Source organism: Aythya marila, assembly GCF_965140915.1.
Source record: "Aythya marila genome assembly, chromosome: 13".
NCBI lineage: Eukaryota > Metazoa > Chordata > Aves > Anseriformes > Anatidae > Aythya > Aythya marila.
Window position 1 is genome coordinate 20,524,458 of NC_139054.1, and position 144,179 is coordinate 20,668,636.

Here is a 144,179-nt window from a genome sequence, read left to right on the forward strand (position 1 = left end):
TAAAGTCTGAAGGAATCTTTTGCTCAAGCAGGGTTAGCTAGAAGGCAAGACAGGCTTTAGCTAATCAAGCTCATTGGACAAACAGCATGCCACTTCAATCCGTGAGCTCAGTTGCACAGAACACCAAAAAAAAAGAAAAAAAAAAAAGAAAAAAAAAAAGAACTTTTAAGTTGGTTTGTTTGCAGGGCCCTGCACAAAAACCAGGGCAATGAATTATTGCACCTAATACATGATTTACAGACAACGGAACTGTAACAGATCCAAGGTACTGAAGCTATCAGAGCAATTGCATTCTGGCACATCTTCGATAAAGAAATATTAAAAATTACGGAAAAACAATCATATTTTGTGCTTCTCAATTAAGTTGGTGTTTGAATATTGGCCTCTATTACATTTTATTTCCATTATATCTGAAAGTTAAAAAGATCTTGGTTGTCTTTGGGACTGTGACATATGAACCTCAGCTACTATTCATATTTGATATCCTGTATATGCCATTCTAACTTATGGGAAAAACATGAAAATCAATACATCTCAACAAAGAACTGAAACTATCTAAATTGACGTATGACACACAGCAAAATACACATTTCTTATCATATTCTAAAATAGATTTTGCATTTTTCAGCTCCACAGTAGTTCATGCATTGAAAACTTCTAGAATTTAACTATTACATTCATTAGGAGTGATAGAAGGAATGACCTATGTCCATTTCAGAACATTTTAATATCAGATAAATTCGTATTTTCCAGCAGAACTAAGCTATCAGCAACTTCACCGTGGTTGTTTCACATGTCTAAAAAAAAAAAAAAAATCAGACTTCCAGGATCTTACAGTTCGTAGCCAAAACCACCAGATAAAGAACAGCAGACATTTTAAAAATATAGGCTGGTAGCTATACATTGCCAAGTCACATTATAAATAATGAATTCTTTTCCATTCATGCAACAAGGCAGAGGCTAAATTAATCCTTCTTCGCTTAAACTCAGATGGTTTGCACTGCCATGAGTTTGGGACTGGCTGGTGGGTTCATCTTTCTCAGCAAAACTGAGAAATGTTTATAGTTCATAATGTAGAAGCATGTCAGCTAGTAGCTACTTGCTATTGCCAGAGCACTGCAACTGATATGTAAATACTGCCTTTCCCCTTCAGGCCCCCCTCTAAAATCTTTATTTCCCTTAACATCAAACATGACAGACATTTGGCTTCCTCCTCATGAATAATACATGTTTAAATCTCAGTTTGTCAAGTAGATTCCACAACCTTCATACCTGTTGCTATTGCATCATCTGCTGACTAAGGCACATGACGTCTACTGAATGCTGAGAGGAGAAGAACGAACATCAGCCTCTCAGGGTTTCTTTTTTGGGGGGTGCGGGTGGTTCCCTTGAATTCTAGGCTAAAGATTTGGGCAGCAATTTTTTAAGTCCAGTTGGGTAGACAATCAAGTGCAAGTTGACCCAGATTCATGGAATTTCATTTGTGCATACCTGGTTACAGCTAGAACCCTACCCTACATACAGAAAAGATCTTCCCACCATGATCAGTTCTGAATTACCCACTTAAAAAAATACCTACAAAATCTGTTGAAAAAAAATAATAGGCCAAAATTAAGAGTGGATAAAAGGAAGACTTTCTTAGGGAAAGTTTTCCTGTTATTCACTAACTTTATTGAAACAAGGAGGCAGAAGAGAGGCAAAGATGCCCAGAAATCACATCATACTGTACACACACAGGAAAACCATGCCCCAGATTCTGCATTTCGGCAGAAAAGAATTAAAATACTTGCCAACATTTTGTATGCCAAAAATCAGAAGCCATAATTATAGGATTGCAGCACTGTACATATCTAATTAGAGGGCAGGAAAAAAAAAAAACAACCTGTAATCTTCATACTGCTTAATATTTTTGTTCTTCAGTAAATGTACCTATTTAAAGAACAACACTGTGATGTTTTACTGAAGAAAAGTGGTCAATTGCTTTCTATAATTACAACCAGATAAAAATTTTGTGCCCCATTTCAAAGCCAAAGCTACATGAACAGCAGGAAAGCCATGTACAAAAGCTTCTCTGCAAGTTTGTTCAAGGGCGTGGGCTAAAGATTAGTCTTTATCTGAAGTTCCTCACACAGAGAAACAGCCACTTTCATCGGAATGTACAGGTCAATTTCTCACTAATAAACATGCAACTGACACACGGTGCTTCCTGTAATCTTCCTTCCTGCCCAGGCTCCAATGGGTGTTTCACATTTCTGTTGATTCTTATAGACCAGAAGAAAATTGAAATCCTTTGCTTCATTCTCAAATAGTTTCTTATTCCATATTTCAGCCAAAATCCTTCTCTGCTACACATACCTCTGATAAATATCATTCTTCCACACTTCACCTCACTTCTCTGTCTCCTACAGTTAAGGCAGTCCCATTCTAACTAAATTAAACACTTGAGAAATGCAAATGAAATAGGCAGAAAATGATTTATTGCAGCACAAAGAATTTATACAAATAGAACAATACAGCACTTTTTGATCAAACTATAATGCCCCAGAGGCAGTTTATTTAAATCATGGTGATATCTAAAATAACATGAAGGAAAGCAATTCTAAAGTATATTCTAGAAATAATTTAAATTAGCTTTGTAGAGACACAAGGGCACTCGCTTTCTGCCACATTATCAGCCATATATTGATGGGCTGATAAGGTTATCGGTAGAAGCCACGCAATTAGAGCACTATGGAATAACCCTCACAGGACTCAAACTGTTAGAATAGTTAGAAAAATAAAGTGGAATAGCCTTAGACAAGAGAGGTTTAAAGAGTCAAGATACACTCAGAATGACTGTTGATAGATACTTCTATTCATGATTTCTAAAGACTTAACATGAGTAGTTAGATGCTTTAAATAACTGAATACATGGTTTCACATTATTCCTAAATAGGGAATTTTTCTAAAATACACAATTTTCTATGGGATGGAATGAAACTTTGTATCACACAGTCTTTGGTAATACTTGCAAGATGCTTAAGTCTGAGGAGTCTCAATGTCTCATTCAAAATAAATTAAGTCAAAAAATCTGAACCAGTACCGACCATTCTAGAACAAGCCTGAATCCGCACCAACACAAAGCAAAGTGCTTTGAGGACTCTAACTAGTAGTTTTGCAACACCTGAATTCTTAATAATGAAGTATTTGGGTTCTTTTTACTGTTGCTTTCTTTCCTCTTAGGGCATAATTTATTAGAAATCAGTAGCATTCTTTCTGTACCTGTTAGCCAACCCCTGACTCCACTGTTATTTCAGAAGCAGGTGTGAGGACAGTCCTTGTTTTAAACCCAAGTTCCTCACCCCTCAAAGAGCAGACTGCCAGAAGCTGGCATGTCTTATTCACTGCTTCACAGAAATAAAACTCTCCACCACAGACACTCTGCATCAAGAGGAGAATTCACAGCAATGCTCAGAGGAATGAAATGTGAAGAAATAAGACCTAATTTCTGTGTGTACCACAGCTATACACTCATATAAGCTTCTGTACCAGAGCTGAGTCTTGCACTAAGACAGCACAATGCTTTTCCACAGTTTGCTTCACTACTGGACAATCAAACACAAATATTTCCATTGAGTGCAAAAAGAGAGAGAGGCTGCCAAGAGCCACAGATAATGCATCACGTGCTACCCTATTGAGTACCTTGCATAAACTGGGCCAAACAGAGGCTGGGTAGGCCTTGGTTTCTAAAAAGGTTGTCATCAGGTTGAATGAACCTATGTAAGGTGTCATGCTTAGAAGCCCTTGTCAAATAGAGATACCCAGCCAAGGGATTATAGATGGGTCTGTTCCCTGCTGCATCAAAAGGATGAATTACAAGAACATTACAAACACAGCACCAACAGTAATTTCCAGGCTTGTTCACTTGAAAAATAAATAGCTCTTCTTTAAAGACCACATGCCAATGTGGGAATGGCAAAGACTTGCCCACTTTCCTATTTGCTCCAAACAGAGAATTCACTTTCCAAAAAAATCCATTTTAAAATAAATACTGTGTATACTTTTTATTCAACAATACAGTCTGCTTCTTCTGGGAAGAAAAGTGAAAAGTCTCTACTTTGTTTCCAGATTGCTTAACTTTGCTCATAAACAGCCAGAAACAAAATGATATTTGGTCAGTAACTGTGACATCTTATTAATACTGAGAGATGAAGAAACTAGGAAGAGAGACATTTGACAAACGACAAACAAAATTTATACATACCTTACTCTATTATTAGCACACTTTTGACCTTAAAAACTCCCATGAAGAAGAGTTCATTCAGGACTGTAAATTTAAGCACCTGCAGATACTGGTTCTGCCCTACACATCTGCTCCCCAGCTCTTTGTTTCTCTGCTGAGTGATCCTCACAGGAGTGATACTACTAACAATCTCTTCTCTCTTCATTCCAAAAAATGCAGTTCATGCAGGAATTACCTAGATTAGGACTTCAGAGAGTCAGCTATCAGCACTGGTGCTCAACCCCCTACACCCAGTTTTCTAAAGGTCCATTAAGGTAAAACCTCTGAGCTAATGACTTCACACATAGCACACTCTTGGATAAATTGCAGCAGCACAGGAAAGCTACATTTTCGCTAAACAACAAAATTCAGAGGTGACAAGTGTGCATAAACTTATTTCCAAAGAGCAAAAGTCATCACCATATCCTCTTAGGGAGAGGTTTCCAGGAGGACTGACAAGGACTGCTCACCAACTTTCCACCAAACCATGGAAGAGCTCAGGTTGGAAGGGACCTTAAAGACCACCCAGCTTCAACCCCTGCCATTGGCAGGGATGCCACCCACTAGATCATGTTGCCCACGGCCTCGTCCAGCCTGGCCTTGAACACCTGCAGGGATTGGGCTTCTCTGGGCAGCCTGTCCTCACTACCCTCTGGGTGAAGGATTTCCTCCTAACATCTCATCTAAATCTTCCCTCTTTTAGTTTAAAATCATTCCCCTTTTTCCTGTCACTATTTGACTGAGCAAAAAGTTGCTCTCCTATTTTTTTATTTTATTTTTTTTTATAAGCCACTTTTAAGAATTGAAAAGCTACAATAAACAAAATAGAGGCCAGTCCTCAAATACATAAATGACTACTTTCTAGACTGGGAATCAAGTCACACATTTAAACAAGTAGTAAATCACCACAGAATAAAGCTGTCTCCCCTGCCCTCAGTGCTTTATAAGCATCCTTCAACATGAAACAGATTCGCTGGAGCTTACATCTGAAGCAGTATGCCCAAACCATCACAACCCAGCAGTCTGCACAGGTTAGCTCATGACTGGCTACTGGCTGAGCCCAGAAGCAGTAAGGGAGCAATGGGCTTGGAGCAAATGATCCCCCACCTCCCTTCCTAAAATCCAGTTATTCTCTAATCAAATCATTCACTGCTGGATAGCAATTAGAACCATGTCTATCAACAACTGCGTATCAAGTATGTGCCCTGAAGGTATTTTTGCTGCCACATAGATACTGTTTCCCTAGAATGCAATGTCACTTGAATATTTATGAACAACCTTTCTTAGAAATTTTGGTCATAACTGTAAAAAGTATTCTTGAAAATAATTTGGCCTCTTATGGAATACAACCAATTCTGTCTTGTGACATGAGATCCAATAACATACAAAACTGTCACATTCTGTCCTAAGCTTCTCTTCCAGTGAGTAAATGAATTAGGACCATGCTTAGGTCAGTTATTTCTAAAGTGGTAATTTGATGGCTCTTCATTGCTCTGAAACAATGTAGTATTTCTTTGAATAATACTTCATGGACAAGTGTTTAATCCTAAAAAAAAAATATCATCCCACCCAGTACCAGGTGTGGGGACTGATCTAGAGAGGGAATCATGGTTTTCACTGGGATATAGTTAATTTTCTTCACAGAGTCTTGTGTGATGCCTTATTTTGGATTTTTGATGAAAATTTTCATTATAAAACTGATGTTTTAAGTTGCTGCAGAGCAATGCTCACACAGAGTCAAGGCCTTTTCAGCTTTCCATGCTGCCACACAGCGAGCAGGCCAGAGACACAGGCAGGACAGGTGACCCACGCTGATCAAAGAGCTATATCCCATGTCGTATGGTGTCTCACTCAGCAATAAAGCTGGGTTAAAAGAAGAAGCAGCAGGGATGTACAGAGTGATGGCATTTATTTTCCCAAGAAAACAATGTGTGATGAGCCCTGCTTTCCTGGGAGCTGCTGAACATCTGCCTGCTGATGGGAAACAGTGAATGGCTTTCTTGCTTTGCATTACCTAGCAAACTGTCTTTATGTCAACCCATTAGTTCTCGTGCCTTTACCTTTCCGATTCTCTCCCCCATCCTAACTGGGGTGAGAGAGAGAGCAGCTGTGCGGTGCTGAGCTGCCTGCTAAGGCAGCTGGCTAAAGCACAACAGGCACAAAGTCTAGGATATATTTGCTGCCTGGTAGAAATCATTCTTCCTAAAAAGAATCAGACATTTTGGCAGGAAAACAGGCAAGATGCAGGGAAATCAGAAACATTTCATGATATAGTTGTCTATTTTTCTTTCAAAAGCGCCACGTTCACTTAAAAAGTCAGCTCCTTTCCAGATACCAAATAATACATTCTTCAAGAAATTTTAAATTGTATTTAAAATTTTCTAAACCTGTTCCCGAAACAGTAAACTTTGTGATAAGCCAAAAAAAAATGAAGTCTTAGATGAAATAACAGTGCGGCTTCAAATGAAAATCCCTGCATTTTTTCATTTCCTCTATCATTTTGAATAAAATATTTGCCCTTAGACTGAAAGTTTAAGTCTTTTCTTGAAAGAAATGCAGGCAATTCCTAAATCAAACAGAAGTTATACATGAACTTCTGTGGAAATTTATTTTAGTAACATACGATAGAAGTTATCTAGCAAACCAATTAAATAGGTAGCATGAGTGCAAGCAAGCAATGCCCAAATTTATGTACCAGCTTTTTTTCAAATACATTTTCCCATGAGGATATGTAGCTTGCTCTTTAAATATCCTTTGTTTTATCAATTATCTTCCTACAGGCATAATTCTCTCCCAGGGCTGTAATGTCAGTACAGATGCTGGAAGTGCAAGAAAATTTTGACATTTAGAAGCAACTAATTATTTCCATTTAAATGCTCTGAGCATCTGCAGAAATTAGCATCTTTTAATACAAAGAAGCCAACAGTCTGGACAAGGAAAAGAAACATAAGGCATTATAAAAAAAAGGCAAATGTTTTACCTAGCAATTTATTTTTAAGGGGTATTTTAACATACTAATTATAATTTTTAAAAAATCTCCATCGTGATGATTTTTTTTAATTGCTCAAATAGGAAGAAAAATCCATTTATAATAATAATAATTATTTTTTTTTTTCCCTGAAGGAATTTTGTGGTCTAAGCCCTGTTCACCTTATTCTACCATAAGTGAACTTTTGAATTGTTCTGGTTCACAATGAGCTCTGGTGTCATTTCCCCATACATCCATTCAGTCCTGGGTTTCTTGTCACTACTTTATCCAGCCCTCCTGCTCCATCTGATGCCTTCCTCATGCCTGTGCTGAAAGCAGAATTTGGGAACCTTGCAGGGCCAGCTTCTCAGAGAACAACAGTAAGGAGCCTGAACTATCTGTACTACAATCTACATTCATACATACATCAGCCAAGGAAAATAGATCTCTTCTTCTAACATCCTTAGCTTACTCTTAGGGGGCACCCTTACTTTAAGAGCTGAGCAACAAAGAGACCTGCATAGGGAACAGAACCTCCAGCTATTCACATAACCGATTCTGCCACTATGCAACCTTAACAGCAGTCATAACAGAAAAAATGCTATTGTGCCTAGTAACTTATTAACGCTAAAATCACATAGAAAAAGCCTTGTCAGATTCTGCACTAACACCACTGCCCATAACGCTATTGAACTACAGAGCTACCAGCCTGAGCTGGGGTGTTCTTGGCAAATCAACACAAGTAACAGATTCCAAGAATGAAATCAGTTCCACCAGCAAAGTCACTATCCAAATGTCCCTTCAGTTGTTTCTACATCGCGGAAGAAGCTGTATCTCTAACTATTCAATTGCCAAGGTATTACATTTAGCTATGACCAGTGACCTAGTTCAATATGAAGAAATACTGCATCTGCATACCTGTGATGTTTAAAATGGTGGTACTCAATATCATCACTGCATACACAAAAATTAATAGGGGAGAAAAATGCAACTACTGGATTTGTCTGCACAAAAGCCTTCTAAACCATATAAAGTGGCCTTCTCTGCTCTTATCATCTTAAAGTTTTGTGGTTATTAGTGTTGAGCAGGTAAGCCTCTTTTAGCGAATGCAGCAAAACATATTTGTAGTCACAACAGAGTCCAGTAGCCCTATTGTCAATTCTACGGGGGCAACACATCTCTGCCACAGAGCAGAAAGATAGGCACAGCATCTGCCTTCACCTAAGATGCACATTCATATAAAAAGTTATGCAAGACATAAGCATGTCTGGCACAAAACAAAATCCAAGTTGTCATTTTCAGGACCTCTTTTTGATTAGTTTTGGAAAGATTGCAGGTGCTTAGGTTACATCCTACTGTGGAGAACATAATTCAGCTGAGATTGAGAAATTCACCAGGAGATTGTAGCTGTCAGCCATCACCTTCTGTAGGCATTTCTATGCTTTGTGACAAGCAAAACATTTCCAATAAATCTGAGGCTACAGCTGTCAATGCACAAATGGACTATGAAAAATATAGCGGGACCCATAACAAAAGAGGAATACAGCAGCACAAGTTTTCAGGCAAAAACATTTCCACAACATCACCAAAAAAGAACAAATGACCATGAAGCAAACTAATTTTTGACTGATTTTTGCAGGTTCACTCAAAATGTAGCTTAACTGATTTTGATAAATCATGACTTATGCCCCTGTGTAAAGTGCTTTATAAACACCTAGTTTTTTTGTACCAAATCATCTAATTGCTGCCTAATAAAACACCAAAGGGCAGGCCAGAAATTATTTAACTGTTGTAGCAGTGAGCTGGAGCCAAGGGACAAGTCCTGAATTTTTCAATTCTGTGCTCAAAATCCTGTAGCTTAACACCCATGAAAACTGCAGCCACTCCAGTGGTGAGGTCCTATGACTGCAAAGATAAGCTTTTGATATTTTTTCTCTTCCATAAACATTAACAGTTAATTTATTAGGGAAATCCAGAAGCTCCAATTGCCTAATCAATTTTAAATACCAAAATCAACAAAAAGCTGTGATTTGACCAGTAACTTTAAGGCTACCTGATTCTATCAAGCCAGAACAAGAATATAACTGAGGCAGCTATTGATGTATATACATTTTTACAATTCCAATCCAATGCAAAAAAGCTGTATCTGATTGTAATGCTGTTATAAAACTGTTATAAAATCATGTTAGATTAAACTAAACTGGTTCTACACACAGGGTTTTAGGATTGGATTTTGGAAAGATCCATTATTTTGTTTTTTTTTTTTTTTTTTAATTTGGAATAATTTCAAGTGAAATTATTACAAACGTAGCAAGATTGTGTTAAACTTGACTTGAATCAGTCATATTCCAGAAGCTTACATTCTCCTTGTACAGACTTGATGTGTTGTTACCTGATGCTGTGATATGCATACAGAATGTTTGATTCAATGGATTTCTATGCCTTAAAATCTAAGTTTCTGGATTAAGTCAATATTCATGTCAGCTACAGCAAGTAAAAGTAACATAAATATATATACTGTAAGATATTACTCAAAGAATGCTGAAACATGACAAAATAAATGGAGGAGACCAATAGAAATGCATCCTTATGCAGGCAATGCTTGTCAAAACCTCAAAGAAAGAAAGAGCATTGAATGTATGCTTATACATCAGTTGCCAGAACTTTAGCTACTACCAACCTACAATAATGCAGTTGATCATTGTCTCTTTTGTCTAATTTCTCTTTGTGGGTCAGCACTCATCAGCCTCTGCATTTCAGCTTTCAAGTCAAGAGAATACTCTATTCAGAGGAATGGAAAGCATTCCCAAATGATGACTCTACAATAAATGCTCACTTTTCCTCAAAGCATGAGTGGCAGGAACTCATCCTGTTTCAGGAGAGGCTCAGTTTTAAATATTTGAAGTAAAATTTAAAGCTGTTGCATGAAGATGGGCTTATTTGTATCATTTATAAATCAGATCATTTATAAAGTCATATTTGTGTGACACTGTCTTTTGATTGTATAAGCAAGACAAACTCTTAATTCCACATGGATACATTCAAAGTCAACTGACCAGCAGCTCAGCCTTGGGTCTGCAGGAATGCATCGAGCAAATAATCCTAACTCTTCTTAGGTTCGTCATTTTATTTTTATATTTTCTTTCACTGATACAAAACACCCCCCACAAAAAGATAAATTTTAGTTTTCACTTCATAGGTTCCAACCAACAGTCACTCCTACATACTGTTGATAAACTAAGAAATATAGTTACACTCTGTTGCTGCCAGAACAAGAAACCAAAATTCTGGCTAATAATAACAAAATTTTAATGATTTAACAGTTAATCTGGCCATGGAGATTGTATTACAGTCAATGGAGACAGTAACCCAAAATGTATGCAACGAGTTGCCCTTAAGTACACAGGGAGCCTGGACAGCCTGCTAGACACTAAAATTTTCTGGGGAAAGTCAGCAAGACGCCACCCAAAGGAAGTACTAGAGAAAACACGTACATCTTGCTTAACTAGATCGCTTCTGGAAATGAAGGCAAGGCTGAACTTCAAGCTCACTTTCTTTGGCTATAATACAAAGAGAACTGAGCAGAGCTGATATGTCTGCTGCAGCTGAAGCCCTGCTAAGAAGTATTCCACATTCAAGGGGGATACGTGTGCGAACTATTTAACCTGCACTTAATTTAAGAATTGGTCCTTTGTGGTGAAGTATTCTCAGTTGGAAACATTTTAGGAAGCAAAGGGGGCCAAGTGACAAGGCACTGAACACTTTTTAACCAATCGGTGAGACAGCTGAAGCAGAACTACTTCAAAATACATTCCCTACAGCCAAAGCTGAGACTTGCGTCAAGATCACAGCAACACACAAAGAATGAATTTAGATATTGCTTACCTGACTTTTACTTGGATGAAAAAAGCCCACTTCGAGCAACTACCAGGCTGACTTCTGCCATCTGCATCAGTCCAAGGACAAAGCTGCCTTTCTGGAGTTGAAATGGTTGTATGAAAGTAGGGCCAAGACTTTTTGACTGCACTAAGTGTGGTAAGCGGACTGTATCTGGGCTGCAACAACAATTGCTATCTCTCAGCCCACAAGATATAACCTGTATTATGAAAGAGCTTGCATCTCCCCCAGAAATCAGACCTTTAGCAATGAAGTGCATGAAAAGAGGTATGATCAATGATATTTTGTTCCTATTTTTCCTCTCCAATTGTTAGAATCCTTTTTTTTCAGCATTCTTACCCTCACCCTAACTTACTCAAATGACACTCAAGCTATTCAGCATTGCAAGCGTTGCAAAGTTTCAAATTTGGTGTCTATAGAGTTGAATAGAAGTGGACTATGATCCTCATGGCTCCCTTCCAACTCAGGGTATTCTATGAGTCTATAAATCGCAAAAACAAAGGTTCTAGTTGTGCACACATTCAAGACTTTGCCTCCAAATGTCTGCACATGATTCCATCTGAAGTTTACATTTGCAGACATTGTACCAATGTACAACTGTACAATAATACTAAGAGCTAAATTTTTGCATAGCAACTTCAACACAGAACCAAATGTGGTCTTCAAAAAGTCTAGTTAAACAATGAAAATGAAGCCTGATATTCTGCTATGGAAATGTCATTAATAGAGTGAAATTGGGTGTAAAGTACAGAAGATTCTATTTTGGATGAAAATCCAGAACACTGATATTACATTCATATATGTAAAATAGAATTATATATAAAAATAATATATATTTAAGCAGTAGATGAGCACCCAGTCATCCCAGGGCATAGCTGTCTTTAGAAATTCTTTGTTCTAGAATTCCAGTGGGAGAATTTCCCTGAAATGTGTGTTTTAAGTATGACAAGCAGTGCTTCCTACTCACACCTGACTCAGAAAAGCCAATATTGAAATAACCTGAAATTAAATCCCAGTCATTGAGAAATGACAGTTTCTGTGAAAGTGAGTTCAAGTCTCCAGAAAGCAAGTTGTTGAGTGCTGATTTGGTCCTTTAAAGGCCAACCTACCCAGGCAAAGTAGGAGGAGTATTATGTCATTAATAAACACTACCATATTATTTCCTTTGAAGAATGTGCTCAGAGATAAAGAATGTCTTTAAAGCTCTAAAGAAGATGTGGGTCATAGAGTCCCACTTGCTCAGAAACTATACAAGTTTGCTACTTCTTAAATCAGAACAAAGAAGTTAGAAGACAGCATAACAACTGCAGAATTCTCTCAAAAGCCTAGCCAATATAAAAGGATGTATAAGTTTAAGAGAAAAAAAAAAAAAAAAAGCGGTTTAATCAACAGATGTTCATGCTCAGAATGCACTTAAGTAAATGCATTTCTAGGTGCTCATAAAGATAACCACATCATGAAAATCCTTTCTGACGTACATGAAAAAAAGTTGTACAGTAGGTCTAAATGCTATATGAATGTAAGATTGCATCTGACACACCAATGAAAGTGTGGAATCCAGGGTTAAGGCTGTTTACTCTCTATCTTCTGGATGCCCTCCTCTGCGGCATAGTGTCTTTGACTTGGTCACAGCAAAATTATTTGCTTTTCTTTAAGTTTGCTGATGATACTACTCAAGGTAGCAAAACTGAGGGCTGACTGAAAAGCTACACTAGGACAACTGGGAATCCAAATGACAAGTGAGACAAAGAAGAAAAAACATCCCAAACTTCACATCCAGAATGACAGTTGCTGTGCTGACCATTCCCACTCAGAAGTTGTGTTCAGAGCTTAAAATTAAAAACTATAGTTATATATAGTTATATATTCTTCTGTGCAATTCCTCTCTCCCCACAAACATAGAAGACCTTGAAAGAATTCAGGAAAAAGTAAGCATGACAAGGTAAGAACACTTGCTGAAGAGCAACTACAAAAACATGGATCTGTAGTAGTAGAATAGAGATATGAATGGTAGAGCTGAGACAGAAGTCTGTAACATCACAAGTAGTGCAGAGGAATGAAATAGATTAATAGGGACTGATTGTCTATCATCTATGGAAAAAAGAAAAAAAAAAAGAAATGAAAAAAAAAAAAAAGGAAAAGTTAATGAACTTTGGATGAAACCAACAGGCAAAACCAAATACAAAGTTATCACTCTTCACATGTGTTTGGATTCTGCAGCTCCTTAATGCAGAAGATAAGGATGCTTGAAAAGTACTTGGGCTCAGAGAACAATGGGACAAGTTCAGGGAAGAGAAGACTTCTAGAGCTATTGAGTACAACACCACTATTCTTGCTTTACAGAAGTCTTCCACTGAAAATGGAAGGTTAAAAAAGATATTGTAGAGATATCACAATGTTTGTGCTGTAAAATGTTTTTCTCTTATCATGCTGGCTACTGTCAGAATCAGGATACTAGGCAAGACAGACATCTTGTCACACCAAGCATAGTCTTTGTCATGCTTTGAAATAAATAAACAGTTGATAGAAATTGTCATACATTATTTTATGGTAAATTTTGAGTATCTAAGTCATGTAGGAACCCATCCAAGTTTCTTTTAGCTCAGAATATATCAAATAATTACTTTACTCCTTTCAGCCAGAACAGTTTAGCAGTGCACTGGATTATTCAGCTTTAACTGTTGTCTGTTTGCTGTGTCATAACGTATTAAAAATGACAAAAGATTTAAAAAAGAAAAAAATAAACAGCCCTCTCCCAACGTACTTCTCTCATTTTCAGCATAAATTTTTCAGAAAATTCAGGATTCAGGTGGCACTCAATTAAACATTTCTAAACAATGATCAGAAGTAGAACTTGAAACACCAGCAGAAGTATTTGCCAAGTGCTTTTCCATTTGACAAGGACTGGCTATGAGTCAAGTAGAAAAGTAGAAAGGCAGGTAAGAATATTGAACAATTCTCCACAAATAGCAACATGAAATTACAAATTATATATAAGCTTCCTAACAGTAGGTTCTGCTGTTGACACATACAAAGTACACTGAGCAATAGGCTGTTACCACCTCTCAAGACTTCCATAAAACAAAATGTTAGCCTTGAGCAACAATTTAGATATAAGCTATGTGCTGCTAAACTAACTTTCAAAGCATAAAGAATCAAAACACTTTAAATGTATAGCCCTCATACAAGAGTACTCTCAGAACTCTAAGTTCATGCGAGATCATATATATATTAATATTTGTAGATAAATATGATATACATGTATAGGAAATGAAGGCTGAATACGTTCTTATTGCATAGTTATACCACAAGTTACTCTGAAGTGGTGCTTTAAATATGAAAGCAGAATCAAGTTTATTGCATCTATGTTCTACCCAGCCATTGTACATATTTTTTTGAAAGTAAAGATTTTGTTGATGAGCATTTAGGTGTGTGCTCAACAGTTTACTTTTCCAGTAGTGCATCCAAGACCACAAAAATAATTTCTGGATTGTATATGCAGTGATCTAATGACATATCCTCTCTGAACATAAATAAGTAGTCTGGGGGGAAACAGATTAGAAAACCTGAATCATTTTTGATTATTTTTGTAAGTTTGGTATGTGCCTAGAGTGGCTTACCACATCTATTGCTATTATTAGCTATTTGTAGTCTAGTTTTTGTGTTATGAAACATAATACTGACAAATCTGAAGCTGCTGTAAATTCATCTTAGTTACAAATGAACCCTACAAAACATGTCTTTTCAACTTGAAAAATTCTGAAGTATCATTTGAAAAATCGGCCATGCAATTTACTTTGTATTTGGAGTTTGATACATGCAATTTCTACTATTTTATTTCCATCTTAGTTTTTTTGTTTGTTTGTTTGTTTTTACATATACAAATTTCACTGCAATTTGGCATTAAGTCCTCCCTTCCTTCCACAATTGTTTCAAAATTGTCATCACGTATTCAAAATTGTTTTTTGCTTGTTTTGATGTTCACCTCCAAAACACAAAGGTACAGATTTTTTTGTTAAGCAAAAGTTATGAAGCTTGAGCAGCTGTATTTTACACCTGCACTCAACATATGTAGCAGAAGACTGTGGGAGAAGATTAGTTTAGCATTTTTATGCTAACCTGCAGGAATCAAAAGAAAAGCAAACGCAAACACTCCCAGAGTATTCTGTGAAACTCTGCAGCTCTTTTAAATAACATCCTTCATCAAAGGATTAAATACAACTGTAAGAGGCACTGATCCAGTATTACTGCTGTTAGCACCTGGTCCTGAGGACATTGAGAGGTCCTTGAAACTCACAGTTATTAGAGTGGGTTCAAAATTAGACAAAGTAAGCATGTCTATCTTAACTTATAGCAATGCAAACTGAAAAACCTTGTGCTTAAACAGCAAGAGTTTTTACATTACAACGTGCAATGCCAGACTGTGCTTAGGTCTTGGTAATGCATAAAGCTAGAGATCAGTGAGGATTAAATGATACTCCCATTAGAAACCTATGATTCAACTAAAACTTAAATGCTTTGCTTGACCAGTTATACTCAAAATGACAGACTGTTGCATTTTTTTTTTCCTCCTGTTCAAATATTTAGGCACAAAGAAGGCAGGAATCAAATGTTCCCCCATGTTACTAGTTGGGACCTCTCTGGTTTGCGATTGAGCTACTTCTGGTTCTCTGTTTGTCTCCTAGGTACAGGGCTGGCAGGCACTTCAGGGATGGCCTCCCACACTACCTCCTCCTGGAAAGGTTTAATTTTAAAAAATAGTTAAGGAGAGCAGGGAATCCAGTCCAAGTTTCTTTTGTATTTGAGTGCAGTAGGCTGTTGTGGTTCACTCATTTTGGAGGAGGTTAAAAACAAAAACCCCACCAACACTAAACCACTCTCCCACCTAGAACTATAATTGGTGGGAATCTATTCAGTAGAATTCTAGAGAAGTTGCTTTTATGGGAAGTAAAAAACCTGCATAACACATCCAGTGTTACAAACAAAATCCATGACAAACCAGTCTGAAAACTACATAAAGCTGAAATCCTGGTGCACAATTAATGAATGTTCTACTTGCAACACATACAGAATTCTAACAAGAAAAGTAAATCTGCGTGGGATGCAACTTAGAAAGTATTTTTCTCTGGCAGGTAAGCCATGTCAAGGCAAGATTACTAGCAAATTTTCTTTTGTCTTGCTTCAGAGCTTGATGTATACATGTTATTCAGTCTTTAATTTACCTAAGCAGCACACAGTGGGCTAAGTGTAGGAGGCTTTTGCATACTTAAATGTTATAAAAAGAAAGCTTTAATACTGATGCTGCACAGCAATAATAATTTATCACTTCTCCAAGGATATGTAGTGGTGGATACACAACCTGTGTAATTGCCAAAAGCAATAAAACACTAAGTAACAAAACCATTTTTTATTTCCAATCAATTTGTGTATCACAAGATCTGCTTGGCTAGTTATTTGATTTAGTTATTTTCATTTGCCATGGAAGAGGTACATCTTTGCTTCTAGATGCCCTCATATGTGTTAACAATAAAATTCATAGCCCTAAAACCAGTAGAATAGCCAAACAAATAGCAAGAGCTCTGATCAAATGGTCTTATCCTTTCTGACAGCTCCAGAAGGAACCTCACCCTCCACATTCTGGTTCATTTCAAAAAGCAGAACTTTGCACTTCATTCTGAAGCCTGGTCTTGCCAAGCCCAATTTGGGAGTGAATTAAATCCTGAGCTATGAGGAGAATCTTGGGAGCATGGAGAAGTTAGTGTAAGCACTACTGGTAACTGCAACTGAAGCTATGCAAGAGACTGTATCTAAGCGCCTGATTTTCTTTTAACCAACTCTTTACATTTCAGCCAATGCATTAATGTCAGAACATCAATGGAAGCTGCTCAAAAAGAACAATTCTAACCAATCGAGCAGATCACCCTGTTCAGTATTAGCGTCTGTTTGCAGATGGATTTCTGAGAATTCCCAACACAGAACACCCCTGACCTTTACATAACGAAAATAAGGTCTGTAGTAATGAAACAGAAGGAAATGGTTGTAAGGTTTCAGGGGACTTGGATACAGGCCTACACAGTCAGAACCATAAGTGCTATTCATTTAGAGATGCCCATCCTAGCTTCAAACTAGTCACACTGGCTTTGTCATGGTACACTACAGAAGGCAAGTGGTGAAAATTCCTCTTGGAAACTGTGGTGTAATTGCCTGAAGTGACTAGGAAAATAAAACTAACATTCACATTTTTGAAGGAAAATGTAAAGCATTGAAGAGGCTTTCAGGGTAGGGTGTAGCTGTATTACCTGAGTGTTCCCTAGGCTCTCAACCTTAGATGCTATCGTGCTGGGGAAACTTGGTGTGCTAGCCCTAAGGAACAGTACGGAGCATAGAGTGGAATGGAGACACCACGGCTAGGCTCTGTAACCAGGTGGGGACTCTATTGTTCTTGTGCACACCAAGAATGATAAACTGCACTTTTTGCCACCCTGAGCCAAGGATGTGTCATGTTTCGAAAAATGCTGTACCCTAGTGTACTTATTACTCATTATAATATCATTATAATACCAAAACACACCTCCATCCCAAAAGCTACCCGCCTCCAAGGTGAGACCACCCCTCACCGAGCATGCGCTCTGAATTTCTCGGAGCCTATTACTTTAAACGGAGATGGGAGAACTTTTCACCAATCATAACTAAGATATGCTTGACTAGAGTCACTCAAGCTCCACCTAAAAAATAGAAAATAATATAAATTGGCCTAAGAGAGAGGGGATGTCAGGGAAGATACCACCGTCAGGGGAGATACCATCCCAAAGAAATACAGCATCCTTAGGACCTCCTGACTCCTGGGATCAGTCGACGGGCTGAGCCTCTCTTCCCCCCCCCATTGGAATGCCTTTAGGTGAGATCTGAATGCTTGCTTATAAATCTCTATAGAGTCTTTGATCCTTTTAACGCATTTATTTTTAGGCTGTGCACCTGTAACACCTGTGTATTTCATGCATGCTAGCTTGCTTTTGCAGACAGTCACTATCACCGGCAATCCAAAAGAACCTCGTTATCTGTTGCTGTAATAAACCATACTTGATTGCATTTTGATAGCTCTCATTAAATGCAACTAGGGTAAGGGTGGTTATCCGTGACTGTGATAGTTCAGTGTTCTGAATCCAACCAGGCCCCCAGACGGTTAACGCGTTATTGATGAATATCTGACCGGACCCCCAGACGGTTAATGCATTACTGGTGAATGTCCAACTGGTTCAGTACCCTGAATCTGACCGGGCCCGTAATGGTTAATCAGCTACACCCCTTAACGTGACAGAAACCAGGACAATCTTCAGTGACCTAAGGCATCATCTACCAAGTTCTGTCACTGTTAACTCTGCTCTGCAATGTAAAGGCCAGCTAGCCTACATCCACACAAAGTGGCATTATTACTGGTATTGCAGGTGTACCCAAGTAAGAAAATTAATGAAGAAAACAACAACAAAACACAACTAGTCATTTATTCTGTTTTGGAGCCTGCAGCAGTCTGGGAACTAGATGTCTCATTGGCAAGCTACGCAGTGGAAGCTGTCATTTGCTATTAGTCAAATTCTCTGGAAACTTCTACAGCCCACCAGTTTATCTGCAAAAGGTTAGAGTGGTGAGATGCAAAGCAGCCTGCCTTAGGCTGACAAAGCCTGGGAGACTATTACCCCAGCACCAGCAAGGGGCAAACATTTTCAAGAGCTAGCAGCTTCCCTGTCTTCTCACTTCAATCTCTCAAATTCTTGTGGGCTAACAGTAGTGTTACCAGCACTCCAGAGTACCCTGGTCCCTGCTTCATTCCTGGGATAACCAAGAAGTTAATGAACCACGTGCGAGCACCAAAAATGCACACTAAGTTAGGACAACAACTAAAAGTAATTTGGCCCAGACAACAGTGACTGGTGGATGGCCATTGATCAAAGACAAGTGCAACAGCTTACAATAAAAGTGAAAGAAATCAGAAACTGAGAACCACTAACACCGCAATTTCCTATTCTCTCAACTAAAAGTGGAACATTAACACCACAATCAATCACTGCAAAGACTGCCAGTACTAGAGAGGACAAATTTAAACAGGAACTAAATATATGGTTCCTGTAATACCATTAGCTTGTACTTTGCTTGAAAAGGAAACTGCAGGTTCACCCAGCAAAGGATTTAGTGTACATCCTCTTGGAATTTCTCTAAGTAAAGGGATAAGTCTTTGAAGTGCAAACCATGCCTCTGCAACATTGGAAATGGTATTTCCAATATCTAGAAATCAAAACCAATGACTGTTCCAGAGTATAGGCAGATGTGATCACTGTTCTTTTCCAAGAAAGTGGTACTCATAGGCCATTCAGAGAATAGCATCTATGTTTTCATTTTGTAGAAAGGAAGAACCTTTCTTGTTTAGCACTTTGGATAATCTTCACTTCTGTATCCCTATATATCTGGCCACAATACTTTGGAGGGCTTTCTAGCTCTTCCAAAAGATGTGGTAAAGTTTGCAAAACTGCCAATTTTTTTGATTCAGAGGTGACTCAAAGGGTTTTTCAAAAAGTCTCGAGCTATGGTATATGTGTACACACACCACACAGAGTTTTTGACTGACCTTCAAAATATAAATATCACGTAATTTTAATCACTACAATCAAAAAGCTGAAAAACAATTTTCTGGGCTAAGAATCATTACATTTTTATCAAAAAAAAAAAAAAAAAAAAAAAAAAAAAAAAAAAAAGATTCTCACAGCTAGCAGTCTCTTTCTTCCGAGTACTCAAAGTAGATGTCTACTTTGCTACCACCAAATAGGGGGGGGTCTTTTCAATTTTAAAAAAAGTAAATGATATTACATAAGAGCATCATTTTATTTCTAAAGGGCATTTTTAAGCTAAAAGTTAACATACAATGTTGAAGTTACCCATCCATGAATATTGCATTTTGTTAATTTCAAACAGTAATGTTCAATGGTTTGAAAATTTTTAATGAGAATGGCCATCTCTGTAGATTGAAAAGTAGGATTTAAAGCTGATGTCTTGTTTAGCATTTGAAAAAGTGACTCCACCTTTAAATATTCAAAAGTTCTCATACAAACTTAATTTCTATTGTTTTGGCTGCTGTGTACTACAGCATCCCCATAAGCTGCTTTGCCTAAAATCACACAATGTCATGCAAGTAATGACAGATACCCTTTATGGAACAAAAGATTTCTTACACCTTTTAGAGATAGAGAAAAACATGCCTTATTTAAATGCCTAAATAAGGCATTTAGCAATGCCTTATTGGTTTTGTGCTTCTGTTCCTAGGAGAATATCAATATCATAACAGTTGTAAATGGAAAGCCCAGAGAGGTCCACATCTGATTTTATTCTGGACAAAGCTATTTTCATTTCTATATAATACAATTTCAAAGCCTTAGAGAGTCACGAAAACAAAAATGACAACTTCTAAATGTACTCATAGAAGTTATACTAAAAACACACATTTCAACAGCTTAAGTGTCAGCCTGTCTTGTTACCTATAATCACATTGATTGAAGTCTCTGTATTTCAAAGGCAAAAATAGCAGTGATATAACAAGGAAAACCTATTGCAGTTCATTAGTCATGGTAAATTAGAAAAAAAAGATTCTTGGGCAATTTTATGGCCATTTAAAAAATGGTGCTCTCTCAAAACAGAAAGTCTCAAGAGATTAATATTTCACTTATTTTTCAGGGGCTACATCTGGAAAACTAGCGAAACCAAGCAGGCCATGCAGAGGGAAGGAAGGAGTGATTGGAAACTGCACATCCAGTGCAGATTTTCAGCATTGTGTTTATTTGTAGTGCCTGACCTACATCTGTGTATCCAAACACTTCAGGGAAGGGAAGAGTTCAAAAACTTAATTCGTGTTTGAAAGATGTGTTACAGACCTCTGTGAAGAACAGTAAACAAGCAAGATAAGGGAAAGTTAGTGGATCTCAGACCTAATTTTACATATGAAATGATCATCACTTAGGACTGAGTCCTTAGTGTTAGCAAAAATGAATTTATGAAAACATCAGCTCGGTTCTCAAAAACAGATAAAAAAAGAGTAAACATGGGAATTATTAGGACTGAAGGAAAAAGCAAAACAGAGCCATGATTCAGTTTTATCAGCCTGTAGTGTGACCATATCTTGAATGCTACAAACACTTCCAGTTGCCCTACTTTAATATGAATGGGGTAGAAATAAGAAACTTGCAGAAAAGGGAGGAGAAAATTATCAAAAATGTTATAGCTTGCAAAAAGCAAAGACTGGGGATATTGCAGAGTTCTTTAAAAACGTGAAAAGCAAACAGAGAGATAGGGAATTGCTGCTTAGCACCACTTCCCATAGAAGATTTACCTAGAAAACAAAATAAACTGTCAAGTGGCTGGCACAGAGAACAGGAAGTGGTTCTTTGCACGTTTAAGCAGGTTACTGACCTCCCTGTTGGAAGATGCTGTGGATTTTAAAGCAGGCCGCAAAGAAAGAACAAAAATTACACTCCATCGAGCCATGTACATGTAAGTACAAAGGCAACACCTCTTGCTTAAGAAATACTGCAGGTTGTTTGAGCATGGGAGATTGCAGGCAGCTAATATTACATGCTAGCCCTGTTTTTATGCTCCTCTTTATGTATTTGCTGTTGGAGACTGGACACGGGAAGATGGACCTTTGGTCTGACTCAGGGTGGCCACTGCTGATGTTGCTCTTCCCTAAGTGACGGCTGAGAAATGCACATCCAGTGCTCCCCTGCCAGGCTGCCACTGTGGACACCAACATCTGCTGCCAAGGGAACTTGTGACTTACCTTCTGCTGACTTCAAAATATAACCACAAAAAATACAGCAATAATTGCATTCAATTTAAGTATTGCTACTAGATGAAGCATTAAAATTGAAAGGCTCAATCTGAACTGAAGACCAATGCAAGAATATGCCTATGGAGAATAATCAGGCTCAGTTCTTTTCAACTGGTCTGTGATATAAGACAAAGCAAAATAATTCTAAGTGTTAAATTACGAATGATACAGTGAATTATTAAAGGTACACTAGCCTTTATTCTCAAGTTCTACCACTCTTTTCCCTCTGTTTAATATTTCTTTGGCAACATAGGACAGCTTTATTCAAGGTAAGAAACAGCACACCCTTTTTACACTGTAATTCAAAGTACAGAGCCTACATACAGACATCTAACCTGGGAGCCTCTTCTGTCTCTAGAGAGGATCATACATGCCAGCACCAGAACTAGCAAAAGTTTCATCCAGTGTCAGTGATTTATGCCACAGTCCAAGATCTTTACAAGCTACAATGAATCACACTGAAAGCAAAGTGAACATATAAATTAAGTCTTGCAAACACCTGGCACCTGAGCGCCAGCTGCTCATGTTCAACCAAGGTGTTCTATTTCACTGGAGGCAACAGGGTTGGCATCAGTGACATATTTACAGTTATCCACTTCCTCTTGTAGGTTTAAAGCCTTCAGCAATGGCTCCCAAGAAAATATCTGATGTGGGTAGTGTTACAGTACACCATGTTCCACAGTACTCACCTCCTGTGCCACCGCAGGAGTAGCTTTCTTGTTTGTCTAAGATCTGTTCATATCACCTTTTGCATTCCTGAGGATATTTTCTTATGCTGGAGAAATTTCAAATGGGAGAAACAGGAAAGTACAGAAGTACTGCTGGGACAGAACAGTAGAATTAGTTGGTGATTTTTGTTGTTGTAGGTGTGTGTGTGTTTTTTTTTTTTCTTTTTTCTTAATAGCTTGCACATTCCCCTTATCTCTACCCAATGTCTAAAGACTAAGCATTTTACTTCACCTGGTACGTAAGCTCTTTTTGATACTGAAGCTATTCAAAAGTAAAGAGCTAAGAAATCATGGTCCATGAAGAAACCAGCCTCTGTTCAAGTTAATCAAAGCGTATCACTGTTTGTACGTGAGCAGAATAAAGTCTAGATATTTTCTACTCCACTACTATGGGAATTAATGACAACATGCACAGCTCTATTGCTTATTTCAACAACAGCAGGACATCCAGGTAAGCTAACGCATTCTTCTTTTACAATTTACACTTCAAATTATATGATCACCCACAGCATGCTGCAATGCAAAATACTGCAAGCTGACAATACACAAGATGAGCGTTTTACTGCTTGCAACAAGCATTGCAAAACTGGAATGAAAATGACTGACAATGTTTTCAAATAGAAATATTATCATTACCGTAAATAGTTATTGGGTTTTCTTCTTGGGCAAAGTCTTAAAACATCTCCAACAACCAACAAAACCTCCTCAAGACCACTGTTTTATATGTATCATTATGAACTGCAGACAGTCATCTACTTCTGAAAGTTTTAGAGACATTTAAGCTTTTGTAATCAAACATGGAAATAAAACCACCTTGTGGCATTTACTACCACAATTAAATAAGGCTGCTCTTTACTGCTAGGCAGTCTCTTAGAACTACATTATAACCTGTTTTCAGAGTGACTGTTTATGGACCATCACTGCTCAGAGTCTGCAGAGAGCACAATCCAATTCTCTTTCAAATGGTCTTTGACAGGCAGCTCCAACCCAACAGGATAGTATCACAATGAAAAGGGCCTTACATTTCCCAGGACTTTCTTCATTATTATATAGCAAAAAGGAAAAACAACAGCAAAAGCCTAGAAATTACTTAAGCACTTTCATCCATTTAAAGCCAAACGTGCTTTTGATTTGGCTTTCTTTCCCAAGATGGTACAGCTTTGAGTATAATATTTTTCAAATGGACCTGGAACGTACTCAAGATACTCAAAGAAGCATTGAATCTGATCTCAACTGCAGATAAAGCATCCATAAAATGAATAAAGGCAGCACAGTTTTCTTCAATGTACATGCGACACATTTCCTTTGTGGAACATGAAGTGCTGGGAATGCTTTACCAGATGCAACTTGATAATGTGAATTTGCCTGAAAGTGCTAGGTCAGCTTAGCTACTTCCCCTGAAGTTGTTGAGAAATGCATCAAAACAGGCTGAAAAATGAAACTAAGGTGATCTCAACCCATAATGTGCATCTAAATTGCTAATGCCAGTCATAAGGAATAATCTTACTGTATTCATTCATTTTCATCCTGAAAGGCACATGCAGCCCTTTCTCATTGCACACACCCCTTCTGTTTCCCAGATATACTACAGCACAAGCATCCATAGCACCGCGTCTTCAGATGAGAGGAAATTTCTGGGAAAAGAGATTTATTGTGGAGAAGGAACAGAAGAAATTCTGTTTCTTACAGAAGTAGATTTACACATTTCTTATTGGTGGTGCTTCAAGTTTGGGGTTTCTTTGATGAAAAATAATAATAATAAAAGCTAACAATGTTTCAGAATGAGTTTCAATTAGTTCTGACTGAAAATTACCCATTCCTGTAATTTTCCTCTATGTGCAATACTCATCCGTTCACAATATATCCCTTTTGATCTAGATGCACATAAAGTGATGGCAATTTACAGTACTTTCTAGACAGATGAAGTGAAACTTGGTTCAAGGTATAAAGTTAATTGGAGAGGATATAGGAAGAAGGATAGCTGCTTTCTCCTCAAAACTTCCTGTACTGAGACAGTTTCTGATCAGAGATGGATGACAGTCGTTTCATACAGATCTTGAACCTTTTATAATAGAGTTGTGTTTTTTTTGGTTTTGATGATTCTGTGAAGTTCACTGGAGCTATAGAGGAAGCTCACATTGCCTCCAAGAGTGACGTTCTATTGCCTTGAATCCGCTTTTACAGAAATAATAATAAATCACATTACAAGTGACATGTGGTGGTTTTGTTGTCCAGCATCACTCCCTCCCAAGCCTGTAAGGATGAAGTAGATGAAAATTTAGGAAACCATTCCTCCATTTTAATGATGATCTCACTTAAACAAAAGAGAGACCTAGTAATCATAGACCTAGTTCATTCCAAGCCTACATAAAACAGGCAGAGTCTACCACTGAATTTGGCCTTTGACATTTTTGAATACAGCAAAGCTCCAACACTTTGAAATGTTTATTTATTGAACCTTGTCTGTTTCTATGTGATTTCACAAAAAGGCATAAGGGACCATTTTTGTATGTTCCAAATGCAACCTTCCCTAGAGAGTGAATTATTTTTAAATGCACAGCCAACCAAAGAATTTTTACTTGCAAACCAGTGTATTGTTTTTGACAAAGCAGGTTACACAGATTTTAGTTTAGTCCTATTTCTCAAAATGGTGAAAACTTATCTCCATGATTACATCAGTATAACAAGACATTCCAACAGATGTATCATCCCAGATGAATTTGTTAAGTGATGAAGAACAGACTCTGCAAAGCTATTGGTCTTTCAATCCTTTACAGATAATTTGAATTTTTAATTACTCTTGTTAGTTATTCCTACTATTCCACAAAATTACTAACTTTGAATATTGCTAGTCAAAGTTTTCACTGTGTGTATCACCTAGAAAACACTGAGTGGTCAGTTCTGAAGCCAGGGAGCTCCCATTATTCTGCAACACTGATAGTCAGGTGTTAAAAATAACAAAAGGGACAAAATGCGATATGAATTATTTGCATCTGAATTCACTTCAGAAATTATCAAAACCAGACTTATACATCTAGCAAGACTATTTTACATGCTCTTGTATTCCAGGACATGTGAAGTTTTCCAGATATCTGAAATAGCAACTCTTTCCCCGGCTGCCAAGTACAAGCAAGTCTGGAAAACCTAGCAATATTTTTATTGGAAAACAGAAGACATCGCACAAAGTAAACTATCCACACATGGAATCCTGTGGTGTCTGTAGTGTTACTTTGATCAGCCTCTTTGACTAAGAGCAATGCAAACCCAAGAAGGGTTTGGGAATGGGGTTAGTTCAGCCAGAGATGATGTGGCTTCAGAGTGACCTAGCAGCTGCCTCCTGATCCCTACAAGAGGCAGACAAGGCCAGGCTCTCCAGAGGTATGTGGTGGGAGGTTCAATTAAGTGAAACAGAAAGTAGTTCACACAGGATTTGAGGAGAGACTTGGTTTCTTTGAGAACAGTTAGGGAGCAGAACAGGGTTTTTTTAAGTCCCAACTAGATAGAGCCCTGAGTAACCCGGTCCGCTGTTATTGCTGACTTTCCTATGAGCAGGAGGTAGGACTGGCGACCAACCACCTCACAATTCATCAAAAACCTTCCAAGTCCGTTCCACAGATAATGAAAATCAGTTGCTATTTCTCATGAGTGCTTGACAAATATTCTTGACCTTGTTTCCCCCCACACCTCCTGTTTTGTATAAAAATATATTTCCCCACTGTCCTTTCTTTTCATATACGCAAGGTAATCTACAACAGCCATATTGTATGTTACATTACATGTTTGACAATCATTAAAGTCAGCTGGTTTTGTGCATTTTGTAGACAAAAAACTGGCTGCCTTAGCATCCTCCTTGGAGATGACATATATGTATAAACATGAAACAGACATGATATTGGCAATTAAAACATATAGAAGAACTGACACATATTACCAGATAATTTTCAAAAGTTTCCTTTTGCTTTTCATTTGTTTTAAGCATTTGTTTATATAGATATTGGATCTCCTAAAATAAAAATGATGACTGAAAATGAAGACAATTTTCTGCTCCATCCAGATGTATGCATACACCACCAGATTCCTCTGCCAAGACTCAGAGACAAAGGAGGAATGAGATGAATGTGAAGCACTCCTCATGAGTTGATTAGAGATTTTATTTATAAAATACATTTTTGAATGTCTCGGGAAATCTCACTCAGCCTCTCTGGCTTTTAAGAAAAGGTCACTGACTGAAGATGGAAAGCAAAGTCCTAGATAACTGCAGATTCGATTTCTTAATGATGCGAGAACCATTGACCACATAGTGACTTTTGGATCTGATTTATTCCACATTCACATTGATAATATATTTCTATTTCTACCACAAAGCCAGTTTTGGTTATTTTATCCTCATTACAGCTATCCTCTGCTTCCTCACTAGATAGGAACTGGGGAAAAAAATCAAATAGAAGTGATTCACATGCACTGGGAATAGATGCAAGTGCTTAAGTTTTTTGGTTTTGTTCTTTTCTTCCTGACAGTGACACCTGCAGAACTAAATTTAGGTATTTATCTACTTCTGGATACGTCAGAGTACCTCAGGAAGACTTACTCCACAGATTTCATAGTCCAGGCTGCTTAAAATCACAAAGGAAACAAAAGAATTCATTTATATACTAGGATCCTTTATAATGGTAGATGTTACATTCTTAGAACACAGAATTGCATCTTTAGTAATGATAAAAAATAAATTATAACTTTAAATGATTAGGGATTTTTTTTCCTCCAACAGGGGAAAAAGACAACAGGATTTTTAACAGACTATTTTATTGAAACGATGAAATATTGTTCAAATGCACTCAGATGTCTAGATCATCAGTAATTCCTTGCAAATACCACATTGCATTATTCTACTCTTATTGTTGGACTATACTTGAAAGGTGTTAAGAAAAACATTTATTCATAATGCACAGATAGAGTATAGCTTTGCATTTCCGCAATTCAGGAGAACATCCCAAATCTTAAGAGAATTTTTGGAATTATTTTTAAAATATTAAGAAAAAGCAAGTCCCATATTTTAGGTTTCTTCCAAAATTAACATTCAAGGACCAGATCCTGTAAACTTTCTCACAAGTAATTAATAAGAATGTACATAAATCCTTTTAAATCCTTTCTGTTCTGCAAGACAGATACAATACATATAATATTGCTCTAGTAATTAAAGGTTACCCATCTGAACACCACGTTATTTGTATTAGCTTAATTTTAACTAGGATGGATGTGAATTAACTCTTTCAATTATGAAGTTAGTATACAGGAATATTCTTCAGAAAATATACTTGTATCTGGTCATCTACCATTTCAAAACAGGTCATGTACATGTACTGTGCAGCACTACAAGTCATCTGAACTTACTATATCTTTGTTTTTTATGCATACATCTTTTTACTGTAGGGGAAAATAGGTGCTACAACCTGGTGCTGTCATAAAACTCTGTGGCTACTCTTTTTAAAAGTTATTTTACCTATAGAATGGACCTCATTCACCATACAGAACTGTTACTTGGAAAGCTGTGCCTATTGAAAACAGACAGTTGTGTGTCACACTTAGGGAAAGGATGTTATACTCTCTTTTTTTTTTTTTTTTTTTTTTTTTTTTCCCCACAGTTAAACCTACTGAACATATTTTTGGTTGCCTTTCCAGGTACCATCATTTTACCCTGATTCCTGAAAGATTGCTATTGCTTTATTTATTAAATTCGTCATCCAAAAAACAACAACAACAAACAAACAAACAAACAAAAACTACCAACAACCCAACAAAATATTGCTGACATTTGGGAACTCTATGTGCAGGCAAAACAACATTGAATATCTGCTTTAATAACTCTGCCCCCTTGATTTCCACAAATGACACACAAACTGCTATAGAACATCAGCTTTGCAGTAACTTTTATAGAAAGTACATCTCACACATGCAAAAAAACAAACTCAAGAGCTGCAGTCTTGTGTCAGAAGATTATTCTTGATAACTATCAACATCTCTAAGTTTATAAAAAAGTGTACTAAAAATTTTTGCTGACTGTTCAGCTCTATATTATTACAAACCTGATGTTAGTGTATTTAGCCCATTCTCTGTAGTGCTTACACACTCGCATGATGTATTGTCTCACTCAGTGATTATTTCTTTCTGTTCCAAGGCTGAGAAAGAAAGCCTTGGATTGGAGCTGACATGGCACTGCAGCCAAATGGTTACAAGAAGCAATTGGGCAGCAAGCCTGAATGGTCTTTTTGTCGCTTTTATTTACCATTATACTGGGGAGGGATTATTTCCCTCTTGTTTAAACTTGGTACCAAATTTACATGGCATATAGTAATAAAATGCCATGTTTCCAAGGGAACCAAGATGGAGCGTTCCAATGGGGCTGAAGCAAGGTGATGGTGCAGCAGTTGTAGTCACTAACACAGTGGACAAGGGCTGTTATTGTTGCAGGGTTATCTCCACTCCAAAGAGAGGGGAAAAAAAAAAGAGCTGAAGCCTTTCCACTGTGAGACCACCCCACAGCCCAGGTGCCCCACAGGGCCAGGAGCCCAACCTCAGCCCATTCCAGATGCACACTTCAGCATCCTTGGTAACTGATACCTTCATTTTCAGGTCATCAGTGCTAGTGGCTTTAACACAGGTTTGAGTATATTTTATATAAGTTTTTGCAAACACACTTATGATCACTGCAGTAAAGAAACAAACAGTCATTAATCTGAAAAACTGATCACTGAATTAAGGAGGAAAAAAAAAAAACACGTTTGCAGGAAAGGGAAATCAATTTGAGTAGGACTTCTCACAACCTTGTAGATTTCTACTATTTCTAATATTTACCCTCCTGCCCAAATAATTAATTTCTTCCAAGCTTCCCACTTCTTTTCCATCTGAAAGGCTCAGTTTCATCATCATATTTACTGTAGAATTATTATGTCAAAACAAGTGAATTGCATCAGTCTGTTAAATCCAAAGACAAAATAAGCAACATCAGAATTTAATAACTGTCCAGCTGGTGTGAAGGAGATAATGCCACTCAAAAACCTGGATACAAGGAAATTTGTGGAAGATACATTTTATCATTACTCTACTAAAGAAAATAAATGGAAATTTGTGGAAGCAGGCCTTTCGAATAAAAATGCATTAATGGGAATAGAAATAAGCTAAAATAAAATCTGGATGACAATTTTGGTAGGCGGATCCCTAATTAAGCAGTCAGTTGTCTAGGACATTGCTGAGAAAAAAATCTCTACAAAGAAGATGCATCTATTTATAAAATCTTCAGCCAATTTAATTCCTGTAATTCATTCCATTTCCATATGCATATGGAAATGAGACAAGCCCCATATCTGCAAAGCATAAGTAGATGCTTGACTTTCAGCATGTGGGCATCTGTACTGGAGTAAAACTGCACGCCTGATCATTTTTTCTTTAACAGAGTTCTAGTTCACTGAAATACATAGATATATTTCAGATACAGGGAAGGCTGAGAGCAGAAATTAACCTAAATGCATGGCTTATTTCTAGAGTCCACCCATATAATTTGCACATTCATAGATCTGATGACAAGAGAAACCCTGAGCAAGGGTCCTCCACAGGCAATGGATGGAAAGGGAGCGGCTGAAGCTTCCTGGGCCTCCCCAGCCAATCCTCACCCACATGTCATTGGGTTTGTGTGTCTGAACTGCCTTCAAAGCAAGCCCACACAAGCTTTACTCCTCACGTATTATGGCAAGTTCCTTTGAGAAGCTGAATATGAATTCAATTTTTAAATTTGGCATCCACTTCAGAAATATGCATAATTCCCAATCTCAACAACCCCAGGTTTTGAAAACTATTTTCAATCTCTGCTTCACACAAGAAAAAAATGCATAACATTGCTTTTGCTGTTGTAAAAGTCACTCCTTTCCTCCTAGTCTTGGGCCTGGCCAAAATTAAATTTATTTTTTTTTAAGAGAGAAGGGATTCTGCTGCATTCCAAACACTGCACACAGGAGCAGCCTTTGGGAACAATGCACCAAATAACAAGGACGTCCCAAAGCCAAGTCCTAACCAAAGATCCCAACAGGACACTGTTCACGAATCTTCATTTCGTAATCTTACTGCTCTTAACTTCTCTACTGTACTCTAACCCTCCAGACTTTGCTACGCTTGTGTAACCAGACCACTACAAGGATGAACACTGATTTCAGGAGGATATTGCACTGGAACATGCAGACATGTCTGGAGATTCAGAGTTTCCCCTGCATATTGTATTTGCAGTCTTTGAAGAATTCATCTGTATTAAATATTAGCACACCCTATAAGTACACACTAATGAAATGTGAGCTGACTAAAATTCAATATAAGAATGTTAAAACATAAATATGCTAGCAGTACATGACAAATCCTAGATTTACTAGTTAGATTCATTTTTCTTAAGATCCCCATTCAAATTTCATTTTTATCATCAGGCATTCTGGACTTAAGCATTACTGATGAGAAGATCAGGGAACATAAATCTTTAACACTGACATTCTTCACTGATTTGGTGGAATCAACTCATGCAAATTACTGGTCTCTGGAATAACTGTTTTTACCATTCTCAACTCTTCACTATCTTCCATTTGTCATTACTTTAAAATTAAAGCTTTTGATACAAATATGATGTCTTCCCGGCAAGTATGGCTTGGCAGAATGGAGCCTTCAACAGCAGATAAATTATAATAAATATGATGGCTCAGGTAAAACTCAGTTTTCTGTAAAGGCTTAGGTAGTATTAATTTCTTTAATCACTCCTTCAAAAGATTTCTGTTATTGTAACTTGTACAGTAAAAAAAAAAAAAAAAAAAAATCTAACAACAGTACTACTACATTTTAAAACAATCATGAGAAAATTAAAATTTTCTTGACAAATCCTTTTTGAATGCTTAAGTTTCATCCATATCTATTGGTGCTAGCAAAACCTTCTTTGGAAAATTGTTTCCAGATGGAGAATGTGATTTTCACCATTCAAGCTAACCTGGAATTGCAGGTAGCTTGGAGAGGCAAACCTTCACCTAAGACAATGACTTTGGCTCAGATCCATTCTCCTTCTGATTCAAAGCAGAGATGTAGATGCTTTAGCCACATCTCTGGCTACCCCTTAACACCAGTTCACAGACATGTCCCAAGGGGCGCATTCTTCTGTGAGTGTTTCTTTCATTTTGTTTTTAAAGTCTCCCTTAAAGAAAGAGAATTTTAAATTCTTTTAAATTTCAAGCTTTAAATTCTTAAAAATTTTCCAAGACAATTTTTTCACTCTCATCACCCACTTATCAAGAAGCATAGTTTACAGAAGCATGCTATAATTTTCTTTCTATAAATTACAGAGCATGCTGCCCACCACAAGGCATTTAAGTAACTCAGCATACTCTTAGTTTTTGTTTCCCTTTTAATTTAGAGCAGTTGAAGCTTGAGCTTACAAAGAAAGTGGCAGTGCCCCATTGCTCAATGACCTATAGACTTTGAATTATGACAAGCCATTCATTCTGGAGCACTGTTACATTGTCAGAAACATACCCAAAGGCCTTTCCTGTGAGCATAACAGTGGTTCAGGAGGTAGAAGAGCTGATAAGCCTTCAGGGCATGGAAAATTATCTGCATTATAAAAGAATGCAAACTGTCAAATTCTGGCAGTTGCTATGCAGAGATGTGTAAGAAAGTCTTGTTCTGTAAGTTTGCCTGGCCCTACCATACAAGATGCTGTAATGACAGTGTCTGCATGCCTATCTCAATAGCACAGACAGATGAGATGTTCATGGAGCACAAAGAATCTATCAGTCTAATAAGGTTCACTGATGTTACCGTATATACAAGTACATACTAAACAATTAATTCTGTCCAACAGTCGCAGCTAACCATATTAAACATGCAAAATTCTCAGTTCTCATAGTAAATCTTAAAATAACTTGGATTTTTTTGAGACTTCTCACTGCATTGAGGGGAATCTGAACTTTCCCTAAAAAAAATACAATTTGTTGACTCTATCACTGTAGAAAAAAAAAATACAGATGTGCTCAAGAAACAAAGCAAGTACATATATTTTTTAATCTGTTGATTTCCGAGGTTTGATTCATGATTTATGTGTAAGATTAGTCACATCCCAGCTTTATGAGAGGCCTAAGCTGTTTACAGCTGAATGGTTTCCTGATGCATCCTTGAAAAAAAAACTCTACAAAAACTGCCTTTTTATCTGAAAAATGCCTTCAAAGAGTTCACTTAACACAGTTGCCCTTATTTTGGCCAGCCAGATAGATACAGATGCATCATATGGTTTCCTCAGGATGCGTGGTTATAAACTGCCTCCTTTCAATATCACCAAGAATGAAAACAGCCAATGCAACTTCAGCTTTTGCAATCTATGCTCTCAGCAAAGCCTATGTCATCCCCCTGTAACTGGGAAGTTTAACATAACACTTCCCAGTACTCTGAAACCTGTTACTGGGAGCCCGTGGAAAGAAGCTATTCAATGGACCAGGTTTTCATACATACTAACTATTGACTCACGTGAGTACACTGAACCCTGAGTAAATCTTAAAGGCAACTATTTTGTCCCAGTACCTCAAGCAGAGAGATAGGAAGTAGGTTAGGATCAAGTCCCTTAAAATTCATCAAACTTTTTAATTTATTACTTCTTCTGGAAGGAAGTCACGGTAGCTTTTTTGAGCTCCCCAGTGAAATGCAGGAAGTTCAGGCCAGAAAGGGTCACCAGGAACATCTAACTAGTCTAGCTACTGTCGCTCAATGCTCAAGAGCTGTTCTGATCAGTTCTTGAGATGAAGCTAAACTCTGTAAGTACAGCACCTGGTACATGTTATTTCTTCTGATCAATTATACATTTAGAGAACCGCAAAGAGAGGATCATGGTAAATTCAGAATAATCAAACGATAAGGAGGTTTTATCCCCAAACTCACCACCCACAATTCGCAGGAATGATTTGCAGTACTTTTGATGTTTTATCTGATAGAAAAAATGTCTTTAACTGAACTGTGGTTTTTTGACACTATCTTGAAATAGGTGGAGGTGTTTTAAATGCCTTTGCTGCTTTTAAAGGTTTTCTGCCTGGTCCCTTTATTTCTGCAGAGTATAGAAGTATTTTGGCCTCTTTTATTCCCATTTCCTTCTACACGTCCCCATCCCTTTCCCCAAACCAGAATAAGACATAACAGGATAAACATGCAAATCAGGGTTTTATACTTGACTTTGATTAATGTAGTTTAACTGCAAAAAAGCACCCCACGGTCTAACAAGACGATAGATATACTATGGGATCTAGGACCTTTGTTAGGACACAAGTATTGCTAAACTGCATTTTATTATCTGAAGGGTGTTTAAATACACAAAGAATCTGCTAAGAATTGCTACAGAAACATTAATGCCTTGTCTCGCAGCCAAGCCTACTCAGTAATCTTCCAGACCTGCCTTTCCTCGAAGGAGAAAGACAAATAAAGAGGTGACACTGCCCACAGAAACCCACTTCATTAATGGCATACAAATTGGAGAAGTTCTAATTTCAGACTTTAGAAAAACAAGTAATTAAAGAATATAGTATACTGAAGTTGTTTAACCTTTGAAGTAAAAAAGGTTATACAATGAGTTTAGTTTTAATTAGTGTCTGATTTGCTGTATTACAGCAGCAGAGCAGCAACGACTAAGATCCACAATGAAATTAGTGTATTAGGGGACCACTGAATTGAATATGCATCCACTTAACATCCATTTGAATGCATTATTTACTACATAACAAGCAAAGAAAAAGGTTTGTGAGAACTTTTCAACACTGGCAAATTCTGAATACATCTGGGAAGAACTGAAGGGATTGTTATATATACAGCTCAAAGCCCAGGCATTCTTGTTAAGTTATAAATTCTAATGACCTCAATAATTTCAAATGTTTCCTGATATTTATTTTTTTTTCCCAAAGAGAGAGTGTTTTTTCTAGCTTTTACTAACCCCAGCCTGATATATATAGAAGCGGCATGGCAAGCTACAGGCAGAAATGGGAAAGAACCTCTTAAGAAAAAAATCAGGTCTCTCAGAAAGCCATCATTTTGATTTTAGCCCCCCAACACCAAAAACACTTTCTTAAAAATACTTTTATTATGTTACATTGCTGAAAAAGAAAAAGAAAAAAATTTAATCACTCTCTTGTTGAAGCTGATTTCCTTTTAAATATTTTGCATTTCACATAGATTAGAAATTAAAATTTCCTTGCCCAGAGCAGACGGGCTAATATGCTTGAGAGGCACAATGCTTTAGCCTGCAATAAATTAGCAAAATCCAATTAACAAACAGTAGCCCAAAATCCTAAATAAAATGTACTACTCTGTTTAAAATTCAGAAATGCTTAAAATTTGCATTCTGAAAGCAGTTGTGCAAGCAAAAACAGCACCAGGGAGTTCACGGAGAGTGCACACATTACAGATGCAAACATGGTTAGAGAGCATTTGGTTTAGACGTGACTGTGTGTTGTCAAAAGGGAGCTGTGGACGGTTTCTGGGTGTGAAACAGTGCTGTTCACCAAAAGAATGCATAACATCAGCTTAATTTGAAAGCTCTCTGGAACACACTTTTTTCCCCACAGAGAACTGAACACATTCCAAATAGTTTTGTCAATTTAAACTCTGGAAGTAAAAGATTAAGCTCTCAACAAAAAAATAGATGTAGACTTATAAATACTAGCCTATTCAAAGCAGCAAAGGATGTTGGGCTTTGTTTTCCAAATACACATTTTCTTTTAGCAAAAAACACTCATTGACTGGAACCCAATTATTTTTCTAAGCTTTCCTCCCCTGGAAAAACAAACAAACAAACATTAAAAAAAAATAAAAATAAATAAATTTTAAAAAGCATATTCAATGAAAGCACTGGGAACGGCTTTTACATTTCAGGTCAAAGTTATTAAAGGAGAAGTGCAACTGCCAGAAGAGAGAACAGCCTAAACATCAGTTAGGGGTGTGCACAAAGGATGGGAAATACCCTGATATAACCCCCTGCTCTTCCCAATTCAGAAGCACTACCTCACTTGTCTCCCAGTGAAGAGGAGTTGCATGTTCTCAATAAAAATGTTCTCTTGGCAAACTGACAGCAAAAGGAAGGTGGAGGGTGGTGATTCAGAGGATCTGACCTCAGGTCTTGTCTTCATCCCTGGGCAGATACATGGCCTGGAGCAAGCCCAGGGACTGCTCATTCCCCTTTCCCCATGGAGAGGCTTGGGCTGGTGCAGATGTGCTACCTCCCATAGGCAGATGAAGATAAATGTTTGTACTGACGCTGGCTGTTTGCAGCACTAGCATCATATTATATGCCATCTCAAGTCCCTTCAGGATGATTAAAAACCACAGAATGTTTCTGATCAGCTGAGTGCTTGCACAAGCTTACTGTATGGCAAATCTGACACCCATCCAAATTGTCCTAAAATGGTCCAGGATCCTTGCACAACACAGCCTAAGAATGTTTCCAATTTCCTATGTTCCCACAAAGTAATATCACCCGTGGAGAAAATCATAATGTATAATTTTGTGTAATTGCAGCTTATAAAAGTTAATTATGAGAGATTCTTCTATCCCTGGCATAATATATACTTTTTAATAAATAAGATTGTAACAGAGTGCAATTGTCCACCACAAACCCATTCCATATACCCAAAGGCAATTAGATTAATACTCAAACTACAGAAGGAAATGCAACTATCATAAATTAAACTTCAGGACAAAAATGCTTTGACAGAATAGCACTGCTACTAAAATAGCAGTAAAGGTGCACCCGCTTTCTTTTAGAAGCTCTCTGTAAGTGCGAAAGGGCTCCCACATTTAGAATTTCTGTAGTGCTCGCTGCCATAGCATTTAAGTTCTCACACAAGAAAGAAAAATGCTTTATACATCAAGGATGGGTTGGGCGCTGTTTCAATGCCCAACATCATGAAGTTTTCTGCCTTTTTTTCATTCTAAGTGACAAGCATCTCATGACAGCACCTGTAATTGTAAGGCTGGAAAAGCACTAGGCTATTCAGATCATTTGAGGACTGATAAAAAGACCACGTTCATACACCAGACACCACCGGCTGCCCCCAAAGTGCTTCACATTTGAGATTTAACTATTGATAGAATATTTTGTACATACTCCAGAATCTCCACCTCAGCATTTCTCAAGAGCTTTGGATGAAAACAGGCAATCTCAATTCATGGTTGGAATGGCATTTAGCCAAGTTGAATGCTGCCACTGCAGACAGCGCTACACAACTTCACCTCCAACATGATCACCTCAGCCAGCACACAATAAAACTCAGCATGATGGAGAAGGCACCATAAACAACATGCACCACACGTACATGTATCCTCCACATGACTTGAAACATAGCATAAATAGTGTAGAGGCCAGGTGAAAATAGATGACATGAGATTTTATTATATTTTTTCCCCACATGAGGATAGCTTCATTTTATTGGTGTTTGAGATTTTGAAGAAGCTTCACAACACAGTGGTTACAAGAGAGCAGAGGCTGTGTGATCTTCTGATTCTGTAAAATGACAGAACAGTATTTACAGCTTTCCACTAGAAAACGAATGAGGCATCTTACACAGCAATCAGAACAAATGTGTTGTGACACGTATATACATATCATAACCTTACATCCACTGTAACTAACCAGAGGGTAGCTCAAGGGCATACATTCAGCAACCAGAGACAGTCCACAGAATTTTGTTACTACTTCACAACAGCAAAAGGGAAAAAGCCTGTCTTGTATTATAGGGTTAGTTATGATGATGCTATTGTGTCTGGCACCATTTGAATACCTCAGATTTGATAATACAAGTCTATGGAGTGGAATGAAAAAAAACAAAGCACTGAATTTCAATTTAGTGTATCATAGACCCCTAACTTCAAGAACTGTAATCACTTGTAAGAACGTCCATATCAAGAAGAATTTAAGGCATCCAATACTGTTGAAGAATCTTCTAACAGAGCCCTGTAGAATCCAATATACCACAATGCCAGGTTACACCACAGCTAAGTAATTTTATGCATTAAGGTGATGTGCCTTGAAGAAAATCCAGGAAATCTGCATGATAATACCTGATCTGCAGAATTACAAGTAGAATGCTTCATGTTCCCCCAGCCTTCCCTCAAAACGCTAACAGATTCAGTGAAATGCAGTTTTATACTATGCTGCTTTGACCTTTGCAGTATTTTATATTTGAGCAAATGGGCATTCCATCCCTTTCCCAGAGGCTAGCAAGACTGTAAACAGAAGGAAACAAAGAATTGCAGCCAATCTAATTACAGAATATTGAAAAGGTCAAAGAAGTGCAGCAAGCCAGTATAATTTTCAAAATGAAACTTATCAAGATCTCCCTGCTAATAATAATAATTAAAAAAAAAAAAAAAAAGCATAAAAGAAACAAAGCAATCAGCATTGACCTTCTGGGCTGGGGGAAGGGGAAGAACCCACAAAACACCTATCAGGAACTGGAAAATTGTAAACCCATTTCAGTGTTGCAGGCTTAGGTTTCAAACTGCCAAGAAACAAAAACTGTCTATAAATAGCTTTTCCTAATATCCCAGTTCACTTAAATTAGAATTTAATTGCACTAATACAACTGGCACCAATGTTAAGGGCAGACACGCTGAGGTTGAATTACTGGAACACCACCACTGCATAGCTACAATATACCTGGTAGGAGTTGTTCCTGCAGAGCCTTACACTCTCTGGAAAATAGACACATGCACAGATATTGTATTCATAAAATTGCTACCTCTAAGAAAGCTGGGTATTTAGTTAGCAAACTATCTTGACAAGAACCCCAAAAGCAGAACAGTAGCTTCAGACTGTTGTGACAATATTCATAAAAAACTTCTGAAGGCATCTACCTCTGTATCTGATGGCACATCATGAATTTTTCAGTGCATAGCCAGAGTAGCTAAATCATCCAAACAGCTTCCCAACAATACTGGCAGGCTCCTTCGGCAGGCGAACCAACATCTGCGTTTGGGGCAGGTAACAAGCCTTGACATCACCCCACCAAGTTTCTCCTCTGCTGGCATTCACTTCATTAGGAGACCCCCCTTCCTTTCATCAACCAGCTCACCACAACTGGAATCAGAATACTGCAAAGCTTGTTGCTTCCAGAACCCAAACTGAATCTAGCACCAGGCACAACAAAATACACTTGTGATTATTAGGCTGTATGGGTATTTCCTTCTTCAGTCCAAACTGAAACACTCAAAGCCTTACTCAGTCCAACTTAACAGTGGCCTGAAATTAAAATGAACCCAGTGCCCTGACACAGTGGGTGTGTTTGGTGTTTGTTTTAAATGGATCTTTTTAAAGTACTAAGTTGGTAGAAAATAGTTTTTAATGCAGTTCAACAAACATGTGGTACAAGGGGACGTTATTACTCCTGAGGGGTTTCCTCAGACCTTACATTGCTTCCTGAGTAAGAATTTGGGATGTTGCTTTGCTGTTTAACAACTTCTTCTGGCCTTCCTTTTGCCTGTGAAACATCTATGTTGGGGCTCAGTGACTCCTCAAAATGATGTAAATGACTTTTTCATTTCCACATTGAGCCTTCTGCATTTGTTATATGTTTAATCAGAGCTATTCTATGCATTTGCAAAGGACTACAGTGTATAATTTATTAAGAACTCTGAACAATAGTCTCAGCAAATTTACATTTATATCTTGGAAGCAGTGTGATTGTTTTTTTAAAAATAATATATACAATTTTAAAGAAAGCCAAGTGTAAGAAGAGTAATGAAAAGAATCTTAAACACTGAGGAAAAAGTAACACTGAAGCTGCAGCAATCTCAAACTGGAAAGCATTAACAGAAAAAAAAAAAAATAAAAAAATCTTCAATCACTAAAATCCCTGGGTCTCCTGAGTTCAACAGTGTTTCATATCACACACTATAGTATGCAACACATGAAACCAAAAGCCCTGTTCTTCAAATCTAAAAGCTCCATCCTTACACAAACTCGAGACCACACCTTACTGCTTCAGGTAATGCTCTGGGGATGGAGACAACTTGTTCTGGTGCTCTCTGACCAGGATAATCCCACCCTAAGCACACTAAATAAATGCTCTACTACAAACAGATGCCAGCATCAATTCCCAACATGATGCCCACTAAGACTCGCCATCACTACTTAATCAGGTGGAAGAACTATTTTTAGATATCCTCAGCCAAGGCTTTATTAATGTTTTCCTGTTTATCATATCACACAGCTCATTACAGATGTAATTTAAGAGCTCTCTGTCATAAGGAGCCAAAGGGAAACTATCGGTCATGTATGTAAGGAAACAGCAGGATAACCATGTCTCAATGAAACCACTTCCAAAGATTCATTTAAAATGAAAATTGAAGCACGGTCAAGCAAATATATAAGGAAGAATGAAGCTTCACAAATTAATACTAATTTGTAAAGTGACGGTACATAAATGTGTTACACATACATTTGGGTAATACATTTCAGCTAATAAAGTAAAGAAATAAGGGCTCTGAAAGGAGATGGTGGGAGGAGAAAGAGAACAAGGAAAGCAAAATTAAAAACTGAGCCTGTATTCACTCTCAAAGAGAAGAGGGCTGCTCTGGAAAGGACAGAGCAACTTGGGGCAGACTGACATAGCCTTGAGAGATGGCAAGACTCAATTTTACCAGATAAATTTGTGTCAGGGAAAGGGAAAAGGAGAAGAGATGTGCCTGGGTAAGGCCGTTTGTCTATTCCACTGCCCTGCTTTTTAGGGTTTTAAGGTCTGGGGAAGGCAATATCCAGGGCTCTGCTGGCTGCAGCTGGAGGAGGATGATGTGACAAAGGTCGTCTGGTCACTGAAGCAGATGTCACTAACTCCTCTATCTGAGCAAGCATCCCCATCCAGTATGAGCATGACAGCTTTAATTCACAGGAAATTAAACTGAAAATGCTACAGAACAAAAACGTCAGATTGCACTGTGTGAGTAGAGCCAAATAAACGAGGTTGAGCCCAAGTTATTGCTACTATAGCCAGTGCTGCTCTGCTAATACTGTCAATAGGAGGAATTCTTTGGTAAATGTCTAAAATCGATCCATGCCATACATCCTAACAGTTTCAGTGAAAACACAGACCATAAATTATGACTGCCTGCAGCCCTAGCCCCTGGTATTTGTCGGGTTCTCAAAATATTTCTCATTCAGATTCCAGCAGTCATAATGAAAAGACTCATCCATCTTTATTACTTCAAAGGGAATATATTACTATCCAAAGTGTCACTTAATTTTCAACACCAACTACGTATTTTTTAGAGAACAATTTACATGGAACCCATCTCCGCAGCACAAAGAAAAGATGATTAATGTCCAATCACATATAACAGTTTCATCCTAGCAAATATTTTGTTATCACCAGTCACTATGATTTATTGTGATTTATAAAGCTCACTCAAAACAAACAAACAAACAAAAAAGACAATCTTTTAAAAATGAATTTGTGTTCCCCAAAGGAAAATCCAACTTTTGACCAGTTTCAAAATAGATGAAAATAGCATGATGAAGTGTCAGAAAGCACATGTGCCTTCCTAATAGAAGTCCTGGCCCGTTTTGAGGTCTGATATGGCCCATGCAAAATGGCTTACAAGGCTCCCATTTATCTTCCCTTTGCTGTGCAGCTCAGCTGTTAAGGACAGATTCTCCTGCAATGAGAGACCCTCGGCCAGGTCCCTGGAAGGCACCAGTCAGCACAGCTCCACCAGCCACCCCCTCCATCAGGCAGCACAGTGCTGGGCAGGGTACAGGCACAGGGCTATGATCAAGCCCCCAGTGACAGCCACTGCCCAACGTGCGAGAGCCTTGTGGAGTGGGCAAGTCCCTCGGGCTCTCCCATCAGTGAGGGCACAGCAGCTTCTCAACAGGTGAACCCACAGAATTAGGGATCCAGGAATATTCCCTGCCATGCAAATGCAGTGCCATACCTCAAAATCCCGTTATTCACCCCTTTTCTTGCCTTCCATTTCTAAAGCAATGTTTAAGAACAGACCCTGGATCACCATAAACCCCAGCTCCCCATTTCTGAGCCCATCAGAGTTCAGCAGCATGTGCACAGGACACTACACACCAGGTGGCTTCAGGGCCAGGAACGGTATAAATATATGCACCACTGCTCCACCCTGAGACTTAATTACTGTTCCCCTCACTGTATGTTTCAGCTTTTCTACCTGCAGGAAAAGTAGTCTTGTTTTTGTTTTGTTTTGTTTTGGTTGGTTGGTTGTTTTTTGTTTTGTTTTGTTTTAAACTTCTTTAAAATGATTTGAGACCCTTAAGTGATTTTTTTTTTCTAAAATACTATTAATAAAGAAAACTAACATGGTTTCAGCATCTCATCATCGGATTTTGATTTTTAAAGTGACATCTGGCTACTGAATTGTTGACTTAGATTCACCAGCTGATACACTAGCTTAAATCTCCTCCAAACTAAATCAGAAAGCATGACCCACTGGTTCTTCTCAAGAAATGAAATGTAATTTTGCTGTTGCAGGTTTATTTAAAAAACGCAACAAAATTAAAAGATCTAACAGCTACTAAGCAGTGTTTACAAACTAATCACAGTTAAGGAAAGCATAGGTTTCACTAGTAAGCCTATATAGTATACTAAAAGTGTGTATATATATATATATAGAGAGAGAGAGAGAGAAACACAAAAATTACTTACAACGTTGTTTTTTGTTTGTTTGTTTTCTTTTAAAATAATAATTCCACTACACAGTGCCTATGAATTGTTCAAGGTAATGCAGCATACAAAAATATTGCAAGAAATGCAACCATCCTGAAAACTATTTATTGGCCTTAAAAATGTACTCACTGCAAAAATTTTTAATTTTATAAACAAAATTTTCCATAAATAAGCCCTTTACATTACCTGCAAGAAGGGCAGAAGGAGTTTAGAGGCCAAGACTATAAAAGAATGATTATGGTTAAAGAACAGACTAAACACTTTCCATATGGCAAATGATACCAAAATCTACTCCCATTAGAAGAGAAGCCAGAAGAGAAGCCTTTTTTTTTTTTTTTTTTTTTTTTTTTTTTTAAGGAAGCGCAAGCTTTGTATAGCAAGCAGTGACACATGTTCATCTACCGGCCAGCTTGCTGCAGGGGACCCTCCACCCAAAGGCTGATACACACCTAGGGCAGGTAAGGGGCCTACACTAAGTGTAAGCTTAAAATACATATTTTGTTAGGAAGAGATCTTATGCAGTGAATATCCCTAGGAGAAAAAAGAAGCTGCAGTCAGGATAACTGGGGCCAGACTAAAACCCCTTCTTCCTGCATTGCTGCGGGGGCAGTTCAGAGAAGCAGTCCCTTTGGCATCAGGGAGGTAAGAGCATCTCCCTGTTCAGTGCTGCTCAAGGCAGCTGGTATTCAAGTTACAGAGAACTCCACAGTGACAGAACAGTTCTGCTTTCCTGAGTTACTACATTTCCTTGATTTTGTGTTGAGATTTTCATAATGGCAATTTTTAACACAAGAATCAGTAGGTGTGCCTGCAGCCCATCACAGAGCTACCGGCAGGATCTGGGTGCTACCTTCCCTCTCCTGCCCAGCCATACACCGCACTACCTTCTGCTGGAAAGTTGAGAAAGCCAGGGAAGTGCTGATAAGATAAGTTGGCTGAGGTTCCAGCCAAACATACAGCAAAAAGCCCACTCAGAACTTCTACTGAATTAAAAAAAAAAAAAAAAAAAAAAAGTCTTGAAAGAAGAAAATATGACAAAGCCACAGCTACAGTCCCCCCCCCAGCCCTCAATCTATTTAAATTCAGGCCAAAAGTTTATTTAACTCGGGTAAAAAAAAAAAAAAAAAAAGAAAAAGGTTGCTGGTCTTACTACAAAAGGCTGGTGAGCAGAGGAAGCTGCTGTGCTGATACAACACAGCTGCAGGCCTGCTGCAGCCTTGCTGTCAGCACTGCAGCTCCAGAGGCAAATGCTGCACCACTGATTTCTCTGAGAATTCTAAGCTGTGGTGTAAAAGAGGTGTGATCAAATCATTCATTATCTCAGAATTTGTCTTTGAAAAAAGATCTCAAAAACTGTGCTAATGTCCCCAAAGGCAGAGGTGTCAGCAGCAATGAGCACTGCTACAAAAGGTGCTGTGGTGAAAACCTGCTGGGGGTATGCTACCTGCTGCCCAACTTTATTTTCACTTTGATATTGCCATATTCGCTTATGAAATTCATTATGCTGCATACTAATTGTCCTGAGGTCCCAAATTCTCAGAGAAGACACATCATGCTGGTGCTTAAACTGGTAGGGAATTAAACAGTGCTTGAAAATGGGCTGCCCTGTGTGTATTGCTAAGCCCCAGTGGTATTTCTCAGCCCGGGATTTGCACATGTTGGCTTAAGTGCAAAACCTGCATTGGATTTGGTTTGTTTTGGTCAGAGGCGTGGACCTGACCAAACCATACAGTTTTCTGGTGCCCTGGAACAGGAGGAAAAGGGGGGATGTTGGAAACGGAATCACTTTCCCCCTCTCCCCAACTTCGTCTCTACTAAACAGACCCCAAGAAACGCCCAAAGATACATGCAACTATAATAGTAAGCCTTCAACCAAAGAGCCTATTTCAAATGAGCTTAGAACTCCATCACCCCACTCTAGTTTCAGTTTTCTGACCTAGGCTTTGCAGGCAGCAGAGGTCCCGCACAGTTATCTGTGTTATTTCTATTGGCACAGGATAATCTTCAAGTAAATGCACTGCATAGCCTACACTTCAAGTGATTCACCTTCACTCTGGTCTTCCTGGCTTCCTTCACTGGCAAAAGCAGTCATTTTGCTGACATGATCCTAAATTTTCTCCTACCTGAGGAAATCATTTTTTCTACTGTTGTGCCTAATTCTACCAATACAAGTACAAAGCGACCAAGGTGAGAAGATCTATAAAGCTAGTTAGTTATTTTGTGATTTCTAAATCACATTTAATCTTACAAAAGTGGGTTAGGTCAGAGCAGCTCGAATGCTTTGTTAATGATCCATGTGTGAGCAGTACCATCCACAAGACTGTTTCTGGACAGAGGGTGCTACAGTCAGAAGCAAGCAATTTCTATTACAGATGGGTGTTTTTCATTCCAGACTGGCCAGTTATGATAAAATGCACTGATATCTTAAAAGTCCTCTTCTGAGGACAAAAACAAAAACAAAAACAAACAAACAAAAAAACAAACAAACAAACACCTTTTTCAAGTCTATTCTTCAGAAATCTCCGAAGGGAAACTATTATGCTGCTGTGGAAGTGCCAAATTAAAAATCCATTTCATGTGCAATCAATGGCCAACATGCCACACCGTCCCCGTTTAGGGAAAGCTGTTTCCCTAGTTGCTTTTTACCACTTGCAATTTCTTTTGGCTCTTTAATTTATTTTTATATATTTTTTTTTAAACTGAGTCTGGAATAGAACTACACCAGAAAGGCTCTGATCCTCACAGTGCCTCCAAGTGCTATTCTATCACATATAAGATCATTCTTAAATAACCCTCCTGTAAGTAAAGCTTCTTCCTAAAGCACCTATAAACCTTACAACCAGACAGGCATTTTAATTTATTGATGTTACAGCTGTGTTTAGAACTACTAAGTATTCTATATCATTTAAGGTAACAAGACTGATGCAAGCTTCCAATGGGAAAAAATAGTCTAATTCCATAGAATATTATCCTATAGTAAATAAGCAGATCTTTAAGGACCATTTTATACATTATGAAAGTATGTTCCCAGACAGTAAGCAAGGCTGAAGTATCCTAGAACTAACACCTCCTCACAAAGGTCAATTATAAGAAAGATATAATAAAGGTATATAAGAGGTAAATTACTATAACTCATGAGATTTTCTACTGAACAGAACAGCAGCCATGTTACCAGGGATAAGCATACTAATTTTTTTTCCATGTTCAAAGTTGATGGAAAGATACTATTTAATTATTTATTTTTTTTTAAGTACACTAAATTGTCATGTAATCAAGACCAATTTTTACCCACTCTAAAGGAACTGAGCCCTGCAAGTAAATTGGTTATATTTCTGCTAAGACTATATTAAATAAGGTCAAACTCCTTTGTGACTGGCAATGTGTCTTTCATCAGAGGTTGTATTCTGCTGAAATGCATTGCTTTCTAGGCAATGAGCCGAGGAAGGTCAGAGCCCATAAGAGGGTCTACTCCAGAAGAATGTAATCCCAATCATTTACGCTGCAGCCCTGCCACCACACATATTGAAGTTGGCAAGTAAGTGAAGAGCTCATACAAATAATCATTGCTTTTCTGTTGAGCAGCATGCATTTCCAATTTCTCTTTTAGTATCCACAGCTGTGCAGCAAATGCAAGGTACTTCATTTATCAGAAGACTACAGTGCTGACAGAGGTAGTACAACCAGGCAGCCTCCTCCATCTGTTAAATATATGCCTCTTTTTCCCCTTAACTTTCTTCTTCCTTCTGCAGGACAGAGGAGCACAAGAATTTTTATGCTAAATATTTTGGCCATGTATACAATTTTTGCCCTATTCTTCTCTAACTGACAAGTCAAATCTCCCATGTCAGACCAGCACAGTCATTTATGCCACTTATTGTTTGCTCACAGAAGTATCTATTGAGAATATAATACGGTATTGTCAGATCAGAATGACAGCTGATGATAATGCAAGTTCCTCTGTATTGTGGTTGCCAATATTATAGTCTAGCATTTGTTGGTTTTATTCTTGAGAGAAAAAGAGCTGGACTGCAGCTCTAGCTCCAGTTTAAGAAGTCCAGTTTAAGTCCAGTCCAGTTTAAGAATCACATACCTCAATGACAATAAATTAAATAAATTCAAAAAAAATTGGAAGAAATTTTGGAACAAAGACATATATGATACATTCTAAAGGTCAATGACTGAAAAGCTTAATATGCACAAAGACCTTTCAAACAATTTGCTTTATGATTTTACTGGTTAACAGGGAGGAAAAAAAACAGTTCTTGCTGCCATTTCTGAACCCTAATTCAGCCTACAAACATAGTTCGTGTTTGTGGTTAATGCCACCATAAGGTACTGAAGAAGGAGATTTATTGTGCAACCTGCAGATTCACATAAGATTATGATCCATTCTCAGAGTGGTACAATTTTTTTCCACAGAACTAGAACCTTCCTCAGCTGTTGATTTTTCTGTCAGTTGTTCTGTAGTAAAAAGGAAAAGCAAGGTAAGTAAAACCAAACCAAGACCATCTGCCTCAGCAGTGGCCCAGCTGTCCCTCCAGCTCTGTGCAAAGTTTCCTCTCCCTTTCTGTTCTCTGCAACTTGCCCTTCCTTCTCTGGCAACCACAACATGACCCAGTTCTCCCACAAACCAAGAACATTGAAAGGGAACAAAGTTCAGAAGAGAGTAACAAGCATATGGTCAGATTTCATCGGTTTTAATATAAAACAAAACCAAAACAGTCTAAAAAAATGGGGTATATAGACGAGAACCCACCACTGGCAAACAAAAATCAGTTTAACCTAGTTGGGCCGCATTGAGTACTGTGTGTAATAATGCCATTTTTCCCATATGTCCTCATCAAAGATGAGGACAACAAAAAGCAATAAGCTGTGGCATACTATAAACAAGCCTGTATTCTATTCCTTTCAGTCTTCTCCATTTCAGCTTCTGACAAAGCAGCTACTTTCTGGCTGCGGGCCCTTTCTCCTGGGAGAGCAGCAGCACAAAAGCTGGCAGTGACACCTGGGCTGCAGCTGAAGTGGACCCTGTGGTTTCCCGGTGCTCCTTCAGTATGCTTTGTGCCACAGGTACAGCCACAAAGGGAAGGGATCAAAGGTCAGTGCAGCAGAGGGTAGTATAAAAAGATTGAATTTGTAAGAAGCTGTAAGTCAGGAGACACTTTCTGAATACAAATTAATGAACCCTGATAGAACGGGGTTAATTTTTCTCCTGTACAAAAAAAAAATATATATATATATAAAATAACAACAACAACAACAACAACAAAATAAAAAACAAAGTGCAGGGAAGACAAACATTAGCTCTAACACAGTACAGTTTTCTATGTGTTTATGTTCCTCAGCACCTTCCAATCACCAGCAGTACCACAAGGCTGCAGTCATCCCTCTCCTGAGTTAGAGCTGTCAGAGCAGCACAACACTTACAGGCATGCATGTAAGTTGGGTGTCTTCACATTTTGTTCATTTTCACAGCAGTATAGATTAAAATCTTATATGTGAAAGTCTTAAATATGCCCATAGTTTGTTTTTGTTGTTGTTGTTGTTTTGTTTTTAGATTAAGTCATCCTAACTACACATATGGTTATCACAGAAGTCTGTTAACAGCCAGCCTAACACAGGCATCGCATGCTGCTTTCCAATTGCTCTGGTAAAAGTCGCAGACCATTGCCAGGATGGGATGCTTCCAGTTGCATTGTTTAGATAACCCAGTCCACGTTTTGCTGTTAAATATTTGGTATTACTTCACAGATACATCACAGTTACTTGTAACTGACAAAGCCAGCAAGTCTTACTTTGTCATACGGCTTCAGCACTATCTGCACAACAGCCAGGTGTGTGGATACATACTTGGCATTCATTCCTGACAGAGCCACTGCCCCTTCTTCAACATACAGGAACCTATGGAAGCACTGGAAGCTTGTCTTCCAGTTTAAGGGTAGATATACCCTAAACATCCGATCTGGACACAGATGAGAAAAGCTGACCTACCTGGAAGTTGCAAATAATTGTTAATGGTGAGTTTATTATTTATACCTGCAAAATCAGGCTTAGCTGACAGCAATCAACCTGTCAGAAATACACAGGTAATATTGTGAACGTGTAAGAGGAGAGAGCATGGTACAGCAGTGCCAAGTGTTCATGATTGCTTGGGGAGAACTTTCGGAATGAAGCTAAACGCACCCCATGCTTAAAATTTCATGAAGCCTGTATACATGAAGTGGTCCATTAAGCATATACATGTATTCCTGATTAAGCTTGAAGAAAAAGATGTGTCATTTTCCAAGCATGTTTCTCAGGGTACAGCCATACACATTTTTGCTCTGGAAGTGACAGTACTAATAACATTCTCTAATATTACTAAGAGCATGACTAACACCAGGTTTTTGATAAGCTCTGAAGCTCACATGTTGCAAAATTCCTGTCTCCAGAAAGTCAAGCCAGGAATGACTGTGTGATTAATGGAAAACTGGTGTGTCTGAATGAACCTTCAGCAAGGATCTAAAGATGAGGACTCCAACAATACTCTGTAAAGTTTAATCAATACTTAAAAAAATAAAAATAATTATATAAAAAATGCCTTGTTACATGATTTTATTAACTTCTAACTCTAGGTAATTTTTATGGCCTGGGCATTCAGCTTTAAGCAGTTATTTCTGTGAATAGCTCAGCTTGGGCAATTACAAAATAAGGTAAATGTGTATATGCATAGTTGATTTAGCATGTAGTTAATTTCTTTTTCACTAATAGTTCTTAATTTTCCTGTTAACATAGATATACAGAAAGTTCTGAGGAAAAAATGCAGATTTCAGAAGCTGCTGTTTTGCTTTGATTTTAAACAGCTACAGACTTGTGGGGCAGAGCTAGTCATATCCTTACCCTGTCTCATCCACAGTCCTGCCAAGCTTAATGAGAGCTTTCACATACGTGTTGTGAAAAGATAAAATCACAGGTAGTCTTCTTCACTAGTCTTCAGAGGAACATGGACCAGAACCTCCTACATTAGCACCAGCCAGGAAAAAACAGGCTGGGCTGGGCATCCTGACCATCATGGCCTATTGCACTCATATATCATTTACCAGCATACAAGCTGTTTCCAGTTAATAGCTGTTCTGACATTTTTCATCTACCACCGTACTATCAGAGGAGCTCAACATGATAAAAATTTCCCCAAGTAGTTTTTTCCAGAGAATGGATGTATTTATTACCAACAAGAATAAAAATGGCCAAGTTTTTTTCATTAAATAGCTTTGATTGATAAAGTTTGACAGGTCTTAGCATGTCTGTTTACTTCAGTTTATGGTAATCATTTGATTCTTCTCTGTCATACCCAGAAAGCTATTTTAAAGCGTAAGATTTCTACTGAGCACTGAACCTCACAACAAAAATTGATTTTAGCACATACAGTACTACTGGTGTCTGATGCTGATGAATTACCCTGCTAGTGAAACACAATTTCCACTAAATCAACAAATAGTTTGCTATAAAGGCCATAAGATTCACTCAGTTTCTACAACAAAAGCTCCCATTTCCTCTTGATTCGTCCTTGTAAGCAAGTTTCAATAGATAAAACCCCTGCTAGCTAGCCGTATGGTGCTCTTAGCCATTTTGAAAGGGGGGGATGACCCAGAAGTTAATTTAAGTTGTATGACCCAAAGAGTCTGAGGCCTCTGTTCGAAGCTCTTGTATTTTATGATCACAGAAAATTATGTGTTCACCTAGTAATCTCCCAACACAGATTACTGAAAAGTAATCTTTCAAGCACTGAGAATACTGCTGATAGTCTCCCCAAATCCCCTCCAAAACAAAAGAGAGATACCTAATTGGAAGATAACACTTTCAACTGAATTCTGAATTATTTTTATGTTCTATACTACTCTCTCATTTTTAAAACCTACAATAGCTCAGTTTTTAAACATTATTATTATTATTTAATTTAAGATAGACATATGTTGAGAAGTCAAAAAGACAAGAAAAAATAAACCATTAAGATTCAGGATTTGGAAATCCTTTTTGATGCAGCCATTTTGCTTCAGAGTGAAATGCAGCAGGGAAAACTATTGCTGAGACATTTCAGCCGACAAGGAGATGCGGTGCTATATTCTCTCATAGTCACTGAATATATTTCTCCTATGAATGGGTGAAATATTGAAACTTAATTTATTGCTGTAATATGAAGCACAACGAGACAGAACTTTTCAAAATAAACTGGCAGAGCGCATACAGTTTGGGATATTCTCCTGACATACTCCATCAATAAGCTTAAGTTCTTTATCCAGTGGTTTTCACCTGGCTGCAACACTACCACTCCAGGATCAAAAGCAACTCAGACCCCTGTTACCAGTATTCTTACTCAGTACAGATGGTTTCATTCTTATCAGAACATCATTCTGGAAAGAGTTTGTTTAAGCTGTGTCATCCATAAACTTGCATCCATTTGCTTAGGAACTTTCTGTTATTTTTAGTGACATACATAGCAGGATCAAGTCATCTGGAAAACTACTTTCTCCTTTTGGTTTTTGATAATATACTCAGTGAAATGTTTCTTCTTTTAACTCCACATGATGCCATACTCAAATTGGAAAGAATCAGGATTTAAGTCAATAAGGCAGTACAAACAGTGTTAGAAACATATTTTACTAACTGTGAAAAAGTCAAGGTGTACACTGAATGCAGATTAGTAAAAAGCCAGGAAACTTTGTGTTTATTGATCCAGCATTTACAGTTATAAAGTAATACTATAACAGTAACAGAGACTCACCTATGTTATGTGAAACTGAGTTCTAGCACATCAAAAAACAAAACAAAACAAACAAACAAACAAACAAACAAACAACAACAAACAAACAGACCCAAAGAACAATAAAAATCACAACCCTACCCAGATTTCTGAGTCTGACCAGTGGCTCTACCCCACAGGAAACAGCCAAACACTGGCTGTACAGCATCACCCATCTTACCTATCCTTCTTTGTTCACCAAAACCAGGAAAATTCAGTTCATCTACCACTTGCTACAGAGATATTGCGCTGACTTTCAGAGCCAGAATCACATGGTATTTTGTATGCTCCTTTGTGTTTGTGTGTGTGTGTGTGTGTGTGTGTGAAAAATGAAAGTTACGTGACTTAACCAACCTCCAGTTTTAGAAAAAAAAAAATAGAATGTGGTTGGTCATCTCCTGTAACTGAGCCTGTTTCTTAATGATTGCAACAATTAAAGCAGTGCATACTAGTACATCATGACAGCACAGAATTTACAATGAAAATGCCCAAACTCCACCCACAAGATTTCCTGAGATGTTAGTTCCATTTTCTACTTCATCATTTAACACACAAGATTGCAGGTGTTCACGAGCTATTCCAATAGCAAGTCCACGAGGAGTGAGCTTGCACGAAAAGCCATCAGCAATCCCCTGCACCATTCATTCCCCCTTCTCAACTCACAGTTTTGCAGATAAGACCAGCAAGCAGAGACACATGCTGTAAGTAGTATCATTAGAGCAAGGCTTCCACATGACACAAAGCAATTATAGAATCTTAATTAACAAAGGGGCCTTCAAACAAGAGCATTCAGTCCCACTGACTCCCTGAGTACGGTCAAGACCCTGGTCCCTCTAGGCAGGGCCCTCTGAAGAGCAGAGGCATACAAACCCTTCTATTCTGTACGGGGTTGAAGTTATTTTATTCTTTATTTTATTCTTTATTTTATTCTTTATTTTATTCTTTTTTTTTATTCTTCACAGGCACTTCTGTTGTGTAGATGATGATTACTTACAATAATTGCAGAGATTCTTTACCACTAAAGAAAAAGGATAGCTACTAAACAAAGTAGTGCATACATGTATATTGCCTGCTCCAGGAAAACTATATTCTTCAGATTTAAGGTCCGTAGTACTTTCCCTTTCCCACCTATCACTCCCATTTGTTATTAGACTTTATGTCATTTCTCTTTGATCCCCTTTGTTGCTGCTTTTTCTTCATCTCGTGTTATATGCCTACTTATTTTTCTTATTAAAGCAGTAATCACCACATCATCATGAAAGCTGCTCCCAAACAAGCATCTCCAAGGGTCACATTCTGTTGTGTCCTAAGAGTTCTTGGCCCCACTCCCATCTGAGCACATTCTGTTTCTCAATTTGTATGTGAGCGAAATTTCACACCATTACCTTTCATACTGTTTGAAACAAGTCAGTCTTAAGATACTACAGTGGCAAAACTCCTCTGTCCCTCTCAGCAGCATGAAGACAGCTCCCAGGATAAACAGGATGCCCAAATCTGCCAGGAGGGGAGTGCAGTGATGATGGAAGCCTGCCGAGATATCCCCGCAATTCTCAGCTGACATACCTATTTTACACAAAAGCCACCCTGAGGATATTAACAGGAGCTACTCATCCATCAGACAGGCAAAAAAAAGCCAAGTGTCCCTCAAAGACTTGTGTCTAAAGGCTAGAAATTGCCAGAGAAATGAGTTACTCCTACTAATCAACCTCAGCGGCCAATTCGAATCTGTTTTAACTTTTCAATCTAAAACATGTTTATTGCTCTCAGTTAATCATAGGTTAGGGTGGGCTTTTTTCCTGAGATATTCATGGACAGATTATTCATTATGCCCAATTAAATGAGCATTAGAGAAAGATGCCTCCCTCATCACCAAATCATTTCAAGAAAGCTGTATGGCCTGTGCTAGGCAGGAAGGCAGGCAAGATGAAAGCAAGTTCAGACTGGCACGCACAGTTGGACTGGTACAGAACACATACGAATCAGAGCTACAGATACTAGTAAAATAAATGGAGAAAGAAATAGTGGAGTAATTACAACATTCAAGCAAGGGGAAGGAGGTAGTAGCATGCCAGTGGTAAATGGCACTGTGCCCTTTATGATCAGAGGTGCCCAGTTCACGTTTCCTGCACCAAAGCTCATTGCAGTCATAGACCAAGGGTCCTTCTACAGCCAGCCTCTCTGCACAGACGGTCCATTGCATCCTTAAGGCTCTGCAGAAATTTATGAAGCTGGATACAGGGCTCAAATATCAGAGCACCTTGAACTACAGAGATCTTTGGCCATAGACACTGATCAACAGCTCTGCCAACATCTCTGATACAAAATTCCTTCTAGGTCCCCCACTAAGAGGGCTGTTGAGCCTTTTTGCCTCTGCCAAGGTCACTGGACCATGAAACATTTTTGGCCAGGTTCCCAAAGGCAATGTGGCTTACATTGTTGAGCTGTCGATCATCTTCCCCTCAACTCTCAAGCAAACTGTCACCAAACCAATCCTGGAGGTGCTAAAACGTAATTTTTGCAGAACTTGTAAGAATTTAACTGGAGAGGAGATGCATCCAGGTTAATGCCACACCACTAAAACAGTAGCTGAACTAAACTGGCAGCCAGCAGGGAGCCATGAGGCTCTGCACTTCCCTGCAAGCAGCAGCACCAATCATTGCCAGGAGTTATGCTTATTAAAGATACAAAATGGAGAAAGCTAAAGGATAAAATAAAAGCCTTAAGAAAATGGCTCCATTTCACTGTTAATGGAACACGCGCCACTAAAGCAGCCTCTGTTTCAGTGTATTCACATCAGATAAGCAGGTAGTTGGAGTGGCACCTTCTAGAATACAGGGTTTTAGGGTCAGAGTCACGACATTCGAGTTGCTTTTAAGAATCAGGAGTGTGCATATCCCTTCGAGGAGGTAATAGAAGGAGACGAGGTTTCATTCACAGGATATATCTTATTTTACTCCTATGATGATTTAGATGAGGCAAAAGTATCTTAAAATGCTTCTGAAACTCCATTTGACAAGCTCACAGAGTTCAAACCACTTTCCTTCAATAAACTGGTTATAGCCCTTTTTTAAATGTCATTACATTTAACATTGCTGCTTTGTTTCCTATAGCATTCATCTCAGTTATTGACAGTCAGCAGCCATACTGAAGATGAAAGGAATTTTCTTGCTATGATTTAACACATTTCACATCCTGATAACTTTTTCTTCATTCCTGCTGTTTTAAACAAAACTAGCTAGAAGCACCATTTATGTCTTTTACTCACAACTGCTGGCTGATAAAACAGAAACACATCCCAGGGGCAGTTTATAATGTTATCTGTCCCCATTAATTTTTAAAGTGATTAATGGTTGTTCAGTTATATAGTAAGTATGAAAGTTTTGGTGTTCCTAAACAACAATTTCCCCAATTTCTAACAGCCCACTGCACAGACATGACAATGCAACCAGCTGTAAAATTGCTCACAGACAAATACTTAATAAAGGGCTACCAAAGAAGCACTGATATATGTTATCATCATACTTGCATTTGGCTTTACTATTTCTTGTTTGTTGAAAAGACGCATTTTTAAATGGTGGTTGCAACCCCTAAAGTGCTGTTTAATGAATTTTAACTCTAACACATTCAAAGGAAAGCAAGGAATGAATTTGCTAATGTAAGTTATTTGTGCCTCCAGTTTCCTTGCTTTGTGCCTTGTATCATCTCAGACCACGGTAAATCAGTAGACAAAGAGCAGCATTATATGAAGTATTTTAAGATATTTTAAAATCCTGCTACAGTTTTAGTTGTAGTGCACAAGCTTCCCAATAACCCTCTTTTCATGATTTGGCAGCAGTACAGTTCACATCTGGGAGGAAGGACCAGACCTCATTTTTCCCTACAAGTTCCTCAGCCTCTGAACTTCCATACCTCCATCCCTTTGTTCAGCTCAACAGTCCCTCAGCTTCTACCTTTGCTTTTAAGCAAGGTGCCAGTGTTACTAAAAGAAATGGAAAGTGTACAATGCAGTTTATACACAGGAAAGCACGGCAATTATTTGTATTATCGTATGCTACACACATACTGCAGCACACAGCCTACCATACAAGTAGCTTGTCTGGGTAGAGGCGATAGCGTAGCAGAAACCAGCACAGATTAACTCACTGTAGAGAAGTTGTGTACCAGGACAGCATTGCACCACGCTAAAAGGCAAAAAAGAAAAACAGTTCCTACCCCAAACAGTTTATTTTCGTAATACAAGAGGTGGATACAAACAGATGGGAAAGGAGGAGGGAATAAGACAACACTCTGATCTGATCAGATCAGCCACCAAAGTGCTGTCAAGTCTTTAGGAGGCAACCTGCCAAAGACAAACTTTAATGAGATTTTTAAGGGGGTGGATGCTCATTAATTTTATGACAAAACACATAATCATTTAAGGCTTACAAATACAGTTCATTACAATGAATAAAGTGCCCTTCTATTGACTAAGAGGAAATAGAGTGCGTCCCAAAGTAGAAAGTAAGCAATTGCTGTTGTCTTAACTAAGAGTAGAGAGAGTGGCTGTGCAACCTACAAACCTAGATGCATGTGCAGACCTTGTCAAAAGGACTGGGAACAACCCTGATGCTTCCTCACTCTCTCTTCTGGAGAGGAAAACATACACACAAATAAACACAGCCCAGGATGGAATTGGTGGATGGAAAGCAGAACTACCCTGGTTTCCCAAGTGTACCACAGGCAGCTTCCTGACCCATCTTTTTAGTCCTGCTGCCATTCTACAGCCTGGCTCAAACAACGTCAGTGAGGATACAGTTCTTTATGTCATTTTAGTTGTCAAATTACCCAGATGTATCACTACCATGGATAGCAACTCCTATTTTAAAAGCCGTGTTTACAAACCTGCTTCCCTTCACACACTGGAGAAGTTTAACATGCCTAGAACTCCTAGAAAAAGAGACGTAGATTTTATACTTTCTTAATGAAAGGCTTCTACTAGACTTTCAGAAGAGCAGGAGTTCTTACCATCCGAGGTCCTTCAAAAATAGAATCTGTTGATTTACAATATAAGTGTTGGATTTTTTTTCAAACTGTAATTTTCAAATATAATGAAGACAATCCTAATTATAAAATCTAACGTGATAGATAATAGTTTTTTTGTCCAACACAAGGTCATCACTACACACAAAGAAGCAAGATAGATTTGGGGCACTGTTTGCTGAAGGGCTAATTCTCATTCCAAATAATGATTAACAGGAGATCAAAAAAAAAAAAGAGTGATGTTGAAGAGAGTAAAGCAATTAAATGATAAAACACAAGTGGAAAATGAAAAGCATTTGTAGCTAAATGAACATACACCAAGTGACCAATGGTTTCAGGGGATTAGATTCTCATGGTAATAATTACATATTAATATAATCAGCAACAGCAAATATTCACAATTCAATTGAAATGAAATGGCAGCACACAAAACCCTGCATCCTTATGGCCATTCAGTCCATTAAACTAAACTGAAACCTGGTACCAATGTATACCCGTTTTTGAAACCATTTTGCTACCTTTACTTCCCTGAACAGCATTTTCAAACACAAATGAGATCAAGTATGGTTTGAACTGAGGATTTTGCAACTTGGAAAAAAAAAACAAGACATTTATTAGACTTAGACACAGATACCCCTTTTGCCACGCAAATTCATTCCTTTTGAAGCATCCAGGACACACAGTTTACATACTACAGCTCAGAGTAAGCAGCTCAGCCTCAGGTTTCCAAATTTTTCATTTTAAGATCAAAACACAAGTGCCCTGTGACTTGCCTGTTCCACAGTAACACTAATCAGAAAGCACTGTGATTGTGAACCCATGGATTAACAGTGTACTGACTTTCAGTTCTAGGTTGACCACAAATGGAGGACTGTTTTCTTCCTTAAACTGAAGACACACTGAATCTTTACCATGCTATTCATTCATCCTCTTTACAGGTGTGCTCTAGCAAGAAGTGCTGCAATCAGCTCAGCAGTACACATATCACTGGCAACTTCCTCAGGGAAACACCCCTGCACAGCTCCAAGCATTACTGGACCTCACAATCTAAAAGAAAAATAGGAAGAAAAGAATCATTTCAATGTTATATTACTAAGGAAAACATGTGCTCCAGAAAACAGTGTAAGTAGTTCATAAAACAGGCTCAATTTATTCTTGTCTGAAAAGAGCTAGGAACAATTTTGTTCCTATCTGTCTTTGGGATGAGATCAAACTACACTGCCATGACTATGTGAGATTGAAAACAAACACCAAAAATATTCCAGTTCTACCTGGACTGAAGTCTATGTTGAATATGGCATTACTACATCCTGTTTAGAGCATGAACTAGGTCTGTGGTCCACACATATGTATGTAAGTATATACACATACATAGATCTATATACAAAATCCCACCTCCAGTTCCTTCATAAAAAGAAAAGAAAAGAAAAGAAAAAAGTAAATAAAAAATAAATAAATAAATAAAAAGACTGTTAATCTAAAAGTCAAAGCTTTTAACCAACATGCTTCTTGCTTAGGAACTTTTCAGTTAGCTCTAGAATGGGAGTGAAGACTAAGAGCCTACTCACATCATTTGCAATGCTGTGCCCTTCAGCCTGTGGTTATTGCCCACTCAGTAGGGACACAGGGGTTAATTAGACTACACTGCAGCTAATCAGGAAAGTCCAAGCTACTAAATACTTCTCATCTGCATGGAAGTTGCATCCAAATGCTGATGATTACAAACCGCATTTATGAGTACTGAGAAGCTACGGAGCCTAGGATGTAACAGAGTAAACAACTCGAAGCAAAATTGGGCCCAACACCCTTCTCATTCATTCTAATAGAAAAAAAAAATAAATCAGTAGAAGGTAGAAATAGAAACAGAAACCCACTGCTGCTGTCTCCCGTCAGCAGCAGAAAGAGACTCAAGTGAACACTAGAGGCAGAAGATGAGGCGGCAGGGAAAAGGAGACGCAACTTCACTAGCAGACCAATGTTGTCTGAAGATGGCTGACTTAGTCAAGCCCAAAATATTTCCCTTGCTTTTTAAGCAAGGGCAGCATAAAAATGTAACAAAAACACAAACAAATGAAAATTATGTTCTATGACATCCTGCCCTGTTCCTGGCACTCATTTGTGTATGCCTTATCAGAGCAGACTGGGGCATGACACTCTGATATATCATTATGAAAGGACAAATCGTATGGAGTACATGTGTCACTGGCACAAGATATCTCCCTCCTCTCTTCTTGAGCAAGTGACAGCAGAACCAGAGTGGTGTTTGCTCATCAAATAGGGCCAAGACGAGGGAATTTGTAGAGACAGTCACAACACTGAAAGGGACTTTAAAAACAATATATAGCATGGGAAGCGTTGCAACGTAGAGCAGCTCTGGGGAGAGTGGCAGAGGGGTGCAAGACATGCATGGGTGCTTCAATGCAGGTGGCATTACCAGTGGTGCCATTGCCCCACATGACCTGCTGACTGCCCTGCAAGGGTGATTAAGGAGTAATCAGCTCCTCACCTGCCTCCTCCTGTCCCCAGCCCTGTCCAAAGTGCAGAGTCCCGACCTTGGAGGCTGCCCAAGGTGCTCATAACCCTGATGCAACCTGTTTTCTGTCACATCTATTCTCACCTTATCATTTCCCTCAGATGGTTTCATCCTTTCCTAATCTCTTTTGGCCTTTTCTAATCTCTCCTCATAGAACACAAGCATGATTCAGTTGTTCACACCCTAAAGAACCTGACCTTCAACTATACTTTGCTCTTGCATTTCAACTTGTAGCATACTTTTTGCTTACTATTTCTGTACCTCACTTGGCGTTTCTCTGCATTTGTTCTAACCAAGACAAATGACTTGCTCATGTCTCAGGAACACCACTCCACTCCTGTTGTCCGGTATGTGGTATGCAACTACACTGCTGCTCTTGAAATCTTGTTTTTTCCTCAGTCCTTCTCCTCTCACTTTTTAAGGTAATTCTTTGGTGATCTTAGGCAGATTTTCCTCAGCCACAGATTCCGGCAGGGCTCCATAAACGTAACTTTGGCCTTTATTTTTTCCTTCTGTATCACTTTCCCCCAAAGAACACCAGCTGCAAGCTCACAGTTTCTCAGCAAAGAGAGGGGAGTTGAGTCAGAGATTCACTCCTCCGCTCTTTGGTTCTACAAAAGAAATTTATTTGCATTCAGAAGTCTTTGTCCAGCTTTGACTCACTTGTCTGAACACTCTGGCATTATTTTTTCAAGTCAGCACAGGGTGACTACATTCAGAAATACAAAACAAGGCTCTCAACTATGGATAGATGGCCTGCTAGTAACTTTAAAGTAACTACAAAAGGACCAATAAAAACTTGTTGATGGAATAGGCAGCAGTGTGAATCAACACCAGAGTGACAATGAAATTTCAGAAAAGGTTTTTAGCATAGCTTTAAGCTATGAATAACAACTAGTAGGAGGGTGCTAGGATGGTCTATTCCCAACTAGTGAACATCTCAAATTTAGTTTTAACAGTAGACAAAACGAACCAGCATTTCAGTGCCTCATTTGCTCTGCATCATGATGTAAACTCATTCAAAAGAACCTTTCCAACTTAAGGTTGGGGGTGTATGGAAGCAATCTTCATTTCTGCAGAAAGAAAGGCAAGTTTTAAAACAGGGAGTGGAAGGAAGTCCTTCTGCATTTCAACTGAAGGGGCATAAAAGCATCATAACAGAGTTAGAAACTGCTGTGAAACCTCCTACAATTAATGTCTCATCCTCACTGCGAACAGAAGCCATCAGTTCCGGGGGAAGAAACCAAAAACTCATTGACATCACATCCCTATCTAACAACTATGGAGCAATGAAAAAATAATTCAAGATGTAGCTTCTCAAGGAAAGAGAAATCTCTAACTGTGAAAAACAAAGTTCTCCATTACACTTAGATGGAAATAGAAATATCTGTGCTTTTGCTCAGCTATCTTGAATCAAAAACAAGATTAAAAACATTTTGTGAAGCTATCAAGATCTACAGTGGCAGAAAAACCTTGTAATTCAGTTACTGAGCTTATCACAGCAAATGGATTGGTGAAGCCGCATCACTAAATCATGAAAAACTACAATGTCTAGAAGTGTTGGGTAATATCCCCCAAAAAAGCAGGATGTAGCACTGAATTCTGTCTCAGCAAGGCACTGCCAGCTGTCACTGAATTTATAGGGCTTTTTCCGGAGTTCAGTGCTAGGACAAAAATGGCACTTATCTTCTGCTTTTACAATGACGTAAAAAGTCATCCCAACTTCTCCAACAGACAGGATGCAATATGAGCAGCACTGCCAATCATGCAACTTCAAACTGATCCGAGGGCTTTGTGATTTTACCTGGACTTTGCATGGCACTCACTGTCTGAACACGCCCCTCTGACAGACTCACTGGCGCACCTCAGTTAACTAAACCCATGCTCAGAGAGCTCACTCTTTAGCTACTTCACTGCTCACAACTATACGTGGACAATGACTTTTCTATGACAAAGTGACGTGCTGGGTGGATGAGGGAAAGGCTGTGGATGTGGTCTACCTTGACTTCAGCAAGGCTTTTGACACCGTCTCCCACAGCATTCTCCTCAAGAAACTGGCTGCTCTTGGCTTGGACTGGCACACGCTTCGTTGGGTTAGAAACTGGCTGGATAGCCGGGCCCAAAGAGTCGTGGTGAATGGAGCCAAGTCCAGTTGGAGGCCAGTCACTAGTGGCGTCCCCCAGGGCTCGGTGCTGGGGCCAGTCCTCTTTAATATCTTCATCGATGATCTGGACGAGGGCATTGAGTGCACCCTCAGTAAGTTTGCAGATGACACCAAGTTAGGTGCGTGTGTCGATCTGCTTGAGGGTAGGAAAGCTCTGCAGGAGGATCTGGATAGGCTGCACCGATGGGCTGAGGTCAACTGCATGAAGTTTAACAAGGCCAAGTGCCGGGTCCTGCACCTGGGGCGCAATAACCCCAAGCAGAGCTACGGGCTGGGAGAGGAATGGTTGGAAAGCTGCCAGGCAGAGAAGGACCTGGGAGTGATGGTGGATAGTCGGCTGAATATGAGCCAGCAGTGTGCTCAGGTGGCCAAGAAGGCCAACGGCATCCTGGCTTGTATCAGGAACAGTGTGACCAGCAGGGCTAGGGAGGTGATCGTCCCCCTGTACTCAGCTCTGGTGAGGCTGCACCTCGAGTACTGTGTTCAGTTTTGGGCCCCTCGCTACAAGAAGGACATCGAGGTGCTTGAGCGGGTGCAGAGAAGGGCGACGAAGCTGGTGAGGGGCCTGGAGAACAAGTCCTACGAGGAGCGGCTGAGGGAGCTGGGCTTGTTCAGCCTGGAGAAGAGGACGCTCAGGGGTGACCTTATCGCTCTTTTTAGGTACCTCAAGGGAGGCTGTAGCGAGGTGGGGGTTGGTTTGTTCTCCCACGTGCCTGGTGACAGGACGAGGGGGAATGGGCTTAAGTTGAGCCAGGGAAGTTTTAGGTTAGATGTTAGGAAGAACTTCTTTACCGAAAGGGTTGTGAGGCATTGGAACAGGCTGCCCAGGGAAGTGGTGGAGTCACCATCCCTGGAAGTCTTCAAAAGACGTTTAGATGTAGAGCTTAGGGATATGGTTTAGTGGGGACTGCTAGCGTTAGGTCAGAGGTTGGACTCGATGATCTTGAGGTCTCTTCCAACCTAGAAATTCTGTGATTCTATGATAAATAATGGGTTGATTTTTCTTTACACTTGCTAGTGTGACAAATGGCAGTCCTAACTTGGCAATATTCCTCACTGGAAATGAATTGCAAATTCAGACTGACTTCATCACTGACACAAGAGAACACTGCTTGCATTTTGGTCATCAAATCTAACAGACATTTTCCCAGGACTGCAGCAAACAAATTAGATCCAGGTCCCATTTACAGAAGATGACACCTTTTCAGCAAAGGAAATGGAAAAGATCTATTTTTGCTGAGGCAGGAACATGAACACTCAGTCCAAAACGTGCACCTCAGGACCATGAGCTAAGAAACACACAAAATTTAACTAGAAATTGAACACACAGAAATTGAACACAGCTTTGAGCTTGCAATGCTTTTCCTATCTCAATGAACTTTAAAACAGAATCAACTTTTTGGTACGCTTCCCATCTAGCAAAATAAGCAAGCGTGTCTAATTAAAGAAACATTTTCATTTTCCTCCAAAATATACCCAAAATACATGTTTTTCCTGCCAATGTGATTATTATGAAAGGTAAGAAGAACTTAGGCTCAGGCTCAACAAAGCTTCACATATATAAGTTCCTGGCTTATTCCATGAGACAACTCAAAAACCAAAGTACAGATTTAGTTCGGCAGCTCAACAAAGTATCTTGGTATCATTTGTGACACAATTGTTACTCTGATTGCAGGAAGCGCTAAGGTTATTAATAATAATCACCAATTCATTCCATTTCTTTTAGACTCAATGCCTAAGAATTTGAATGGCTTAAAAGTGATGCTATAACAAAGATTTTAGGCTTCTTTAGATATTTGCTTTGCTAGAGTTCAGAGCTATGTAAGTCTAAACATTCAGTACAAAACCTTCTTGAGGAAAGCTTGCATGCATACTCTGAACAGAGTTTAGCAATGCCTGAATAAAGTCTGGAGCTCTCACCAAGACTGCCAAGCTCCCCAGGACTGAATCGCACCCACTGCTTTCCCTTCCACGAGTACTGTATCCACAACGTAGGAATTCAGAGAAGCTGCCTAAGGAACATGTCAAACATCCTTGTTTCTTTTTCCAATACTGGTACTCTGAGAAAGGGGACCTCTTCAGCAAGAGGACTTCATATCTCTAGTTCCCATTTAAAGCATAAAGAAATTTTGGCTGTCTTCATGGAAGCTAAGCTAGATTCAGTCCACTCTTATTTTCCCCTTGGTTTGCTGGTAGCTCTCTTCAACCTCACAGAAGCTGGTGGCACACACTGCAGGTGCAAGGGCAATACTTCCTGTCTGAGAGCAAATCCCTAACACAGCACTTCCATGATCGTACTGTAAAGGACTGAAGAAGATTTCTTGTTGAATCCTTGGTTTCCTCACAAACAGATCAAATAAAAAGTAAAAAATATGAAAAGAGAAATGACATGGGCCAGGAGACAGCCATGCCCTTAGCTGCTTGCATAGAACTTCCTGATAGCAAGAGGAAAGCAAGTCAGAAGTGCGGTAACGCTTCAGCATGTGAAGAACAGACACACCTCCCTCTCTGCACACACAAATTATACAAAGCCCAAGAACTATTTAAAAGTCAAGGTTGGCTCAGATGTGCAACATTCTGAAAGTATTCTGAGCCCTCTAGCGATGTAGAAAATTAGTGACCTGGCCGCTCTTCTCCTGGGAGTAGAAAAATGTTTCTCACTACAGTTAAAGCTGAAGTGATGATAACACTTTGCTGACTCCTTAGGCAAGCAACATCTTTGTATTTGTTTGATCTACAAAACCTAAATTAGCTGAGCCGTATATGAAAAGTGTAGAATTTATTAAACAACTTTTCCCTTATTTTATTTTAATCTTAGAGACTGTATTCCTTTTGGGAAGCATTATGACCCTATTACTACCCTACTTGCTACCCTTACTAACATCTATTAATTGTTTATGAATTCATAGGATATCATTTATTCTGATAGCATTGCACATCTTCTCAGAGTACTTCAGCTAGCCACGTGAAAGTAACAAATTGAGTAAAGATGGGAGCTGGCCACACGAACTTGGAAACAGCACAGATTAACAAAACAACAGCTATTTTATTCTTCTCCTGTTTTCCTAGTTTGCATTAATGACCTTAGTCAAAATGAAGTAGATCATTTTCCTTTCCAATATTCTTGAGCAAAGCAACCCTCCCGGCAAGAGCTTCTGTCACCCTGCAGCATGTCACATCACCTAATACCAGCATATGGTAAATCCTGGTCCATAGAAAATTTTCTCTGTTGCTTTAAGCTGGTCTAGGCAGCATTCATGGGCTCATGGGACCCCTGGGAGCCCAGAGACCCAGAGCAGACAGAAGGACACAGCCAGGACAGCTGCCTGCCACCAACAGCCAGAGCAAGCCATACCTGCCCCAGAGACACCTGTGCAGCATCCTATATCCCAATACCTTTGGCAGGCTACAGAAAGGTGCTCCAAGAGGACTTTAATTTTTTAAATGCTAACTGCTCTAATTTCTCATGGTAACCACCACATTATACTTCTGAGAACCACATTTAATCTCTCCTATAAAAGTTAAGGCCATGATTTTCCCAAAGGTAGGAAAATCCATTGCATTTTAAATGCAGAGAGTGAGGCTCAGAGATGCACCATTTAAAAATAAATAAAAAAATCTGCTCCTTGAAAACAGGTTTTCAGCTCATGCACACTGGCAAAAGACCCTGCTCCATGCTAGGGGAAGGGGATGTTTTGGTCCACAGCCAGAGCCCCACAAGTTCCTCCAAAGTCAGTTTCATTAGCTGAAGGTTTTTTTGGCAGCTCAGTTTTGGAGTTAAGTAGCTACCACTGAAGTCTCACTTAAGCATTCAGTTTAATCTGTCCCAATGTGATTAGTAGCACACATTTGAGTGGAATTCAGCAGACTCCTACTGCAGAGACTTCTGAAAATCCCTGTATGAGGCTTCAAAAAGAGTACTTGAGATTGGGATGGGGAACACTTTTGGCCCAGGGAACATTGCTAGCAACAGCTCAAATAATAAAGAAGTAACTGCAAATATTAAATTCATATATAAGTATATATAGAGATAAAAAGTGCTTCTTGGAATATTTTTAGTTAATTTGCACAACATGAAGTGTGCCCCAGTAAGAATACAAGGATACTGACCCTGTGAATATTTTTGTTATTTCCAGAATAACCCATGTAAAATAGACTTTGGTCAGATGCTATAAAACTTCACTGTGCATTCCTTTTAGAACACCTTTGAGGACAACTTCATGTGTGTAAGCAAACACTTCTCCTGGCTAGTCCTTGGTGGTACTAAAAGAAGCTGCCATTAACCACCTGGAAAAAGAGAATGGTTACCTGTTTATACTAGACTTCATTAATTAGCAACACTGCTGAAATAAACACTTAAATGTTAAGCACTAAAAACAAAGAAAAAAAAAAAAAAAGCAAACACAAAAAGGAGTAAGGTGCCCAGCATGTGAGGTGGACTGTGTGCTGTGCCTGTTACCACAAAGGAGTACTGCAATGAAATAGGATGTTAAATTAGTTTCAAGAGACTGCAGTGATGCATGAAATTATTTCTTATGCAGTGCTGCATAGATCCTTTTCCCGTGGGAATGCAAACCTTCAGAGATAGCTACAGAAAAAGGACTGTTCAGAGGGGCTGCTAAAATTGAGTTTCCTAAAGACACGGGGCATGTGAATTTCACTAACTGCTTTATTCCTGAAACCCCAGTTTAAAGTATCAATAGCAGTGGATTTAAGTTTAGATCAGCTTCCATGAATAGTTTTCTGGATTTCTTTCCAGCAGCACCACACTGCATGGCTAGATTTCCAATCTATATCAGAACTAATTTTCTATATTGCTACTGTACTGAAGTGTCAGGCAGAAACATGTTTGTTCCACAACCAGAAGGCACTAACAAAATGAAAGCCCATCAAGAAGAGAACATAAAACCACCTCTCAGCAAGTATTATGAGTGTCTTTTCACATTGTTTTACTGAAGGAAAAACCTGCACACTTGCCTTGTTCTTGATGCAAGCTGCTCTTACAGCGTGGGCAGTGTACTGTAGGGAGAAGTGGGCAGCTGCTTACAGAACAGTCACTACCGAAATGCAGAAGGAAACGACCACCTCCAAGATCTCCCCACAACAGCCCAACACAATTTGCAACACCAGGACAGGAGGAGAGCTGCATGTCCAAAGGGTGACCACAGTGAGAGGCGATGCACAGCAGCACAAACTGGCCAAGAGCCAGGACCTGCTCCCCATCCTTCCACAATGCCTCTGCTCTGCAGCTCAGGTTTTCTTGTACTCTGCTGCCAGGATTGCAACAAGATCGCAAACCCAAAGCCCACGCATGCACACACACACACTTCCTGATCAAATGTATCAGAGCTAGGCTGCAAACACCCAAGTAGACCTGTGCTGATATCTTTGATGGCACTGGGCTGTGCTTGATATATCCATCCATCCATCTGGATGGATGCTTGCATGCTGATTCCTATTGCCCAGTACAAATACACCCTTGCCTCTCCTGCTAGTTTGAAGCCTTGCTGTGCCAATGCTCACTTCTCTATAACTTCTGATATTCTGACTGCCAGTATTTGAGACAATTTTCCTTATTAAAACCATTTTCAGCATTGTTACACACTGTCCTTTTCCATTGCTGTTTCCAGACATGAACAAGACCCCTTTTTGGCACAGGTAACAATAACATAACAGCCTCAACAATCAGACCTTAATAGTTATTACTTCTAGGAACTGTTGTCACATTTTGCAAAAAATATGACCCCTCAAATGAAGCAGGAAAAGAGAATTGAAGCTTTTGTCCTCCCCACTAGACTAAGCTGATACAACCTAAGACATCCTTTTTTTTTTTTTTTTTTTTTTTTTTTTTCTTCTGCACCTGCAGGATTGTTGATCAAATGTCAATCAGTTCTTGGCAAGGTGTTAACTACACATGGAGCAATGATCCCAGGATCCCAGCTGTCTTGATGCCACCTCACACAGAATCACAGAATTTCCTAGGTTGGAAGAGACCTCAAGGTCATCGAGTCCAACCTCCAACCTAACGCTAACAGCCCTCCACTAAACCATATCCCTAAGCTCTACATCTAAACGTCTTTTGAAGACTTCCAGGGATGGTGACTCCACCACTTCCCTGGGCAGCCTGTTCCAGTGCCTCACAACCCTTTCAGTGAAGAAGTTCTTCCTAACATCTAACCTAAAACTCCCCTGGCTCAACTTAAACCCATTCCCCCTCGTCCTGTCACCAGGCACGTGGGAGAACAGGCCAACCCCCACCTCGCTACAGCCTCCCTTGAGGTACCTAAAAAGAGCGATAAGGTCGCCCCTGAGCCTCCTCTTCTCCAAGCTGAACAAGCCCAGCTCCCTCAGCCGCTCCTCGTAGGACTTGTTCTCCAGGCCCCTCACCAGCTTCGTCGCCCTTCTCTGCACCCGCTCAAGCACCTCGATGTCCTTCTTGTAGCGAGGGGCCCAAAACTGAACACAGTACTCGAGGTGCAGCCTCACCAGAGCTGAGTACAGGGGGACGATCACCTCCCTAGCCCTGCTGGTCACACTGTTCCTGATACAAGCCAGGATGCCGTTGGCCTTCTTGGCCACCTGAGCACACTGCTGGCTCATATTCAGCCGACTATCCACCATCACTCCCAGGTCCTTCTCTGCCTGGCAGCTTTCCAACCATTCCTCTCCCAGCCCGTAGCTCTGCTTGGGGTTATTGCGCCCCAGGTGCAGGACCCGGCACTTGGCCTTGTTAAACTTCATGCAGTTGACCTCAGCCCATCGGTGCAGCCTATCCAGATCCTCCTGCAGAGCTTTCCTACCCTCAAGCAGATCGACACACGCACCTAACTTGGTGTCATCTGCAAACTTACTGAGGGTGCACTCGATGCCCTCGTCCAGATCATCGATGAAGATATTAAAGAGGACCGGCCCCAGCACCGAGCCCTGGGGGACGCCACTAGTGACTGGCCTCCAACTGGACTTGGCTCCATTCACCACGACTCTTTGGGCCCGGCTATCCAGCCAGTTTCTAACCCAACGAAGCGTGTGCCAGTCCAAGCCAAGAGCAGCCAGTTTCTTGAGGAGAATGCTGTGGGAGACGGTGTCAAAAGCCTTGCTGAAGTCAAGGTAGACCACATCCACAGCCTTTCCCTCATCCACCCAGCGCGTCACTCTGTCATAGAAGGAGATCAGGTTCGTCAAGCAGGACCTGCCTTTCATAAAGCCATGCTCACTGGGCCTGATCGCCTGCTTCCCCTTCAAGTGCTGCATGATGTCTCTCAGGAGGATCTGCTCCATGAGCTTTCCTGGCACTGAGGTCAAACTGACAGGCCTGTAGTTTCCCGGGTCTGCCCTCCGGCCCTTCTTGTAGATGGGCGTCACGTTTGCTAGCCGCCAGTCGATTGGGACCTCCCCCGATAGCCAGGACTGTTGATAAATGATGGACAGTGGCTTGGCCAGCTCCTCTGCCAGTTCCCTCAGTACCCTTGGGTGGATCCCATCCGGCCCCATCGACTTGTGCACATCTAAGTGCCGTAGCAGGTCACCAACCAGTTCTTCATCTCTGCAGAAATTGCATTCTCAGTGAAGCTAAGGCCACTCCAAGTGAGAAAATAACCAAACAGGATCTATACAAGTAGAATTAGTTAGATTGAGGGCAGCCCTAAGGCTAGGCCTAATCAGAGGGTGTTTTGATGCCCATGTTCCTTCACAGCCTTGTAAAAGTAGGGCACAGCAGTAGCCTAGAGGCTGGGGGAATTGAGGGGATGCAGTCCAGATGGTCCTTTGGGCAGGCAACTGGTTTTAATGGACAAGGAAATGAGCCAGCAAAGCTTCAGGTAAGTCAGGAATTGTCCAACAGCAAACTAAGCCCAAGAGATCAGAAGAGAAATAAAACACAGGAAGAGCAGACGGCTCCTTGCAGCACTGTGGATACATGCTGAATGCTCAGAAATTCAATGTATATTTTGGAACATCCATCAAGTCTGATGAATATTGAGGATTTGGGATATACAGCACTGCCTTTCAGAATCTACAAGAACTCAGACCTAAAGGGTGAAATTCAGATTAAACCCACCTGTTAACACAGATAAAGCTGATGGCTCAGATCAAAGGATCTGAGTAGTGAAAGAAAGTCACCAGTTACGCTAGCCTTTTTACATCCTCTTATCTGTTTTTGTTTGTTTGTTTAATTCTTCATTCTAAACAATCTCCAGTATGGCTAGACCTCAGGAGTCCATTCAACATTACCTTTAAAGGTTTTATAATGCTAATTAATAAACTCATCCACTTAACACTATTATTATAACCAAGATAGAATCATCTTTTAAGGAAAATAACAATATTAAGCGACAAGCATGAGAGATTCACCTCTAAAATATTCCTTAACGTCTGACAAACTCTCAGACACTAAGACTGGCTAGGCACTCACTCACATTGTGCTCAGCTTGGATATTTACCCAGTTAAAGCTCCTGTTCTCCAGTAGCCCATTTTCCAATTTTGAGCAAGATGCAAGTGATTCAATTCTCCTTTCACAGAATCACAGAACTTCTGCAGAGCACAGCAGAACACCTACTCTGAATATTTTCCTCATTGCACATGGCCAATGACTTACAGAAAACTAAGAACGTGCCGTCTTGCCAGAGAATCAGGAAAGGGTCAAATTGGAACAAGGTCAGTCTCCATTTAAACCTACCAAGTTTCCATTTCAGAGGAAAGGTTTAGACCAATCAACCCCATATTCACCAGCAACACAGATAAACACAAACAAGGCTACTGGCACAAAATCACTTGCATTTCGTTTGTGCTCCACGGAACTCACTGATAAAACTGGATATCCTCTAGCACAAAGTATTTAGGCACAATAGCATAACACACACACACTACACAACTCTACTAATGACTCCGTCCCTGAAACATCTCACAGATTTTTAAGAAATTCAAGCCAACTACTGAAGTGACCCAATACTGATGCAAATTCAGAGGACCTGTTCTACTATGTTCCTCCATGTTCCACTTTCTCTACTGCTGAAGAGTAGAATTCTGAATCTCACAGTGACATTCTCACAGTGAAGCAAAATATTTGCAGTGTTACAGCAGTATTTCACAAAGACTTTATGCCTGATTGCGTTCTGCAATAAAAAGTAGGAGAGTAATTAGTAACTTTTTTATGGAAATTTAACCAAAATTATAATATAGCATATAACATTTTGCAGCGTTCATCCTTAGCGAACAACCTAGAACCTAGTGTAATGAAAAAGAGGTTTCATTTACAGAATTTTTGACAGCACTGTGAGTGGGCCTAGTTCTTGCTGTGCAACAAAAATGGTCCTGCTTACACTGGAAGCAGGTATCAAATGTGGATTTTGTTTTTAAATACTTAATACCCAAAAAAGTCTTCCAGGCACAAGTAAGTCTTCTATACCTTGTTCTTTGAACAAATAGATGACAACCGCTGTATTGGACTTTCGGAGGGCTGACTTTGAGCTGCTCAGGACACTAGTTGGTGGAGTCCCTTGGGAGGTGGTTCTGAAGGGCAGAGGGATCCAGGAAGGCTGGACGCTCTTCAAGAGGGAAATCTTAATGGCGCAGGAACGGTCTGTCCCCACGTGCCCAAAGACGAGCTGGCAGGGAAGAAGACCGGCCTGGCTCAACAGAGAATTGTGGCTTGATCTTAGGAGAAAAAAGAGGGTTTATAAGCTTTGGAAAAGTGGGCAGGCCACTAGGGAGGACTTTAAGGATGTAGCAAGTCTGTGCAGGGACAAAATTAGGAAGGCCAAAGCTCATCTGGAGCTCAATCTGGCTACTGCCGTTAAAGATAACAAAAAACGTTTCTATAAATACATCAACACAAAAAGGAGGACTAAGGAGAATCTCCATCCTTTACTGGATGCGGGGGGAAACTTAGCTACAAGAGATGAGGAAAAGGCGGAGGTGCTCAATGCCTTCTTTGCCTCAGTCTTTAGCAGCAATATCGGTTGTTCTCTGGATACTCAGTACCCTGAGCTGGTGGAAGGGGATGGGGAGCAGGGTGTGGCCCTCACTATCCATGAAGAACTGGTTGGTGACCTGCTACGGCACTTGGATGTGCACAAGTCGATGGGGCCGGATGGGATCCACCCAAGGGTACTGAGGGAACTGGCAGAGGAGCTGGCCAAGCCACTGTCCATCATTTATCAGCAGTCCAGGCTATCGGGGGAGGTCCCAATCGACTGGCGGCTAGCAAATGTGACGCCCATCTACAAGAAGGGCCGGAGGGCAGACCCGGGAAACTACAGGCCTGTCAGTTTGACCTCAGTGCCAGGAAAGCTCATGGAGCAGATCCTCCTGAGAGTCATCACGCAGCACTTGCAGGGGAAGCAGGCGATCAGGCCCAGTGAGCATGGGTTTATGAAAGGCAGGTCCTGCTTGACGAACCTGATCTCCTTCTATGACAGTGACGCGCTGGGTGGATGAGGGAAAGGCTGTGGATGTGGTCTACCTTGACTTCAGCAAGGCTTTTGACACCATCTCTCACAGCATTCTCCTCAAGAAACTGGCTGCTCTTGGCTTGGACTGGCACACGCTTCGTTGGGTTAGAAACTGGCTGGATAGCCGGGCCCAAAGAGTCGTGGTGAATGGAGCCAAGTCCAGTTGGAGGCCAGTCACTAGTGGCGTCCCCCAGGGCTCGGTGCTGGGGCCAGTCCTCTTTAATATCTTCATCGATGATCTGGATGAGGGCATTGAGTGCACCCTCAGTAAGTTTGCAGATGACACCAAGTTAGGTGCATGTGTCGATCTGCTTGAGGGTAGGAAAGCTCTGCAGGAGGATCTGGATAGGCTGGACCGATGGGCTGAGGTCAACTGCATGAAGTTCAACAAGGCCAAGTGCCGGGTCCTGCACCTGGGGCGCAATAACCCCAAGCAGAGCTACGGGCTGGGAGAGGAATGGTTGGAAAGCTGCCAGGCAGAGAAGGACCTGGGAGTGATGGTGGATAGTCGGCTGAATACGAGCCAGCAGTGTGCTCAGGTGGCCAAGAAGGCCAACGGCATCCTGGCTTGTATCAGGAACAGTGTGACCAGCAGGGCTAGGGAGGTGATCGTCCCCCTGTACTCAGCTCTGGTGAGGCTGCACCTCGAGTACTGTGTTCAGTTTTGGGCCCCTCGCTACAAGAAGGACATCGAGGTGCTTGAGCGGGTGCAGAGAAGGGCGACGAAGCTGGTGAGGGGCCTGGAGAACAAGTCCTACGAGGAGCGGCTGAGGGAGCTGGGCTTGTTCAGCTTGGAGAAGAGGAGGCTCAGGGGCGACCTTATCGCTCTCTATAGGTACCTCAAGGGAGGCTGTAGCGAGGTGGGGGTTGGTTTGTTCTCCCACGTGCCTGGTGACAGGACGAGGGGGAATGGGCTTAAGTTGAGCCAGGGAAGTTTTAGGTTAGATGTTAGGAAGAACTTCTTCACTGAAAGGGTTGTGAGGCATTGGAACAGGCTGCCCAGGGAAGTGGTGGAGTCACCATCCCTGGAAGTCTTCAAAAGACGTTTAGATGTAGAGCTTAGGGATATGGTTTAGTGGGGACTGCTAGCGTTAGGTCAGAGGTTGGACTCGATGATCTTGTGGTCTCTTCCAACCTAGAAATTCTGTGATTCTGTGACAATGCTTCTCTTTCTAAAGTGGAGATTGTACAAAAACCTTCACCCTGGAAGGCCTGAACTTGCCTCCAAGGTTTGCACCCTAAGACTCTTTGCCATCTAGTCATTTAAAGCAAACAACTAAAAACCTCAAACAAACAAAACAAACAAACAAACAAACAAAAACTGATGTGATGAAAACCCATGTAATAACTGCTTATACAATTCTGTGTAAAGAAGCAACTATTACTGCTACTAAGAAATGTAAGTTGAGACATGCTGAGCAAGCTCAGGTACCAGGTAAGCAGTAGGATTTAGCAAGTCAATAAAGCACCAAGCCCTATTCAAAAACTAGCTTTCATTGGCAAAGACCAAGTTTTTCAGAACACCACTCCACATGATGTCTACAGATGCATATCTCAGGAAGTCATGGATTTTTGTTCTTCAAGACAAGCTCTAAGCTTGTGTGAAGAGGGTGATAAATGAGTTAAAAACTCAAAGCAGCCAGAGAACTGAGATGCAAGGTTCTTCGAGGAGCTGTTACAGTTATGCCAGTAACTTTTGCCAAACACAAGCACAATTAGCCAAAAGTCTGCAGGAAGATAGAGATGGAAGGGGCTCTTCAGATCACAGGTCTGAATGGTGAGACAGCACAAAACAGGATGGGCATGCAGCAGAGAAGAAAAAACAAGACCACTGAGCAAAAAAGAACATGAGAACAGAGGGTAAATGGGTACAGAAACATAGTAAGTAAAACAAGTCAGTGAACATACAGGACATTTCAGAACACCAAGGATGTATCCCATAAAACATAAGAAAAAAAGGCATCAATATGATAGCATACTTGAGAGGAAAGCAAAGCTATATGGAGGAGATAACTGGTGGCAGGACAACAGCAGATAGTCTCCCTCAAGGACAGTGGGGACAGTTTGCACGCTCACAGCAAACACTGTTAGGAGGGCTCTGCTTTGGTTGCAGGCAGAGGGCACAGCTGTCAGGCTTACTTGAGCAGTCTTTGGTAATCATACCCTTGATGTAGATGCAGGTAGATATCATGGAAAAAAGAGACAGTTAGTGCAGAGTTTGCAGAGCTCAGTAGCAATTACTGAGCATAAAGCACACTACAGCAAAAAACAAACAAACAAACAAACAAACCAGCACTAACCTACCTTTACGTTTGCATGAACACAAACTTGGAGCTGTTGATCTCAGGAGTGGCAACACCCAAGCACAAGCTTAGAAGAACACATTAATGGAGAGAGAATTACTAAGCTTTAGATGGAAAAGCACTCGATAAAGTAGCAGCAGAGGAATTAAAAGTCACAACACTTTTTTCACTGAAAGCACACAGTTTAGTAAACACACACCAGTGCTGTTTCACTCTTGGATCTCCTCAGGAGCTGCTCTCCTTTTCTTGCTCAGGGACACATTTCAAGCCAGCATTCCTCCCCCACCCAAACACACAAGAAAGCAGCACCATGCTGCAGAACCCCTAGGGAGCAGTTTATGTTACAAACACCAGGATATTTAGGAACCCACTGGTGCACATCTCAGCTCCCACCCTGGGAACAGGCTGCAGTGGGGCTCCCAGTCACCACAGCAGCACGTGGCCTGCAGGAGCCCCAGGAGGTAGCAAACAGCCCCTGAGCTGCCAGGGCTGGTGTCTCTTGCTGCTCTGGGGTTCTGCTGCACACACTGACACTCACTGCCAGTAGCTACCGCAGGCTGGTAAGCTGGAGGAAGGATGCAGCAGGTCAGAGCAGGCTGTGCAGCCCGTGGCTAGCAGCTTCATCACATTTTTCAAACACATCTTGGTTGGTGAAAGCTATTTTTGCCTGCTTCCATGTAAAAGCCCAAACTGTTTTGCTTCTAAGTTAAACAGCTGTCTGTGCTAAAAGCTCTGCCTGTTGTTGATAACACTGCAAATAATGTCATAACAGTGCAAATAGTGAACCAGGGCAAAAGGTTTAAGCTACAACGGCCAACTAAATACCACTGCTTGTGCCAGGAGATGCAGGAAAACCCTGCTCCTCCCTCTTTGCTAGCCTTCTCATTCAACTGCAGCAAGCATGAGGCCACAGGGTAGGGTTCCACACTGCAATCCCATACCCAAAACTCCTCCCAGGTGCCCTCAGCACCACTGCTCAGGCCTGAGAAGTCTAAAGAGAAATCAAGTAAGGTATCCATGAAACTAAGTAATCCTCAGCTAGCCAGCACCACAATGCTCTTCCAAAAGGTTTTCCCTTTTTGGGGAATCACAGCCCAAAAATCAAGGGATTTATTGAGACACAGAACATAGGTGAAGTCAATAAGGATGAGAAGGAAGAGGTCAGTAGAGCAACTCTTACAGAGTGCTTCTGATTCTCCTCTCCCCAGGGCAGCACAGTCCCCTCCAGTATCCCCTTGGCCAGTTAGGAGGGTGTTTTGCAGATCAGGATGCCTCTATCACCTGGTATACACCTATGGGACCTCTTGTTATCCAGAAGCAAAAATTTAGCCTATTTTAGGGAAAAAATGAGAAAGAACACACCACATTCCATAACTAATCAGAGTTCTCCAATAGCTTCACTGATCAACCTTATCTTCAGAAGTACAAATTAGAGAGGGATGTATAGACTGGGAAAATTTATATATATAAAAATGCTACCAGCAGCACTAAGGATGATTTGAGTATACTTGGTATAGTGAGCAACTGCAGTAGAGAACATTTTGTGGACGGTGGACGTACTAGGGCCAGCCAACTTCCCAGTAACTAATAAATTAACGTGTCCTTTCTGACAGCCGTTGCACTGTCTTCTCAGCAGGGAAATGTTTGTTTGCTTAAACTGAATTTATTTCCTACTCTCGCTAGGGGATGAGGAGGAGAACTTTTAGCTTTAAATGGACTTTACAGCATTCTGGTAAATATATACTGACTGGTAGAAACATTATGGTCAGTGATCCTCCAACTGTTTGGTGCAGGTGCCTTCGGGTCTATAAACATTTTGTCACACTCCTTTCCCAGTGGCTCAGAGAAAGAGAATGTTATTGCAAAACCACAGTGCTCCATTAGATATAAGCAAATCTTCCTAGTACTGAAGTTAGCTCAGGAAATCCAATATTATCTGTGCCTATATGTCTCACAGAGACTTTCCAATGTCTGAAAAATGCATGTTATGTGTTGTAGTTTGTTTTGTATTTGTTGTTATTTGCTTTTTTTTTTTAAATACATTTTGTAATAATGCTATTACTCATCATATGTGCTAGAGCACTACTCTGCTGCAAATTTTCTGAACAGCAAGAACACAAATAGGTCTTTGATTTTTCTGGAGTTTATACTTGCAGGATTACTGCAATGCAAGAAGCAAACCAAGAATAATGCAGCAGCTGAGAAAGCTTTTCCTGATTTAGAAATGGATCATAGGCTGTGCATTCACTACCTGGCTTTTCGGTACAGGGTTCAGAGCTGTGCAACAAACAGGCAGCCCCAAGGGGCACAGAAATTTGGTCACCCTGAGCACTTGGCCCCAGCAGTGACCAGGAGCCCCACCAGGCAAAGAGATTATTTAAGGAGCTGAAATGTGACCTAGCACTTCCAGGTAAAGGGATTTTAAACAGGCCTGAGTCTTAATTTCATTTCCAGTTGATATTAGGGGAATCCTACACGTCAAGTGATCAGACATTGGTATACACCAAGAAAAGCTCTACCTTCAGTCTACACTCCAGCCAAATTATCAGTCTCTTTTGGCAGGATTCACCTGATCTAGCATGGACACATGGAAAATTGTTGTCTATGTATGAACTAGTCACCTTAGGCTGTACCTTTATATTCAAGAAAGAGAAAAGCCGGAAGAAAATTCATCTTGTATATATCTAGGTTAAAATTCATATATGAACCTCATACTAAAGATCCCCCACAAACTCAGAACATATCAAGAGGAAAATGGCTAGTCAGAAACTAGCTATAGTCAGAGGCAGGAAAAAAGACACTGCATTAGGAGGTAACAATTTTTAAAAGGGGATGATTTTAAGTGGAAGAGCTTTGTGAAACTCCTACAGCACTTGGGTCAGAAAGATTTAACGCACTGCAAAGAGCTCAGCCTTCTCAAGCAAAGAAAAGATAGGGAGTGACTCATCATTTACCACCAGTTCGAACTGGATTATTCTATCCTGAGCTATTAATTCCTTACCTCCTGGAAAACAAGTGTATTCATGTTTGGAGGTCAACATCACATTCCCCTTCCCTGTGAAGCTTCACTAATAGCAATTATAAAGCAGCATTTCCATACATGACTGCAAATGGCTTTCACGACACACGTGAATGATGTGAATTTTCCCTTTACAACCATTCTTTCAGTTCACATTCAGAATAAGTAGCATCTGGTGTGGTACTTAGCAAGGGACTGATGTCCTTTTTTAATGAGTAGCAGAAGAGACAGATACACAAAGCATGAGGAAATAATCATTAACTTTCTGCTGCCCAAAGGCTCCCAGAGCTGAGGTGTGTTTCTTTTAATGGTTATACTCAAGCAAACAAACTGCGTATTGTTTATGTGATGAGTTTGCCTCCTCTTAAACAAAAGAGAGGAGATACTTTAAGTTATATTCCAACATACAATAAGAGGCAGGGAACTGATTAATGACTGGAAAGAGAATATTATTCAGGGGAAAAAAAAATTGTTCAGTGACTTACTGTCACTTGCCATGCCTACCCAGGAAGGTTGGCTGGAATAAAATAGCTGCTAAATAAGATCTAAAATCAGATCAGCCTGAGCAAGCACTGAAGCAGTATAACAGCCAGAATAGCCAGAAAGACAATAGCAAAACATGCCACATCAGGAAGAGGCAGCAGAGATGTCACTGGACCTTGTGAAACTCCAGTCTCATGACAAGAACATGAACTTTTCCAGTGCCCAAGCTTCAAGCTCTATTCCCATTTCACACTTTGGTAGTGAGGGCTGCATGCCCCACCACAGCAGCTCCTTGTACAGCTCACATTATAAGTTCACTCTATTGATGAGGTTAGAGCACCTCCCACTCAGACTATTATCAGTGCTGTCTAGAGAAAATGTACACCAGAAGAGAGTATCTGGACATACTCAGTTTGTCTCATTTACTCTTAATAAAGCCTGAGCTCTCGGCCCCCAGGGGCTGCCTCTTCATGATTTGCAAAACATTAAGTCTCTAAAGCTCTTTATTCTCCTCTTGCAGAGAGCAAAGAGTGCCTTTACATCTTCATCAAGAGCAGAAAATGTTCACAGGAATGAAAAAATGAGCCCAGACTCCACACTGTTTCATAGTACAGGCAGTACCATCTTGCTGCATGACAGAAGCAGAGGATTTGTGTCAAAGACATAGAACATTAATAGCCAATGCTTCCTCACTCAGAGGAGTGACTGTAGCAAAGTAACAATACTGAAATGACGCCTTTTAGCAGCAGCTAACTCAAATATTTGTCACATAACTGTTGCTGCAAAGGAAAACATTTAGAATGGTGAGAACCAACAAAGTTGCATCTGCTTATATGATACTGTTTTATCAGCCCTCTGCAAATTAATCCAGCTGTAAAAAGTAACAAAAAAAAAATCATGGCTCATTAAATCTGTTACAGCGCAAGGAGAACGAAGGGACCTTTCCCCATTCAATCACGACTATTTGCAGAAGAAATCATGATGAAATAACAATTTATCAGATACCTCCATGTGTGAGAGACTTTGCTGCATCTATCCACTAAAAAGGTACCCACCAGTATGCAGCTGATCCCAAAAAAACCTTTCCCCCATTCTCCAAACAACATCTGCTCTTTCCCCTGCCTTCTCATCTCACTAAACTTTCTTTCCTGAGGCTGGCTCAGCCCACCCCATGGGCAGCCTCCTCTGGAAGCAGCAGCTCCTGGGGATGAGCCCCCACTGCTCTTCAGGTCCCAACTCATGTGCTGCATCCTCCTGTCGTGGCTCTGTCTGTCCTCTGGGACCTTCTTTCACAGCCTCCATCACAGTGTGTAGCACAGAACCTGGTCTTCTGACTGCTGTTCCATCCACCCCCCTATATTTAATGCCATCTCCTATGTTAGCTATTCTGTGTGCAGTTAGAACTATTTCCTTCCTCTCTCATTGATACTTTTTTTTTTTTTTTTTGCCATCTTGTGAATTACTGCTATAAACTTTCACTTGTACCCAAACCTTAGTTAAAATTTTCTTCTGAGAACCTAGTGCAGTGTTTAGCTTATGAGCCTTTTTCAGGTATGTATGGCTTCCAATTACCAGAAAAACTTTAGAGGTTTGCTGGTTAAACTACCCCATGCCAACAGCATTTAGCTTTCCATCCCTCGCCTATCATACTTGCTGCCATAACATCAAGTGCTAGCTCTTGTCTGTCTTGTTTCAGTTCATTTACTCAAACTTCATTTAATTTGCTTTCTTACCTGGCTTGTATGACCAGGACCTGTGCTGAGCATAACTACATAATAAGTAGTAAGTAGTAAGGTACAAGTGGCTTAAATATTATGACCTAAAAAATCCTCATTATGTATCACTGATTCTATATAGTACCTTGACACCAATGCTAAAGCATCTCTATTTCTTCATAAAAATACTTATTCAAAGAAAGGCTTTCCTTGCAACTAATAAAATATATCTTTAAATGAACTTGAATTGGAAAAAGCAAAATCATATCGGTTGTAGTGATCAACTGAATCATTTGCTGTTGGGGCTTTCAGTACAGCTTCAGTCCATGGCTTTCATTCCACAGGAATAGAAGTGGGATAATTTCAGTTCACCTGAAAACCACCTATTTTTTCTCTACATGCAGAAAAGCCACTGGGTTTTAGGATACATGTGAAAAACAGACAGGTAATTGATGGAAATAAATTGTTTAATGAATATACTACTTCCAAGCAGTGTGACTACTATAGTGCCAGGGGAAAAAAAAAAAAAAAAAAAAAAAAAAAAAAAAAAAAAAAAGGCACAGAGGATTCATTTTACATAAAGCCTAGAAAATGTCCCAAAGTGACCCAGTTCTATACTACACACTTAGTTTTAGGTTTTGAGGTGCTTGAAAGATTAACCATTTATGCCATCATATTACAGCTACAGAAAGAGGACAGCACAGCTCTGAACACAAAGAGGAGACAACAGCAGTTTACCAGATGCCAGTTCCTCTGCTTTCGCTGGCCTGACTCTAGCTCCAAACTCAAATCAATTCAAAGTAAAGCATTACAAAGATGCTACTAGCAAAAAGGTCAGCCCTTCTCCAAGTCATTAAAAGTATGATTTCTGCAAGCCCAGATATCTGCCTTTTTAGAATTTTGAAAAATTGTGGCTTGTAATCTTCAGCCTCAAGCAGAGAGCCTGTCTTTAAAATAGAAATGGTCCTATTTCATGTCAGGGAAAAAAAAAATGTTGTTTATTTTCAAAAAACCCTAGAGGAACATGTGATTCATTGGTTGTTTACTTAAGCAAATTTCTAAGCCGCTAGAGATTTCTTTATTGCTAATTCAAAAGTTGGCACAATTAATGCAAACATTTGTTCCAAAGTAGTATAGATTAATGGTAGGAGAAAAGAAAAGGCTCATGAAGAAGCAAATGTTTTCTGATAATCTGACAGTCACTCAACTGCCCCTCTTTATTGAAATATGTTTTGCCTGACTTCTAAAAGCTACTAGAAATCACTACCTTTTCATAGATATCTGGTTTAGGCAGAGGGATGTGAATTGGGAATTTGGTGGGGAAAGAATAGATTTTTTTAATGTCTAGTTTTATATATGCATAGTAGACTCATGAATAGCCAGAGTAATAATGCTATTCCTATGAACAGGGAGATAACTGTGCACATTTTTTCACTTTCAGCCTCCAAAGAGTAAGGTTTCATCACTTAGTTTGAAGGACCAGGTTTTCTTACTTACAGCAGTTTTAGTTTGGTTTCGCTGCCTCACTTTGTGTCACCGCTTCCCCTCCTGAAGAACCAACTGGTCATTGCAGCAACCACTCCACGACTATGCTACAAGAAATTGCCTGTTTTGCCTACAGGCAAGACAGTATCTTATTTCTGGGTGGGTTATAGCAAGACCACTGAGTGCCACCACCCTTTACCCCAGCTCCAACACCTCTTCTATCAGTACCCAGCTGTGGCAGGTCAAGGATGGGGCCAGGCTACGGCACTGACCCATCTGGCCACAGGTAAGGCTCAGCAGCCTAAGCCCTGTCACATTCCCCCATCAAACCCCACAGTTCTCAAGCTCCTTGCTACTTCATTGCAAGGAAATAAATGACACATGCCAAATAAAGTTTTTGGGGCATTTGTTTGGTTATGTTGTTCTTTTAGGAGGGTATATGATGGAAGGAGCCTTCCTCCCAGACACCAGAGGCAGCTGACATATTTTCAGCTCAGATCTCCTCCCTGGGCCAGGGCAACTTCCAACCTATGCAGCTATTTTTAATTTCTTCCAGAAATCTTTTTAAGCTTTTAATGAAGATCTGCAAGTTCTTTTCAATTTAGTTCTTTCAATTGAAAATTTATCCTAAATTTTCAATTTAGGATAAACATACCATACCACCATAAAAAAAAAAAAAAAAAAAAAAAGTGAATCAAGACAGAGCAAGAAGAAAGAGTTCACAAAAAGATTAATCAGGAAAAAATCTGAAATAAGCTTGGAAGTATAGCTGGCAGTGCTAGATATCAAGAAGCTTTTTCTCAACACATAGAAAGGGGCTCAGCCAAGGATGAAGAAAGATCATTTCAGAAAGGAATGAGAAATACTGCCACAGAGGATGGTAAAGCAATTCAAGCATTAAATGAATACTTACATGTTTACAACAGAGATGCCTAGAAATCTGACAGATGACACTGGCTTTATATCTGCTATCATGAAAGAGTTCAGAAGCAGTTAAGCAAAAGCATTAAGCCAACTGGAGCAGTGGAAATGAAGCACAAGACCACTGGAGAGCCTCAGCTACGTGACTGCTCTTGGACAACCCACATTCTCTCAGTTGCAATGTACCAGTTGCACTGCTAAACACAGCAGATAAGGACTCAGACAGCTGACAGCAAAGTGGCACTCCAAGATGGCAATGAAGCATCTGAAAGGGGATGCCTGACCCTGCAGGAATTGATAGCAAAGTTACATCAGAAAATTACATCAGATAACAAATTCAATAATTCTCCAAAACCCACTAAACTTTAGTTAGTTTGTGTATGGATGGACGTACCCAAATGGGCAAGATTCGTGTTGTTCAGAACAGTACAATTAAGGACAGGAAAAGCCCCCGCAATTCAGCCCCTTAACCATTGCAGGGCATTACCTGAGTGTTGATGCAGACAGTGATGTTCCATTAGAGGCTTAAATTTGAAGACAGTCTCCAACACTCTCATTGCCTCCATGTTTATTTTGACACTGGCAACTCAAGCAACATTACTACATTGTGGAAAATAAGCCAAAAGAAGTTTAAAAACAACAACAAAAATGATTTTTGGCTCCAACAAGATCCAAATTCAAGAGAAAAACTCTTGAATGCTAATTCACTAAGCTAATGCATAGTGAATCATTTACTTAATGAATTGAGCTACCTCCTGTTCTTGAATTGTCCAAGAACATTTGGCATTTTTTGAAAGTGCTTCTTATTTAGAATTATTTGCAAAATATATTTTCAAATAATTGTGCATTTCCAGATTGCTCACAAGCAGCTTATTGTGATTATACAAGATAAAAAGACCAGTTAGGTTGTCTGTTTCATCTAGTGCTGCACAGAATATTCTTCCTTTCCCAGACGGGATAGCCACCAGTCCAACAATAGGAGAATTGTTAGAATTGGAATACATGTATATATATTTATTTATTATTATTATTATTATTATTTTATTTTTTTTAAGTGAAACTTATTTCATCGGCTTATATCCATTCACATTTCAGATAAATCTAGCTTGGACTGAGCAGTTTCTCATAGCATATGATGTCAAAGGCTGAGTTTTAATATGAGACATTCAGAACCAGCAGTACAAGTTCTTAATCTCCCTTCCCACCCCAAGCAGAGCACTACCCATGAAGCCAAATGATCAGTCCTGTGAGTGTAGCCACCCTGCATATGGTTATTGCTATCTTTTAAATTACTGTATTAATAACTTTGCAGTCTTACAGTTGTGTGTCTATTTCAGCAGAACTTTCATATACCATAGCTTACTTTTTGAATAAATATTAAAGAAAAGACAAGAAACCTGTAGTTCACCTCCAAATGAAAGTATCCAGCCCAGAAAACTTGAAAATACTTCAACACGCTCTATAGAAATGGAACTCTGTGGAGGCCGAGAAACACACCAGAAAACAATTTTCGTGATGTGGATCCATTCCCTGTGATATGGAGGGCTTCAGTCGTAATTAAGGCTGCCCCTGCCAATCCAACTCTTGAAAGCTATCCTGTTGAACAGATATCCCTGCTTTCTACTTGCTTAGGTTATTAAAGGCAAGAAAAAAAGAGGGAAGATGCATCAGAAGATTTCCACAAGCAAAACAGTTGCCAAACCATGTGTAACTGGGCCTGAACCATTCCATTGTGTTCCATCAAATTACTCCTTCAAAATGTTCTTTTCTTTTTGTAGACAAGGATAAAGGTATTTTGTGTAATCCTCAGATTCACAAAGTAACTAAATATTTGTTTTCTCATTATAAGCCATTTATGTCCATGAAGATTCTTTATGTTGTGGATGTAATCACATTTACTGTAGTCCTCAGGAGGAACAAATGTGGAATTCCAAGCATGCGTCTACAAACAATGTCTGTGGCAGCTCACTCAAACTGGTACATTATTTTTAATTACTGTGGCACCCTCTCCTTAGTGCTGAGTTAGATTTTTTTTTCCAAATGAATATTCTTAATTTCACCCTTATTTCCAACAGAAAGGAGACAGAAGGGCTTGGCAATTTCTGAGAATATAAGCTTCAAGTTAGACACTTACTCTAAGTTACAGTCTGCTTTGTCAAATATCTAGGCATCCTCAGCTGATAATGTTTTAAATGTGACTAGTTCCTTTTAAACAAATCACTCAAAAGCCTGGTTCAGAGTTATTTAAAGTGGTTGGTATTTTATGGCACCACGAATGTTCCACAATGTAACTGCTGAGCTTTAAAAACACAGAAAATAGAAAGTGGGTACAAGAAACTACCATCTGTCCCTCCAAACAATTACCGTCCTGACATCTGCCTATACACTATATAGTGTTTTTGCTGTCAGTAATATTTGATTGAAAAAGCTTACTCTATGGATACTAAGAAGAGGGAATCATCCCAAAAAATATCATTGATCATTCAAATTTCTATTTTCAGCTAGAAGAGCCTGCCATTGCACTGTTTTCTACTGTTGGACAATGTGTGAAGGGTATATTGCGAAGATCTTGGACCTCTTAATATAGAAAGGCTTTTTTCCCACCCATATTCCAGTATGTATAAAGTCCTTAATATCCTTATTGTAAAAAGCACTTGAAAAATTAAATTTCGTTTGGGCAGAGGGCAAGGACAAGCCTCTTGGAATTTGTTCCAGGTTTTTCTTTCCTGCTATTGTTTTGCTCCAGCCCCGAGCAGTCCCCCAGCCCAACAGCTCAATGACTCAAGCCCAGCTAGAGCATAGAGCCCTTCGATGAACCTAGTGGCTGCAGTCCTGTGTTGGCCAACCTGAGCAGGGATTTAGATAGCTAACAAAGCCCAGCAAAGGAGAGACAGAAAGGAAAGCTTCTTCTGCCCACCCACAGACTACTGAAGCTAGTGCACCTTGGCTGGTCCATTACGTTAAAGGGAAGTTACATGGCCATAGCTGCCAGGAGGATTTCCAGTTCCCAGTAATGCCTGGGAAAGATATTCTCAGAGACTTCTCAAGAAGTCTCTTGCCAGATCATTAGTTCCTCCCAACACCCCAGGTTTTGCCCTGTATTTTGCAGTTGTTTGCGATGAAAGGCTGTGTAGAAGCATACTGCTAGGTAAGACATGACAAAGCCTCTAATATTTTGAATTTGAATGTGCCTGTCCAAATTACCCTTTGATTAGGTCATTAGCATCTTATTGTAATTATGATTATTAATGCTACAGTACACTTAAGACCTGCTTAGTCAACAGGGATCACCCAAGATCTTTCACCAAGACTCAAAAGCATAAAAAAGGGCCATGTTTGTTTTCAGGCTGCTGCAGCTCCTTCACATCTGACTCCTGCAGAGCCAAAAAAATGCAGCAGCAAAAACAGTAACTGAACCAGCAGCTGTTTAGGGTCTACTGACAAGGAGAATTGTAAAGTCTGCTGAATGTTATTTATGAAATAAGTTAGCCACATTCCTTGTTGGACAGGAGGAAAAGGAACAGGATGAGGTTTTATGAAGAGGTTAACACTTTTTTCCCCTCACTTCTATAACAATTAAATCCTTCAAATGTGAGAAAAATAGTTTGGTGATTTAATTTTAATCTTTTTAATAACAAACGAGTATCCAAAAGATCTCAGTCAAGCCTGGCAATTTCTAATCAGTATGGGTCCAGTGGCAGACCAGAGCTTTCTTTATGTGAGCAATATTTCATACAACATTAAGAGAATTAATAGTACTTTAACAGATTATGAAAAAGTGTTACAGAACACACATGCATTGTGGAAGGAAGTTTATAATATATAAAAGAAACAAATGGAAGTTCATGTCTCCTGCTAGTGCACCTGCCAGTGTGGTGAAACAGCACCAGCAGCTTATGTGAGCGTGCTCTGTAACACAATAAGCAAATGCAGAAAATCCCTACTTAGAGAGCACACAACAGTTACCAAAAAGATGAATAAGCACTTCCACATTTCTTGCTGAATGGGCTCAGGTGTAGCAGTTATTCCCTGGAATCTTATGCCAAAACCACAAAGCTTTTCTGCTTTTACAGGCTAGGACAACATAAATGTAAACTTACCATTATTAGGGAAGAAAAAAGAGAAAAAGACAGTATAAAAAGGGCACATACCAGCTGGATTTCCTGAGGCATGTATTTTATTCATAAGTGTAAGCTGGTAAATAATTCACACGCAGCAGCGTGTAGTGGAAGCCAGTTAAGGAACCCTACAGTGGTCTTCGCTCAACTTGGGTTTGCCAGTTGCTGCTCTGAGTTACTCAGTTTTTTGCAAGCATTTCTACAATGAGATTCAAAGCAGACAGTGCAGCCGTTCTACTTGAGATCTGTAAAGTGATACTTTTTGGAAAAGGTACTTGGAAAGAATACTACAGTGCAACAACAACAAACAAACAAACAAACAAACAAAATAGCTCTTTGTATAGTTTCAACCAAATCTCTTGAAATAGCACAAGCACATTTTATTAGGAAGACATTCACCAGCTGGCTCCAACTGCTTAGCGTTCATGGTGCTGAAAATCAATCGAGTACGCCAGCAAAGCCACTGAAGCCAACCAGTGCAGCTAACCATATGGATCTAATTGACTGGCTTAATCTGCAACCTCATTCTGAGCTGACCTGGAGAAAACCACACTCTTCTGAAGCTGAGTGAACAAGCTTAATGACTAAAGCTATCCATGAATCAGTGCAAGAGAACATCAGGACCTTACTCAAGCCATTGCACAGCAAGCTCCCCTCACAGGCATGAAGGTCTATTACCACCAGAGAGCCCAGCAAAGGGACTAACTCTTAGTCACAAGTGTCTGCAGTAAAACAGGCACCAGTGCCTAAATTTGCCTAACATTTGTGGGTACAAAGATTGGAATACAACACACAAACCACACTCTGTTGATATACTTAGTCTGCTTTATTGATTTGATGTTATAGGCCAAACCTAGATTTGTTGAAGCACATAACAAAGCTCTTGCATGGTTGCTGCATTTGGATTTTGTTTCTATAGCAATTACACAAAGAGAAAAAAGCAAACAGCTAGCCTGTGCTCAGGTCTTGTGTTCATGCAGAGTATTCATGCAGGTCCAGGAGAGGGGGAGCAATCTTTCCCACCTGTCTCACGACATCTTGTTGGAATCAAGAGTTTCACTGCAGTCCTTGACCCCCAATTTACAATGGGGAGATCTGGTCAAAGAATGATTTTCATAAGAGTACTCTCAGAAAATGGGAAATGTGGTTTTAGAAACAAACATATGCCCACAACCCATGCCAGGAGTCCCTTTCTCAGGCCTTGTTAAACAACAGTTTTCTATTCAATGCTCGAAGAGGAAATTTGGGAACACGACCTTGCCAATTCCTCTGTCCACTACTGCAACAGCCTGAGGAGTCTTTGTCTGGTGTGATGCTTTTGGACACTATGAAAGCTGATGAGAAGTTTCAGAACCATTTGCATCTCGCAACTCCTAGACTAGAAACTGAGAACTGTCAAACATCAATGACAGACTGGAGTGTACCAGAATTGCATCGCCCAAAACTTCTAGATCCTACTCAGTTACAATCCCAGTATGTGTCATGGTTCCGCTCAAGTGGGCAGCCGAGCTCCACCACAGCCACTCTCTCACTCCCCCTCCTCAAAGAGGAATGGGGAGAAAATATGTGAAAAGGGCTCAAGGATTGAGATAAGGACGAGAAAATCACGCAATAATTATTGTAACGGGCAAAACAGACTCGGCATAAGGAGATAGTAAGATTTATTGCCTATTACTAACAAGCGAGAGAAGTGAGAAAACAAAGAAAAAAGCAAACCAAAAGCACCTTCCCCCCCATCCACCCTCTTCCACCTCCTCCCCCTGAGTGGTGCAGGGGAACGGGGAATGGGGGTTATGGTCAGTCTACAGCACTTCTTCTCTGCCGCTCCTTCTTGGTCACTCTCGTCCCCTGTGCTGTGGGGTCCCACCCACGGGATGCAGTCCTTGATGAACTGATCTGACGTGGGCTTCCCACAGGCAGCAGCTCTTTCAGAACTGCTCCAGATATGGGTCCGTACCACGGGGTCCATCCCTCAGGAGAAAACTGCTCCAACCTGGCTCCCCTACAGGCAGCAGCTCCTGCCAGGTCACCTGCTCCTGCGTGGGCTCCTCTCCACGGGCTACAGGTCCGGCCCGGAATCTGCTCCGGCAGGGGTCTTCCACAGGCGGCAGCCTCCGTTGGTGCAGTGCCACCTGCTCCACCATGGTCTCCTCCACAGGCTGCAGCATGGAACCCTGCTCCACCGTGGTACTCCATGGGCTGCAGGGGGACATCCTGCCTCACCATGGTCCTCACCACAGGCCGCAGGGGACTTCTGCTCCGGCGCCTGGAGCACCTCTCCCCCTCCTTCTACACTGACCTTGGCACCTGCAAGGCCGTTTCTCACTCCCGGCTGCTGTGTGGCGCAGCGTTTTTTTCCCTGTCTTAAATATGCTCTCACAGAGGCGCAAACAACATCGCTTATTGGCTCAGCTCTGGAAAACAATGGGGCCCTTCCCAAACATGGGGCAGCTTCTAGATCTTTCTCACAGAAACCACCCCTATGGCTCCCTGCTACCAAAACCTTGCCACGTAAACCCACTACAGTATGGCAACCAGGTAGCATCCCAAAGCATGAACTTCAAGCATGTCAGGACTTAGACTGAGAAATATGTTGAGGTCCATGCAGGCAAAGGGATAAATACTTACAGAACAATTTCCAGCTCTGATTTGGACAGTATAGCTGGCCCTCAAATGTCCTTGAAACTTCCACTGTATTTAACTACAAGTCAGTTCAAAGCTGAGGAGACTATACTGAGAAAAGGAAATACAAGTTATTATACCCTTAAAATATGGTGGAAGTGTTAAAAGGGAAGATTACGAACACTTGGAGATAGCTCTGTTTAAGCTTTTTACATCACTACATGCAAATTAATCATACCGGGTATTTTTTGATAAGAGCAGCAAACTATATCTTAGTAGTTCAACTGAAACTCTTTCCGTACACTTTCAATATTAATTCACTAGCTGATTTCCAGTATTTAGGCTCTAGGCCACAACCTATCGACTTCTCACTTCCTCAAACTACAAGGCAATAAAAAAAAGTGAAACATTTATGCAAATAAACCCCATCCAACCTCATATCACAGCACAGTCATCCAGGTCCCAAATCCAAATTCTATACCTTCCTTGCACATGGCACTTATCTCCCCACACCATGAGTAAGCATGTGGTGTGGTAGATAAACTTTTGTAAGAGGATTATAAAATCTTTACATTTTATCTTAGGGAGAGTAGCAGAGAAGTTTGTTGCAAAAGTCCAGTGAGCATAGTGCTTCTCTTTCCCATCTCTCTGCAACTGATGAGGAGACAGTTCTCAGTTCCTTAATCCTTCTCGCTGCCCCCAGCTTCCCCTCACACACTTTATGATAATTCTTCACTGCAAAACTAATCAAGGGGACAATCTGTGCACAAAAGGGCAGCTTGATAACAGAAAGGGATTAGACCTAGGTAATAGAACACATAGAGAGCAAGATAAAACCAGACTATCTGGTATGGAAAAAGGAAGGAGAATAAAAAATAATAATAATAATAAAAAAGATAAAGAATGCTTTTCACCTGGCCCTTGTCATTAGACACACCATTTTCACAATCTCTGGGAGAGCAAAGAAAGCTCAACAACAATGCCAGCAGCTGCAGGAACATTGGTCTGCACCAGCAAGGAAGACAGGTGACAGAGGGACTGAAACGTCACCCCTGAAGCTCTGACATGAAAGTGTCTAAGGCCTTTATTTCACCTTAGCACCACAGCCCACAGGAGAGTCCCCTTATACACTACCTCCACCCAGAAGGCATCACCATAACTCTCCCTTACCAGGGAAATGAGCCCCCAGAATTCATTGTTTAGAACTTACATTAGTTCAGTTGGCAGGGATGGAAAGAATAAAAATTTGTTCCTGAATTCAGTGTGGTTTGTGAGGGATCCTGGGAGACCATTTCAAGAATCATGTTTCACCACTCATGTACAATTAGCCAACAATTGCTAGTAGCTAATTACAGTTAGCTTTGATTGTGGCATGCTTCTCTGTGTTTCATTGAACAATGGCTCCTTTGTGAGGAGCCATGGAGGGATTGTTCAGTGGAAAATTTTGCAACAGAAAATTGCTGCAGCCTCACCCTGTCAGAAGTTATCCCATTATAATTTGCTATCATCACCTCTCAAGAGTCACCCTCATTCAAGTCTTACCCAGACAGAGGCAGCATTACGGGCTGCAGCAAGGTCTGACGGGTGCTGCTGCCTCCCAGCCCTGCCTAGCAACAGGAAGGCCATGAGAGATGTGAGAGAGGGACAGATGCAATGCTTCTAGACATCAGGCACTTCCACAGCCATGCTAACTCTCCTGTAAATAATCCTAAATTCATAGGAAAAGCATGCATTAGCCATCATGTTTACTTTTTGTTTTAACAACCAAATAATGCAATACATTAGGACAGTACCAGAAGGAGAGTAAAGTGAGCATTAGCTTTGATGCTTTCTCATAGCCATAAATCTCTGGATATAGTCCTGAAACTGAGGTTAGGTTTCTTCTCACTAATACTTGTGCTAGAAAACATCAAGTACTCGGGACTGACATTATGTAGGAGTGAGCCTCCTGTTTCCAGTCAGTCCCTATGTAGACTGAGGTCAGCCAACAGATTTTGGGAAGCATTCAGCATCCCATAAAGTTCATCCCCTCTCCTGCAATCAGGAGGGACAAACTACTAAGGTCTCTGCTGTGTTTCTATAGGTACAGGCTTCAGTAATGCATCATCTACAGGGCATCTTGTATCCACTAGATAATTGTTTAGATTCCCAAAGGGTTCAAGCCTGCAAGTGCAGAAGACTCAAAAAAGAAAGTGAAAGGGGACTAGGACAGGTACGAGAAATTTTCCCCCTCCCTTTCTCCTTTATCACCCCATCCTGATTATACAACGTGGATAAACAAAGGATATATGACATAATGGAAGGGATTTACAAGTCCTCATTTTTATATTCTAATCTCTCTCAAAAGAGAGAAATGACAAATAAAAAAGCCAAAGTTATTTTAAGAAATCATAAGTTATTGCACTCTGCTGCCCAGTACAATGAACTATTCTCAGCTCATATCAGCTGTTAATAAGACTTTAACATAATATAGCAACTCTGCGTGATTAAAAATACACCACAAAGGACATTCACCTCTAAAAATAGTTATAAAAAATTGGACAAAGTCAATCTGAAAATAGATAGGGGGAAAGCAAGAAAAGCAAGATGGATTAAGTAGGGCAAATCACATCGGATAGCAGGAATGAGTGCATTATTTCAAGTTCATAAAGCATTTTTAATAATTATACAACTAAAGCATATTAATCCAGTCACAGTAGCCAGCTCCAATGATTTTTTTTAAACCAGAAATAGCATACATTTTTCCAATTTTCACAATAGGTTCGGTCATACAAAACTCTGGTATTAGCAAAAGAAGGCTCGGTGTGCATTAAAGATGCAAGTAACCCTGCCCACTGATTTTAGCCTTTAAACTTTGAAAAAATACAAAACAAAAACAAACAACAACAAAAAAACACATCTCTGGACTTGCACCATGAATGTTGATTTCAGTAAAAGAAAAGGCAAGCCTATTTTTCCTAAAGTGAAGCAGGTGCTCAAATGCTCCACTGGTTCACTGACAGAGCACCCAGGATTTGGGATGTTTACACAATATAAATGCACCATTCCACCTGTTAATTGTGATTGTTTTCATAGCAAAGACAAGTTCAGTGAGTGCATTTAATGCAAGGATTGAAGCAAGAGTGATGATATTCTGTACAAGTTTGAAAACATAATTCTTTGCTGATCCAAAAGACTAATATCTGGTTTAAGAAAAGCAAATGTTAAAAAACATTTTTAAGAAATTGATTCATTATTTCTCTAAGACAGAGGTGTTGTAAATTTTAACCAGTGGCAGGAAAATCCTGTATTAATACTACTTGGACAGAATACTAAAAAGTTTTCTTCAAATCCTACAAGCAATCACTAACAGGAATGTGAGAAATTTTGTTGGGTTTATGAGTTTGTTTAGCATCTCCTTCTTGCTATCTCTTGACAAGATAATATGATAATATTGGCCAAGAAATGCAAATATGCATTCAAGACATTTCTGTGGGAGAAAAAAATACAAACCACACACAAGCAAAATGAAAACTTTAAATTTTCTGTAAAGGTATGCCAGTCTCTGCAAATGACAGAAACACCTGATTGTTCTGGAACTTTCTCAGGCCCATTTGGAAGAGAGAATTTCATTTGAATTTTCTGTATCGGACTAGAATATGTCTCAAAAAGTGTGTGTGGGGCGGGGGGGGGGAAGGAGGAGGAGAGAGGTAGAATATATAGAAATACAACACAGTATTTGTTTCAAATATCATAGGGAATAAAGCCATAAGACCTTCAGAACTCAAAAAAAAAAAAAAAAAAAAAAAAAAAGGTGGAGTGAAGGACATTTATCTCTGAGATATTAATATTTGCTGAGATATGCTGTAACTACCAAAGAAAACCACAAAAGCACCAACAAACCCACAGGCACACATGCTGAGTGAATACCTAGAAGCACAGAGTTGATCATTGCAGAAGGCAGGGATAATTTTCTCTACTAAGACTGTACAATACAGGTTGGTAGTCTCTGCACTGTACAAAATACATGTTTTTTGTTAACTTAAATACATGACTGTTATAAATGAGGTCTCAACTCAATCTGAATTCTGTAATATTTATAAAACAAATATTTCTAAAAGGTATAAAAGGCAAGTAAACAGTGGTGGGTGTGCGGGGAGTCTACGCTCCACCAACACACACACACAAACATCAAACATTCTAAATATACAGAACATTGCTTTACATACTAAACCTGAGTATGCCTATACATACGTACAATCAGGAAAGGTAACAAACAATCCTTTAAGTTCCATAACTTACTAAAATCGAGTACACCTAAACATACATACAATCAGAAAAGGTAACAATCCGTTAAGTTCCATGACTTTACAGTCTCCATTTTCAATTCCTTTTCTTGATTACAAACAACAGTCTCCATTTTCCATTCCTTTTGAACAATATGTCTCACTTTAAGTTGTCAAGCAACTTGGTCTTCAGGCCTTATGTATCCCGTCCTTCCCAGATTGAAGAAAAAACATATCCATCTCCTTTTCAATGCCAATGAGGCCTGGGTCAAAAAGCACGTTCAGGTCAACAGGGGGCATAACAGCAAAAGCCTTCGATGGCTGTCTATAAAAACAGCGAAAACAAATCTTATTCGGCATACAGCTGTGAAAATTTCCATTAAATGTACATTTCTTTTATGGTTTCCTTCCTTCCTTCCTGAAACAAATCTCAAGGTTAGCATGAGGATTGTTTGGTTCAAAGCGATTAAAACCAACAAGAGCAGTGAAAGCATTTGAATGCCAAGTTCATGCAATTTTCTTTTAAAATGCTTAGGTGTCCAAGCCAAAGTGATTTAATTTTCAGAGATGCCAAACAGACACTTAGAGGCTTTCTCTGTGCCTTATCACAAGGATAGCTTAGCTCTGCTGAGGGGAATGGAGGTGGAAGGGGGGAGTCAAACTTCCTCCCTGCTGATGCCCCTGCAACTATTCAGTGACCTCCTCCTACAAGCAACCTTCTCATGTTTATCATGAAATAACACTATTTTGTACAGCTTTACTCTGAGTCTAACTCCATAATGTTGCCAGTGTCAGAGCACATGCACCTTGAAGTGCCAAGTGAGCTTTTCGATAACATGTCCATCTAGTATATTAAAAACAAAAACAAAAACAAAAACAAAAAACTTATGGGTTACAGGAACACATTTAACTAAACCCACAGACATTAATGGACAATGAAAAGGTTGCCCAGGCAGTGTACTTTTTCACCCCTTTCTATTTAAGTGTCAAAAAAAAAAGAAAAAAAAAAAAGGGTTAAGCTTTGGAAAAGTCTTATTGAATCTTGTAACTACTACTTCACCTCAACAGAGTAAAACTCATTTTATCTTCTCTACTGATATAGATCTATTGAAGCTATTGAATGGACTGCAGTCCAGACACATAAACCAAGCAAACAGAATTGGTGGAAGTGCCAATAGGTCTGTAAAGATCTTGTGGCCTCTGCAGAATGAAATAGTCTGGACTTGGGTCAGTGAATGTGTTACTATTTGAAGAACTATCTCAAAAGGTCATATGCTAGTGGAAAATTGAACCATCTCTAGCCCAGCGTATTTCTTGAATAACACAACCTAGCTACATTATTTGTAATTTGTGCACTAGGACTTGATCCAAAGCCCATTCAAGTCATCAGAAAGACTCTCACTGATCTGAGCAGACTTCAGATTAGGTAGTAATTGGTTGTATTCAGTTTGATTTTTCTTCCAGAGGAACAAATTGCATCTTTATCTACCAAATATGCACCTCTAACATTACTTTAATCTTTACTTAAAAACAAAATTAAACTGCTTCAGCATCAGTGACTGGAAATATTTGTTTATTTCTGTGTGCAACATTGCAAACATTTTCATCTTCGCAATTAGTAGCTGACTGAAATTTGATGAAAGTTTTGGGGGGGGGGGTGGCACATGATAATTAAGATACTTTATTCGAAAAAGTCCTGTTAGATCCTTGAGAAAATATTTTTACTGTGCATTTCGGAGTTTAGACTTTAACAAGGATGGGGGTAGGTGAAGATGATTGAATAATTACCAAGAGTATGAAAAGAGATGCATAAATCCTTGTAGATGAAGTAATACCATGTTGCCAACAACTACTTAAAGCTTAAATAACAGTCCCCCAGCCTGGACCATAAAGGCTCAAGGGACACATATCATGTCATGTTTGCTTACATGAGGATAGGTTTTAATTCACAGAAGTGCTTGTGTGAAAAACTTATTGGATTATTTCTAACCAGTAAAGAGTTTGTTTAAGAATTCATGACTGATTAAATTCAGATCAATAGTATTGTTCATGTCTTTCATACGTTCATACATTCATTTCAAAAATGTTACGTATATTTTTTCTCCCATTTTTATTTCATCGTTTTATTGTAACTCAGGATGTTTTTAGACCCTCTGCACAATTACAAAATGTATCCCTCAAAAGTTTCACATTTTCTGTAATATAAACACATTTAAATTGAGGGTTTTGTTTTGTTTTGTTTTTTACCTCTAAACAAAAACAGATGATGCAGATAAATGAAGAAACTGAGACTTTGTCTATTAGCATTTTCACCCTATTTGAGAGTTGGAGATCCCCCCCAGTATTATGGTAGAAATGAGTTGATGTTTATTTATTTATTTACTTTAATGCTAGCTTACATGCCCTCGGGCTGTTGGAATAAAAACAGAAAAGCAGATGCAGTCTAATTTAATTCTGTGGCCAGTTTTCACTGGTGCAGGAGCAACATCAAAGACAGTCTAAGAATATCAAATTAAAGCCATCTATTATGCTTGCTACACCACATTGTCCAAATGGCTTAACTGATATCAAGGAGAAATTAACTGTCACCAGAAAGAGGAAGCGCTGGTATCCCAGGCCTAAAATTAAGAGTAGATTTGAGTAAATTGAAAGATTATTAGAGGCGGGACATTAACATAAGTTTCAGGCCAGCAAATTTAAAGCCTGTAATCAATCTTCACCAGGTAATCAAGACCCATTTATCACTGAAAATATTGATACTTTGTTAGATTACAGAAGAATAACAAAAATCTCCTAACTTTATTAACGTGAAAGTACTAAACAGATAAAGACTAATTAAAGACAGCAGCTTCCCTGGCTATGTACTTGCCTCGGTGTTTGATCTGCCAGGCTCAGCACCCCAGACGCGTAAGCCTGATGGAACAACCGGTTGGGGAAAACAAAAAGCACCACAGCTCTGCAGCCTATGATCTGTACTTGTTGAATATGCCCTTTTTGAAACATGCACCTAATTTTACAGGGAAGTTTTACATAGAAAGATAAGTAGATAATATTAATTCCTATTAATATATCTAAAAATTATAACATGCTAAAATACTTGTAGCCACTTAAGCACACCAGTACTCTCCTTAATACCAAAAGCTAAATTTTACAAATATATTATGCTAGTTCATCTCTCTTGGGAAGGCTTTTAATGCATTTCCATCCAGCATTGGGAGTACTACAATGTCTACTTTGCTTCCTGTTTTAAAGAATCATATACTATTTACTAATTCTATCACTCATCAAGAAAGCAGGTGAATAAATCTTTGCAGTACAGCAGCAAACTGAACAGCTCTTAATAAGCTTTATTTTCTCAGTGTAGGAAGCTCTTTTAAGATTTCTACAGTGTTTAAAAGCTTTCATAGTTGCTTGCTTGTCATGACAACCTTGGTTGAAGATTCATGTTAGACACTTGACCATTAAAACCCCACACATCATCCCTATCATGTAAGAATGTATGTAGGTATTTTTGGAAATTTCCTGCTAGCTTTGAAGCTTGAGTGTAGAAAGTTGAAAAGCTTTAATAATACCTTGTGTGACAGCATGGCCTGCTGTCCTGAGGGTAGGAAGACAGCCTCAGTGCTGGGGATGGACCCAAAGAAAGAGAAATAGACTGCTTAGTAGACAAGGGTATATTCCTCTGTGGCAGAGCAACCAATGAAAACTGTGGGGAAGGCTTCTTAGTAAAAGAAAGGGTGGAAAAATTAGAAAGAAAATGGATCAGCAGTTTCTGTGCTGGGTTCCCATGCCCAGGCAGGGCTGTGGGCCTGCAGGGCACTGCGAGAAGAGGCCAGTACTGCTGCAGGCCTGTCACAGCTGTGACAGTCAGTTCCAGCGGCCCCAACATAGGGCAGGCCTGGACCCAGCAGTGGCACTGGGGGTACCTTGGGGAAAATATATCTGAAAAAAGGAGAAAGACTACCCAGCTGTGAGGAACAAGAGTGGGAGGAACGGCCCTGGGGCAACAGGGTTGAGGTGATTCATGGAAGAACTCTACAACTCAAAGCAAACGAGTTATAAGTAGGTATGTGATTTATTTCGGCACCGGGTGCATGCGGGATAGCTCCCAAAGGCATGCACACCGTAACGCGGCAACTTGCTTTGGCCATGTGCAGTAAGTAGCTACATATGCATGAAATTTCCCAGTACACCTATATTTATAACCTATTCTCGCATTGTATTGAAATTAGCTCCAAGAAGTCATTTCCATAAACTCCTCCTGTCTGCACTTGCGCAGTGCCTTCTGGTGGTGGTCGTGGGGATGAAGGTTGATAACTCTTCTTCATCACCACTAGTTGACCCCCTGCCTTTGTACAGACTCAGCTGCTCCTTGGCTCTTGTCCAAACCACAAGGACGGTCTCAGCTGTTTTTTGAGACAGGTTCCCCATTTTGTCAGGAAACATCCCCTATGAAGGGCCCCGAGACTCCTTGTTTTGGTTAATTTGCACAGTAGTGTTATATATGGAGTGGTAATTCGTGTTGAGAAAATGGTTGATATTAATAAAGAAGGGGGAGATTTGGGAATGTGGCCATGGGGGTTGGAAAGCCCTGTAGTTGAGATAACATTAGACTCTTAATGATGAGGCCATCAGGAATGTAAAAGAGTTTAGAGGGAACAAAGAAGAGTGATTCAGGACACTCCATGCAGTCTCAGGGCTCTTGTTCTCCAGCCATTAAGGCATGGAAGTTTCTGGGTGTTTGCTGTTGTTATATTCAAAGTTATATTCAAAGAGAAGGGTATAAGAGGGGAGCCTGCCCTCAAGATTAAAAAAAAAAAAAAAAAAAAAAAAAAAAAGAAGGCAACACGATGTGATGAAGTTATGTCATCAATAAAGAAGCAGAAAGAAGGAATGAAGAGGAGCAGGCTAGTGGAACGCACACTGATTGCCTCATGAAGACAGGTTTGGCCAAACTCAGCAAACTGCTCAGAGAAGCTCATACAGAAAGTTGCTGGAAATTTGCGCACTGGAGCTGGAGAGAAGCTCGAGCTGAGAGAAGCGGACCTGTGCACACAACTGCCCCTCGCTGGTAAGCAGTTGCGCATTATGGGGAATCATACGTCCTTAGGAACAAAGACTGTCCTGGTAACTTTACAGCTTATTCTCCTTCTTAACAATTGGACAGTTTATGAGCCTGAAATATGGGACCAAACTGAGGTCAAGGTGTGGGACTCTGCAACTAGAAATGACAAGGTTGCATCAGGATTGCTCGGCACCTGGCGAGCAATCTCTGAGGCCTTAAAGAGCCATGTGGGGCCACATTCAGAAACGTGTGGTTTGCCAGACAGTGAGGGAGCTGCGGGCTCCTTTACTGATCCGACTGCTACACCATGAGCCCCTCTGCTGCTACAGCCATCGAAGGCTTTTGCAGGTACGCCCCCTGCTGACCCAGGTGTCATTAGCGTTGAAAAGGAGATGGATATGCTTTTCTTCGATCCGGGAAGAATGGGATACGTAAGGCCTGAAGACCGAGTTGCTTGACAACTTAAAGCGAGACATATTGTTCAAAAGGAATGGAAAATGGAGACTTGTTTGTAATCAAGAAAAGGAATGGAAAATGGAGACTGTTAAGTCATGGAACTTTAAAGGATTGTTTGTTACCTTTTCTGATTGTATAGGTATACTCGGGTTTAGTATGTAAAAGCAATATTCTGTATATTTAGAATGTTTGATGTTCGTGTGTGCGTGTTGGTGGAGCGTAGACTCCCCCCACACACATTGGTGTTTACTTGCTTTTTATAGCTTTTATAACTTTTGTAAGTATAAATATTACAAAATTCAGATTGAGTTGAGACTTCATTTATAACACTAGTAAGAAAAGACACTCAGCAATATCTATTTTAATGCAATTAAGCAAGCTCCCATTCTTCCATTCCTGGCTTCAGGGGCAGGACGCAGTGGGAGGTGGCTCCAGCCCCGGGGCTCCCTGCGGCCTGTGGAGAAACCATGGTGGAGCCAGGGCATGTGCCCTGAAGAAACTGCAGACCATGGAGAGGAGTGTGCACTGGAGCAGTCTGTGAAGGGCTGCAGCCCATGGAGGAGCCAGTGTGGAGGAAGTAGTGTCAAGAGAAGATCTGTTATGCACTGACCCCAGCCACCATGCCCATTCCTTTTGATGGGGCTGAGGGGAGGAGGATCAGTCAGGAACAGAGTACAGTTGAGCGTGGGAAGCTGGAGGGTTGGAGGAGAGTGTATTAGGCTTATTTTTATTGTGACCCACAAGCTTTTCCATCTTTTCTTCCCCTGTCCTGTTGAGGAGAGAGGAAGAGAGAGGCCAGCTGGGTGGGTGTCTGGCAGCTGGTCAGTCACCACAACTGCCTTGTAAAGATCCCCATGCCTGCTGCTTGAGGATGGAGGATCCACTGAAAGCAATGAGAGAGGGAGTTAGGAGAATACAATAAATCACTAACCTTTTAGAAAAGAATTTACTTACATTTAGAAAAGGAAGAAAGTTAGGGGAAGAGAGAAGAAGTTAGGGGAATCTTACCAAGTAGAGATAGAGTGATAGCATGAAACTAGGATGCTCAAATTAATTAAAGCAAGAAGCCTTGGGCCCCTTAGCAAGGTCAGTCTCCTAATAAGAGTGTGAGCTGTTATAAATGAGGTCTCAACTCAATCTGAATTCTGTAATATTTATAAAACAAATATTTCTAAAAGGTATGAAAGGCAAGTAAACAGTGGTGGGTGTGCGGGGAGTCTACGCTCCACCAACACACACACACAAACATCAAACATTCTAAATATACAGAACATTGCTTTACATACTAAACCTGAGTATGCCTATACATATGTACAATCAGGAAAGGTAACAAACAATCCTTTAAGTTCCATAACTTACTAAAATCGAGTACGCCTATACATATTCACGATCAGAAAAGGTAACACAATCCTTTAAGTTCCATAACTTAACAGTCTCCATTTTCCATTCCTTTTGAACAATATGTCTCGCTTTAAGTTGTCAAGCAACTCGGTCTTCAGGCCTTATGTATCCCGTTCTTCCCAGATCGAAGAAAAGCATATCCATCTCCTTTTCAACGCCAATGAGGCCTGGGTCAAAAAGCACGTTCAGGTCAACAGGGGGCGTAACAGCAAAGGCCTTCGATGGCTGTAGCAGCAGAGGGGCTCATGGTGTAGCAGTTGGATCAGTAAAGGAGCCCGCAGCTCCCTCACTGTCTGGCAAACCACACGTTTCTGAATGTGGCCCCACATGGCTCTTTAAGGCCTCAGAGATTGCTCGCCAGGTGCCGAGCAATCCTGATGCAACCTTGTCATTTCTAGTTGCAGAGTCCCACACCTTGACCTCAGTTTGGTCCCATATTTCAGGCTCATAAACTGTCCAATTGTTAAGAAGGAGAATAAGCTGTAAAGTTACCAGGACAGTCTTTGTTCCTAAGGACGTATGATTCCCCATAATGCGCAACTGCTTACCAGCGAGGGGCAGTTGTGTGCACAGGTCCGCTTCTCTCAGCTCGAGCTTCTCTCCAGCTCCAGTGCGCAAATTTCCAGCAACTTTCTGTATGAGCTTCTCTGAGCAGTTTGCTGAGTTTGGCTGAACCCATCTTCATGAGGCAATCAAAGTGCCTGTTCCCGTCCTGGTCTCCATTCTGCCAGCCCGTTCCTCTTCACTTCTTTTTTCCTGCTTCTTTATTGATGACATAACTTCATCGTGCTGCCTTTTTTATCTTGAGGGCAGGCTCCCCTCTTATACCCTTGTCTCCACAGCAGTTCTTTTCAAAACAACTTTTCATTGGTCAAACAACTTTGAATGTAACAACAACAGCAAACACCCAGAAACTTCCATGCCTTAATGGCTGGAGAACAAGAAACCATCTGAAGAACATCAAACCGCAGACTGCATGGAGTCTCCTGAATCACTCTTCTTTGTTCCCTCTAAACTCTTTTACATTTCTGATGGCCTCATCGTTAAGAGTCTAATGTTATCTCAACCATGGGGCTTTCCAACCCCCATGGCCACATTCCCAAATCTCCCCCTTCTTTATTAATATCAACCATTTTCTAGACACACATTACCACTGCATATATAACACAAAGCAAAACCAAAATCTGCTTGTCCCTCTTACACAGCCCCACCATAACCACAGTCAAGCAACTAGGATCCTTTTTACAGACTGCATAGTGATAATTGTTTAAAAGATGCTGAATTTCAAGCCCCAAATTCATACTTGATTATTCAGCCCTTGCCACTGAAAAAAGTTCTTGTTCCATGTGTTTATTAAGCAGTAAAATAACTTAGAAATACTGCAGCAGTGCCTGAAAGCAATGCAAAGTAAACACCAATAACAACTTACGGTTTAACCTGAGTTTTACTTATATTTGGAGTTGTCTGAGTTTTATATCTCTGCACAAATCACAATCGTCACAGTGACTGCAAAAGTAACATTTCATCAGAGAAGTCTACCCTCTTTAAAAGGAAGACAATTTAAAATAATCAATTTTCCACTCATTACAATAAGTGCACGGATCAGTAAAAATAGCTACAACTGTCATAATTCTTTGTGTAATTTATGCAACAATTTCTCGTTAGTTCATGGTGGGCTGTCACATACAAGATTACACACAAATAGAGAATATAAAAAATAATTCAAGCAATGCATCTGAGAACAAAACTGTTGGAAAAAATAATTCTTGCAAAGAAACATGAAAACGTAGGCAAAAGCCATAGGTGGCTGCTACAGAAACAGCCAGAGCACATCACAGTAGAATCCACAGTTATTCACACAGATTACTTAACTGCAACACCAGATTAAATAGAATCCCCCTCCCCAAGATAACCAGAAATGGTACATCACAGTAAGACAAAACCTTTGTGTACCACTAAAAACGCAGTAGCTCCCCTTTTAAATGAGAAAGCAATTAAAGACTTTTCTCCTCTGTGACTACTAATACTTCAATTTCTGGAAGCATTGATTTGATTTTCATAATTATTGGTCAGTAGACAGCTAAAAAGACAACAGTGAATCTGACTTTGAAACGTTTAAAGCGTAAAAGTAATTAAATCAAGTGCTTTAGATTTTTGAAAATATAATTACAAGTAATAATGCTAATGTTATCTTTCATAGATACCCCTCTAACTGCAAATAAACAGAAAATCAATATGAATATTTGCCTGAAACTAGCTGCTCAGTTTATGTTCTGGATTGTCTAACAACTCGGTGGTAGAGATGAATCAAAATTGGAAGATGAAAAACATTTTCAGCCACTTTTACACATATGCTGAAACAATTTCACAATTAGAAAACATATTTCATTTTATCAGTCTTGAATACCAACCGCATGAAGTTTAACAAAAGCAAGTTCTGGGTCCTGCACCTGGGACAGGGCAACCCTGGCTTTTCGTACAGACTGGGCAACGAGACACTGGAGAACAGCCCCACAGAGAGGGATATGGGGGTTGTGGTTAACAGCAAGTTGAATATGAGCCAGCAGTGCACCCTGGCAGCCAGGAGGGCCAACCGTATCCTGGGGTGCACCAAGCACGGCATTGCTTGTCGGTCGAGAGAGATGATTATCCCGCTCTACTCTGTGCTGGTGCGGCCTCACCTCGAGTACTGTGTGCAGTTCTGGGCAGCACAGCACAAGAAGGACGTTAAACTGTTGGAGAGTGTCCAGAGGAGGGTGATGAAGACGGTGAAGGGCCTAGAGGGGAAGACGTATGAGGAGCGGCTGAGGGCACTGGGCCTGTTCAGCCTGGAGAAGAGGAGGCTGAGCAGGGACCTCATCGTGGTCTACAACTTCCTCGCGAGGGGGAGTGGAGAGGCAGGTGACCTATTCTCTGTAAATACCAGTGCTAGGACCCACGGGAACGGTGTTAAGCTGAGGCAGGGGAAGTTTAGGCTTGACATCAGGAAGAGGTTCTTCACCGAGAGGGTGGTTGCACGCTGGAACAGGCTCCCCAGTGAATCAGTCACTGCACCAAGCCTGTCTGAATTTAAAACACGTTTGGACTGTGCACATGGTCTAAACTTTTGGGTAGACCTGTGAGGTGCCAGGAGTTGGACTTGATGATCCTTATGGGTCCCTTCCAACTCGGGGTATTCTATGATTCTAATACATAAAGTCAAGACATGCCCCCAGAGGGCATAGATTAGTTCTATGTCCCACTACCCTACCATTTCTATATCCTACAGTCAAAAAAAAAAAATCATAACTGTTCTCTGACTGATTGGAATTATTTCTGAACAAACTCTGCAAAGAAGGGACTGTGGATAAGATTTTTCGTTGATTATTTATATTTCAGTGATATCATCTTTCATATCAGCCTGTAAAGTCAGGTATTTGAGTGCAATGAAGTAAAACAGTAACTTGATTTGATGGACATTTTTCTGAAGAAATAAGAGGTGTCGACTTTTCAGAAATTGCAAGCACTACTGAGAAGCCTCAGCTTGCAACGATTGACAAAGGATTGTTTCCATGAGGATTACTATGCAGAGCACAAACGTGCACCTTGAAGTCTTGCATTGGAAAACGGTCCCACATTCCACCTCCAAACTCCAGTTTTCAATCTTAAGATCTAGAATTGAGTTTATCTGCCCTGAGCACAAGAACAGCTTTTCCTTTGTATACAAATAGAACCATTGATTCTTTAATGAATAAATTTGATCATAGTTTATTCCAGTTGTACCTACACAGAACTGAATGAATTGATTAAAGAAGCAAAGTCATATGAAAATATGAGTGTTGAGTCTCTAAACAAGTTTAAATTTATGTCAGTTGAATACAAATGTAAACTAGAAATAAAAATGATATATAATGGATATCAAGTTTCCCTAAAAATGCCCTTCAGAATACGTCGCTGTTCCTTATTCTTCATGCGGTTGATCCTTCCCTTGCCCCAAGAAAAATGACCAACTACTTCATGATGATACATACCATTTAGTGCAAATAAGGTTTAAGCTCAATACAAACATGTTTGTGCTGCTTATGGCCTGTATTCATGGAATCATTGGCAGTAAAGCCATAAAAAGCTTCAGGCTTTTAAATGTCATCTCAGATGCAGGTTGCAATCTGATACAGGGCATGAAGGAAAACCTTGCAATAGTCTAACATATTTAAACAGTACTAGACACTAGACATCTATTTTCTCTCATCCCAACTCTCTCTATCAGAAGATTACAGTACTCCTCAAGGCTAATACCTGAACATAATGGAAGTGAAACCCCTTCCTTAGCACCCACATTCTAAAATAAGAATTTGAGTGGGAAATTGTTTGCACTATACAGAACTGGCAAGCTCTTAAGCTTGTCTGTTTAAAGTAGCTCCAACTGGATGTGAGGAACTTCATTTAGCACAAAACTTGGCTGGAGCTAAAAAAAATAAATGTGCAGCCTCTTACTAGAGGGTCTTGCTGTCCCAAGTGACAGCAGCCCTGAGACTTCTCAGTGTTATATATGCAGTGGTAATGTGTGTCTAGAAAATGGTTCATATTAATAAAGAAGGGGGAGATTTGGGAATGTGGCCATGGGGGTTGGAAAGCCCCATGGTTGAGATAACATTAGACTCTTAACGATGAGGCCATCAGAAATGTAAAAGAGTTTAGAGGGAACAAAGAAGAGTGATTCAGGAGACTCCATGCAGTCTGCGGTTTGTTGTTCTTCAGATGGTTTCTTGTTCTCCAGCCATTAAGGCATGGATGTTTCTGGGTGTTTGCTGTTGTTGTTACATTCAAAGTTGTTTGACCAATGAAAAGTTGTTTTGAAAAGAACTGCTGTGGAGACAAGGGTATAAGAGGGGAGCCTGCCCTCAAGATAAAAAAGGCAGCACGATGAAGTTATGTCATCAATAAAGAAGCAGGAAAAAAGAAGTGAAGAGGAACGGGCTGGCAGAATGGAGACCAGGACGGGAACAGGCACTTTGATTGCCTCATGAAGATGGGTTCAGCCAAACTCAGCAAACTGCTCAGAGAAGCTCATACAGAAAGTTGCTGGAAATTTGCGCACTGGAGCTGGAGAGAAGCTCGAGCTGAGAGAAGCGGACCTGTGCACACAACTGCCCCTCGCTGGTAAGCAGTTGCGCATTATGGGGAATCATACGTCCTTAGGAACAAAGACTGTCCTGGTAACCTTACAGCTTATTCTCCTTCTTAACAATTGGACAGTTTATGAGCCTGAAATATGGGACCAAACTGAGGTCAAGGTGTGGGACTCTGCAACTAGAAATGACAAGGTTGCATCAGGATTGCTCGGCACCTGGCGAGCAATCTCTGAGGCCTTAAAGAGCCATGTGGGGCCACATTCAGAAACGTGTGGTTTGCCAGACAGTGAGGGAGCTGCGGGCTCCTTTACTGATCCAACTGCTACACCATGAGCCCCTCTGCTGCTACAGCCATCGAAGGCCTTTGCTGTTACGCCCCCTGTTGACCTGAACGTGCTTTTTGACCCAGGCCTCATTGGCGTTGAAAAGGAGATGGATATGCTTTTCTTCGATCTGGGAAGAACGGGATACATAAGGCCTGAAGACCGAGTTGCTTGACAACTTAAAGCGAGACATATTGTTCAAAAGGAATGGAAAATGGAGACTGTTAAGTTATGGAACTTAAAGGATTGTGTTACCTTTTCTGATCGTGAATATGTATAGGCGTACTCGATTTTAGTAAGTTATGGAACTTAAAGGATTGTTTGTTACCTTTCCTGATTGTACATATGTATAGGCATACTCAGGTTTAGTATGTAAAGCAATGTTCTGTATATTTAGAATGTTTGATGTTTGTGTGTGTGTGTTGGTGGAGCGTAGACTCCCCGCACACCCACCACTGTTTACTTGCCTTTCATACCTTTTAGAAATATTTGTTTTATAAATATTACAGAATTCAGATTGAGTTGAGACCTCATTTATAGCATCAGTAACTGAACTTTCACCCTGCCTTGCTGTGAGATTGGCTGGATGACACAAAGTGGATGAGAACAGGTACACTCTCAACACATCTATCTGCAGCATCACCTTTTCCTCAAGGACTCCTCTGTCACTTTTCCCTTGGCAATTAGTCTGTGTTCACACAAAATTCACCAGACCAGAGCATCGTGCTCTGCCAGGCTAATAGTGCTTTACCAGGAACAGCCAGTGCATAAAAACAGCATCTGCCCCTGGTTCTCTGAGCAGGCTTATGCTGAGAAGGGACAGCAGCAAAGGATGTTCAAAGCTGTATCATAAAGTAGAAGATAAAAGAGCAGTATATGAAGAACAAAAAACAAGTCACAAGGGAACTTTTACCACATGCTAATCATCCCTCTGAGATTTAACAGAGCAGAAACTGTAGCCAAGTTCCTTTAGTGTCTTCAAAATGTGATCGTCTTTGGGAAACACCATTACCTGAAATTGCTTAATTATTTTTTCTTTCATCAGAATTTCAGGAAAAGTAATAATACATTTGTACTAATAGGAAAAAAAGTTGGCAATGTGGTCTGAAGAGATATATGACTGAACAGTCAGTAACGTACTGTGCAGTTCTGAAAGCAAATCCTATGCTGAATACAACTTACTGACCTCACTTCATGCATGCGAACGTTATTTTCAAAGGTAAACAATGTCATCTCTATGTCCAGCAAGGCTCTTTTCCCAAAAATAAGCTAGCATGTGATACCAATGTAAGAATTGCAAAGATTTGCTCAGAGTGATGATCTTTGGCTCTGGGGATTAGCCCATTCTATTCACCAGTTGAGAGAGATAATTCCACTGTTAAGACAGCATGATGCATATTTGTGCCAAGGATTTATGTGTTGTTCTGAATGGAGATGCTGTCTGGCTTCCCTGGTCTTCTGTTTATAATATTCTTGTCAGATTTATCTCAATGATCAATAAAAAAGATTACTAAATATCTAACCGAAAAATACAGTAATATACAGTAACTACCATGAACAAAATAAAGCTATAACTGCAACAAAGAAAAAGCAACAGAAGTAAAAATCTATTTCCCATCATGAACTGACCTAGAATTACCCTTCCTTACAATCACTAGGCAGTCACCCAGAATAAAAGTCACAGAAAATGCATGTTATCTGTTCAATGAGGAGCAGACTTCACAAAGAAAATCCTCCTTGAGATAGCACAACACCCTTACAGTGAGGGAGAGACAGAGCAGTGCTAACCACCTCTGAGCCTTATGGTTCCCTCCCCTAACATATTTCAGGTGTCTATAGCAACATCTAACTCAAGAAAATGGAAGTGATTTTGAACAGCCAAGGTCTAGGAGAATACCACATCTTATTTAAACTCCACGCTAGGGCAAAACGCAGATGTTCAATTCCTCCACCCCACCTGCAGATCCCCTGGTTTACATGAAGAAGGACACAGCTTGAAAGGGGGCTCAGACATTCTCTCTTCCAGCTCCCCAGAATTGATGCTGCAGAAACTATGGCCCCAGCTCATGAATGGTAGACACCAAACATTGTTCACAGTCACTCCTGATGATTGAAGCACACTTCTCTCTCACCAGAATGACACTCTACTCCTACACCAAGCTCCCAAATATATCTGCTTCATTCTACATCTTGTTCTTCCACAATAAAAGTTAACAGGTAAACAATTTTTATTCGACATAAATAGTTAGCTCTACTCAGATCTCAAAGACAGCTGTTCCACACTAAGTGCCAGCCATCCTGTAGGCAAGATGCAAGAAGCTCATTTTGTTTCATCTTGTTGCCCAAGTGTTTAAAGAAAAACGTAGCAGCAACCTCTTTTACTAATCATCTACTAAAGGTTCTCAATTACATTTAAAAAAAAAAAAAAAAAAAAAAAAAGAGTGCTTTAAAAATGTTTAACCCATTATAATCCCAGCAGGAGAAACTCAAAAACCTAATAAAGTAAGTTATTTCAAAAGGCTTGTGAAGAGCTGTCCCAGTATGATTCCTACAGAAGCCTGCTCTTTTCATAAATCTTCAAAAACTCCCAACAAACATTTGACAGAAAATTCTGTCTATGACAGAGACCATTTGGAACCACCTCCTGAATATCCAAAGAATAAATTAGCTATGAAAGAGGTTCCGAAATTCCATATACTGAAAACACTTAGCACTCTTCTTTGCCTTTTGAAAATGATTTGCACATATTTTTTAGACTGAAGATGCTCAAAAGAGAGGGTGCAAGTAGAAAGGCTAATGCTACAGCCAGAAATTAATCAGTTTCTGAGAAATTTTGGGGGAAGGTGGTCAGCCCCACTGTCTCTCTGCTCTGTTCCTGTCCTGCCCCCTCCCCAGCCACTTCCATCACTGAAGGAAGGCACAGAGAGGTCCCTGACACAGAACCATGGTAGCAAGCTTTCTTCAATCAAGTCAATGATTTCTGGTTATCAGCTAAAATACATCTTATTGCATTTCAGGAGACAAATTCCTGTAATTCCAAGCACACTACACAAGCCTTCTCTGCTGCCACTACTAGCACAGTCATTAATTTTGCCAGTGCTACTGTTAATCTTTTATTGCACAATTCAAAGAGGTTTCTGATTTTATCATTCAAGGGGCAGGTACTGACATTTGGAGAGGAGCAGCTCTGCTCTACTACTCTGCTCGACACCTAATTTTGAAGGCTGCTTCTATCAAACTACGCCCTGCCCTGCTCTTTGCTAGGTTCTTGACTGTTTCAGTACTGAGTAAATCTCAGCTGGGTGCAAGAAGTGTCCCCACAGAGAGAAAAGGGATAGGCTGTACGCTATGGGGACTTCAGGAGCAGATACGGGACAGCTGGACATTTTTCCTTCCTGAAGGAGAAATACAGGTTCGGAAAGCTAGCTGAGAGAATTAGGGGAAGGGCCTAAAGGGCCTCGCCTCAAAGTATCTGGGTAGATACTATGACATACATCCCACACCTAAAACCTGAGACACTTAGGGTTGACCATACAGATGCTACAAACAGAAAAGCTAGTTGTGTCAGGGAACAGCCCGGTATAGTTACTGTCTAGTTTCTCTACTGCATGAGCACCACAGAAAGTGAATTGATTCACTTTTGAATATGTGGGTACCCAAAGAGGAAACAGGCAAAAGCCATGCTCCAAATAGAAGACCAAATTCTTTTTTCTTTTCCTTTTCCCTGAACAGGTACTAAGTAAAAATAAAAGCACTTGGCAAAGTAGCCAGAGCACACACTACACAGCACCCAAACTCCTTTCTGAAAAAATAGATTCCTTGAGAGTCACTTATTTTGCCACAGAAATCTTCATTCTCCCCTCCTGCCAGCAGCACACACAAAGCTTGCTGTAACAGGCTTCTAATATACATTGAAACATGTAATTCTTGGCAAGAGTCTTTGCCTGTGCAAAGCACACCAGGCAGCCTACCGCGCTGCCTACCATGACACAGCCCATTAGCACATGCAATCGGGAGCCAGGGTGGAACGGTGCGCTACAGCCAATAGCTTATAATGGCTTTCTGCTGCCTGCTCTAGTGAGTGCTTCTGCCTCATGCAAGCTAAATTGCGTGTAGTATGTCAGCAGATGGAAAAGGGAAATTTAAGAAATCTCTGCCCAAGATGCTTGGCTTTGAACGGGGGGGGGGGACTCTGCTGGATTTTACAGAGCACATAGCTAGACAAATGCGAGGGAAAAAGAGCACTGTCCCCTTACACGCAAATCATTATCCAGCAAAACACCTTTGACTCTATAATTCAGGTGTTCCTTCTAGATGACTTCCATGTTGTGGTGGTTTAACCTGGTTGGTAGCTAAACACCACACAGCCGTTCACTCACCCTTCCCCCTCCCTCTCTGGGATGGGAGAGAGAAATAGGAAAGTGAAGCCTATGGGTTGAGATAAAGACAGTTTATTAAGACAGGAAAATAAAATAATAATAATAATAATGACGATAATAATACTACTACTAATAACGTGTACAAAACAAGTGATGCACAATGCAAGTGCTCACCACCCGCTGAATAATGCCCAGCCTATCCCCGAGCAGCTGACCCCCCCACACCCCCCAGCTAGCCACCCCTATATATTGTTCAGCATGACCCCATACGGTATGGAATACCCCTTTGGCCAGTTTGGGTCAGCTGTCCTGGGTCTGTCCCCTCCCAGATCCTGCTGTACCCTTAGCCTGCCTGCTGGCAGGACAGAGCAAGAAGCTGAAAAGTCCTTAGCTTGGCGTAAGCACTGCTCTGCAACAATTAAAACATCAGCATGTTATCAGCACTCTTCTCATCCTAATCCAAAACATAGCACCCTACCAGGAAAATTAACTCTATCCTCACTGAAACCAGGACACATGTTTATCAGGAGCTCCAGTTTTCCTCCTCTGGAGCTGTTTTCCCACTTTAGGAGAGAGAAACAAAACACTCCCAGTCAACAGGTGTTTTGAAGCCAACCACTGACAGAATTTCTTGTGCAAGAAGGAGGTGAAGAGATTCAATAACTTTCCTATTGCCTCCCTGAGCTCCCTGCCTTTGTTAGAGCTGACCCACCCCTACTCTTTCCTTCAGCACAGCAGTGCACAAGCTGCCTATGCTGCTCTTGGTGAGGATCAGCCATGGGGGCTCCTTGCCCCAGTGCCAGCCACACAGGTCATGCCTGGGAATTGGGCGCAGCAACCAGAAAGGCAAAGGAGAGGAAAGGAAACAAGCCTGCTTCACAAGGAATGCTAAAAGTGAAGACAATTCAAATAGAAGGCCAGTAGCATTTAAAACAACATATATTTATTCATCTACTTGTAGCAAATTAAAAGCCACAGCATGAACAAGCCAAGAGCATTAGCCAGTGCACTTCAACAAAAAAGGTAAATCCTGCCCCATTACCCCCTTCATATCCAAAAGGGAACCTGCATAGAGCTGAGCTTAGGAGTCAGTTTACCATGCACAAGCAGGGTTAATAAGGTGTTTAAAACAAGTTAGTCCTCACATTTTCTTCTTCAGCGAGCCTTTGATGGCTGCAGAGCCAGCACCTCAAGGTAGGAACCCAGTTCCATCCCAAAGACATGCACGTACCACCTGTGGGCCAAGGCCAGCTGAACCCTAGGTTACATGCTTGTTGTTTCATTAAATCCACTTTTAGTTTGCTAATGCATGTATGAAAGAGAAGCAAGGCTTCTATCAGGCTTTTTCTTTTTTTTTCTTCTTTTTTTTTTCTTTTTTTTTAAATTAAAATTCACCACCACCAAAGGGCACGTGAGCACTTTTACCTAAGCAGCTTAACTATGACATTAAGAAACCCACAACTGTCTTTCCCTTTCCTGATCTAACCCCTGACGTTTGGCTAATTTCAATGCATTTGAGATACTGTTATTTGTTGTGGTGGTATAACCTCTACTAACACTTGCTTCAACCATATAAAATACTATTCAAGAACCATTTCAAAAAGAAATACATATTGCCCAGCCAATGGAAAACCACTGTCCTTGTGCCAGTTCAACCCATTCTGTCAGACACTGGGCTTCAGTGTTAATCCCTGCACCAAAAGAATTTAAGGAACACTGAAGGATCTGTAAATGCAGCTCATCAGTAGCTTCAGCTTTGTGTGTGGTAGGGAGAATTGCTGATATTCAGATAGCCTACTCCTACATTTTCAGGGTACATGAATTCAGCCAGAAAACAAACTTGCTATAGAAGTCCTGTTCTTTGTCTCTTACCTCATTTCACCCTTCTCTAAATTGCCATCAGTGCAGTCCTATACAGAAATGAGTTGCTAACAGAGCTGAGAAACCTTTTCCTTTTCACCAAAACATGAATTATGAAGCCTTGTCATTTGTTTTTCTCTTGATTCCAGGTCATAGAAAAAAGCCACCAATGAGACTTCTGTACAAGTAGAGAATGACACGGTATTTTACAATAGGACAGCCATAACCTAAAGAGATCTCAAAACAAAACAAACAAAAAAAAACAACACTCGTGAACCACCATACCCCAAAAATAAAAAAGCAAAGTAAGAACAAACTGGGAGAGTCCAACTGGACACTTGCACTAATCAGAAAGAATGTGCTTGAAACACCAGACTTTTGTTAGCTGGGTATGTGACAGGATGTGACATTTTCATATTCTTGATGGATTAAATAATCCTGTCAAACTGCTGCATTCGTTTGGCAGTGTCCAGAATGAAATGTTGTAGATAGTATTGCAACTAATTATTTTTTTCTCCATTGTAACTTTAACAAACTTTATATTGAAATATGCTAGCAAGACTGTCAGCTGCTCTAACATGCCACCTTTGAAGTCCAGGCAAGCATCGCCATTTAACCTAGTTGAAAACCTGGCCTTTACATTGCTAAGGCTGGTAGTTCTATGCATTATTAAGATTCCCTAACCTCCCATTATATGCACCAGATTTCTTTCCTCCAAGGTTAGTCAATGTACACAATATTGAGTATTTTTATATCAGATCCTGACCTTGAGCTGATTTGAAGTACAAACTTCAGCAAAAATAATTCAGCTGTTTTCAATAATGTAGTAAAGAAAGCACACGCAGATTTTCTTCTGTTAGCCTCAGAGCATTGAGATACGCTAAAATATTTTCTTTACTATGAACTCTACCAAAATGATCAAAAGTCAGATTTTTATTAGGATAAAAGTGGGAATACTTCACTTTGAGAAAACCTCAAAAAACTAGGTAAAACAGAATGGAAATTAGTTGCATACCCTGCCCTCCCATCCACCAAATCAATCCCATAAAGAACTATACAGGCTGAACATGGATGCAGGTAATTCAATGACAGCCCAGTAACACCTGGTCCCTAGGGATGATCCCACTGAGCTCAAGGGCTGGCTAGCTGATCCCATCAGAACCATGCAAGTCACTCAGATATGCTGGGATTCTCCAACACCTTGCCCATGCCCTCTAGACTCCTGAAGCTTACATAGATGAGCAGATGCAGTAGCTCTCTACCAGGACCTCCAGCTAACCCAAACTTCTTAAAGGTAAACACCACAAAGTGACCAAAAAGTAAAAGGCCAAATCCTATTTACCTCCTCGTCAGCCAAACTTTCATTTCCAAGTCCCAGAGATGCTAAACATTTGAAAGTCGACAGGCATGCAGTAGGGATGGCTATTCTTTTTATTCTCCTCATGAATATCTATCTAAGTTGGCCAGAGTAAGAGTTTTGATGAACTATAGATGGAACACGTTAAACAACAACAAAGCTCTACTTTTGTATAATATTTAAAAGACTTTCTCACTAAATACAATCCATCTTTTGCTACACATATCTATGTCATACGCATCTGTACAGAACTGCCCAACATGCGAGAGCACTGAGGCTATTCTCTGAAGGTAGGGCTATTCTCTGAAGGAAGGTAGTTCATGCTAAATTAGACCCAAGAGAGCAGGAAGAGAAAGGACAGTCTCATAACCATGGCAACTGAACGATGCTGTCAGATCGGCAGAATAGCAGGGATACAGCCACAGGTGCTCGGTTTCCCAAAAGTAGCCTTAAACGGTTAGAATGCAATATTGGCAGTAAAGAATCAGATGCTAAAGGTCTTAAATTGAGCAACTCAAGTTGGCAGAAGACCTGGCCTTTACACCTTTTGCTTCAGCTTCCCCAGGTTGTGGTCACTCCTTCAAGTCACATGCTTGTTTTGAAGATAAAGTCATCATTAGCACTTGTGAAGTGCTCAGACACTGCAGTGGCAACTGCTGTTAAAAAGCCCATGAAGAGACTTAGATTTCCTCTTCAGAGTAGAAGTTGAATGGTGTGCCATAAATAAGGCACAGGACCACATGCTGAACAATGGGGAAAACATAACACTGAATAGCTGCTCATTTAGTGAGTGCTATTCATCCTGCTCACTGAATTAGGCAGGAGGAAAAAAATAGTATATGATCATGTAATTAAAGACTGTATCATAATGCATACACACATGGGGCCTGGATTAGGTCTGTGCTGACAGCCTTGTGTTTGATTGCTTAATTTTGCAACCTTAATGATATTTCTTTAATGTAGTTTAACATTGCATTAGAATTCTTTCCATAAAAACTATATCAGGCAGCATTTGTCAGTAAGTGTAAGTAACCCAGTGCATTATGTATATTTGGTTCCCTCCAGGTCCCTCGGCACTCTAAGAATGGTTGCCAAATAAAATTTAACAGCATTTTCAAAGGATTTTTCTGCAGTGTTTTCCTGTTTAAATACTTTTCCTGGATTACTTAGAATTTCTAACCAAATGTACGGTACTTCTGTCATCATCATGCAAGGCAATTTTAGACAAATTACAACTCAGAAACCATTATTTTGCCTCTATATGAGAGCAAGAACATCCCCATCTATCCTAGTAGACCTAACTTAATAAAAAGGGAGCGAGAATCACTTACAGACCCTTAACAGGACAATAAAGCCACTATTGTCTGAGAACAGAGAAGGCTTGTGTGAAGTCACGTGTAGATGCAGTCTCAAATATGAGAAAGTTGAAATACTTTTGCTGGAAATGTGAGTTAGTGAAATAACTCATACCAGCATTTCTGAACAATAATATAATTTTGGCAGCAATGGCACCCAGAATGGCAAGGCTGTTCCAGCTGTGTTGCATTTACACCATTTCAAATGGGCTTGAATATTACTATCGTGCAAAGAGACTCATGTAGGAACCCATGTCCCCATATAAGAATATTAAAGCTTCAGCTTTGTTTTTGAAATGCCACTCTAAAAACACATTGGATTTAATTAATTTAAAGTAGGAATCTGAGCAACCTCCAGCTAGCCAAATTCACTACATTTTGTTCTGGATATGCCAGGAATTACTACACTCAGTCAACCATTTCAGCTCATGTCTTAACTCAAGAAGAGCTTGTGAGGTCAAAATGAGAGAGACTGGGCTTCAGGTACAGGTAACTCCAAACAACAAAAGTCATGCTACCATGAACTTTGTAGGAGTCCAAGGTGCATGACATGCAGTGTTTGTTGGTTTTTTTTTTCTGGAACGACACTTGTAAAGCACCTTCTGTTGATGCATCATTTCCTAAAGACAGAGCACATACAGAACACCCTAAAGGGAGGCATACACTCTGCTCTCCCATGCAGAATGTGCTTTCTTTTTTTGCTGCTCTCATACACCTCCTAACTGATCTTTTCTCATGTGTAAGTTACAACTTCTTCACGGGAACCCCAGATCATCAGTCCTTGAGAGAGAGATTTTACCCCCACCAGCACTTTTTTTTTTTTTTTAAATGAGTGAAAACCAACAGCTTAACATCAGACCTTTCCTCTCTTATCTCATGATTCTGGGTATGAATATATGGGTAGATAGAAAGTATTTCATTTAAGAAACTAGGTCCTAGTGTCCATTAGGACAGCCTTCCAAATTATTTTGGTTGGCTGCAGAAATGTTTTGTTTTACATCTTTTTATAAAGAAATAAAAAAATATATATATTCAAAAAAACCTTGGATGAATGTTAGTCAGTAGATATTTTAATCAGCAGCTATTCAATGACACAAATAAAATGGTTACTGACAGCAGAAACAGACACATGTGCACAGCCCATCCCCTTTACAGTTCATCTGTCCTGCCTTGTGGATTCTATTGAATATCAATATATTTTTTGTTTATTATGTAGCATCCCATCCAAATAGTATGCAGACAGTTACCATCTGATAGTCCTCAAAGACTAAATGATGTTTAGGCATCAAGTTCATTCGGAGCAGGATTTCCACTGTAGCAGTGGAAAATACCAATTCTTGCAACAGAGTTGTAGGTACCCTTCATAGGTAATAACCTGTGTGTGTAAAGCAGAAGCCACTTGATTTCCAAATGCAGACCAAATCCCTCTTGTCCTGCATATTATATAGACTCAGCACGTGGTTTCCAGCCAAGACAGATTAAAATCCTTGGGAAACATCTTTGCTCAAAGTTGTCCTGGTAAGAAACATGGTGTATTAGCTTCAAGCAGTGCTGTGTTCTTCAGCCATACAGCTTCCAGTGCTCTCAAAATTGCTTGCTCAGGAGAATTCATAATATAACGCAATCAAACCATAAGCATAAATAAATCATATCCACTAAATAGGAGAGATCAGGGAAGCAATGGGCATCACACCTGTGTTTCCATGGAGCTCTGTGATATCACAGGCATCACGCCATACACAACACATGGCTTCTCACCATCTCAGATGAGAGGGACTCCCTCTGCAGTTCCTCCCACAGACTCACCCACAATCAGGCAGCAGATACGGTCTTGGTAGTTTCACCAAGCCAGCAGTCTCTACAGAGGCATCTGATGGAGGAGAATAGCAACTTCAAAGCAGACTAAAGAGAATGTTTTGTGCATGAGGGACAATCCAAGAGTACAAAGGGTAAGCCACTATCTTGAGAACATGTGAGTGCTGATAAAGTGAGGTGGGATAAAAAAATAAAATCTGATGTGATGAGAAAGGAGAGAGTTGAAGAAGGTGAAGTGGAGTGGAGTAAAGCTGTTCATGACCAGAAGTGAATGCAGAACTTTATCCAAATATGAACACATTGCCATTGAGCTGTTGTACAACCATCATACTATATACAGGAGTCAGTGCTAAAGTTATAAATAGAGAACCAAAGGGCATGAAAACAGAGTTAATCAAATACATATATTATGATGCTTCACAGTAGAGGATGTCAAAGCATCTGGGCATCATCATGTAGATAGCAGCATCTTGCAGGATAGGCTACAGATAAGGTGAGGAGTGCAACCACCTGTATCTTGGCCATGACCTTGCAGGAGTTACAAACACCCTGCTCCCCACCCCAGCATATGAGCTCCTTTCATGTGCTGAATGGCTTTGGGACAAAGTGTTGTAACATGGCACTGGGGCAAGTGCTTTCTAATGTGCAGCTCCAAGGTTGCCACTGCTATGGGCAAGTTGGTGTTTTAAGGCAACATCCACATGCCAGAATGGAGCAGGCACTTCAATTCCTACTCTTTTACTCTGTGGCTTGTATTCTCTGATGTCATTCAAACCTGAATGAGCTTCCAATAAATTGTTGCCTACAATTACTGCTTCCAGAACGACTACATTTTGTGCTTTCCTGACACTCTGTTAGAGATATATATTATTTTCAAATCAGTGCATAAATGAATAATTTGTATGCACCAGTGAGCTTTACTTGAAATCTAACAACACATCTAAAATAACTGTTGTGCCAATGGGTAAATACTGGCAAGTCACTAAATCAAGAAGTGTGACAGAGGTGATTGGAAGATGGAAATAATTAAGCTGTTTTTTCCCCCCCTTTTATTTTCATAATTAAAAAAATACATTTGCCCAACAAAGATGAAAATTGGAAGCGTTCTGTGGGAGACACCTTTCATTTCCCTCAGTAATGAAAGGATTGCAACAACCAAGCCAACACAATGAGAATAAATGAATAACTTGTATAGATTTTGATTCAGTTTTAGCTTTTTTTTTTTTTTTTCCTACTTACAGTCTTCAGAAAGCTTGAAATGTAGAAGAGTCTTAAGTTCCCCAAGGAAATTTGCACAACATGGTGTGTAGTACTGTAGTTTTGGAGGTTTGATTAGAGGATACGGTGATATCTAGTGGGTTGAGTGCAGGACTGAGAGCTTTCAAATTTTAATCCCCACTTTACCACTTGCTCATTGCCTAGCCTGTGGCTAGTCACATGGTATTCTCATTCCACATTACTGCAAAATGCAGACACAGAAGATTCTCACAAGATTGCTTTGAAGGATTAGTTTAAGGTTTTACTTTGCTTAGATCTTAAATACTATCCAAGTGCTAAGAATTGCTTTACCACACTATAAGTGAGACGCTATTGTCACACCAAATCAAAACCTGCATTGTTATACAACCCAGAAGAGTACTTCCGAAGAAGTATGTCTCTAACACCTCTACTCTAGGTAGATCATCCAGAAAAATAACTGGCAATCACCTCAAAACATTCTAAGACAAATTTAATGTGAAATTTTTTAGGTGGTACTTCTACAAGGGTGGTGTTTTAAGGATCAAGTTTGTAAACAGAGTTCTGAACAATACAGTGAATAGCAAAAACCACTGTAAAACTAAAAGCAAAAAATATTGGAAAGAGTTTGTTTTATTAAGAGTTCATAAAATGCCTTAGAAACATGTCTCCAGGCCTGATGCAGACCTGAAATAATTAATGTTTACAGTAAGCATTTGCTGTTGCAATAGCTTCTCTCTTTTTTTTTTTCTTCCTCCTCAGTTTAGAAGTGTAACCCTGATTTAATTATTTTTAAGCCAAAAGCTAAATAATTTAGTTAAAACAAGAAAAGTGCTAATTTTAATGAGGGCTATTCCTAACCAGGTTTTAGGCTATTGGTCCAGTACCTCCGTTCCATCAGCAGATGTGAAAACATTTTAGTTCACCACAACTGAGAATTGCTTCATCATCATGCCAAGAGGTAAATCACTTAAGTGGCACAGCTTCTGGTGAAGACCACAGTAATTCTTTTCATAGGCCTGATTCTGCCTGTAAGAAATTCATAAGCTTCTTTTTTCCTCATGTAGCTCACAACATTGTCCTTTCTGTATTTGATCACCAGTACACATTCTAAGTGATTGAATTAGGTATTTCGTATTGCCAGTGCCAGCAGTACAGCAGAGGGTACTCTTTGCTTACCTGTCTCCTTAGCTTGTCCTAATTGATTTTATGCTAATGCAAGACACTTGGTACACATATCCTACCTTAAGTTCACAGAGTTTGTCAGAATGATCCACAGGAAGAGCACGGGAGAATAAGCAGAACATGAAGCCCAGCAACAGCCAAGGATATTGCTGATCCACAGTTCTCTTGCTATGCCACTGTCAACACAGTAATAAATATTAAACACAGGAAAAGACCATGAAAGTAAGTTGTATAGACTCCAGCAGTCAACTCCTACTGCTTGAAGTCATTAAATACAGCCAGTCAAAACTTCAAAATTGTGTTTGCACAAAAAAAAAAAAAAAAAAAAAAAAAGTATGTGTACACCACGATGCTTTAGCATTTTCTTCTAGAGTGAAAAAAGAAAAAAAACTAAAACCACCAAAACCCAAATTAACATCAGACTTTTCACAGGATGAAAGGTTCCTCCCACATCCACTCAGTAGTAGTTCCAGCTCTTTTAAATTCCTTGGCTCACTCACTGCTGTGCCATCACCAGCACAAGCCTAATTGTTCCTCCAGTGCACTACGGCAGCAAAGCCAGAGAGAAGTCATAAGGGTCCAAAATGTTCATCTGTCCATACCATCTAGCCCCAATGGTAGAAAGATTATGGTACACAAGGTACAACTTATAAGGTAATGCAGAAGCCCAAGATTCAGACTTACGTTAACAAGTAGTATTCATTTACTCCCACTTTAATAAAAAATATATTTTATGAAAGAAATACTGTATTCTTACAGAAAAAAAAATACACAGGTGTAAAGATACTAGTGAGCTCTGACACAGCAATCTTCTCATCTACACATCCAGATATGTGTTGCACTCAAAGAACAGGATCTCCAGGTTTGGAGTAGAACATGATACTCCACATTTTGAGAGTGCATAAACATTAAGTCAGCCAGCTCCCTAAAGCTGAGTGGCTATGGTTGTCCTCAGTCAGCAAGAGTGTTCATGCAGTGCTGTGCCCAAACCACTAACAGCAAGGTTATTAGAGAGCTGTAAGCTGTCAAAAACTATGAGTAAGAGACACTAAAACCCTCCCATACCCCACAGGCTTGAAAACATTTTTGTATCTGTTTAGCACTGACAGGGTATGAGTCATTACTTGGAATCAAGAGGTATTAAGGGTGGGGAATGTCAAATATATTGTAGACAACTACTGAAGAAGCGTCACATGGCACTCTAAACACGGCTTCTTGCTCCCATTAAGAGCCCTGATATACTACATTCAACTTAATGTTTTCCAACTATTTGTTTTAAAATATTTTCACTTCATGGAATAAAAAAAATAAATAAATTAAAAAAAAAAAAAAAAAGTATTAACCTGAACAATCAGTGTTCCAAGCTGTATTTGCCTGATGTACGAAGTACAGCCTTCCCCCCAACCAAAAACTGAATTTAGGTGCTGCTTTGACCTTATATCTCTTATGTACAATTGCATACAAACTATACTATTATTTCTGTGTACCTTATCATTCCTTTTGAGCTATATCTGTGTCCATGGGAGTGAGCTGCATTTTGATTTTAAATTTTGGAGCAAAAAGGTCAACCTGCATCAGCAAGAGATTTAGAGTTACAAAAGGACTGAGACTGAATAGGATTGGGTTTGTTTAGAAAGTAAATACATGGCTATACAAGAGCTGCCTTTTCATTTCATTTCTGTTAATCAATAGAATGAAATGCAAGTCTCTTTTCCCATAATGAAATTATTTCTCTGATTTATTCTTATGTTTAGAATAATTCCTCATACTTTTTTCTTCCATCCTTCAGATTAATTCAGGGAAATGAAGGCCTCATCTTTCATCAGTTACATGCAGTTACATGGTTAGGGCTTGCATCACATTAGCCTGCACTTTAGTTAGGATTTATATATCACCTTCACTGAAAAGAACAATTCTGCATTTGCTCACAGCCCTAAGAAGAAAATAATTCAATTAACTACTACATTCTTCTAATGGAGGTAAATTCCTTCCCCCATGAGTTTCAGCATCCCACTAGCGATTTCAGATATTCTCAACTTTAGCACCAGTGAGGCTGTTTGACTAATTTCACAGAAAGAAACGGTAAGCTCAGATGTCACAGACCAACAATTTTCATAACAGAGCTTGAAGTAGAAAATTTACAAGCACTGTGGATAAGTCAGGCAACTCTTGTGCACTACAGAGCTACAGAAGCAGAGCCCTTTGTCCAGGCAGCCTTAAATAGTGAACCCACTGCTTGGGATTTAGTTGCTTCCATAGAATCTTAAAAAACTAAACGTCCTAAGTGACCAAAACTGAGAAAAGTAACAGTGCAATCTACACTGAGAAGTTATAATTCCTTCACCCTGTCTAGCCACCTATCTTCTTCATAGTCTCTTCGATTCTTTTTTAAAACATGGATTCTAAAGCATCAAAATCTGGTGTAATAACCACCACTATGAGAACGTAACATTGCACCTAGGTTCTGAACCCAGCATGCACAGCCTCGATAGCAGCAGAATTTAATCAGCTTCACTGCCAAGCACAGGTTTCAAAAATCAAACTGATTGAGCCTCTAAGGGATTGACTTGAAAGCAAAGTATGCAGGCCTTTTTATTTTAGTATGGCTGCAGGACCATAGGCAGTAATTGCAGCAACACAATATCAATATCAAAGGTTTCCAGAGTCTCTTACAAACTGAATTAATGGTCACTGAGAAAGGTGTCAAGTTAAATTTAAGTTTGAAAGATACCTTGCAGAGAAGACGTAAAAGTAGCTGGATATACTGCACAAAGACTAATCTAATTATTCTAGCAGAAAGAGTGGTAAAGAAGTTTTGATTTTTCTTTGGATACTCTATTCCTAGTGAAAGAAGACAGTCCATTTTAAATTTCCAACCCTAAATTTCCCTTCTTTAAATGAGTAGAACTTCCACAGCTGTTACACTGGTAAAACTGAACTCTGTAAATGTTTTTGTTTTTTAAATACAGAATATTCAACGCCACTACCCATAGGTCCCAGTGGCTTCTGAAATCCAGCTCACGGATAACTCATTGTGGCTGGTGTCTTTTCCTACTGTTTGGAGATAAAGGTGGGAGATTAATTCAAGCAAAAACAAGAACGGCAGTGCCTTCAGAAGAGCATACACTAGTGCAGCTATAGCAACATTACACATGTACTCCATACATCCCCAGCACAGGCAGGATTTAGATCTCTGAACACGTACATTTGACGAAGCTAAGAAGAGACTACATTTGATGTAAACCCATCAGTTGTTAATCTGCTCAGTGGAGGGAGAACTCCACTTATGCAAAGTCCCAGTTAAGACCTACACTTGGAGCACACAACTCCTCTGTATTCCTTGTGTATTTATTATTGTAAAGACACCTTATTTTAACCCAGAGAGTTTCAAAACTCAACTTCAGAATAAAATCTGCATTCCAAAAGAGCATTTAAGGCAACTAAGCCAAGAAATACACCAACCCAAAACCAAAAAGGCTTTTAGAAAAGCAGCCTCAAAGACAACAGACTTATCTGCACAAATATTTTGGCATCTCAGAGATGTAAGCTAGGACCTGCTTTCCTCTGACAAGACCTAAGATCCAGTCAGGCTGAAGACCCAAGTGCTATGATGGCAAAGTAGACCTAGATGTTTAGCCTTTCATAGGCTTCAAAAATTCCCACTAGTCACCTACAGGCCTAGTCCCTGAATATTTTTAAAATTTGGCCTAATGAGGCTAAGTCGGAAGCAGCTCATGGTGTTAGCCATTAACATTTGTGTAGAGAGGAAGTTAATTTTTATCCTTTCTGAAATTATCTTCTCAAACTTTTATCCTCTTGTCAGACATTTTCAAGCTGAGATTGGCTTTTGTAGGCCCTTTTCTAATTTCCTTGTCACCTAGCTGAAACTTTGATTGAGGATGACACCTCTTCCAAGGACAGTTTAAAACTGACTCTTCCAGCTGGCAATTGCCAATCATCCCATCACACATGTTAGTCATACATACTGCAGACCTGTGGGGTTTTGACTTAACCTCATCTCACTTCTGATAATCTTACAAAGGAATTATTTGCAGTTGCTACAGCATGGGATGGGTTTGAACTTAGGTCAGGGAGATTGAATTAAAGCAGAAGGCATCCTCATGCTATAATCATACTGACTTTTTTTTTTTTTTTTTTGGAAAAAAGTCTTAGCCACACACACCAAAGGACTGAATAATGGAAGAGGTGTCCTTTAGCAATGGGGATTTTCTTTGTGACAACAGGTTATGCTTCACTGTCAAAAATATCTAAAGGTTATGGGCACCACAACCTACAGCAATTCATTTCAATCTCTGAAGAAGTGCTTTAAAGTCTCCCTCTGTTACACCAATTTGGCAGCTTAAATTCAGCTGCTATTTTCCAGCTCATCCACTCACTTCATAAACCACATGTGTTTTGTGCTGCATCCCATGATACTGACTCATACAGCCCCAGGTTCATTTATATACCGCTAGGTGGTGAATACAAATGTTAGACAGCTGTAAAGATGCATTTTATAAAGATCTGCATTTAACATGCTGCTCCACTGATGCCAAGTAGATACAGAGATGCATCATTAACAGTAGAGTAATGCTATGTCCTTGGAAAGAAGAGCAACATCAAAATAAACTGTAACCTATTAAACAAATTAGGCATGGTAAGGTTAGATCAGTTCAGTCTGGAGGACATCAGGAATGGAGGACAACTCTGTCCATATCAGTGTAGGTTCAGGGCAGCCCTTGCACCAGAAGTACACACAGTAAAAACCTCATCTAAGTGGGCAAGACTTGGCACCACTGAACTCCAGACCTGTTCACTGCTTTGAGCTGATGATCATATGTGGAAGTGCAGATCTGAAGAGTCAAACTCCTCCTAAGCACTGCTGTACCCGAGATCAATTCCTCTGCCTCTTTGCCCTTCATAGTGCTGCCTCAGGCATACAGCTACAGTACGAGCCATAGGGCATCCCCTCCAGAGAAGGCTGGGTATAGTTATCTTACAGCCCTAGCACACATCCTCTACTATCTGTGCTGGAAAGAAGAGTGCCAGACCCAATAGTTGTCTGCAGAACCCCATGCAGTCCTGGGGAACCAGTGTCATGACCTGCCTCTGCTCAGACACCCAGCTCTGCTTTCACCTGCTCCCAACAGAGGCTACAGAAACACAATCCTACAGTATTCTAAACATACTGTATTTTCCATTATCACATTCTGTCTTGTAAGGGCAAACCACAAGCATTTAACAGAGAGATGACACCCCAAAGTGAAGCCAAAGTCACAGAAATAATCCAAGCATTTAATTAAAACAAACAAACAAACACACTCACTACTACCACCACCACCCACAATTACCAGGTGTTTCTTTATAGACCATTGTAAAACAAGATACTTGTGTCAATAACTTTACTTTGTTAACAACTATTGTGAGGTGTGGGTGGGGTGGTCTAAACAAATAAGCACATCATTATTGGATTTCTTCTTTAAAGACGTTATGCAAATTGTTCCTTTAAAACCCTAACACAAATCTCCAGAGCAGCAGAACAGAAAAAAACAATGCTGGAATCTTAAGTGGAGCAGAGGGAGTAGCTTTAAGAGGTAGTAGTGTGCCTTATTGGAATAAGCTGTTTAGTGTTAGACCAAAATGACTCATTTCGTAGCTCTGTTGCACAAAAAAAAAAAAAAGTGCAGATTTCAACTTCCTATCCAATTCAAACAGAGCCTCTCAGTATGAATGTTTTGCCTTTAATTCCCAGCCTGCAAGGAAGAATGTCATCACCAACATGACTATAAAAAAAATAAAAAATGAATTACTCAGATTTGTTCTCTTCATTCATTCAAAGTTAAACAAACACTTCTGCATTTCACTGCTGTTGTCTCAAAGTCACAGCAGTGAAATCTGGATTCTTCTCTGGCTCCTCCATAGATATGCAGCTCTTTATTGCACTCAGCTAACAATAAGAAACCTCAGCATCCTTAGTAATGTGCAAGCAAGGCAGGACCCAGCACCAAGTTTACCTGCCTGGCAGCCTTTTTGTCAAATTCAGAATGAATATATTAAGTAAACATGGGTATAAAACAAATAAGACAACTATACAATGCTAAAAACAGAAGTATGGATTAAGATACTGTTTCTACCTCATGCATGTTGGAAATAAGCATTTCAAATTGTAAAGATTCCCCATAATCTAATTAAGTATTATAAGGGATTGTTCCACTTTAACTCGCACAAACTACTACCTCACATATTCTGTTTAGTCTACTCTCTTGTGAGTACCAGAAATACTGTCTTACAAAGAACGGTAAAAGCTCATCATCTGTAACGTGCACAGGTTCTTCTTGATATAAAAATAAATCTCACAAAAGAATCCATTTTAAAATAGTCACTAGTGGATTTATCGCTATGCCTTGTTCTTCTCCCCTGGGCTCCCTGTGAGGGCATATTATTTTATTTTAAACACTAATGCAGTTTCCACAGTTTCTTGCAGTCAGTAACACATCAGCAACATCTTGCACGCAGGCAAGAATTGATAGAAACTCAAACACTGTATTTTAATAAAAATCAAATTACATCAATCTCATATTAGGTGGGACTTGGCTACATTACAAGCAGAATGCCCACTGGCTGTGTTGTCAATTTACATAAGTAAATTTGCTTCCTCTGCACGCAAGGAATGGTCTTTCTTGATTACCACACAAAGCAGGTGATCCTGCTTGCCCAGGAGAAAAATTTGCAGACAGCCTTTCAGTCAACTCTCATTGACATCTCAAACATTGAGTGCTTTACCTGTCATTATGTAAAAATGTTAACACATTTCCATGCTACTTGTAAATGCAGATCTACACATACAGACTAAATTACCATAGTCTGTAATAAGCTTCACTAATCCATCAGCTAAGAACAGACTGACATTTAAAACTGTCATGAAAAGTCAATGCCTGAAAATGATTTATCTGCAGAGGCTCAAACCTTCTCAGTTGCTCAGGATGATAATAAAAGACTATAAGAAGGAAACAAAGACTAGGGAAACCCTGACTCAAGCAAAGTCAATGACAGAACCACAAAGCCCTCAGAGAAGCGGGGATTTCATTCCTGGTACTTCAGGCTGTGCCCTGAGCTGGTGTACACAAGCAGTTCACAACTCTCTGCCCTCTCCCCCTCCCTTCTCTTCACTTACTTTCTGATTTTATACAAACTTAAGCCATGTACCCACATTTAGACATAACATTTTGTGGTTTTCCAGGATTATTCACCCATCTGAGTGCAGCAGGTACACATGAATTTCACTCACTTGAAGACTGCTGTCCCTTTGGGACAAACATCCTATCAGCTGTGTTTCCTACAGTGTCCCACCAAGACTATGAACAGCCCCATGGGGCCAATAACAGAGCACATCATAAGAAATGCCACTGCAGTTTCCCTTTCCTGCAAAGAGCTTCCGTACAAGAACCTGTCTGTGAATTTTGTGTGCATAATACACTGACCCAGGCTTCTACATGATGGTAGAATATGAATAATTAAGAAATTAAGGCTGAGCTAATTAGACTACATCCTGGGGACACGACTTACAACACTCTTACTCCCAGCAGCTCGAGCTAACTCTGTGCAACCCCTCTGACTTTTTGTGCTTCTTTCACATCTGGGTTTTCCCCAGCAACCCTCATACTCACCCATGACCCCTTACTCTGGATTTATTCCTGAATAGCAGCTCTCTCCGTACACATATCATACACTAGAAATGACTTAAAGAAGTTTGATTTCCCAGCTAACCCCACAACATTGAAAGAAGCTTTTGCTGTCGTTTCCTGAAGTACTCAGTTGAGATCCTTGGTGCTACTAGACTGCATAAGGCCTTAGATTAACGTCTTTTCTACTTTTTCACTGATGAAGGAGTTGTCAAATAAATGTGCCCTTTAGCTAGCTGTCAGGGAAAAATAAAGCCTCCTGTGGCATTCAGAAAAAATAGCACAGAGCAGAAAGCAGGATTTTGTATCCCAAAGTGGATAAATCTATATTAACTGAAAGCCAGCTTCCATTTGAAACAAAAAAGCATCTCCTCACTGAAAACCCAGAATCTTTTGTGAACACATTATTATTCACTGAAGGTCCCACTATCTAGCATTACAAATCTTACCTTTTCTGCTCCCTCCAGATGTTTTACCATTCCTATACCTTCTCCAAAGATCCAAAGAGGCATGAAAAATTTTTACACTAAATGGCACTACTGAAGCTACCATTAGAAATGATGGGTTCCACACTCCTTTCACCACCACCAACAAACCAGAAATGGCAGAGAAGGAAGAATCAGCTCCTCAGCAGCTAAAACAATTCAGTTCCTCAGCAGGTACAGTGAGTCCCAGTTGCCCACAGTGAGCCCAAGCATCCCCCAACAAGCCCCAGCTGTCCACAATGTGCCCAAACACACCCGATAAACCCCCAAGCCTCCAGTGAAGTCACATGTAGGGCAAAGTTGGTCTATGTTTATATTTCATAACATAGAGAAGCAGCTGCTCAGGATATCTTGTTCTTATGAAGGCCCACAATGCAGAGCTTTAGAGGGGAGCTGCCTAAGGAAGACATACAAATATGGAGAAAATTAAGTGGAAGCATAGGGGAGCATTCCCCCAGTATGCCCCAGTTTATCAATGCCTGAGAGTAGGGCTCCAACTGCTGCAGAGCTATTGCTTTGGAGAATTTTCATACTCTATGCTGCCCATGCATTGCTAAAACCTCCCTTATCTTCATCTGAAGAGTTAAGGATTTTGGAGGTCCTTACTGCTGCAAGGCTGTTCCCCCAGGCAAAGCAGAACTGTGTGAGGAAGGGGAGAATGAATTGCAGAACCTGTGTGAGCAGCCATCAGAAAGTACTAAGTTAGACAGACACGTCACAATGGTTCTCACAATAAATAAAATTAGACAAATATTTTTACAACTGTATAAACTTGAAACAGTTTTGCTATTATCCAGTTTGCACCATTGAGCCCAAATTATGAAGCAATCCTGGAAATGTGAATGAGGGAGCAATGTTTTCCTTCATAGTGTATATTCTACAGTGAACACAAAAATTAGCAGATGTTTTCACAATACTAGTTACTTCTTTATCTATAGCACTACTTCATTGCTGGAGGACATTCAGAATCAATCTGTGCTTTTACCAGATGTCTGCGAAGTAGTAGCTACTCCTTGATCCACTTGACTTCTTTAATGCCTCCAGATACATTCAGCATACATTTGTAAAGAGGCATTTGTATTGGTTCTACAGTTTTATGCTGATCATCATCCTGCTAGTTGTCATAAATAATAGAGTACTCTGTAAGAGATGCGATTCTGGGTAACAGGACCAAGCAACTGGAAAAGATTCTCCCTAGTATAGGGTTTCAGATTTAAATAGAGATATTGGCTAGACTGGATGTGTTTGCAAACCTATTTCTTTAGGCAAAGATTAGAAAGACAAGGAGAATCACAAAGTCAATTTTAACTGTGAATGTGCACTTTAAAATTCTAATCTGTACTTTTACCACACATGAACAGGAGTAAAGGAAGAAGCTGGACTGATAGGATTGTACCTTTAACTTTGCATCTTGAGCCCTGAGCAGAAATGTAGCCCAAACAGATTGCTAAAATGTGACATTGAAGGCTTCTCCCCTGAACTCTGCTATGATAAAACAACACAAGGAAAAAATGCAAATGGATTGAAATCTCCCAGGTAACTGGAAAAATCTGTCCATTTTCAGATGCAGAAATTGAAGGTAACATCTGACAAAAACAGCTATGAAGACTTGCCAGAGCCAGCATCCAGCCTCAAGGTTGGGTTGGGTGCCCATGCTAGCAACCCTTGGGCACCATGCGCAAAGGAGCAGGGGCATAGGCAGCAGCAAGGCACTTTCAGTTCAAAGCTCGTAGAGTATGGATTCATCAAAAGCTTCATTTCACTGAATGCCCTTGGAGATACTTGTTGGTCATTCCTTACCTCCCTTAGAGAAAGGAGAGGGTAAAACATCACCACACAACCCAGAGGAAGGAAACAAAATAGCTGTTTGTGTGTGCAACTCACACGTCAGCCTTTATTTTTGTTTTGCAGACTGCTGAGGAGGCCAGGGATGGAGGTGAGTATATTCAGAGGCCATCCCTTTGTGCAGCCATGTGTTCAAATTGCTGGGACAGGCCTCAATGTGACAGATGGATGCCTCTAGCTATTTGATATACTCACTGAATGAATAATAAATAAAATGGCAGTGCAGTGGCATTTTTAGGGCCTGGGACTCTACCACCTCCCAGAGAAACAAGCTACTCATTTTCAGACATATCACTTCAGCTTTAAAAGTCTGAGAGCCTTTTTTCACTGTTAGGATGGGGTAGAAATTGATGAAGCGTAATTTCAGTTTCTGCTGTGGTGAAACAGTCCTTTTTTGGGCAGGAATACCCTCACCAGAGCTATCCTGGGCCTGCCAGGAAACAGCACAGCTCTGGCTACAATTAACCTACAGTACAAGTAAATGTCTAAGACTTGTCTGATAATGAAAAGCAGTAAAAACAAGCTATAGCATCTTCACCAAAAGCCTATTGCGCTGTAACTAGTGGAAGAATTTAAATGAGATCCTTAACATACACATGTATTATCAGAACTGCTTTTCTTCCACATGGTGTAGGAGGATAGAGTGATGACCATAAATACAGGCATTAAATGGGCTCCTTTCTATTACTAAAGGGACAAAATTATATCAGCAAGTTGGGTCTATTTAATATACATCATAGTGCCTGTAAAAGCACCTGGTAAATCCTGGCCAAATATAAGCTCATTGTTCTCCCTGACCTACCATCCCCTTAATATCAGAGTAAATACTTTCCCAAGGAAGCTGCAGCCACTGCTCCTGAGGTGGTTCATAAAAACTCAGAGCAGTCTCCAGTTCTAACACGAACATGCCACTCAGTTTTGCTACAGATTTACACCACTCCCCCACCCAAGACATTTGTTGTAATGACAAATGCCACTGTCTGATAGCAAAGTCATGGTGCCTACCAAAACACAGGTGTGACTTGCTTATTTCATTAAAAACAAACAAAACATATTTATGCTTGATTTCTTTTAAAGGTATTTAGACGAAATTTTATAAATGAGATCTTATTTAATCTATTACTGTCATCACTAAATTGCTGCTAGCTAGGCTTGAGGTAATAGCTGTGATGTGCCTTGATGTTCAGCTATTACAGTTAAATGCAGATATTTTTACAAGAATTGAGTGGTGCCTTGCAAACCAGGCTAATTTAAGGGCAGAACATCACTGTTTGCCTTTGCAGAAGTTGTACACTGCCTGGTCCCTACCTGCTCTTCACTCCAGACAAAAACTAAGAAATGCCAGCTTCTCCTCCAGCTTGGATTATTCTCCTTTCCCTGTGTTTTGCACATCAGGAGAAAGCTACTCAAAAGTGTCACCCACTGCTCTCTCTGGGGCAGGCCCACACTGAATGCTGCCATGGGACACAGCAGGACCCAGAGGTGACAGCTGTCTGCACAGCCAGAAGGTATCTGCACCTCAGGGATGTGGCCAGGTTCAGGAAGAAACCACAGGACACGTGTTCCAGCAAACTGGCAGCCCTGAATTGTGATTTACAGAAGTTAAGCCTGATCTTATTCTCAGTAAAGTCAATTAAACAGTTATTTTTCTTTCTGAGGGAAGAGCAAGTACAGCAGTCTACTTCGGCTACACTGTCACAGGGAATAGATGGCATATTTGCAACACAGGGAAATATTTCATGATTCTTTGCCAATGCTGCTCCCAATGCACATTCCCACTACCACCAAACAAAATTGTACTGGCTACAGTATTTCCTCAAGACTTTAAGATCACCTTATTTTCTGCCAGAAACAACTCACTTATCTGAAAAGTAAAATGCTATTGAGGTTCTAGAGCATTTCACCTGTGACAGGCTTCCTCCCAAGCACAAAGCAAGTCCATCCAGTTTATCCACCCCTGGACAGAGAGCTGGCCAAGAGAGCAGCCAGATCTGTTGGTGGATGTTACTTGATGTGTGCAATGACAGACCTCACCCTGTCCTTTGTGCACCACTTTTCTTACTAAAATCTTTGAGATGAGCAGGCTTTACAACATATGGTAACATGCATATCTGCAGTATACCTGTGTCCCCAGGAAACTTCCATCCTGGAGTGCAGAACTGTAAGGTGTAAGGTCAGGGATGATAAACCTTATTTGCAAGAACCATTCTCTTCATGGACAACCCCATATGAGTCAATTTTTCTAGGCAGAGAGTATTTTTCCCATGGGATCTCTCTCTGTAGGAGATAATGCATACAAACCACTTTTTTTTACAATATAAGTGTATCTCCAAATTCATTTGTTCTTTCTTGAGGAACTGATCTCTGTTTCAGAGCCTCCCAAAAGGCTGGGAAGATAGCTAGTTAGAAATGACCTAATATAATAAGAAAACCTAAAGCATAGGAGAAGAACCCTCTCTATTTTTTCCCAGCCTTCCAGAAACTCTAATACTAACAGCTTGGCTCAGCTCCTCCCAAAGCCCTTCCATCAGTCCCCTTTCTATAAAACAAATAAAACTGCCTGTCCTGGCAATATTTAGCAAAATCATTCCTAGACATTACTGCATTTGAATGAGATGGAACTGTTTAGATAACAGAGAGTCCTGGCAGTGACTTAAGTGACTTACTTAAGTAAGTGCCTTACTGGGCCCTCTGCCATGAGTTACTATGGTCCCAAATGGGATCAAGGATTTCTTCCATGGCTTCCAGCACCACCAACCTGAACAATGGACATTAAACATGAAAAAGGAAATCAAAATCTCCACTAGAAATTGTTAGGAAAGATTTTGCACTGAGAGAGACTTCAGCATGCCTTTCTGGCCTGTCACCTGCAGGAATTTGCCATGCTTCTCCTTCAGGTCAGCATGGGCAGTGGGATGAAGTCTGTGCCACCCCAGCCTCTGTCCTGACAAAGCCTCCAGGTGACAGCCAAGTCCTGTCTGGTCACAGAACCAAGATCCTTGTGATGGCCACACTCACAGAGCACCATCAGGCACTGCCAATCCCCTCTAAATTCACACTTAGAACTGATACATATAATCATAATTGTATATAGATACACCTGAAACCAGGCTGCAAGTTGTATGCATGTTTTGCACACTAATTCAATAATTACATTACAAGACTTTTATGGTTTGTCTCCTTTAATACAAGATCTGCCCCTAGGGAATTAAAATCTCTATAACTGAAAACGCACAGCAGTGTCTAGGAAAGCACTATAAAAAATTGTACTGACAGCCTTTTTAAAGGTCACTATACGTGACACAAAAAACTCTGCTTTGGGAGAGTGTTAGCTGTTTGTTTCACTGTTAAATTAATAATCATATCCTATCTTGCTGCAGGGATATAAAGTCATAAAGACCACGCTGGCTTTTAATTTTCAGGGGGATACACTGCAGATCATTAATAGCCCCGCATGTGCTTGGACCTACCTGCACAAGCACTGTCTCCAGGATCAACTGCAAAAAATCCCTAGCTGGGAATATGGATTGGTGACAAGTAATCTCTGTGGAGGGCCCTTAAATCTAGTCACTTTGCACCACGGTCTGAGACATGTCCCAGACTGGTTCACCATCAGGGCACTGCACTATGGTCATCCATCTGCTCAGACTACTGCTGAGGGAGGGTGAGGGGGACATATATATCTGCTCTCAGCAGTCTCGATTTGGCTGCACGTGAGTTACTCTCAGATGCACAGAATTAAGTGTAGTGTTTTGGTGCCTTTTTTTTTTTTTTTTTTTTTTTTTAATTTACCAGAGGTTTTTCCAAAATTTTGGAAAAAGAAAAAAAAAAATGCCTTAAGCTGAACCTTGTAGTCTGGCAAATTTAAGCCTATTGACAACAGACTTACTTTTCTAGTCTTCTTTCCTGTCTCAGTCTGTGGCCAGCATACTGCAACCAAACTATTGAAAAGCATTGTACAAATCAAACACTGGGTATATTTAGAAAATAATTATGCAGTTGGTAAATATTTCAGTGATGAAGACATGTCTTCAATACTTTAGATAAGTAGGTACTTTTAGAGTTGAGAATTACAAAACAGAAGCTAATTGCACCTTACAAAACAAAAAGACTGGCTTCAGATTTAACTGACAATAAGAGCAGAGAGGTATCTCATTGGTGCCCACTGCAGAAAAAATACACTTGAACTTCTCAATCCTATTGATTTCAGTGATGCACTTATTTCTAAGGGTCTATTTCTAAGGGTTCTAGATTCTAGCTTTGTGAATCAGCTAGTACGTCCTTTAACTCAAGCTATATAGCTGAAGATTTTAGATTCAAATATAAGATAGCAGGACAATCACAGAAATATCTAAAATATGAGTTTTAACTTATATACTCAAAAAAACTGTCTATATGACAATTTAAATGTTTAAACACTCTACAATGCAATTTTTTTTTAAAACGTAGAAGATGCATCTGGCATTTCAGGTGGCCTCAGGACTTTGATGGCTTTTACTGAATGGTTGCTGCTCTGACAGTGTTTTCCACAGAAAAGCCATGTTTGTGCCATTTAACTTCCAGATATTTAGCCTTTATTTCTTGGAATGCACAGTTATCCTTACTTACTGAATTATATGTACCAGGAAGTGTTATTACTATGCAAATAAATTGCTCAGTAATGCTGTAAATTTCACCAAATGCACTTCACAAATACCACAGTTTCTTCCAGCAGTCATGCGAAGCAGCCAGTGCAGTGTTTTCACAATCCCACCCACTGGCCAAACAGCCCATTGGCCACAGAAGAAATGAGAGTCAGAGCTTCTTCCTCATTCTGCTAAATTGTTCAGAAAGTAGTCTTACAGTAACAAGGTAAATGTGCATTCAAGACTGCTGGGTTTAAATCTTGTATATAGTAAAAACATGGTGAGTGAAACACAGAAAATGCTGCATTTCATCTCACATTCCTTAAAATGAGAGGTATCTCTTTCTGTGTTACAGTCTTTCTACAGTAAACTTAACATCCTTGATTAGAATTGTCAGGATTTTGATGTCTCACCATATCAAAATACAACACTGAAGATATTCAAATTCCTATTCAGAATGAGAACTTTAAAATTTCTTGTGAACAAAAACATTTTGATCATACAAAAGTACCTAATAGCTTTTATTTAAACAAGTATGATAATTGAAAATAGAAAAATAAGTTTTTAGTTTTCACATCAGAACTGATTACTGAAATTGGCATAGCCCCATGAAATGCATGATTAAGTGGAGAAAGAGTTAGACAGAAAAATTTTCTTGCACTTCTGTGCACAACAGTGAGGTAACTGAGCATCAGTTACATTCAGATGCTACTTCAGCTGGAGCCTCTCTTAAGAAAATGTAGTTGGATGGTTTGATATGAAGCCATCCAATAGTAAAGTTGAAAGGAAATCCATTTCAGATCAAAACCAACCCAAAATTAAAATTGAAAATCTTTTCAGAAAATATGTAACATTTGGAATTTAAGATTTTGTTGGAGAAAAAAAATGCTTACTTTTGCAGAAACAATATTTGTCTGTAGAAACAGCATTTTCTATCAGCAGAATTTCTCAAAGAAAGGGTCCCAGCCAACACTGCCTTCTTGACTTCTAGCTGATGATGCTTCCACAGCTGCAATAAGTATTAAAACTGTCTCCCAGGGACTAGCAAAGGAACTGCATCTTCTTGCTCTCATTACAAAATCAAGATAAAGAATAAGAAAAGGTGGTTTTAAATTCATAGCCACTTTTAAGGTCACAGAAAGTATTATACTATTACAAGATTAGCTAATTATATTATTTATGGAGAGCATTTGTTCTGGGAACAGAGATTAGACATAACTACAATTGGATGTGTCTGTGACAAATCTAGAAATTAAACAAAGTTCCCCTAAAGTCAAAGCCAAGATTTTTTACCATAAAACCACTCTGAACATGTGGCCCTGGCAGAAAACCTCCTGCTTTCAATTATTTATTACCCTGGGAACTGCCACTGGGTAACACTAATAGCTCTTAGTATTGTGACTATAGCTGAGCAACTGCTGGATGCTGGACTTCATCTGAGTTAGTGTCTAGTGACAAATTCAGGCTCTGTGTACACAGAGGAGTTCTGACAAATAAGTAAACAGATTCCACTTAAGCTAGTTTGATGGATGAAATCTTCCCTAATGATAAAGTTTGTGAGAGATGAAAAGAGAGTAAAATATTGGCTTAGTTTAAGGTTAGTATGGAATCTGCATCTCTTGAATCCTGGGAACATTTCATATGCCACTAGTTTCTGGAGTGGATTACACACTCCTGTTTGAGCTGGTTGGTGGGAAAAGCTGTAATAATTTCAGGTTTATTCTGATTTCTAACTGAACACTTCTGAATTGTTGTTATTCATGAAAAGGGGCAGTGGCTAATTATATAAGCAATATAACACCAGATTCTGATGGCTTATGGTTTGATCACCAAAGCGTTCAGGATCCTTGGCAGTGGATGCAGAATTTTAAATAAAAATGTCATGGCTTATGTCAGAAGATAGTCTTCTGCTAGATTTCCTCTCTTTACATAATTTAACTTCAAAACATTTTAAAGGCCAAGCTTGTCAGAACAGGTTGATTTTAAAGGTTGAGGGGAAAGAGGTTCATTCTTCAACAACAACAAAAAAATTTACATCTATAATTAGGCAGTACACAGAGACCGTTCTTGCTCACCCTGACTGATAAAATCATTGCAAGACTGGTTCCCCAAAGGGATCTAATGAAAGATCAACTGTATGTAATGGGGGATATAAGACTACAGTAAGCAGCCCAGAAAACAATGGACAAAACTGAACAAAAAGCTTCCACAGAGGGTCAAGTAAAAAAGTAACATGATGTGCCTAAACCTCATCAATACCTGAGCAGTGACTTCACTTCCTTGCAGCACATGTAGTCATTTACTCTGGGCAGGGTGGATATGCCATGGCAACCACTCTATGTTTCAGACTCTTATTCAAAAGTATTATCAGAAAAGGAAAAAAATAATGCAGAACCATATGCAAATCCAAACCTTCATCAAGACTTGTCAGCATCAAAGAAAGAAAGAAAGGAAAGAAGGAATGAAAGAAAGTATATGTATTCTTAAGCTTTATCAGCAACTGAGGAAGTAAAGAAGCTGCTGGAACTCTGACCCAGAGTCTCTCCACTGAGCTTGCGGTGCTGCCTGGAAGAGGGATCAACTGCAAACAATTGCTTTACGGATCACATTCTATGAGAGGAACAATGCCAAAATGCCCATTCCCTGTGCACAGAGCAAGGCTAGTGTCACTTTTTTACCAATCCTTATTTTTCCTCAGTGAAATTCAGGTTTAACAACAACCTTGGCAAATCCCAGTCACCTTAAAAAACTCCTACATAGCCTGGGGAAAAGCAATGTGTTTATCACTCTGCCATAATCTTGGTCATATTTTGCTGCCTTCCTGCCACTCTGGTGGCAAAAAGGGACTGGAAATAGGTCCATTACCCAGAGGGAATACTTTCTTAATTTGAGAGACAGATGGATGCCAGCTGTCACACAGGGAAGAGATGTTGTTGGGACTGAAACAGAGCTCACCTGGACTTGGATGCAGAGCCAGGCACAGAGAATCCAGGATCCTAACGCCTACATTTCTCTCTAAACTCCACTTCAACAAATGTAACTGTAGAGCAGAAAATCTGTCAAATTGGGTCTGCTCAATCAGTAGGTTTGCTTGTAATAGGCTTTCTTTACATTAATGAGATCTGTGTCACCTACCGCTTTCTCCCCTACAACACACTTTCTATTCATTGTTTCCATTCAGAGCCAAACCAGCTCATCTGAGCATGTTGCTTAGCAATGCAGGCATGGAATAAGGTATGCTTACTCTTCCTCCTCTGCGAGGAGTCCTAGAGCGGCCATTACTAGTGAAAAATTGACTTTTCCATTATCTTCTTGTTGTTTCCATAGCAGTTTCTCCCCTGTTCCCATGGCATTTGCTTTAACTTCCTCCTCACACTGATAGTCTCACATTAACCTTTTCTTAGACTCGGCATCTACCTGCAACCCTCCTGTACGTCTAATACATTTCTCAGTTGTAAGCTTTTTCATGGGAATTTTCCATCTCATTCTCAGATGAACTAAATTCTTTACAGGTTTAAGCAAACAAATCCTGAATGTTGCAGGAGAATACCTGCAGTAGAAATAACCTCTAAGTAAAACACTTCCTTTGTGTCTTGTAGCCAATGTTCAGATGAATTTGTGGTGAAAATTTGCCAAACAGAAAGAAATAGAAAAGGTTCCTGAATCCCAGGGTAATTACTTTGCAGATCAGAAACCAAAAAGCTTTCATTCTTAGCAAATCCCTGACTGCTATTTTTAAAGACCTGTGAATATGAAAGATGTTTTGTACTCTCCCCATTTCGGTGCCTGATATTCAAACAAGGTTCACAACAAACTTAACAGCTCAATGATCATGCTCTCATAGAGGTTCTTTAGACTAATCTTTCCCATGCAGGATTAACCTCTTGAGACCTATCTCTGAGAACTGGGGGTGAACATTTCAGACCCATTTTTTGAGGGAGGCCACAGTACAGATGTTGTATATCTGTTGAGCTCTCGTCTTGGTCTCTCTAAAAGAGAGAGGTGCTGAGAATTTTTATGACTGTTGTTCTGGGATTTGTTACCAAGTGTACACAAACACAATGTTATACCTTAGATGCTGGTAAAATAATGCATGAGTGTACTACTTCTCACTCCATCATCATAAAACAGATTAAAAACTTGTTCATGTATTCAGGCTGCAAGCCTTCTTGAGTTTCTGCTGTGGCTCTTATTAGATATATGGTGTCAATAATCATGTTAGTGCAAAAGGTTAAGGGACAGTTTTCTGAAGAAAGATCACTGCTTAGGAGGGAATTATCCATATCTAATTACAGTTTGTGCTGCTGCTGGACTTTCCCCTTGCTCCACTGTATGTCCTTTTTCATGTAGTTTTAAAAGGCAGTGGTTGTGCTACAGGCATTAGGTTGGGAATTTGGACATCAAGGCCCCATTAATAAATGTGACAACCTACCATCAGCCAAACATCAAAGCTCCAGACCAGCCACAATGCTGGTTGGTGGGGGAAATCTGGAAGCCCTAAGTGTCATATGAAGGCTCTGCAACAGCAGTCTTCTACCTTTCCCATTGCAAGAGCATCCACCCTGCCATTTCCTCTTGCTGTACCTTTACCCTTCCTGGCTTTTTGTCCTGCTCAGTTCTTGTCCTTCAATGAGCTGCAACCTGCTGGGAAACCCAGCCTGAACAGAGCCTTATTCAGAACAGCATGAAGTCCACAGCAGGCCTGCAGCCATGCAGTCTCTGCAGCAACGACTGGATTTTGCTGAACATATGTGTACACAGGTACAGTGCTTACCTAGTACAGAGCACTTTGCACAAGGTGGGTGTCAATGCAGCGCTTCACAGCAAATGCTAACTGCAGCTAATAAGTGTGTGGTGCTGGGGATGCAGCAGAGCCTGCTTCAACAGCACAGTGACTAATATCAGAGGTACTGGAAAAGAACTGCAGCTCTCAGCAACCATAGCTAAACAACTAAACAATGCAGTGTGCCATAGCAAAGTTCTTCTGTGAAGACTCCTGCAGCAGCTTAATTGCAATGGCTTTAAATTTGTAAAGAGCCTGGAGGCTCAAGGTCCCACTCGTTAACATTTCAGCAAAATCTCCCAGTCCTGGGCTACTCCCAAAACATTCAAATCTCTGGCAGATTCAGGTTCTTAGCCTGCATCCACCCTGACTCTAACCAAGAATTTATTTAGTTATTTATTTAATATTATGGGCATGGCACTCCTATCAAAACATTTTGCAGCATGAAATACATTTCATAAATGCATCAATCAGGCAAAGATTTTTGTCTGAGGAGTCTTCAGGAAATTACAATGAGCGTCAAAAGGCCATGCTATTCAACAGAAATCGTTTTAATATTAAAGTCTCATAAATTCTTAGATGAGTAGCCCTGCCTAGATGAAAATCAAAAAAAAAAAAAAAAAAAAAGATAAAAAATACACTTATTTATGTCTGAAGAGACAACATGGAGAGCTGCTTCTTCCTGAAACCACTACTTAGGTAAGAACAAGCCTGTCTGGACATCGAGGTCCTGCCTCACACAAAGCTACAACCCCCTGAGGTACCAGGGCTCAGTGTGCCCAAGCCACCTACCTAAAGGAACAGAACCAACAGCCCAGATCTCCTGTCCTCTCCCTATAATCGCATCCTTACATGGCCTTACTCCTGAGAGGCACACTATGAGGTAGAGTCGGATCCCCATCTTTCTCGTTGACTTACTTTTAAAATCTCTCATCTTTTTTTTTCTTAATCCTCAACTTTTTTTTTCTCCCTCCATCTCTTCTAACCACCACTGTTGCAAATTTTACCTGCCAAGTCTTGATTTGTATTTTTCCTCTGTCTGTGAAATAGCTTCTATATCTCCAAACCAACATTAAAATTGTATGGCCAATGTTTCTGAGCAGAAGAGATCAGTCAACAGGGGAGTTTGCTTCACTATCCATAATACATGCTCTGGCATCAATGTCGTTTATGCATCTTTTTAACCGAACAAGCCCCAACACAGAAGATGGGGAAGGATGTGATATAACAGAAAAGTATTTTAATTAAGCTACAAAAACACTTGCTTTCTGGTTCCTTTCTGTGAGCCAATATTAACATCCCCATTCAGACAGATGTGGCTGACGGACAGCACTGCTGCCTATTGTTATATATGGAGTGGTAATTCATGTCGAGAAAATGGTTGATATTAATAAAGAAGGGGGAGATTTGGGAATGTGGCCATGGCGGTTGGAAAGCCCCGTAGTTGAGATAACATTAGACTCTTGACGATGAGGCCATCAGGAATATAAAGGAGTTTAGAGGGAACAAAGAAGAGTGATTCAGGAGACTCCATGCAGTCTGGGGTTTGTTGTTCTTCAGATGGTTTCTTGTTCTCCAGCCATTAAGGCATGGAAGTTTCTGGGTGTTTGCTGTTGTTGTTACATTCAAAGTTGTTTGACCAATGAAAAGTTGTTTTGAAAAGAACTGCTGTGGAGACAAGGGTATAAGAGGGGACCCTGTCCTCAAGATAAAAAAGTCAACTCGATGAAGTTACATCATTGTCGTGGTTCCGCTCGAGTGGGCAGCTGAGCTCCACCACAGCCGCTCTCTCACTCCCCCTCCTCAAAGAGGAATGGGGAGAAAATATGTGAAAAGGGCTCAAGGGTTGAGATAAGGATGAGAAAATCACACAATAATTATTGTAATGGGCAAAACAGACTCGGCATAAGAAGATAGTAAGCTTTATTGCTCATTACTAACAAGCTAGAGCAGTGAGAAACAAAGGAAAGAAACCAAAAGCACCTTCCCCCCCCATCCACCCTCTTCCACCTCTTCCCCCCGAGCGGCGCAGGGGAACGGGGGAATGGGGGTTATGGTCAGTCTACAGCACTTCTTCTCTGCCGCTCCTTCTCGGTCACTCTCGTCCCCTGTGCTGTGGGGTCCCACCCACGGGATGCAGTCCTTGATGAACTGATCTGACGTGGGCTTCCCACAGGCAGCAGCTCTTTCAGAACTGCTCCAGATATGGGTCCGTACCACGGGGTCCATCCCTCAGGAGAAAACTGCTCCAACCTGGCTCCCCCACGGGCAGCAGCTCCTGCCAGGTCACCTGCTCCTGCGTGGGCTCCTCTCCACGGGCTACAGGTCCGGCCCGGAATCTGCTCCGGCAGGGGTCTTCCACAGGCGGCAGCCTCCGTCGGTGCAGGGCCACCTGCTCCACCGTGATCTCCTCCACGGGCTGCAGCGTGGAACCCTGCTCCACCGTGGTACTCCATGGGCTGCAGGGGGACATCCTGCCTCACCATGGTCCTCACCACAGGCCGCAGGGGACTTCTGCTCCGGCGCCTGGAGCACCTCTCCCCCTCCTTCTACACTGACCTTGGCACCTGCAAGGCCGTTTCTCACTCCCTTGACTCTCCCAGCTGCTGTGTGGCGCAGCGTTTTTTTCCCTGTCTTAAATATGCTCTCACAGAGGCGCAAAACAACATCGCTTATTGGCTCAGCTCTGGAAAACAATGGGGCCCTTCCCAAACATGGGGCAGCTTCTAGATCTTTCTCACAGAAACCACCCCTATGGCTCCCTGCTACCAAAACCTTGCCACAAAAACCCACTACAGTCATCAATAGAGAAGCAGGAAAAAGAAGTGAAGAGGAACGGGCTGGCAGAATGGAGACCAGGACAGGAACAGGCACTTTGATTGCCTCATGAAGACAGGTTCAGCCAAACTCAGCAAACTGCTCAGAGAAGCTCATACAGAAAGTTGCTGGAAATCGGCGCACTGGAGCTGGAGAGAAGCTCGAGCTGAGAGAAGCGAACCTGTGCACACAACTGCCTCTCGCTGGTAAGCAGTTGCGCATTATGGGGAATCATACGTCCTTAGGAACAAAGACTGTCCTGGTAACCTTACAGCTTATTCTCCTTCTTAACAATTGGACAGTTTATGAGCCTGAAATATGGGACCAAACTGAGGTCAAGGTGTGGGACTCTGCAACTAGAAATGACAAGGTTGCATCAGGATTGCTCGGCACCTGGCGAGCAATCTCTGAGGCCTTAAAGAGCCATGTGGGGCCACATTCAGAAACGTGTGGTTTGCCAGACAGTGAGGGATCTGTGGGCTTCTTTACTGATCCAACTGCTACACCATGGGCCCCTCTGCTGCTACAGCCATCAAAGGCTTTTGCTGTTAAGCTCCCTGTTGACCTGGACGTGCCTTTTGACCCAGTCCCTATTGGCGTTGAAAAGGAGATGGATATGCTTTTCTTCAATCTGGGAAGAACGGGATACATAAGGCCTGAAGACCGAGTTGCTTGACAACTTAAAGTGAGACATATTGTTCAAAAGGAATGGAAAATTGAGACTTGTTTGTAACCAAGAAAAGGAATGGAAAATGGAGACTGTTAAGTCACGGAACTTAAAGGATTGTTTGTCACCTTTTCTGATTGCATAGGCATGCTCAGGTTTAGTATGTAAAAGCAATGTTATGTATATTTAGAATGTTTGATGTTTGTGTGTGTGTGTTGGTGGAGCGTAGACTCCCCACACAGCCAGCGGTGTTTACTTGCCTTTTATACCTTTTATAGCTTTTATACCTTTTATAAGTATAAATATTACAAAATTCAGATTGAGTTGAGATTTCATTTATAACACTATGTAATTACAGCTGCAGCTCTGGGAATGTTAAGAGCAGGTGACAGTCATCCCAAAGTATAATGCCACATTTCACCACATTTTAGAGGACTCAGCTCTGGAGCCACATTGGAGCATTGCTATAATACAAAAAGAGGGGTAAATGAACGGTTACAACGAACTCATATTTCTGCTACATGGAATTTACCTTGGATTTCAGATTCTTCAAAAGTTGTGTTTTTGTTTGTTTCTTTGTTTTAAGGACAATGGACACAATTTGAAGGTGAAGTGAAAAGTTGGTGCAGAACTTCATCTAGCTGCAGGAAAAAATCAGATGTCTTCCCTATTTGGGGATGCTTTCCCTATATGTAAAATGGGAAACACTACTGAAATGTTGCTAAAATCACTAGATACAGAATAAAATGTTGTGTCCCTATGGTATTTCTGAGGAATAAAAGGATAAAATGAACAGCTTGCAAGCTAATTCTCCATATGTGACAGAGTATTTGTGCAAATTTAGACTATGATCTTCAGGGAGACTAAGGAGAGATGGGTCCCCAAATCCCATCGAAAAGCTATGAAAATTCACCTATTAAGGGAATTGAGATTCACTTTCAAGTTTTATTTCTACATTAAATGCTTTTAGTATGCAACTTTCATAAAATTAGTGAAAATATCTAAAAAGTTGTTTTAGTCAAATAGCTAGAATTCCAATGGCATATTTAAATGAATTATGTTGTCGCAAGTACCATTCTGGGGAAAGGGTAATATGAAAATAACAATACAACCTGGACTTTCCAAGGGTAAAGTGAAGGGAAAATAAGCTCACAATGAATGTTTCTAAATCTAAAACATTAGTGATAGATACTGGTAGTTAAGGGAAACAATAATCTATGGTAAATATGTTAAATATATTACAACAACATTTCAATATTTGAAAACATAAGAATAAAAGAAAATTTTGGATCAGGGAAAAAGTTATTACTTGATAAAGGGTTGTTTTTTTTTTTATATATATTTTGCAATCGATGTAGAAAAGTTGAACAGATATTTCTGGTTTATATTTGATGGCTGATACTGTAAATAAAAGAAAAAAAGAAAAAAAGAAAAAAAGAAAAAAAGAAAAAAAGAAAAAAAGAAAAAAAGAAAAAAAGAAAAAAAAAAAAAGGATTTTTCTGAAGACATGAAGGAGCCAGACCAAGCTACTGCTATTTGCAAATTAACAGGCTCAGATGCTGAGCATGGAGCTGAAGATCTCCCTGAACCACAGAGGTCTACTTTTAGCATTTCTCAAAACAGAGGAAATGTTAAGGGTTTTTGTACTGCCAGTGTGTGTATCTAAAAGGGCAAAGGCAATGCAGAAAAGGCAGCATTGACTAGACATCTTACAGATTAACAAATGGTATAAACCTGTTATTTACTGCCAGTTAACTGCCACTAGTAAAATACAGTACTTCGCTGTGTAATACACCTGGAGACAAGTCATGGTCTTCAATCAAAAACAGAGGTACAGAGAAAAGCTTAGGGACCATCACAAGTAATTGCCTCAAGATGATTTCCCAATAGTCTGCAATGGCAGAAAGGACTAATACCATCCTTGAATGTTTAAAAAGACAGCAACTGAAGAACAAAGTCAGTATCACCTCTAAGCACAACATCCGTGAAAACATTATTAAGCTGCAGTCTAACTCAAGAAAGATCTGAAAAAGTGATGAGCAGTTTAAAGGAGAGCCACAAATGTGCTTCTCTAGCTGGGAAACATGCCTTACACTGCAGGGCTTAAAACATTAAATCTTTAGCTCTCGAGAGCAGCTTCAGAGGTAGGTTGATCACAGTACATATAGGTGAAAGAGATAGCTGTGATGGCAGCTTTTCAAAGTTGTTGACAAAGGTAAAACAAGGGCCAACAGATGGGAGTTGAAGTCATGCAAATTCAACCTGGAATAAGAAGTCATTTACCATCACAAGGGCTAATTAAACACTGGAACTGGTTGGTGGGGTTTTGTTGTTGTTGTGTGCTTTTTTTTTTTCTCCATTTAACATGATAGCCTTCTCCAATGTGAGCCTCTAAAATTAGATGAAATACTTTTTAGAATAGATTCTTTAAACCATAGATTATTTGAAGTGCTACAGAAGATTCATCCTTAATAGCCTGGAGGAATCACATTGTCCCTGCACAGAATTCACTTTCTGCATGTTACTTGCAAATTTGCGTGAGGATATGTTACCTATTTAAATACTATATCAATAGGCAAATGCAGTCTCCTGGAAGGTTTTGGAATTATTTCTCTTCTTTCCCCTAATAACCCCATGAGATATTGGTCAGATTACCAATACTTTTTTTCATTCCCACTTTTGATATATCAGAAATTGTCTACACCTAGAACAAAGACTGCACATGTGGTAGCCCAGCACTTAAACATAGTGCTGATAAACACCAGTGTTTCTGTTTCAAGATTAAAATGCCCGGAAAATCTATAGTCAGATATTTTACCTGAGCAGGTAAAATTTTTACCTTATTTTACCTCAGTAGCTGCTTTGTTGTTTGTTTGGTTTATTGCTAATCTGCAGCTTTGGCTCCTAGAGTTATCTAGGCAACTTTCCCCTAATCAATTCCTTACTGGTTAGCAAAGCTGATGTTCTGGGGACAGCTCAGTCTCTTCTAGTTTCTCCTTTCAGTACACCAGCAGAAAATCAAAACACTAAAATTAACCAAGTCACCAAGGTCAATCCAAGCATAGCTTGGTGAAATGTAAGGGAAAAATCACATTAAAAAAAATAAAATACATAGGTTCTTCCTTCTTCCGACTCTGCAACTGCAAAATAAGAATGCCCAAATAAACAGCACAGAAGGTTTACACACACTTAAAAAATTAATCTTTGTGAATAATATGGAAAAGTTAAATCTTTTGACCCAGCATCTCTGAGTCTAACAGGAAATGCCATGAGAACAAGCATTCCATCACTGAAATACTCCAGTTATGCACTTTCAGCATAGTACTGTGTTTTGACAAAATTTAAGTTGATTTAAGTTGATGATACCAAGGACACTTCCACCACTTTAAATGGTTAC